This window comes from Mirounga angustirostris, unplaced genomic scaffold (assembly GCF_029215605.1).
Source record: "Mirounga angustirostris isolate CCGP_5_RB_7025 unplaced genomic scaffold, mMirAng1.0.hap1 SCAF_5, whole genome shotgun sequence".
Lineage (NCBI taxonomy): Eukaryota > Metazoa > Chordata > Mammalia > Carnivora > Phocidae > Mirounga > Mirounga angustirostris.
The window spans coordinates 94,022,054-94,166,232 of NW_026991713.1; the positions used below are offsets into that span (position 1 = coordinate 94,022,054).

Genomic DNA, 144,179 nt, shown 5'->3' on the forward strand with positions numbered 1-144,179 from the left:
AATAGGCATTTAATGAAATCTTATAAGAGGTGGAGTAAGAATTATTAGAAGAGAACCTGTCTAAGACTTTTCTAAAAGTATTTAAAAAATCCAGATTTGGGAAACTTTGTAAATCTTAAGCAGGAAACAAAAAAAAAAAAACAAAACAAAACAAGAAAACCATACCAATGTATATTCAGCTTACTGCTGAAAACAAAGGCAAAGAAAGTCTTAAAAGGTGTCCACAGAAGAAAGAGAGAGTCTTTAAAAATAACATCAGTAACACTGACAACTAAACTTTTACAGAAATGATGTGTTTAGTAATTTTTTTCTGTAGTAACAAATAATCTCAGTATTTCAATATCTTAGAATCACACTTCTTTCTTACTCTTGGCTATGCGTTATGGATGCCTCTGCTGAGCTCTACTAGCTTTGATTATGTCTTTCTATTTTAGGGTCCAGACTGAAGGATCAGTCCCTTTTACATGGCAAAGGCAGAAGTAATAAAGTAAAGCAAAATATACAAGGACATTTAAAATTTCTGATTGAAGTAGCATATACTAAATCTGTTCACAATTCATTGACTAAATCAAGCCACACAGCTAAGAGTGACAATAGGCTGGGAAAGTATACTCCAACTAAGGCAGCACAGCAAAGGTGGGGATATATCATATCCATAAGAGGAAGGAGCGAGAGTTGGGAACAGTATAATCTCAAATGATGGAAGCTCTTAAATGGTGTGATTAGATTTAGGACCTACCCAGATAATCCAGGATAATCCCCATGCCAAGATCCTTAACTGAATCACATCTGCATTGATCTTTTTTCCTTATAAATTAACATGTATGGGTTCTAGGGATTAGAACCACATATCTGTGGTTTGTTGTTTTTCACTCTACCACAATCTGGAAGGGATAAAATTCCAAGCGGTCATGTTCATTTGGATTCCACAATGGAACTATAAAAAGGGAGCTTTAGGAGAAGGCTATGGAATCTACCCCTTTGTGGAAGCCGCTGCCTAGAGGGGAAATGCTGTCTGTGAGGAAACCATTGTCTCAGTGGAAAATGGTTTCTCCACAGGTTTCTCTCTCAGGGATTACGGTTTCTGTGGAAGCTGCTGCTTTGTGGGACTGCAGTCACGTACCTGTGGGTAGAGTTGGAGGTACTGTGGGTTGGCAGAGTAAGAAGTCAGAAAGATGAAGTAACTGGATGTGAAGAAGGATGAGATAGATGATGCAGGGTCTACCCGGCGCTTCAGCATCCATCTGTCGTTCTGTCTGACCTCAGCATCCTTTTGAGAGTAACGATTTCTGCCTCGGTTTTATCTTCCAGTTATTCCGTGAGTTCCCCTCATTGCCCAGTTCTGACAAGGACCTAAACAGGGAAAGGGATTCTGGGAAATGTATTTCCCAGACAGGAATTTGGGTGCTAGTTCGACCACAGGAAAAACCCAGCATATTCCACATTTCTGCTGACAGTATTGCCAGCCTTTAAATTCAGCCATTTTGGTAGGTGTACTGGTACCTCACTGTATTTTTATTTTCAATATTTTTTTCTGGTGAATGATGATGTTCAGCCCCTTTTATATGCTTTTATGGCCATTTGAGTATCTTCTTTCATGAAGTGCCACTTCAAGTCTTTCTGCCCATTTTTTAATTAGAGCTTCTTATTATCGATTTGTAGGAGTTAATTCTATCTCGACTACTAGTCCTGTATAAATTTGGATGTATATTTACTATACTAATTCAAATCCAAACCGAGCACACGTCTTTCCAAGGCTACAACTTGCATCTTTGCTCTCTTAATACTTCTTATTTTGAATGAAGTCTAATTTTCCTGTTTTTTATTGTTAGTGTTTATTTCATTTTATTGTTAGTGTTTAAGAAATCTTTGTCTGCCATAAAGCTATAAAGGTATTGTTATGTTTTAACTAGAAGATTTATATATTTGTTTAAAGATTTATTTATTTGAGGAGCACCTGAAATCCAGCCCTAGGTGGGGCTCCCTGCTCAGTGGAAGTCTGCTTCTCCCTCAGTGTCTGTTTGTCTCTCTCTCAAATATAGATTTATTTATTTGAAAGAGAGAGAGAGAGAACAAGTGGGGGAGAGGCAGAGGGAGAGAGAAAATCCCAAGCAGACTCCCTGCTGAGCTCGGAGCCCCAGAGGAGCTGCCCAGAGCCCTATGTGGGGCTCCTCCTGGGGCTTAACCAGGGGCTGGATCCCAGGACCCCAAGATCATGACCTGAGCCTAAATCTCAAGTTGGATGCTTAACTGACTGAGCAACCCAGGCGCCCCTAACTAGAAGCTTTATATTTTGAACTCTCATATTTAGTTCTATGATCCATTTTAAATTAATATTTATGTATGGTATAGGGTAGATATGAAGTTTCACTTATTTCCATGCAGATATCCAATCGATTCAGTTCCATTTATTGAGAAGACCATCACTTTCTACCTCCAATGGCAGTGACTAATTTTTTTTAATATATAAATAAGGCAATTCTATGCATTGTATGAATTAGTCTTTTTTTTTTTTTGGACTACATCTGGTCCTGTGGATGTATATTTATTCTGGTATGAAATCAAACTGTTTTTATTATTATGACTTTAAAGTAAATCAGTACCATAATTTTTCCAAACATTCTTCTTTCCAGTGTTGTCTTGGCTATTCTTTTTTTTTTTTTTTTAAGATTTTATTTATTTATTTGACAGAGAGAGACACAGTGAGAGAGAGAGCACAAGCAGGGGGAGTGGGAGAGGGAGAAGCAGGCTTCCCGCAGAGCAGGGAGCCTGATGTGGGGCTCGATCCCAGGACCCTGGGATCATGACCTGAGCCGAAGGCAGACGCTTAACAACTGAGCCACCCAGGTGCCCTGTCTTGGCTATTCTAAATTCAGTGCATTTCTATGTTAATTTTAGAATTAGCATGTCATTTAAAAAAAATCTATCTGATATTTTCAGGGATTGTATTTACTCTATAGGTAGATTTGGGAGACTTTATATCCCAAGAATATAGAGCGTTCCAATTCAAGTACATGGTTAACTCTCCACTTACTAAGGTTTTCTTTTATTTTGTCAGCAATGCTTGCAGGCTTGGTTTCCCAGGAAAAAGATTCTGAAATCAAGATTAGTGTGCTGGGGGTTTATTAGGGAGCACTCTTGGTGTTACCACCTGAGCAAGGGAGCGGAAGGAAGCAGGATTGAGCAGAAAGTTTTTTGAATTTTATTACATTTATTACTATTTTATTTTTGCATGCTCTTATAAATGGTATTGCTTTTTAAATTTTTCCATTGTTTACTGCTAACCTTCAGAAATATAATTGATGTTTAAACATTGAGATATTTTGAGACTTTATCCAATAGCCTTGATAAAATATTTATTCTAATAATTTATATCATTTATATATAGAATATATGTATACACACACAATTACATTAGCTACATATAAAAATGTCTTATTTCTTCCTTTCTCATTTTTTATATTTTTAAATTTATTTTTCTTGCCTTATTTTACTTCTAGGACCTCTAATAGACAGTAGAAGTTACTGAATAAAATACTTGATAAAGATCATTCTGATCTTGTTCCAGAGCTCAAAAGAAAAAACATTCACTTTTTACCAAAGGCATGATGTTAGGTTTAGAGTTTGTTGTTGTTGGTAGTTTTTTGTTTCATTTGTTTTTTATCTCTTTATTAATATATCAGTGTTTATCAGATTAGGGAAACCTTCTTCTAGTTTTCTTAAAGACATTAGCTGCTAAATTTTATCAAATGCTTTTCTACATCTATTAAAATAGTAATAGTAATAGATTTTCTCTCTCTCTTATTTTTTTCTAAATGTAAATCAACTTGTATTACTAGAATAAATCCCATTTGGTCGTGATGTATTATCCTTTCTATATATTCCTAGATTTCATTTTCCCTGGTGTTCTATAAGGTTGGTATTTTCCTTGTTTATTCCTGGAAAAGCAGGAAAAGTTAGCTTCAGGTTTCTGTATGTTCACCCAACACACTGTATTTATGCTCAACAGTATCTGGACTGTATCTAGATGATAAGGTATGACTTTGGATTCCTTTCACTCAGCAAATGAGAAGAAAGAAAGAAGAAAGTTTAAAAATGTACATTGTTAAGAGACAGAGATTTAGTCTCACAGCCTCTTTATTCCCTTTGTGTGGTCCACAGGATGTATGTTCCCTAAAGTTGCCTTAAGCGCAGGATAATAGAGAAATATTTGCACTAACTATATTTTCCATCTGGTATTTCACTCATTAGTGTGCTCTGAATCTTCACTGGATCAGCCAGCTTCTCGCATATAAAATTCATTGGTGAAGTACAGTCTGTATAGGAAATATATACTGTGTCTATATACGCACAATACATCGTATCATTTACATCATTTCTGTTTCCTGAAAGCCTGAAAGAGAAAATAAAGAATTACAATTAGCAAGTCAAATATTTGAAATACATCCACAGGAAAAAAATTACTTTTTCAATATATCATTGCTCCTGGGTCTGCATTGCCTAAAATAAATTTTAATTATTATTTGAAGTATCAAGAGTGTCCAAGTTACTTATCTTTATCAACATATATGCAGTATCAAACACTACCTTACTTCAATCTGCCTTTTCCACTTTTTTACATCTGGACTATTTGCTGTCCTTTCCTTCCAGATGTATCACCTTGCTTCCCCAATACTTAATATGATTTAGAATAATACAGTTCTATTAAATTCTCCAGTCTGGCCCCTGTAATAAATCTTTGACACCATCTCTTCAAATATTTTTCATAATCACCCAAGCCAGGAATTAACCTAATATATGGTACCTTCTGTTCAACATCATCTCCAAGTAACATTTCCCTCTAGCCATTTTTCAGAGATTTTATTCTGAAGTTCTGAATAATTACCAGCTCCTAAAACAAGATTACTGAGCAGGGACTAAGCATCAAAGACAAACTTATAAACTGAAAATATTGGGAAAAATTTAGTATTAAATATTTTGGTCAATAAATAATGATCATTAATAAATAAATATCAATTAAATTTTCAAAAGTGAAATTTCCTTTTTGAAGTGACATGATACAGATGTCATTGATCACAGCACCTTTCAAGAAACTAATCCCAAAATAACATTAAGAATAAAAAACAAAATGAAATACATATATGATTATATATTGTACACATATATAATGTATTATATATACATATATTATTATATTTTTTATTTTGGTATTATTTCTTAATAATTTGAAATATATACTGTGTTTTCTAGTCCACTATAGATTACCTTCCCATTAGCAATAGTTAGAAATAAACACATGGAAATTCTACTTTTTCAAAACAAGATTCCATCTGTATTCTCCCATGATGCACACACGACTTTTACCGTCTACTCCCTTCACTCCAAATGAGATCTTTAATATATACCTCCTTTTCTCCTCCATTTGTATACATATTATCCCTTGTTCTGTCCCATCATTGTAACTGCCGAAGACAGAGCTGCCTTGTCTTTTGGACCCATATTATTACATCTACTATTTCTGTCTGAGGGAAAATGCAAACAAAACAAAACAATCAAAACTTGTATTTGCTTCTTGCCCACAGTGGGGAGTGTGCAGGAATCTCAGGGTTTAGATTTAGTGTGCTTGGCCCCCCACACAACTGCCCTGCATTCACTCCTGCTTGATGTGTCCTCAACAAACAAGTAAGTATAAATTCATGGGCAGGTTGAGGCTCTGGTTTCTTTCTTTAGTCTAATCCTGTCTGCTTCCCAAATTTAAGGGATTATAAAATACAAATGGAATTTTGGCATTATGTTTATGTACTTCTTGCCTGTCCGTTCTCCCCCTATGTCAGGTAGTACATATATAACATATTAATCTATTCATAATGGTATATTTACAGCCATATTTCTTAATATACTACACAACAAATTGTTTTATATATGCCATATATGCAATATGCCATACCCTTGCTCATCTTATTCTCTTTACTGAAAATGTTTTACTATCTCTAAATTTTTCATTCAAAATGGCCATTTCAAATATCAGTTACAACACAAATTTCACAGCTAAACTTTATCTTTGGTTATTCCATGTATTCTTACTGAAGGATTTATCACATATTCTTTTTATATGTAGAATTGTTTAACTAGTCTGCCCGTACAATCAATAAGTAACAAAGAGAGGAATCAATCTTTCATTCATCTTTGAATCTCAGCATGTGAAAGAGTTTTAAGCACATGATTAGAACCCAATGAATTTTGTTGGCTTCTATAATTTTCTGAGATCAAAGTCTCCCAGAAATCCCTCCTTATTTGGCTACTAGAAAGAAATTCATTAGTGACTTGTCAAGATAATGAGAAGACATCTGTGGCAATTTTTTGCATTATCAAACATTAAAGAAGCCTGACAGAAAAGAGTTATTTAAGGGTGCAATTTCAATTGCTAGTTTTAATTGTAATCAATACTGCTCCTGGGGGAAACACCTTTACTCAAACCAACCGGAAAAATTCATTAAGAATAAAGACTTACCAATTGGAGGAGATAATTGTCTCATCCAGGTTCTGGTAAATTCTCTTTTTTTTTTTGGCAAGTAATCCCAGCCAGTATCCACGTAACCTCTTGGATTTTATAAATTCCTACAAGAAATAGAGCTGGTTAAAAAAATAATTGTCGTGCTCACTTCGGCGTCACATATACCAAAAAATAATTGTCTCCCCCGCCCCAAAAATAATTGTCTCCCATTTCTGTACATTACCTCACAACATAAGTTCTTACAAATTACTGTTTTAAGGTAACACGTTTGACATTACACTACTACTTTTTGATGCCATTAGAAGAAATTGAAACAAAGTGCTCCTTACTGTAAGGTTTCCTCCAACCGTTATTTATCAGTTACTGTTTCACAAGGAAAAGTATCTACCAATCCATGCATTACTTTAACTTAGGGCCAATGAAGGTCACAAACTTCAAGATTCAAGTATCCAGCAGTAGTCAGTCCAGGAGCAAAGGAGGTGGTTAATTACTATATACACAAGTTAATAGAAACCGAAAAAGTAGGAGAAAAAATGTAGCAAAGTCAGACGAGAAGTGGTTATAGAATAGAATTTAGATCCAGTCCAAAATTTTATAGCCAAAGTAAATTCTTTTTCCCTCATTTTCTAGACTTTTTTTTTTTTTTTTTTTTTTTAGTAAATAACTAAGAATGGATCAGTTGACAATGATCAGAGGAGGGAGAGACTATGGTTTGATTTTCCCTGCAGCTATAAAGGAGGACCCAGCTTCTTACAGTAGGGAAGCGGACACTTTTGTGAAAATGAATTTTTTCCTTAAATGATACAGGAATACTATCTGAGAGACCAGAAATGCAGAGGAATAAGTAAAATATGGAGATGCTACTTAAATATTAGAAAAAGAAAGTAAAGAAATACATATATACATAAATAAATCTTCCAGAGAACTCATTTTCCTGGGACCCCGGGAGTCAGTATAATATATCTGCTTGGCACTTGCCTTCGACATCCCATCTTAATTATACCTTTTTATACATATTTTATCCAACCTATCTTTTTATTCTACTATATGTTGCCTTTTTCTCTTAGTTAAAAAAAGACAAAATGGTAGAAACAAAGAATCTTCTCCTATATAGATTTTGCAGAATTGGTAACCCTCAGGAACGATTTCCAGATCTTCTGCTTTTAGGTAAATTCTCAGAAATTGTGTTCTGAGAGTTGATCCTAAAGTTTCAGTTTGGAAATGATCACAGACCTAAAAATTCTCACAGACCCATGTCTACCCATCTGCCCAGCCTCTGAGATTCCCTGACGTTAAGGGCCTAAACCAAGGTTTTAGATGACACCTTGGCTATCCTTCCGTATGATAAATGTACTAAGTCTCAGTCACCTCACACCCTAACAAAAAAACCTCATGTCTGGATTAGTACAAATCTTGCCCAACATGACTCATTCCTCTCTATTCTAGATCGGAAAAGTGACTTCCTTCATCACAGGCAGAGATCCAGGAGACCTTACCAATACGCTTTTGTTCTTAATTGTCAGCAGGCTGGCATTTTGAGCAGAACAGAACATGACACTCTTTTGCCATGTTTCAAAATTGTCAGTTAGTATGTAACAGCTGTCTTCATGCCACATCCATGTCTTTGGACAAGGGTTACATTTGTGCTCTGGAAGAAGAACGTAGTTTCATTTGGTTTGTGTTGATAATCTTCATTATTCTTATTATTCCCATTGTCCTCTCTAATAAGTTAACCAAATTTACTTGTCTTTCTTCTTTTTACATGAAAGGTGAAGAAAATGCATGCTGTGTTCCAGGTCCCTATATACCACCACAATATGTCCAAAACATAATCTGAACAACACAATTCGAATTAAATGTCCAGTGTATTCCAGTGTGTTTTCTTACCTTAGGAGTCCTGAATAATGATTAATTAGCTTACTTTTCTCTCTTGTTTTCATTTTTTATAGTACTACATGGCAATAAAAGCTAACCACAAAAATATTCTGTGGTAAGAATCAACTCCCCAAACCTACATCAACCTTGCCTTCTCCAACTACGTTGTTTCTGGCTGCCTGACGTCGAATATTTGGGAGAGTTCTCAAGAGCACCAAGAACATGTTTTAGTTATAATAGCTGTAGAAACTGTTAGAGATATTAAAAAAACAATTCCTCCTAATTCCAAAGGCAAGACCTAACTATTTCTTTTTTTTATTGATTCTTGTCAAACATTGACTGAAATGTAGGAACAAGGTCACCTATAAAGAGGTGACCTATCTTCTCTTATCCTTTAAAAAGGGTATAAAGAGGTGACCTATCTTCTCCTCCTTATCTTCTATTGATCTCAGTGCCCAAAATAACAGTCATAAATGTCAGATTAGAGAAACTTCTAATGGCACAGAAATATCAGTGAGTCCTTTGTCAACCACATTTAATTCCTTTCTCCAAATAATGGCATCCTAGGGAAAAGCTGCTAGTAATTGATGAATGATTCTCAAGTGACTCCTAGCTTTTGTTCATTGTCTAATAAATAGCTTAGAGAGGAATATAGGATTACCTGGTTCTCTTTTATAGAGCTCATGACATAATTTGGTGGCTATTTCTTGCAGTGTGTTCGACAGGTCCATGATCCTCTTGGAATTATTCATGTTGTGTATCAGTTGTAGAGAAATGTTTCTCTGAAGTTCTTCTTTGAAATTTTGTAGTTTATTCAAGTTTTCCATTTCTATCTTCAAAGTTGTGTAAACTTCAGATTAAAAAAAGAAATGATAAAAAATTTTAATCCCTCAACCCAACCATTAATCTCCTTTCTGCTGAACTAGTATTAGAAACATTAAAGGTCTAAGGAAGCAGTCCTTTCATGGGAGTGAGGGAAACAGGTTACCATGTTTAAGTATCTACTTATCAATACCTTTTGGGTTATATCACTTATAATCATTCCAAAGCTTCAATTCAAGAATAAACTTTCTTGTAAAACTCATGTAATTCTAGAGGTCTTCCCTTTCAATCAAAACATGGGTAATACGTACATAAGCTTCCTAAGACTCCTAGTCCAATCAGCAGCAGAAGGCATAGTAGAGTCAGAGCCAAGAGTCTCTGGCGCCATCCATGGGAAGGAGCAGGTGGTGCTGTGGAAAGCAAAAGTAGCAGGCAGGCCTGGAAATGGTATACATCTTAATTTGAATCATTCATTCATTCATTCATTCATTCATTTTGCCTTTCTTTCTTTCTTAACATGTCTCTGGTAAAGGAATGTGTTTTGCTAGAAACTCAAGGACCTTTTAAAATACCTTTTTAAAGATTTTATTTATTTATTTATTTGAGACAGAGAGAATGAGATACAGAGAGCATGAGAGGGAGGAGGGTCAGAGGGAGAAGCAGACTCCCTGCCGAGCAGGGAGCCCGATGCGGGACTCGATCCCGGGACTCCAGGATCATGACCCGAGCCGAAGGCAGTCGCTTAACCAACTGAGCCACCCAGGCGCCCTAAAATACCTTTTTAAAGAAGAAGTAAAAAACATTTTGTTAGTTGTTTTACATGCAAACTGGTTCTCACAGGAGATGTTGTTAATTGGTAGGCCGAGTCAAGAGACAAAGAGGCAAAAATGGGCTTTGAAAAGGAGAATTGAGAAAACCAATCAATGTGAGAGAGAATAGTAGTTTGCTTTACTAGGATTAGAGAATGTGATGACCCATGAATTGATTAAGAATACATTTTGAAGTTAGAATCTATAGTACAAATTTATGAAATATTTATGAGAAATCTTTTACTTGATAAAGGTGGTGGATAATAAATATATACACCTATAGGCAGTATAGCATAGTGATTTAAAAAAAAAAAAAGGCACAGCATTCCTAGGGCTAGTATGCCTGGGCTTGAATGCTGGATCTGCTGCTAATCATGGCGGACCTTGGACAAGTCACTTAATCTCTCTGCGTCCTAGTTTCTGCATTGGTTAAAAAAGAAAACCATAAAATATCAGAGATTAAGTGAATTAATAGTGGTGATACAATTAGAATAGTGCTGGCATATAGCAAACACTTGGTGATTGTATTAAATATGTATTTATATTTATATTTAATGAGATGAGGATATTGGGGAAAGGAAACAGTTTTAGAGGAGAAATTTTTAAAAAATACAAAATTTCAGGTACAGTTTGGTTTTGAATATCTTTTTTTAAAATTTTATTTATTTATTTGACAGAGAGAGAGACAGCGAGAGAGGGAACACAAGCAGGGGGAGTGGGAGAGGGAGAAGCAGGCTTCCCGCTGAGCAGGGAACCTGATGCGGGGCTCGATCCCAGGACCCTGGGGTCATGACCTGAGCTGAAGGCAGACGTTTAACAACTGAGCCACTCAGGCGCCCCAAATATTATATCTTCCAATATTTCTTTACCTCTTTTCTGCCTTTAGTCCCCTATGTGTCTTTTCATTTAACTTAACCTCCAAAAAAAAAAAAAAAAATAGGAGAAATTTGGAGATAATACATGCTTGACTTGGTAGAATATTAAATGACATTTTTTAAAGTTCTCTCTCTTTTTGTCTCTCTGTTTCTGTTTCACATACACACATACATACACACACATACTTCATTTATTTCTTTCTTTACTTTTCTCCTTCCTCCCATCCTTCCTCCCGCCCTTTCTCGCCCTCTCTCTTTTCCCTCTCTCTCTCTCATTCTTTCTTCCCTATATCTAGGCTCAACATATGGGAATTACAGTGTGTGTATGTGCGTGTATCTAAGTATTTTGTAGCCTCCAATAAACATTATTTTTCCTTTTCTAAATAATGAGTCAGATTCTGGAAACATTAATCCCATCATATGACTGCAAGAATCACTTTAAAATAAAGTATCAAATTATTAAGTTCTCCTCAACAGTTCAACCAAAGCAGTCACTTCCTAAATACCATATTTAAGATGAGTAAATTTAGTTCAAAATATATCTCATACCTAGGGAAACTAAATTAATTAAAGATTTATGAAAAAGAGCTGTATCTCCATTAAACCATAATATTCCCTGAGCTATTATTTTCTAATCATGCAGAGAGTGAATAGACCTAACAGCAAGCTAAAGAGAAGTGATATAATCTGATTTTGTGTAAGTGAATGAATAATATGTCTAACAGTATAATAACATATTCATTCACAAAATTCCCATTTATAGGTCTGAATATTATTATCTCACTCGTTATCTCTAGCTATGGTTTAATATTAAAATAAAATTCCTCACTGTTTAGTTTTAAGTTCATATTCTTCCACTTAGTCTTATATGCCTACAGAGGATTGCTTAGTATCTTTCTCTGAACAAAATTTGATTTGTTTGATGGTAATGGTCAAATTGATCAAATTGAGCCGCTTAAAAGTAACAGAACTTTAATTCCTTCTTAATATCCCTTTCTGAAAAATATTCTCATTATTCTCTTATTTATTATTGTCATTCTTTTTGGTATCCTCTCATTTTTATTTATGGTACCCAGAACTGAAAAGTATGGTCATTTTTAAATATTAAAGAAATACCTACTAGACTAGATGAATAAACAAAAAATAATTAGTGAAATCCTGGCCAATAAAAACATTTTATTGGTGTATTTCTCATCTTTATCTATCTTTAATTTAAACCTCACAAAATAATCATTAAATATGTTGGCCTTTTCCAAAATGGCTCAAGCAGCATATACTAAATTATGGCTGCAATCTCATAATAAAACAAGCCTTGTTATCTCCATTGTATAGGTGAGAACACAGAAACTTCAAATGGTCAAATGATGTATTTAAATGTCCTGTGCACATCCGATAGTTTCCAAACCCTCTCCTCCATAGTTCTGGCAGGTCAATAAAGTAGAGAGTCTTTTCCAATCCACACACATGCATGTGACACTCAAGCACAGCATGTACTCATTGAAGTCACTGACACTCTCCTGAAAAATAGAGGTGCCCATTTCTACCTCATAAGGCAAGAAGGATAGTGCTCGTCACATAGGGAGAAAGTTAAGATCCAGTTTTACTATTACATGTGTGACTAGCACTTTCTTATAAAAAAGAACCTACAAAACCATGATTTTCCTGGACGACATGTACTCCTTGTTTTATGGGGGGAGAATGTTTCACAATCCAGTAAAATCAAACTATCATCCTATCCTAATTATCTTGAGTGTGATATTAAAACAGAAACATTGTAAAAGATTGAGTGTTCAATGCACCAATCAGCACCTTAAAAATTTATAATTATTTTGGTAAAAATGGGAGGCTCAACCTACAACACAACCAAAGTTCAAAATCTTACCTTTTATCCCAACTGTGTCAAGCTCATGGATGTTTTCCCTTTTACTGGAGTCCTGAAATTTTAGATCTGCATAAGTAACTTCTTCAGACATTGATGGCTATTGAAAAGAAAGCCCAACAAACTATTAAAAAAAAAAAAGATGAAGGTGAACTAACATAGTTGAATTTAAACAGGAGTTGTAATTTTAGACTTCGGTTTATAAACTGAAGCTTGAATTTATAAGCTTTAACTTCTCCTTTCACTGTCCCAATCCTGTGTGTATACAAAGGAGCTGCAGCCTATCAGAGGCCTCAGATAAGTACAGACAAAATTGCAAGACTGAAAGTCTTTCTTCCTCTTATGTCTCCCTTTTTGTCATTTCTCTGTATCTGCCAGCTACAGAAAGTAGCTTTAAAAATCTTTTTGGTTAGTGCCATCCAAAGGGGCACAGATTACTAGCAGCAGGTGTGCAGATATAACATAGAATTTATTGGAGAAAAACCTTCAAGCAGAGAGAGAACAGAAGGACCCAATCCCCAAACACTCACTTTTCTATAGCAATGGCCTGGCACGGACATTCTGTGTGTGTCAGGGCAAAGGTCCTGACAGAAAGGATTTGCCTTTGCTGGGAGACTGCACATACCCAGAGCACTCCTAGGGAGAGGCAGAGGATAAGCCCCCATCTGTAATTCTGTTACTTAGGGATAAGTTAGCCTAAGCGGAGTTAGGGAACATCTATCTAGTTTCTCTAGTAGCAAGAAATACATGAAGGGGACTGGGGCCCAGGAACCACACCAGGGAGTATGCATACTGACGGCCGAGGTGGGCCCTAGAAAGGCCCTAGAAATTGCTCTGTAGTCCAGGAAAGCTGAGATCAGTCTTGCTGTCTCTCTTCAGACTGCCTCAATCTTTTTGAGCCAGCTCCCAGCTCAAGTATAGCAAAAGGGAGAAGCAAATGAGCCTCTAGAGCCATGCAAGCCAGGATCTTACAAAGTTCACTCAGCATTCGCAGGAGGCGGGGATCCATTCATTTACTGATCAAGTGTACAAAGTAAAGGTGGGAGTTTGAGAATGATTGTTTTTGAGTAAATTCCTTCCTAATTCTTATTCTTATTAATAAATCTTATATTTTCAGTCACATAATTGAAGAGCTGAGAGACCACAGTGACAGTGACATACACAGGTTCAAAAAAAAAGACCCACACTCAGGATCAAAAAAGAAAAAACAAGTATATACATTAAAAGGGGAGTTAGAAAAGAATAAAATAAAGGGACAATTTGTACAATGTGGATAGGCTCAAAGGAATATATATATATATAATTATTATGGAATATATATAAATATATTCTTTTTATTATTAGAATTGGCTTACGGTTATGGAGGTCAAGAAGTCCTATGGTCTGCCATCTGAAAGTTGAAGAACCAGGAAATTTGTTGGTGTAATTGTCTGAGTCCTAAGGCCTGAGAATTGAAGGTTGGAGGGGAGTGGGGGAGGGGGGAGGCCAATTATATAAATCTCTGTCTGAGTCTGAAAGCCTGAGAACCAATAGTTCCAATGTCCAAGTATAGGAGAATATGGACATCTCAGCTCAAGCAGAGAGAAAGAGAGAGAATTTGTCATTCCTCTCTCTCTCTCTCTCTCTTTTTTTTGTTCTAGGCGGGAACTTAATAAATTAGATCATGTTCACTAGAATAGTGAGGATAACCTTCTTTACTGAGTCTACTGATTCAAATGCTAATCTCTTCTGGAACACCCTCAAAGACACACCCAGAAGTAATGTTCTATCAGCTCTCTGGGCACCTTAGTACAGTCAAGCTGACACATAACATTCCCTATCACAGAACCTGTAATATTAACCAGCACATATGCAATTCATATAAGGTAGCAGGGTGGGGTAGAAAGAAAGTGGAAAAATTCAGTTACAAAAAATCATTGGTAGTATCTCCACATTTAGCCGAACATGTAGTCCAAACTAGAATCCTAGCTTTCTTTTCATACCATGTATATTGTATTTCTCTTATCTTATTCTAGCACCTTTACCATAATTTGACCCCCATGTCCATCTCATAGGACTTGAGTCCTTCTTAGTCCTGTTTACATAGGACTACCTCAGCTTTCAAGTGACCTATTCTTTTGGGAATGGGGGAACAGGGAAATACTTCAGTTACTATCTACCCTGCTTGTCCCATTGTGTAGGCACAACTCAAGTTGTATTTAATATTTGAATCTTTCATTTTAAACAATATTATACTTCTTGTTTTAGGGGCATGGGAAACACATTATTACCAATGGTGACCTATCTCAATTTCCAATTTAACAGAACCATGATTGTGTTCCTGGTAGAAAAACTACAATTTTTGGGTCTCGTACCTCCAAACACACCACTTAGTTTGGCAAACAAGCAGCAAAAATTCATTACACGAGCTTTCATGTATAATACACAGAATAGCTACTTCTGCTTTCACATCAGTTTCCAGACAATAACATTCTGGATATAGGGAGTTTACCATATTCTTTTTTTTAAAAGATTTTATTTATTTATTTTAGAGAGAGTGCAGAAGAGAGAGTGTGTGTGGGGAGTAGGGGGCAGAGGGAGAAGGAAAAGCTCCCGCCAAGCAGGAAGCCTGAAGCAGGTCCCCAGGATCATGACCTGAGCCAAAGGCAGACACTTAACCAACAGAGCCACCCAGGCTCCTGGGAGTTGACCATATTCTGACAGCTGTTTTGAAGCATATACAATAGGTAGGGAGCACTCCAAACCCCTAAACCACCTTCTCCCAGATTATACTACAATTTAAAAAAAAAAAAAAAGCATTCAAGTCACTTCTCTATTTTTCTAAGCTAGCTGCTTTTAGGTGGTGGGCTATGTATTAAGTCCAGCAAGGTGTTATTCATGGCTCCCTTTCTTTGCCTTGAAATTAATTTCTTTGTCAGAAGAGGCATGTTCTAAGAACTACCATGGAGATTAATAAATTGTCCTGTAAAGCCATGGCTGATGGTGCTGGCTGATGCATTGAATGTAATGAAGACAAATCTGTGTCTAAATCAATGTCCCAAATTTATTAAAAACTCTATTTTCTCCTGTTTCTCAAATATTACACACACACACACACACACACCCCCTCCCTCTATCCCTTTAGCTAGGGTTCATCAATCCAGTCCAATCTGAATTCTTCTCTTCCATTTAACAAAAGAGCAAAATGGATCTCATTAAGTTCAACAAAGATTATATTTTCACTATATCCATTGAATATTTCTCATGTATTAGCATAACTTACCAGTAAGTTAGTAGTTTATCTGGCACAACATTTTCTAGGGGACAGCACCATGGATGCAGAAACAATAGCAGCCCCTTAGCTTTCCTTTCTTAGATGTATTCGAAGCTTCTCCTTCCTTTTATTTTTTTGAGATTTTATTTATTTATTTGAGAGAGATAGAACCAGCTGTGTGGAGGGGCAGAGGGAGAGGGAGAACCAGACTCCCCACTGAGCAGGGAGCCCGATGCGGGGCTCAATCCCAGGACCCTGGGATCATGACCTGAGCCGAAGGCAGAGGCTTAACCGACTGAGCCACCCAAGCGCCCCTACTCCTTCCTTTTTAAACACTTTTATTTCTTGGATTCCATCTTGGTCTCACTTAATCCTTAATTTTTTTTTTTTTAAAGATTTTATTTATTTATTTGCCAGAGAGAGAGACACAGTGAGAGAGGGAACACAAGCAGGGGGAGTGGGAGAGGGAGAAGCAGGCTTCCCGCCGAGCAGGGAGCCCGATGCGGGGCTCAATCCCAGGACCCCGGGACCATGACCTGAGCCGAAGGCAGACACTTAACCGACTGAGCCTCCTGGGTGCCCCACTTAATCCTTAATTAAATTATTTTTAATTTCAGTTATTACTTATTTCAGTTCTAGAGTTTTCATTTGACTCTTGAATTATGTCCAAGGCCTAGTGGTCAAGCAATACATCTACACCGGTTTTTCTGAAGCAACATGATGGACAGTACGGTAGATGCAGAAGCAAGAGCAGTTGCTGAACTTCCCTCCCACTGGTCACACTATGGGGTAATGCATAGCAATCGGGTGGGTCTGAGTGTCAGACTCTAGGTAGGAGATTCTTCTTCTTTTTTTTTTAAGATTTTATTTATTTATTTGAAAGAGAGACAGAGAGAGTATGAGCAGTGGGAGGGGCAGAGGGAGAGAATCCTCAAGCAGACTCCCCGCTGAGCATGGAGCCAGGCTTGGAGCTGAAGGCCAGCTCCAGGCAGGCTCCAGGCACAGCTCGATCCCAGGACCCTGAGATCATGACCTGAGTAGAAGCCAGATGCTTAACCAACTGAGCCACCCAGGCGCCCCTCCAGGTAGGAGATTCTGATGCCGCACAGGGGTGTTTTAGGTGCATGGCTGGGGAATGAGCAGCTTCTTTGCTGGCATTAACAAGGGCTATATGCTAAGCATTTTGGTCATGATGTTGTAACATGGGGAAATCTTGCTTCTCCCCTATGCTGCTGCCTTGGTATTTTCACCACAGAAACCACCAGCCCACTCCTTACGTCTGTAACCAGAAGATGTGTCAGAACCTGTCATGTGAGTCCTCACTCGGGAATGCTATCCAAATTGATTTAAGTGCTCAGCGATAGCTAGTTACTTTGGAGACTTACAGGGGCTAAACCTGTAGCAAACCTGTATTGGATGAGGTAATCCTCTCCTCTCATTCTCATCTTGACTCTAAAGTGTGGCTGACATTTTTTCCACTGCAGTTGAGTGAACACTTCAACCTGTAAAGGCTATAAGGCTGGGTCACTAGAACAACGGCCACTGGAGGGAGAGACTCAGTTGCACTTAGCATGTAGAAAACGGGGAAAGTATGTCCTTCTGCTTTTATTACTATGCAAATTCATAATGTCCCTGAAACTCCTCAGAGATCTGAGGTCACAGGGCAGTGGACTAAGCTAACATCTAAGGAAAAAGACAGGGCTTGCTTACCTAGGTTAAACACTCAACTCATATAAACTATTATAAAGAATTAGGGTAAAGCTTTTAACAAGTTGCTAAAGGTAGATTGTGGGTTTATATGAGAGCACAGAACCCCTGATTGCTGCAGACACAAGGGTATATCACACCCACCAGCAGACACTTTACAGATGTCACGGGATGCTGAAAGTTTGAAAGTGATGAAGGACTGGGGGAGATGAACAGAAGTTACTGTGCAGACGACATGAAGTCCCATCTGGAAATGTCTCCCCTAAGGAACAAAAGTCTCCCTCTCAGGCCACTGGTGGACTCATTACAGCTGAAAATGAAACAAATGTTTCTGTACTCCTGGGGGAAAGACTGGAAAGCATACTGACAGTATTTACACTGGCTGCCAGACGTGCTCTGCAGAATGAAACTGATTATTCCCGGTGGCTACTTGCTTGACACACATCCTGTCTCACTTCATGAACGTTTCTTTGCTGTTTCTTTCACCTTCCAAATAAACAGCCTGCACTAGATTCTTCAGGTCTCATGTTGTCTTTTTCCATTTTTCCTTTCTTTAGTCCTTCCTGCCCTTGAAAGGACACCGATCTATCTTTCCTTTGTTGCATATTCCTCTCCTATCTTCAGTCCCTGTGCGGTACCACTACCTAAGGCTTTACGGATAGGCCTAAGTAGGGAATCGAGAAAAACCCCAAACCAAGCCCTGGAGCACTTACCAGTTTAAAAGATGAGAAAAGGGACGCCTGGGTGGCTCAGTCGTTAAGCGTCTGCCTTCGGCTCAGGTCATGATCCCAGGGTCCTGGGATCGAGCCCCACATCGGGCTCCCTGCTCAGCGGGAAGCCTGCTTCTCCCTCTCCCACTCCCCCTGCTTGTGTTCCCTCTCTCTCTGTGTCTCTCTCTGTCAAATAAATAAATAAGATCTTAAAAAAAAAATTTTAAAAATAAAAAAATAAAAGATGAGAAAAAATGTGACCTAAGTAGGGTTGTCAGATAAAATGTAAGATCTCTAGTTAAATTTGAAATTTGGATTAAATATGGTTTATTTTCAGTGTAAGTATGCCTAACGCCATGTTTTCATTTGTTGTATTTGCAATATTTGTTGTTGATCTGAAATTCAAATTTGGCTGGGAATTCTGTATTTTAATTTGCTAATTCTGCTCAACACTATACATAAGCCCAAGGAGCGGGTTGCCTAGAAAAATGGAGACAAATATGTATAGGTTGCAAAAATTCTTTCAGTGAGAAGGCAGCTTTATCCTGACCACCCACCCTGAAGTATGTTCTCACCACCCCTCTGCACACCTATCAGTTGACCTACCCATTCCTCAGTCCCTTGTTTCTTCATCAAATTTAGTCAAGTATTTAGGTGCCCAAGTAATATTTTCCAAATGACTGAAAGGCCTCAGGAAAGTCATTGTGTTTATGGAATGGCTTCCCACTACTTTAGGCTCTGGCCTCACGAAGTCACAGACAACTGACTGAATGAAGCAGGCGCATAGCCACTGAGGGGTCTGCCAAGTCAGTTTGCTAGAAAAAGAAACTTCATAGCACAAACTTCTAAATCCAGACTGCCACTGCAAGTGGAATAAAATAGTACAAAACTGAAGAGTCTGTACTTTTTTTTATAGTATTTTTTTTGGCGTTCTAATTCTTTTTAAAAATTTTTTAAATTTTTTTATTATTTTTTCTGTTAACATATAATGTATTGTTTCAGGGGTACAGGTCTGTGATTCATCATTCTTACACAATTCACAGTGCTCACCATAGCACATACCCTCCCCAATGTCCATCATCCAGCCACCCCATCCCTCCCCCACCACCATTCCAGCAACCCTCAGTTTGTTTCCTGAGATTAAGAGAAGCATATGCACTTATGTACCAATATGCTTTATCCAGTAGTGAACTTCTCCACCTTTATTCATTTCTCAAGGCAAGTGGGGATCTGGTGGGGAACAAGCACTCCATAAACGCAGTGCAGTGGTTGCTGGAGGTGAGAATGGCCAAGGAAATGTTGCCAGGCAACAAACTCAAGCCCAGACTCTATTTAGATGTGACTCACTAGACACTGGTCAGGTTTGTTGCCTGGCAACATTCTCTTTACCAATCTCACTCCAGCACCTGTTGCGCCGCCATATTCTTGGTTACCACATCCAAAGCAGTTGGATTCCAAATTTCACAAAATATTGCTATTAATAATATAATTGTTTTATATTTTCTATTTTGTATCTAAAACATTTAAATACTCATCCTGAAGTAACTCATCTCAAAATCAAATACTAGAAACATGTGTAAAATGAGGAAAAGGGTTTAAAATGTACAGTACATCCTGAAAAAATCTGAAAACACTTCCTTAAAGAAGAGTTAGTGAAATAAATAGAGGAAACATTCAGCCATGAGATTCCTAGAAAACTATTTATATAAAAAGTAATTTGTAGGGCGCCTGGGTGGCTCAGTTGTTAAGCGTCTGCCTTCGGCTCAGGTCATGATCCCAGGGTCCTGGGATTGAGCCCCACATCGGGCTCCCTGCTCAGCGGGGGAGACTGCTTCTCCCTCTCCCACTCCCCCTGCTTGTGTTCCCTCTCTATGTCTCTCTCTGTCAAATAAATAAATAAAATCTTAAAAAAAAAAAAGTAATTTGTAAGGTTCTGTGTCCCTCCCTTCCCACCTAACAGGAACTGATACCCGTTTATTGTCAAGGAAGAACCATTAACCCACAACCTTCAGCCATGTTTATGAAAATGGGAAGAACCCATAGGCAGGGATCAGAGGATTAGGGAAACAGGTGGATCTGGTGTTTTGTAAGGACTGTAGCTCTGTAGGTACACACAGAACTTAACTTTCTTCTCTCATTCCCTTAAACTCTCTGAGACTTTTAATTCCCCACACCTGGATAGTCTGGGGCCGGTCTCATAGCTTTTGTAGTTCTTTTCAGTAATTTAGGAATAGTCTTATTTCAGAAATTATTAAGTCCAGCATAATCTCAAAACTCCAAACTCTTCTATTCAAACTTAAACCTCCATTTAAAACCACTACCCTCTCCAGCCTGTACTATTCCAGACCTGGTAGCGTATAGAAAATGGGATGTGCTGTTTTTTTCTGACACCCCCCACCCCCGCCCCGCCATAAGGGAGAGAAAACTGAAGAAAAATAAGCATAGCTGTGTGCTGTTGATGGCTTCATTACTGAGTGGTTTTGTGGGTTTTTTGGGGGTTTGTTTTTTTTTTTTTAGAAATCACCTTATTTAACTGTTTCTTACTTCCATTCAGAGATATTTCTCTTGAGCTGGAAGATACTTTTCTTACTTCTCATTTTTGGGGGTCATTGCCTAGAGTCCTCTTGGATACTATTCTTAAAAAATGTGGCTAAATATGCATAATATAAAATTTCCTGTTTTAACTGTTTTAAAGTGTACGGTTGGTTTAGTAGTGTTAAGTACATTCACATTGTTGTGCAACCAGTCTCAGGAACTCTTCTTGAGTTGCAAAACTGAAACTTTATAACCCTTAAACAAAAAGTCCTCTTACCCCCAGTCCCTGGCAACTATCATTCTACTTTTGTCTCTATGAATTTGACTAGTCAGGACCCTCATATAAGTGGAGTTGTGCAGTGTTTGTTTTTTCATGACTGGTTTATTTCACTTAGCATTATGTCGTCAAGATTCACCCATGTTGTCAGAATTTTCTGCCTTTTTAAAGCTGAGGAATATTCCATTGTATGTATAGATCACATTTTCTTCATTCATCCATCAGTGGATTCTTAGGATGCTTTCACCTCTTGGCTATTGTGAATAGTGCTGTTATGAACATGAGGTTTATAAATATCTCTTCAAAATCCTGCATTTAATTTTTTGAGAGTGTGTACCCAGAAATGGAATAACGGATCATACAACAATCCGATGTTTAATTTTTTGAGGAACCACCATACTGTTTTCCAGAGCAGCTGCACCATTCTACCTTCCCACCAATACTTAGCATAGTGTCTGCATTGTAGCAATGAATCCTCAATACGCCCTAATCATCAGATGGAGTAGACAAAAATAAGCATAGGTAGGAAATACACACACACACACACACACACACACTCCATTATGGGAGCTCTACCCCCATCATCTCATCTAAACCCAATTACCTCTCAAAGGTCTCATCTTCTCATACCATCACTTCGGGGGGGTTTCAACATATGAATTTTGTAAGTACACAGAGAGCCCATAACATATATGTACATGATGTATGTTTATATATGTGTGTGTACATATTTTTATTTTTATATGTACCTTTGCAAGAGAATGCATGTATGTGTTGGGGGTGATTGTGCATTATTTTTCCTGGTCTGATCGCACAAATTTCATTTGCCCTGGTTTAATTAAATGACACCATGCTCCAGCTACATGTCTCAAATTTTAGTTTTACAGTATACTTATGCATATTTATAATATATTTACAGTATATTTACTCTGTATAAAATACAAACTTCACTGCTAGTTTTTCGGCCTATAGGTCACTATATATAAAACAGATATGCATTGTGATCAATGACCAGTCATGTCACATTCTTGTAAGTCTGTCAATGATTGATTCGTGTGCATCTGTCTTTAGTTAGCACATAGACAATTAAATGTAAAGTTATGTTACCTCTTCATCTCACAGTAATAAATTCATGTGATATTTTACAAAAATAAGTAATCAAAAGAGGGAACTGGTCAATAATGATTAAGATGCAACAAAGAAACAAAAAGTGGTAATGCTGAAGGTCAACGTCAGATAGAAAACAGACAAGTAGGGGGGCGCCTGGGTGGCTCAAATGGTTAAGCATCTGCCTTCTGCTCAGGTCATGGTCTCAGGGTCCTGGGATCAAGCCCCACGTCAGGCTCCTAGCTCATCAGGGAGTCTGCTTTTCCCTCTCCCTCTGCCTCTCCCCATGCTTGTGCTCTCTCTGTCAGTCTGTCTCTCTCAAATGAATAAATAAAATCTTAAAAAAAAAAAAAAGAAAGAAAGAAAATAGACAAGTAGAAAGAAATAGCTGATCATGAGTATATTGATACTTCTACTTTTGAAGAGACTCTAGATATGCAGCCAGAGGAATTTTGAAGGCAATCATCAACAAAAATAAGGGACGTGGTTGTGATGAAAAGGATGGCGATGTCCCAGAGAAGTTATATCCACAAAAAAATTATTACATATAAGGGATTCTCAGAGATATTTCATGACATTCCAAATGCAAAAAATAAAATGTTGAAAGCCCATTCAAACTTAGAAGTATGAAAGTTTGAGAAGGCATAAAAAAGATACTAGCTCCCAAAATGAGGAGTATGGTCCTCTCCCTACTCGGCTTTGAGCAGTTGGCAGGTGGGAGGTAAGGAGCCAATCAGAGACTGAATTCTCAGAGTCGTCTCTGTGGTCCAGCCAATCCCAGGCTGTTGAGCCCACACCCCTGGGACAGGGCAGCCGTGGGTGCTTGCCTGGAAGCAGTTACTGTTCCAGCCTCGTAACAGAAGAGCCTTGTCCATGAGCTTTGGAGATGGAGGGCGAAGGGATTGAGAATAGGGATCGGATGGAGGCTGTGGAGCAGAATGTCAAGAGGCCAGGTAAGGAGGGGCACAGAGATTGTCCTTGGGTACAGAAACTAAGCCTCCCGTGACTATCCTAGCATCCTTTCTTGATCCCAGTTTGCGTCCTCAGCACTTTTGTTTTTAATTGTCCATAATATGCCCTTAAATAAAAGCAGTATTCATTTATAAAACAAAGACTTCAAAGAAATGGTGGATCCACCCCTCTCCACCAGATTTTTCCCCCTTGGAAGAAGCAGTAATAAAAAAGCCTCGGGATGAAGTTTGGTTTTCTATTCTGGGCCCAAGGTAAGAAAACTGAGTAAGTCAAATAGTTGTCAGAAATGGCACTAAAAAGTGGAGCCACAGCACGTTTGAGACTCTTGCTGCTGAGAAGTTAGCTCTGAGTACCCTTTCTCACTTTCCCGATATTAATTGCTGTGTTGTGAAGAGTTGCACATGTAGAAGATAGAGAAAAAAGTAAATCTTATTTGAGTTTTCAGTTTGTTTGCTTGTTGTTTTTTCTCTAGAATATAAACAATGACATGCATCTTCCTTAGGTATAGTAACGAAGAAAATGCTAGTCATGTCAAGTATGATATGTGGAGGCATCGCTTTTCTTCTTTGGGCAATGTTAGGATTTCCTAGGAAATGTAAGTAACCAATTTCTGCTTAAAATATGTTAATTGCATTATCGTTGCTTCAGTCTGATACCAATGACTAGCCTGTTCTTCCCTAACATTGAATAATTAGAATCAGAAAGCATTCTCCCCGCCAGAGCATCTAATTCCTTTACAAAGCTAGTCACCTGCTTTGCCTTCTAGAAAGATTAATCTTTTTAAAGTTTATTTATTAAAGTAATCTCTACACCCAAGGTGGGACTCGAACTCATAACCCTGAGATGAAGGGTCGCATGCTTTACCGACTGAGCAAGCCGGGCGCCCCGTAGAAAGATTATTCTTTTAATATCTATTAAACTTCGGGTATAGTACTAGGTGATGATGCTACCAGAATGAAAAAAAAAAAAAAAAGGGGGGATTTTTGGCCTGAAAAGAATCAATCTTTGACAGAAGAAACAAGCATGTAAGCAAACAGTAACAAAAAAATAATTGCTAAATAGAAGTATGTTCAATTTGAAGAGGAAGAGGAGATTATAAGTCTGCTTTTGGTAGTCAAGCAAAACTTTGTGAAGAGAAAGGTATTTGTGCTGAACCTTAAGGTCAAGTAGGCGTTTGTGAGAGAGTGCCTTAGATGAAAGAAAGAACAGGAGTGTCAGAGAATCACAGCAGGTCTAAATGTGATAGAGGGCAAAAGAAGTGGGGCGGGGACTAACACTTGTATCACCTTTCCCTAGTGCATTAACTCTTTTACTCCCATAGATGATTATTTTATACTTTCTCCTTTTTCTCCAGAACTTTAATGTCTCGTTCTTCATCTTCACTCTCAGGTCTATTTTTGTTTTCAATTTTACCTCATAAATTATAACAATTACTAGAAAACTTCTAAATATTCTCATGACCACATCTACTTTTTACCTCTCTCTCTCCCCATAATATACTCTGTCTAGGATCCTGGTACTGTAGATAGAGTATTCATGTTCTGCACTAGTTTGTATAGCCTCTCACCCGATCAGTTATATGACTATAATAATATTCCTCTCTCTCCCCTACATTATGGTTTTTCCATTCTCAACTGAAACATCCCCATCAGCGTACATAATGGTGATATCTCTCCTACCTTAAAAAAAAAATTGATTAGCCCTCACTCGTTCTTTAGCTACCAATATCTTTTTTCTTCTCTTACAGCAACCTCCTTGAAAAAAAATTTTTTGCTAAGTTTTTCTAATTTCTATCTTCGCATTTTCTGCTAATCTACTCTGATCAGGCTCCACTTCCTTTTTCTTTTACCTAATTTGCCTTTCAAGTTTATTGGCAACTTCCATATTGCTAAATCCAGTCCATTCTCAGTTTTCATCTTACTTAACATCTTTGCAGCATTTAGCAGTCTCTCCCCTGGAAATAATTTCTTCATTTGTCTTCCAAGACACCATTCTCCCATGGTTTGCTTTCTACCTAACTTGTTGCTTCTTCCAGCTTTCCTTTTCTTATTCTTTCTTTTCTCCCTGATGTCTTAACTTTGGGGTGCCCTGGAGCTCAGTCCCTGAGCAGGTCCCTTCTTTATCTACCCTTGGCAATCTGAACCATGCTTACAACTTTGTCACATAAATTCTGATGACCTGCAAATACACATCTCCAATCTGGCTCTCTTCTCTGAATTCCAAATTTTTAAATCCACCTAGTGGACTGTCTAATAAACTTCTCAAACATAACATTGTCCAAGCTGAAGTCTTAGTCTGGCTCTCTCGTATAACCCCTTCTATCTGTGGTCTTCCGTATGTCAGGAAATAGCGACTTTGTCTCCCCAATTTTCAAACCAACCTTATAGTCATATTTGATCTTTTCTTTTTCTGAGTTGACATTTGAAGTTAAATCATTTGAATTGAATATGGAAGTAAAATACATTTTCCCAATCTGAAATATATCTTTTACCCTAAAGGTAAGACTCTTCCTTTCTCTTACACTTTCTTCATTTTTTTTTCTACCACTGTGTTAATTTTAGTTAAAAATCCAAGGATATTTAAAGACAATACATGCTCTGAGGATGAAACTATATGTCCACAAGCCTGGAACCAAATCAATAATAATTGCTTCTTTCAATCTGAACATGAAAAAACTTGGATAGATGGCCAAGCAAACTGTATAGCCTATCGTGGATCTCTGGCTGTATTCAACTCCGAGAATGAAGTGGTTAAATTTCTCCTTTGCAATATAAATCGCATTTAATTTATTGAGTAGCTGTTATATGACAGGTATGCTTCAAGGGTGTGATATATCAACCAACCGAACAAAGATCTTTGCCTTTATAGAGCTTACACCCCAGAGGAAGAGACAGGGAATGAAAAGTAATCATAACAAATATGTAAATTATATAGTATATTAGAAGTTAGTAAATTCTGATATACATATATGTGATTTATGTATATATGTGTATCTGATATAGATATGCATGATATAGATGATATAGATATGCATAAGAGATATTCTAAGTGTTCTAAGTGGGTAAGCTGCAAGTAAACAAAAGTCTTAGTGAGATGAAGATACTGAGAAAAACCGTAGAGTAGAAAAGAGAGTTAGAGGACTATCTGGGGGATAAGATTCCCAGGAAGAAGAAACATCTGGAACATGGACCTTACGGTAGGTATATGCCTGGTATTCAAGGAACAACAACAACAAAAAATCAGTCAATGTGCCTAGAAGGAGGGAGTGAGTGAAAAATGCGGCTGATTAGGGTCTTGGAGGCTATAGTAAATACTTTGGTTTTCCTCCAAGTAAAATAGGGAAATATTGCAGAACTATGAACAAAAGTGAGACATGATCTGACTTAAGCTTTAAAAGAATCATTTTCTTGGCTGTGATGAGCTAGTGAGTGGCAAATATAAAAGTAGAGTGCCATGTTACAGGCTATTGCAATAACCCAGCAAGAGATTAATGGGCCAAAAGAAGGACCATAGCACTGAGATAATGAGAATGAGAAAACCAGGAGAGATCCATTACAGCACGCTGTGTTTCATAAAAGGAATCTTTGATGCCCTATCTGGGACCTTCTTCATATTGGATTGGACTAAAGAAGCCAAATGCAAGTGCACCCTTGCACCTTGATGTGGGCAAATGGAGATGCATTCGATAATTGGTAAGCCTTAATAACATTTATTATTAAATGTGTTAAGCATGGTAAGGATTCTAAGTCTATAATCAGCTACCCCTATAGTTTCCTCCACATTATCTCCCCCCAAAGACTGTCAATATATATAGATACCAAAGAGAATCTTCAAACAAATATATAGCCCTTAGTGAGGGTTTGGCATCTACTTCTATATGGTAAGTTGGACTGTATATACCACATGTGTACCACAAGTGTTCTTTTTATCTGAGACTATATAAAAATCTAATTAGTTTGATCCTTGTCTCTTTCCACTTGGGGTTTTGCCTCTACTTGTTTGTTTGTTGTTGCTTTGGAATATCACTTATAGGGGAGTCTGACAAAGTGTACTCAGGCTTACACTTACCACACACACTGGTGGCCTGATACGGAAGGGAATGAGTGAGAAAGAGAAAATGTAGGCTCTAGGTGATCTTTATTTAAAATTTGCAAACTTCTCTATGTTCCTTAGCTTGAAGAACTGATATACCCCTCCACTCCATTTTTGTTTTTGAAACATTTGACTTTTTCCAACTTCAGAGAGGAGAAAGGAAAAGAAAGAATATTGAGTTCCCTGTGAAGGGAACTTCTAGCTACAATTTATTTAGCATCTACTAATTCTGTGCTAGATATTATATGAGGCATATGACCTGCTAAAGAAATAGTAGGACTTTCTAAAAATAGACTTCTGTTATCATTGTCTTTATATCCAATTTGGGGTGAAAATACACAATGATTTAAGGATAATAATATAACCAATTTTGAAAAATGTAAGAAAAAGTATGACATAAATTAAACTTTCTGACTGCCAAACCTAATATATATTTTTTATATATTTATTATATATTTTCTTTAGAGAAAATATTGGCAGTTTAATAGGATGCTATATATTATATATAGTCCCACTTAAAAATAAAAAATGAGGAAGAAGCAAAAACTAGAAGTTGGTTAAAGATGGTGTATTAGTTTGCTAGGGCTACTGTAGTCAAATATCACAGACTAGACAGTGTAAACAACAATTCTAGAGACCAGAAATCCCAGATCAAGGTGTCAGGAGGGTTGATTTCCTCTGAGTCCTCTCTCCTTGGTTTGTAGATGGTCATCTTCTCCTTCTGTTTCTTCACATGGTCTTCCCTCTGTGCACATGCCTATCTTGTTCAAATTTCTTCTTGTGAGGACACCAATAATATTGGATTAGGGCCCTAAAGACCTCATTTTAACTTAATCACCTCTTTAAACACTTCATCTCTTAATATGGTTATATTCTGAGCTACTAGGGGTTAGATCTTAAACATCTGAATTTTGGGGGGACATAAGCCCATCACAGTTGGCACTAGGGTAGACACAGAAATGGGCATATATTTTGGAAATGCACAGGATAAAATTTTGAAGGTACCCTAAAAGTTGGGAAAGTGTACACCAGTGCTACAAAGTTCCCCAAAAATGAAGTGCTAAAAGCATTTTAATTGTCATCTAACCAGAAATCCATTGTAACTCAACATTCTATTTTTCTTTTCCTCATTTTGAATTTTCAATTTCATATGTTTTATATGACCTAAAAAAGGAATTTAGAAAATCCTTTCTGGATATTTTATTTATGATTATTTACATGTTTCTTAGTTCATCAAGTGAAGAATACCTATTTCAGTATTACTATACCAATGGTTTCAAAATATGGATGAGTTAACATCTACTTCAGCCTTTAGACCAATTTTTTAAATGTGTGTGGTGGGTGGGGTAAGTGAGGGTCAATAAAATTTCAGTTATACTCTCCCTGTATATGATCTTTAATGGCTCAATATATTTATTTTCTTATTTTTATTCTTATGTATAAAAGGAAGAATCCAATCCTTCACAAAGTGATTTTTCAATGTTTACTACAGTATAAAACAACATCAAATTCCAGAATTCTTTGTTACTGCGGTGAAGTTCCTTGGTGTTCGTTTCTTCCCACACCACCATCCTGAAGTTTGCAGGCTGAAGAGGAGAGAAGCAGTTCATTTCACTTCCTCTACTCCTTTTTCATTGCACATTTCAAAACATGATCACAAAAGTTACATGTTTTAGGCTGTGCATAGTTATTTTTCATGAGGTTCAGTAAATAATTAACCTCCTTATTTTGCTCCAGGTTTAATATTGAAGGAAATGGAACATGTGCCTTCATGTTTAAGAAGGGCATAAGCAGTGCCAGTTGTGATGATGCAATAAATTATATACGCAGCAGAGAATCCCTTTGTCCTTAAAGGGTCCCTCATAATAAAGTAAATAAAGTAATTAAAGAAAGACTATATTTTTTTGTGCATTATAAATTCATATGGATACATTTTCCTTCCCATCAACCATATGTTTTAAGTTGCTCGATAAAATTTTAAGTGACTTCTATCTTCATTTACATAACTTATCTAAGAATTCAACTAAACTGAATTTTTACATAATGTTGCTTAGCCACATAAATTGGTGTGTCTAAGCCTAAGGGTGTAATAGTGGTCTTGTTAACAACTGATTCAACAGCATGCTCAGTGGAAGAGATTGGAGGGTAAAGAGAAAGGAGTGAAAGATTCCTCTATCTGAAATTGAATTAAATCTGCCTGCAAGAGATGAGAGATGAAGCATGAGGTGAGCACTGTGTCTTCCACTCAGCCTCCAGTGGTATGTAGCTCATTTAGAATTTGGAAGGAAGGCCATCGGAGAAGTATTCAGAGATTAATTAGGATTTCTTACTTTGAATCACCATCAAAGACCAAATCCCCTGAAAAAAAATTTGTACAATATTTCACAGTTTCCTAGATCTTTTTTCAAGCTACTGAGCTTAAGAATTACATTACATGGATTTGTTGTTGTTGAAACCACTGAAGGAATCAGGCTTTGAGATGTGAGTCATAGTGAGCAAAATATGAGTATTTAGAGAAGAAGCAGAGTTAGAGGAAAGAAGCCCTGGTAACTTGAAGAAATCATGAAGATTTCTCTGGTCTTTCACAAAGCCGTGGGATTTAGATCCCAGATCACATTTAAATAGGAATCCAAGGGACCAACCGAGGGTGAGGGTCTACATCTAGTTTTCATTAAAAATCTGTGCACATTTTAATATTTAATATTTTAGGCTACATTTTTACATTTACAAACATTCTCTTTTGAGAATATTTCATCTCAATTTTTCTTAAATAATGAGCAAATGAAAGATTATTTTAGAATTTTTGCATCCGTATTCATCAAGGATATTGGTCTGTATTTTTCTCCTTTTTGATGGGGTCTTTGTCTGGTTTGGGGATCAAGGTAATGGCGGCCTCATAAAATGAGTTTGGAAGTTTTCCTTCCATTTCTATTTTTTGGAACAGTTTCAGAAGAATAGGTATTAATTCTTCTTGAAATGTTTGGTAGAATTCCCCTGGGAAGCCATCTGGCCCTGGACTCTTGTTTTGGGGAGATTTTTGATGACTGCTTCAATTTCCTTAGTGGTTATAGGTCTGTTCAGGTTTTCTATTTCTTCCTGGTTCAGTTTGGTAGTTGATACATCTCTAGGAATGCATCCATTTCTTCCAGATTATCTAATTTGCTGGCATAGAGTTGCTCATAATATGTTCTTATAATTGTTGTATTTCTTTGGTGTTAGTTGTGATCTCTCCTCTTTCATTCATGATTTTATTTGGGTCATTTCTCTTTTCTTTTGGATAAGTCTGGCCAGGGGGTTATCAATCTTATTAATTCTTTCAGAGAACCAGCTCCTAGTTTCGTTGATCTATTCTATCGTTCTTTTGATATCTATTTCATTGATTTCTGCTCTGATCTTTATTATTTCTCTTCTCCTGCTGGGTTTAGGCTTTATTTGCTGTTCTTTCTCCAGCTCCTTTAGGTGTAGGGTTAGGTTGTGTATTTGAGACCTTTCTTGTTTCTTGAGAAAGGCTTGTATTGCTATATACTTTCCTCTTAGGACTGCCTCTGCTGCATCCCACAGATTTTGAACAGTTGTGTTTTCATTTTCATTTGTTTCCATGAATTTTTTAAATTCTTCTTTAATTTCCTGGTTGACCCATTCATTCTTTAGTAGGATGCTCTTTAGCCTCCATGTATTTGAGTTCTTTCTGACTTTCCTCTTGTGATTGAGTTCTAGCTTCAAAGCATTGTGGTCTGAAAATAGGCAAGGAATGATACCAATCTTTTGGTACTGGTTGAGACCTTATTTGTGACCTAGGATGTGATCTATTCTTGAGAATGTTCCATGGGCACTAGAGAAGAATGTGTATTCTGTTGCTTTGGGATGGAATGTTCTGAATATATCTGTGAAATCCATTTGGTCCAGTGTGTCATTTAAAGTCTTTATTTCCTTGTTGATCTTTTGCTTAGATGATCTGTCCATTTCAGTGAGGTGGGTGTTAAAGTCCCCCACTATTATTGTATTGTTGTCGATGTGTTTCTTTGCTTTTGTTATTAATTGGCTTATATAATTGGCTGCCCCCATGATAGGGGCATAGATATTTACAATTGTTAGATCTTCTTGTTGGATAGACCCTTTAAGTAGGATATAGTGTCCTTCCTCATCTCTTATTACAGTCTTTGGTTTAAAATCTAATTTGTCTGATATAAGGATTGCCACCCAGCTTTCTTTTGGTGTCCATTAGCATGATAAATGGTTTCCCACCCCCTCACTTTCAATATGGGGGTATCTTTGGGTCTAAAATGAGTCTCTTGCAGACAGCATATCGATGGGTCTTGTTTTTTAATCCAATCTGATACCATGTGTCTTTTGATTGGGGGCATTTAGCCCATTTACATTCAGGGTAACTATTAAAAGATATGAATTTGGTGCCATTGTATTGCCTGTAAGGTGACTGTTACCGTATATTGTCTGTGTTCCTTTCTGGTCTATGTTACTTTTAGGCTCTCTCTTTGCTTAGAGGACCCCTTTCAATATTTCCTGTAGGGCTGGTTTCAGTTTGCAAATTCCTTTAGTTTTTGTTTGTCGTGGAAGCTTTTTATCTCTCTTTCAATTTTCAATGACAGCCTAGCTGGATATAGTATTCTTGGCTGCATATTTTTCTCATTTAGTGCTCTGAATATATCATGCCAGTCGTCCTTTTTGGCCTGCCAGGTCTCTGTGGATAGGTCTGTTGCCAGTCTAATGTTTCTACCATTGTAGGTTACAGACCCCTTGTCCAAAGCTGCTTTCAGGATTTTCTCTTTGTCTCTGAGATTCATAAGTTTTAGTGTTAGATGTCGGGGTGTTGAACTATTTTTATTGATTTTGAGGGGTGTTTTCTGTGCCTCCTGGATTTTGATGCCTGTTTCCTTCCCCAAATTAAGGAAGTTCTCTGCTATAATTTGCTCCAATATAACTTCTGCCCCCTCTCTCTCCTTCTTCTTCTGGGACCCCAATTTTTCTAATATTGTTTCATCTTATGGTATTGCTTATCTCTCAAATTCTGCCCTTGTGATCCAGTAGTTGTTTATCTCTCTTTTTCTCAGCTTCTTTATTTTCCATCATATGGTCTTCTAGATCACTAATTCTCTCTTCTGCCTCATTTTTTCTAGCAGTTAGAGCCTCCATTTTTGATTGCACCTCATTAATAGCCTTTTTGATTTCGACTTGGTTAGATTTTAGGTCTTTTATTTCTCCAGAAAGGGTTTCTCTAATATTTTCCATGCTTTTTTCAAGACCAGCTAGTATCTTTAAAATCCTCATTCTGAACTCTAGTTCTGACATCTTACTAATGTCCATATTGATTAGGTCCCTGACAGTCGGTACTGCCTCTTGTTCTTTTTTTTTTTTTGAGGTGATTTTTTCCACCTTGTCATTTTGTCCAGAGAAGAATAGATGAATTAGAGAACAAAATGCTAACAGGGTAACAACGACCCCAGAAAAATATACACTAAACAAATCAGAAGAGACCTGAAACCAGGGGAAAAGAAAGGGAAAGAAAGAAAAAAGAAAAAGAACAAGATAAAAAAAAAAGAATATGATCAAATTTGATAAGGCTGGTGCATAGATCAGTGCCACAAATTAGATTTTGGGTGTATTTTGGTCTGTTAGAAGAAAGTGCCTCCCAAAATTTTAAAGAAAGAAAAACTTATATATGTACAAAAATAAGGGTAAATATGATGAAGGGATGGAATATGACTTTAAAGATGAAAATTATAAAAGATTTTATAAAAGGAATTGATAAGAAGTTGGTTGAAAAAAGAGGAATTTAAAAAGGAGAGAATGTGATCAGGGAGGAGACTAGAACAAAGCCATACACTAGAGATTTAGGGTATATTTTGGTCTGTTAGAAGAAACTGTATCCCAAAATTTTAAAGAGAGAACAACTTATATATATATACCAAAAATAAGGTTAACTACTATGAAGGGATAGAATATGAATGTAAAAATGAAAAATAAAAAAGATTTTTTTTTTAAAAAAGGGATTGATAAGGTGTTGGTTGAAAAAGGGAAAAAGAAAAAGAAAAAAAAAAAGAAAGAGAAAGAAAAAAAAGAAAATTTAAAAAATTAACTTTGAAAGGCTAAAGGATCATGGGAAAAAAAGCCATGAATTCTATGTGCAGTATTCACCTAGTGCTGGAGTTCTGCCATTCTCATTGATTGGTAAACTTGGTCTTGGCTGGCTGTTCTTGCTGATCTTCTGGGGGAGGGGTCTGTTGCAGTGGTTCCCAAATGTCTTTGCTGGAGGCAGAATTGCCCCACCCTTGCCAGTCCGGGCTAAGTAATCTGCTCAGGTTTGCTCTCGGGAGCTTTTGTTCCCTGCAAGCTTTCCATACAGCTTTGGAGGATGAGAGTGAAAATGGTGGCCTCCCAATCTCTGCCCTAGAGTAGCTGAGAAGTTGGGGCCCCGCTCCTCAGTGAGCCCCCAGAGATAAGCAGTCAGTCACTCCTATCTCCCTGGTCTCCGTCCGCCCTCCGTGCTCACCCGGCCTGTGACCCAGCATTTCTATCTCTGGCACACGACCCTGTGTGGCGTCTCCAAACCCAGCAGATCCCTGCAGTGCACTCCCGCACTGCTCCTCCCTGGGGGAGGAAGGGGACTCTCCCCGGATCTGCTGCTTGTTGGGTTCCTGCTGGAAGAGCAGTGGCCTGACTGCCGTGGATCATGGTTTATGGCAACCCTTTGCAGCTGGCTTCCCTGCTCTGATACCTGGGAGCTCTGCTACACTCAGACACCCCCAGTCTTCCTGTGACCCCGAGGGTCCTGAGACCACACTGTCCCAGTGAGTGTTCCATCCCCCTGCTTAGCCACTGGAGGGATGTCCCTCAGCAGACCCGAGGCTTCTAAAAGTTCTGATTTTGTGCTCCGCTGCTCTATCACTTGCCAGTAGCAGCTGACAGAGGCTCCCTCCTCCCGCCATCTATCTTCCCCAGTATTGCCTTGGATTCACTTCTCTGCATGTCCTACCTTCCAGAAAGTGGTCGCTTTTCTGTTCAGAGAGTTGCTGCTATTCTTTTCTTTGATCTCCTGTTGAGTTCATAGGTGTTCAGAATGGTTTGATCCCTATCTAGTTGAATTCCTGGGACCAGATGAAATTTAGGTCTCCTTCTCCTCCACCATCTTGCTCCTCCTATTGCTCTTTATGTACACCTTTAAGATCATATCTTTACCCTTGGTGTCCTGAAATATCATGAGGATCTCTCTCTCTCTCTCTTGCTCTCTCATTATCTATCTATCATCTATCATCTACCTATTTATATCTATCCATCCATCTACCATCTATCTATCTATGTCTATTTGCATATCCTATTCTGAATTTGGTAGGCTCTTATAAGCTGGAAACTCATGGTTTGGGGCTTGTTTTTTTCTCCTCAAAATTATATATATATATATATATATATTATTTCACATCTACTTTTTCCCCCTATTCTCTTCTTCTGGGAATTTGTTAGACATTATCTTTCTGAATGGACAATATTTTGTGTTTTTGTCTCAGATTTCTTATATTTATTGATTTTTTTTTTCTTGATACTTTTCTCTATACTCTGGGATATTTTGTTAGCTACTGTGAATTTTTAGATAGAAAGAACACAGGAAATAGCCAAGCTGTGCAGTAAACCACTATATTACTCCCCTCTCCCACTCCAGAACCAGAATAAGGGGGTACATGCCTGTTGCACCAACCACCACTCTCTAAGTGAGGAGCCCTAGCTAGTCCTAGATATGTATCTTATTGTTTTACAAGGATTTGTTTTTGTTTTTGTTTTTTGATTTTGGCATGATATAGTGGCAAATGCTACCATGTGAGTGGAGTAAGAGGTTGTCAAGACAATAATCTAAAAGAGCATTCCTTAGAAAGTCTTCCAGCTAATTACTTTTCTTTAGATTTCTTTTTATAATCTATACTCTCCTCTCTGACAAAAGAGTCCTGCCTGGATTTGCCATGAGGAATAGTTTCATCTACACTGGGCTGTTGCTGTGCTTTTTCTACATTGTGATTCTCTTCATTGATTAATCCAATAGCATTATCCCTTCTGCTTCTCATTTCCTTTGCAATTTTCTACCTTTTCCATACTCTGTGCTTTTATTAATTTATTCTATTTTGATATCTTTTACTGGTCTAATCCAGAATCTTAGGAGAGAAGATGTAAATATTTATAATCAATACTTTGTTTTGAACTGAAAGCCATGGAAAATATTTTTAAACTGGTCAAAGTGTAAGCACAAACTTAATAGAAACACAAATATTGAAATTATTACTAATTTGTTAAAATAAAATCACTAGGAAAAAATATTGTCCCTAATAATATCACATCAATGTGTCAAATTTTATTGATTTCTTCTCAATAGTATCTTTCTCTAAAACAATGATTATTGCACCAATTATTTATTTTATCACTTATATATTACAGAAAAGAGAACTGAGTCACAGAGGTCAATGGTAGCCTGTACATACCATATTTAGTGCCTAACAAGAAACCATTTGTCTTGAATTTTAGGGGCTTTAAAAAAAAAAAGCTGTACTGGGGCACCTGTGTGGCTCAGTCGTTAAGTGTCTGCCTTCGGCTCAGGTCATAATCCCAGGGTCCTGGGATCGAGCCCCATGTTGGGGTCCCTGTTTCATGGGAAGCCTGCTTCTCCCTCTCCCTCTGCCCCTTCTTGTGTTCCCTCCCTTGCTGTCTCTCTGTCAAATAAATAAAGTCTTTAAAAAAAAAAGCTGTAGTAATTGTTGCAGTATGTACAACTTCCTAGAATTGCTGGTTAACAGACAATAATGCTTACTTAGATGGACTCATGAAAACTAATATTAGTCACCTGATATTGACTGTTAAATAGGTGGAGAATTTCATATTATTAGAGTTTGATTTCAAGTAAAAGTTGAACATATTTGAAGGATATGATTGGTTGACAACTTCCCAGCCAAAATCCTGGGCAAAGTACAGAAAAATTACATTAAGTAGAATATTTATTTAGTTTTAGAAATACCTGGTATTTTCCCCTTGTTGTATTGGGAAAAACACAAAAAGAAACTAAATTGCCCAATACAAAAATAGACCCTCTACTTCTTTGTCTCCCTCAGAGTAGATGCCTTGGCGCTCACTTGTATTTAGACGTCTCATCAAAGAACACCAGAGTATATGTTTCCATGTCAGCATTACATATAAAACAGATCCCATGTTAGCCTACGTTTTTAAGAATGGCCATTTCAAGAGAAAAACAGAAAATTACAGAAATTCATGAATTGATCTAGTTGTTTCCAAACGAATAACTATAGATTATGCACATTAAATATCACTTCAGGAAAAAAAAAATGGTGCAGAAGTACATTTAAAGTGGTTTTCAAACAGGTCCTTTGTCCTTTTTAACCATCACAGTGGTACATATAAATCATTATCTCTGAAAATAGTACCAATGAACACATACTCTTTTTAAAAAATATATCACTAATGTCTTATAAAATAAGTCAACTTTCCAGTGAAGGCTCTTCATAAGAAAATATGTTGAATAAATGTTAATTTTATATTTGTTTCTTAATTTTTCTTAAATTTAAAATAATTTTGAATATGACATATACAGCTGATCAGTTTAATTTACCAATTTGGGGCTACAATGTGGAGTTGATCTTGATATTAAGAAGAATTAAAAATCAGGGAGCCTGGGTGGCTCAGTTGGTTAAGCGTCCAACTCTTGATTTTGGCTCAAGTTGTGATCTCAGAATCATGAGATCAAGCCCCCTATGGGTTCCCACTCAGTGGGCAGTCTGCCTGAGATTCTCTTTTTCCCTCTCCCTTTGCTCCTCCCCCACTTGTGCATGGGCGCGCTCTCTCTCTCTCTAAAATAAATAAATCTTCAAAAAATTAAAAATCATTATTTATGTTCTAAAAGTGCAAAAGTAAATACTCACCCCAAAAGTTCAGGCAAATCAGTGTGATCATGAAAATAAGGATCCCAATACAGCTACATACTAGCATAAGACAATAATATCATGGATACAGGGAAAAATCTGAAATGTTGATATTTTTTTGGTGAATTTTAGAGCTCACTTGACTATTCACTTTATAACCATTTTCTTTTGTTTTTTTTTTTAAGATTTTATTTATTTATTTGACGGAGAGAGACAGCGAGAACGAGAACAAAAGCAGGGGGAGTGGGAGAGGGAGAAGCAGGCTTCCAGTGGAGCAGGAAGCCCAGTTTGGGTCTGGATCCCAGGACCCTGGGATCATGACCTGAGCCAAAGGCAGATGCTTAATGACTGAGCCACCCAGGCGCCCTTTCCTGTTTATTTTTATTAAAAGATAATCATGTTCATATAACACTAAAATTTATGATTAATTGAAAATTTGAAAATGAAATATATTTATAGTCCAAAAACAAAGAGATGCTATTGTTATTTAATATGTTGGGTTGTATTGTCCTTGTCTTGCTTTGTTAATTATTTGGTGATGTTTTTGATGACTTAAAAATGATTTATTAAATTTTATATGTATTATATAAATAGTGTACATAATTGATAATGTAGAGTATATTTATATGTATTTGTATTAATATATAAAATATAATAGAAATATATTTTCATATTGCCTATATAGAATACTACATATTATATAATATGAACATATCATATATTATATACATGTATTATATATAGAATAATTCTATACAGAATAATTCTAAATATAATATATACAATATTGTAAATGGAATTGTTTTTCTTAATTTTATTTTTGGATTGTTCATTGCCAAGCACATATATGTTATATGTATTATTTATTTTAATGATCCACTGTTAGAAATAAAAGAAGGAAAAAACATTTATTGAAATTCTATTATGTACCAATCACTATACTGGTAATATTCATGTTATTTCACTTGTATATATGATATATTGTACTTTCCTGCTTGACTTTTCGGACAGGAATCAGTGTCAATCTAAGCATCATAGATCTCTTGGACAGGAATCAGTGTCAATCTAAGCATTATAGATCTCTTGGACAGGCATCAGTGTCAATCTAAGCATCATAGATCTCTGATTAATGGTGCTTAGATAGAATTTATGCCATAGCACTCTCTTGGATCAGAGTTGGCAGGAATGATCTCTTCACAGAGGAGGAAATGGAGCACCCAAAAACAGTGAACAGGTCTATACATATATTATTTTTCTCTTTCAATTTTATGTATTTGCTTCCACATCTGAGCACTTCTGAATAAGTTGGGTATATACACTCTTTCCACAAACAAAATGAACACAGATATCCTTTTACATGCAGATACCATAAGAATATTATTTCAACCTAGCCATTCTAGCCAATTTGTCATCCTAGTGGCCAAAGAGAAAGTCAAATAATCTGATACTCAGATAATTATTCCCCAGTTTTTATTAGCTTATAAATAAACAATCACTTAATACCATAACCTTGGTTGTGCATTTCACAAATAATTTATCTTCTAAGTCATAATAAAAAGTGCTGTTTCTCAAATCTGGGTAATATGTGTATGTTTTACTTTCATTTTTATGGACTTAATGCATCTGATTATATGTATAGTACACACTTACAGAATGTCCTGTATGTAGTAAAACTTTTGAAATTTACTAATTGTCTGTATTACAGAATAAATCCAAAATAAGTTTTTTTTTTTTTCTTGCCTATGGTTATTCCTTCTGCTTAAGCAAAAGTAAAAAGACCTCCACTTAGCTGAAAATCCTCAAAATACATTTCTGCAGTTTTATGAGGGACACCAACCCTAGGCATACAGATCTGCAGTTTACTGGTTCCATATTTGCTAGGAAGGGAAATTTAAAACTCATTCCAAAATAAGATTATAGTTATAAATTAAAAATCAATATTTTTTAATGTAAATCAAAATATACATACATATATAAAGTCAGGTGAACAGAGAGCTGTGTACATAGAGTGCATTGCCCTGGTCCATTCGGGAATTGCCATTGGCCTAAGTGGGGTAATATTAAGCAATCACTCTGTGAAACGTGTTATCGCTCCTGCAAGAACACTATTGTGTTATTTATATCTGCTTTATGATGGGAAAATTTTCTTTTTGGATTTAGTACCAGTATTAATTCATATTTGTCTTAAGCATAGGTGTAACTACAATGCAGCTGAAAAATTAGCAATGTTTCTCTTACTCATCAAAAGAAGCTTAGAAACAAATTTGTAACAAGCACAAATATGTTGATATTACATACTTTTTGTTTAATTGCAGGCCTAATTTATGCTTCTAGTCCTATCCTTCTTTCACTCATAATTTAAATGGATGTTTATTTCATATTTTATGTACATAGACTCTATATATTTTTACTCATTTTATTATAAGGTGGTTTAGAAATTAAAGAAAAGATAGTAATTTAGTTTAATATCCACATAACCAACCACAAGGGAGGTTGGCTTTATTATAAGCAAAAATTATGAGATTTAAGAAGATGAAAAGGTTTCCCCCAAGGCGGTGGCATTTAGTCTGTGGGGCTTAGGGTCCAATTTAGTCAACTTGACTCCAATTGTCTGTTTTTTACTACATCAGTCTAAGTTACTAATGAAAAAGTATGTGTTTGCTTCCTGATATTTGGAAACAAATAGTACATGAAGAGGTTCAGCAAGAGTCTAGATGACAGAGCTGTGGTTGTGATCAGCAATTTCAAATTCCTGGCCCATGTCATCCCAGATTAGATCATGGCTATTTCAACAGGATTGCTTTACAAATTCATTTTAGACAGACTGAATTTGGACATCAGTATGTTGTTTATTAAACATATCTATAGAACCTAGGACAGATCTGAAAACAAGCAAACAGAACAAAGCTTAACCCAAATATGGCAGCCCTAAGTAGCGATGGTTAGTTTTATTTTGCCCTTCTTTCATTTCCAATGGACTATTCTGCCAATCTTTTTTTTGTTTTTAATTTTATTATGTTATGTTAGTCACCATACAATACATCATTGGTTTTTGATGTGGTGATCCATGATCCATTGTTTTCGGATAACACCCAGTGCTCCATGCAGTACGCGCCCTCCTTAATACCCATCACCGGGCTAACCAATCCCCCCTCCACCCTCCCCTCTAAAACCCTGTTTGTTTCTCAGGTCCATAGTCTCTCATGGCTCATCTCTCCCTCCAATTCCCTCCCCCCATTTTTCCCTTCCTTCTCCTAATGTCCTCCATGTTATTCCTTATGTTCCACAAATAAGTGAAGCCATATGATAATTGACTTTCTCTGCTTGACTTATTTCACTTAGCATAATCTCCTCCAGTCCCATCCATGTGGATGTAAAAGTTGGGTATTCATCTTTTCTGATGGCTGAGTAATATTCCATTGTATATTTGGACCACATCTTCTTTATCCATTCATCTGTTGAAGGGCATCTCAGCTCTTTCCATAGTTTGGCTATTGCGGACATTGCTGCTATGAACATTGGGGTGCATATGGCCCTTATTTTCACTACATCTGTGCCTTTAGGGTAAATACCCAGGAGTGCAATTGCTGGGTCATAGGGGAGCTCTATTTTTAAATTTTTGAGGCACCTCCACACTGTTTTCCAAAGTGTCTGTACCAACTTGCATTCCCACCAACAGTGTAAGAGGGTGCCCCTTTCTCCACAACCTCTCCAACATTTGTTGTTTCTTGCCCTGTCCATTTTGGCCATTCTAGCTGGTGTAAGGTGGTATCTCAGTGTGGTTTTGATTTGGATTTCCCTGATGGCTAATGATGAACATTTTTTCATGTGTCTGTTAGCCATTTGTATGTCTTCTTCAGAGAAGTGTCTTTTCATATCTTCTGCCCACTCTTTGACTTGATTCTTTGTTTTTTGGGTGTTGAGTTTGAGAAGTTCTTTATAGATCTTGGATACCAGCCCTTTATCTGTAGTGTCATTTGCAAATATCTTCTCCCATTCTGTGGGTTGCCTTTTTGTTTTGTTGACTGTTTCCTTTCCTGTGCAGAAGCTTTTTATCTTGATGAAGTCCCAAAGTTCATTTTTGCTTTAGTTTCACTAGCTTTTGGAGATGTATCTTGAAAGAAGTTGCTGTGGCCGATGTCAAAGAGGTTACTGCCTATGGTCTCCTCTAGGATTTTGATGGATTCCTGTCTCACATTGAGGTCTTTCATCCACTTTGAGTTTATCTTTGTGAATGGTGTTAGAGAATGGTCGAGTTTCATTCTTATGCATGTGGCTGTCCAATTTTCCCAGCACCATTTATTGAAGAGACTGGCTTTTTTCCATTGCATGTTTTTTCCTGCTTTGTCAAAGATTATTTGACCATAGAGTTGAGGGTCCATATCTGGGTTCTCTATTCAGTTCCATTGGTCTATATGTCTGTTTTTGTGCCAGTACCATGCTGTCTTGGTGATCACTGCTTTGTAATATAGCTTGAAAATGGGCAACATGATGCCCCCAGCTTTGTTTTTCTTTTTCAACATTTCCTTGGTGATTCAGGATCTTTTCTGATTCCATACAAATTTTAGGATTGTTTGTTTCAGCACTTTGAAAAATGTCATTGGAATTTTTTTTTTAAGATTTTATTTATTTATTTTGAGAGAGAGAGAGAGAAAGAGAGAGCATGAACGAGGGGCAGGGTCAGAGGGAGAGGGAGAAGCAGACTCCTCGCTGAGCAGGGAGCCCGACGCAGGGCTTGATCCCAGGACCCGGGATCATGACCTGAGCCGAAGGCAGACGCTTCACTGACTGAGCCACCCAGGCGCCCCTATGAATTCCATTTCTGACAAGGCAGGCTTCATGGCTGCGCAGCTTGTGTTATCCACGGGGCCCTGCACTTGGAAGGGTCCCATGCTTGGCTTAATATTTTGCTTTTGCTGTCTTGACATTCATAATAACTGTTAAACAAGAGGCTCACATTTTCATTTTGCACTGGGTCCTGCAATTTAGGAGGCTCATCCTATCTTCTGGCAAGGCATCCCTTCACAACAGAGGAAGCTGTGGTTGAATGGTCAAAGACCTGGGTAGCTGGAATCACCATCTCCAATAAAGAGATTCATGTCATTGGAATTTTGATCGGGATGGCATTGAAGGTACAGATTGCTCTGGTTAGCATAGACATTTTAACAATGTTTATTCTTCCGATCCATGAGCTTGGAGTATTTTTCCATCTTTTTGTGTCTTCTTCAATTTCTTTCATGAGTGTTTTGTAGTTCCTAGAGTATAGATCCTTTACCTCTTTGGTTAGGTTTATTCCAAGGTATCTTATGGTTTTTGGTGCTATTGTAAATGGAATCGTTTCTTTAATTTCTCTTTCTACAGTTGCGTTGTTAGTGTATAAAAAGCAACTGATTTCTGTGCATTGATTTTGTATCCTGCCACATTACTGAATTGTTGGATGAGTTCTAGTAATTTGGGGGTGGAGTCTTTTAGGTTTTCTACATAAAGTATCATGTCATCTGTGAAAAGAGAGAATTTGACTTCTTCTTTGCCAATTTGAATACCTTTTATTTCTTTTTGTTGTCTGATTGCTGTTGCTAGGACTTCTAGTACTATGTTGAACAACAGTGGCCTGAGTGGGCATCCTTGACGTATTCCTGATCTTAAGGGAAAGGCTCTCAGCTTTTCCCCATTGAGGATGATATTCGCTGTGGGTTTTTCATAGATGGATTTTATGAGCTTGAGGAATGGTCCCTCTATCCTTATACTCTGGAGAGTTTTAATCAGGAAAGGATGTTGTATTTTGTCAAATGCTTTTTCTGCATCAATTGAGAGGACCATATGGTTCTTCTCCCTCCTCTTATTAATGTGTTCTATCACACTGATTGATTTGCGAATGTTGAACCATCCTTGCATCCCAGGGATAAATCCCACTTGGTCGTGGTGGATGATCCTTTTAATGTATTGTTGGATCCTATTAGCTAAGATTTTGTTGAGGATTTTGGAATCCTATTCATCAGGGATATCAGTCTGAAATTCTCCTTTTTGATGGGGTCTGGTTTGGGGATTAAGGTAATGCTGGCCTCATAGAATGAGTCTGGAAGCTTTCCTTCTGTTTCTATTTTTTGAAACAGCTTCAGGAGAACGGGTATTATTTCTACCTTGAATGTTTGGTAGAATTCGCCAAGGAATCCATCAGGCCCTGGACTCTTGTTTTTTGGGAGGTTTTTGATCACTGCTTCAATCTCGTTACTGGTTATTGGCCTATTCAGGTTGTCCATTTCTTCCTGTTTCAGTCTTGGCAGCTTATAGGTTTCCAGGAAGGCCTCCATTTCATCCAGATTGCTCAGTTTATTGGCATATAGTTGTTGATAATAATTTCTAATAATTGTTTCTATTTCCTTGGTGTTAGTCGTGATCGCTCCCCTTTCATTCATAATTTTATTAATTTGGGTCTTTTCTCTTTTCTTTTGGATAAGTCTGGCCAGTGGTTTATCAATCTTATTAATTCTTTCAAAGAACCAACTTCTAGTTTTGTTGATCTGATCTACTGTGTTTCTGGTTTCTAATTCATTGATTTCTGCTCTAATTTTAATTATTTCTCTTCTAATGTGTGGCTTAGGCGTTTGTTGCTTTTTCTCTAGTTCTTTAAGGTGTAGAGTTAGTTGGTGAATTCGGGATTTTTCTATTTTTTTGAGTGAGGCTTGGATGGCTATGTATTTCCCCCTTAGGACCGCCTTTGCAGTATCCCATAGGTTTTGGACCGATGTGTTTTCATTTTCATTGATTTCCATGAATTGTTTAAGTTCTTCTGTGATTTCCTGGTTGACCCAAACATTCTTGAGCAGAGTGGTCTTTAGCTTCCAAGTGTTTGACTTTCTGCCAAATTTTTTCTTGTGATTGAGTTCCAGTTTTAAAGCACTGTGGTCTGAGAATATTCAGGGAATAATCTCAATCTTTTGGTATCAGTTGAGACTTGATTTGTGACCCAGTATGTTGTCTATTCTGGAGAAAGTTCCATGTGCACTCGAGAAGAATAAGTATTCTGTTGTTTTAGGGTGGAATGTTCTGTAAAAATCTATGAGGTCCATCTGGTCCAATGTATCATTCAAAGCTCTTGTTTCCTTGTTGATTTTCTGCTTAGATGATCTGTCCATTGCTGAGAGTGGAGTATTGAGGTCTCCTACAATTAATGTATTGTTATCAATATGACTCTTTATTTTGGTTAACAGTTGGCTTATATAGATGGCTGCTCCCATGTTGGGGGCATAGATATTTACAATTGTTAGATCTTCTTGTTGGATAGACCCTTTAAGAATGATATAGTGTCCCTCTGTGTCTCTTATTACAGACTTTAGTTTAAAATCTAATTTGTCTGATATGAGAATTGCTACCCCAGCTTCCTTTTGAGGTCCGCTGGCATGGAAGATGGATCTCCATCCCTTCACTTTTAGTCTGGATGTATCTTTAGGTTGAAAATGAGTCTCTTGTAGACAGCATATGGATGGATCCTGTCTTTTTATCCAATCGGCAACCCTGTGCCATTTTATGGGAGTGTTTAAGCCATTCACGTTTAGAGTGATTATTGAAAGATATGAATTAATTGTCATCATGTTGCCTGTGAAGATCTTGTTTTTATAGATTGTCCCTGTAAATTCCTGTTGTAGATCACTCTTCGGGTCTTTCTATTTTTATAGAAGCCCCCTTAATATTCTTGCAGGGCCAGCTTAGTGGTCATATATTCTTTCAACTTCTGCCGGTCGTGGAAGCTTTGCATCTCTCCATCCATTCTAAATGAAAGCCTTGCCAGATAAAGTATTCTTGGCTGAATGTTCTTCTCATCTAGTACCCTGAATATGTCTTGCCAGGCCTTTCTGGCTTGCCAGGTCTCTGTGGATAGGTCTGACATTATTCTGATGTTCCTCCCTCTGTACGTAAGGAATCTCTTCCCCCTAACTGCCCTTAAGATGGTTTCCTTGGTTCTAAGATTTGCAAGTTTTACTATTACATGCCAGGGTGTTGGCCTGTTTTCCTTGATCTTAGGAGGGGTCTTCTCTGCCTCTAGGACTCGAATGTTTGTTTCATTCCCCAGATTAGGGAAGTTCTCAGCTACGATTTGCTCAAATACATCTTCTAGTCCTCTCTCTCTCTCTCCACTCCCTCTGGGATTCCAATTATTCTGACATTGGAATGCTTCATGGTGTCACTTATTTCTCTGATTCTATTTTCATGGATTCTGAGTTGTTTTTCCCTGGCCTCCTCTTTTCCCTTTTTGTCTATTATATTGTCTTCCAGGTCGCTTATTCTCTCTTCTGTCTCAGTTACCCTAGCTGTTGGATTATCTAGATTGGATTGGATCTCACTGATAGCATTTTTAAGTTCTGCCAGTTCACCTTTTATTTCTGTCCTTAGAGATTCTATGTTGCCATTAATTGATTTCTCCATTCTAGCCATTGTCTTCACCATTGTTAGCCTGAATTCCATCTCTGACATCTTGGTTATATGTGCATCCATTTGTAAATCTGCAGCATAAGTCATAATCTCTGAGTCTTTTCTATTTAGGGGGCTCTTCCTCCTAGTCATTCTGTTGATGGGTGTTTGAGGGAATGTATAGAGTCCAAATTATTGACCAGAACCCAAGCAAGATGCACCTGTTTTCTTGGGACCTTAGGGTTCCTGGCCTCTTGTTTTCCCAGCCTGTCTTCTGCGGGAGAGGCCTGCCGCTCTGTTACTCAGGCAACCCTGTTTGGGCGGAGTTGCCCTGTGCCCCTGTGGCAGGGGATGGGCTCAGCGGGAATCAGTCTTTGGGGCTTTTGTTCTCTGGCGCCTTTCCCTGGCGGCTTTCCGTGTCTCTTCTGCGAGTCAGAGCAGAGGAGACCATTTCCAACCCTCTGCCTCAGAGCAGAGAGATCGCAGTCTGTTCTTCAGTGAGCTCTCCAGGCCACACCATCTCCTTTTCTGTCCGTGTTGCTATAAACTGCAGCATCCTGGGTTGTGCATCCCTCCACAGTGCTCCCAGTCCTGCCTCCAGGTCGGGGCACATCTCTGCCCTTTGTGCTTCTAAAACCGCCAGCCGCTCCCAGTTCGTGCACACGGGTGACTCCACCGCTTGGGGTTCTGTCCCAGGGACTGCAGTTCGCATGCGCGTGACTCCACAGCTCGGGGTTTCCACCCGGGGGTTGCAGTTCACCGGCAAGATCCGGTGCACCGGGTTTCTGTCTCGGAGGCTGCAGTTCGCGTGCACGCGACTGTCGCTCCGGGTTTCTGTCCAGGGGGCTGCGGCTCGCGGGCGCGCGACCCCGCCAGTCTGGTTTTCCATCCTGGGGGCTGCCCTAAAGTTCTTTCCCGATGCTACGGGTCTGCGAGTCTGTGCCCCCTCTGTAGCGTGTGAGGCTGTCACTCACCGGCGGTGCAGGATCCCCATGGCCAGGCACCCTCCGGCTGCCGTTTATCCTCCGATATCTGCCCGCAGAATCACGGCTCCCCGCTTCGTACCTCAAAACCAACTGCCTGCGATATTCTGCTTGTAGAGATCCAGATCTTCTTACATCTCAGGCTGGTTTTGTGGGTGCTCGGAGTGGTCTGGTAGATATCCAGCTCAATTCTGGGGACCAGTTGAAATAGGGTCCCCTACTCCTCCACCATCTTTCCCCCCTCCTATATATGCATTTCTAATAGTCTTATGGATAGAATATTTTGATGATAACATAGGTAGAAATGTTCATTTCTCCCCAAACTTTTAGTATTCTTTCTGTCCCAAAATGGAAGGAATGATTTTGTTATCTGCATTTTATCTTGCATAATTTTGTTTTGAGTGATGGTAGTAGTGACCGGAGCTATATAGTCAAGGCCATCTAGGAGAGTTTAATCCTATATTAAATGAGATTATTCTGTTCACATTTTTTTTTTCCTTTCATTTCTTTGTCTTCTACTTTCCTCTCCATTCTCATTTCCTTTTCCCTTCACAGTGTCCCTGTCAGAACAAATACGGCGTTAATTCTGAAGCAGCTTGTAGGACATCAGCTGCCTCTCTGTAGATTTTTAATGTATTTATTGAAAGAGAATATCAAATCATTTGAAAATTCTGATGAGTACAGATTTGAAAAGAAAATTGTTTCCTGATAATCTAACTCTAGCCTAATAGCATTACCACCTTGAATATTGATGATACTATTCTGGGTACCTTTTAACTTTATTTTCCTTTTTCTCTTTCTGTTTTCTGTTTGTTAGGGGTGTGTAGGTGTGCATATGGCCATGATAGCGTCTGAGAAAGAGAGAAAATTGTTTTTGTTCTTGTTTTAGTAGTCAGCTTGAAACATAGCTTTCTTATCTTTGATTTCATCACCTTTAAGTTTGTCTTTCTAAACCTAGGATTGTTGTGTCTGAGCACATGTCTAAGCACATGTCTTAAATCATGTCTTTTAATTAATTAATATTCTTATCTCCTATGGCCCTGGAAGGACACTAGTTATGTATTACTCTTGAAACAATCGAAAAAATAGCCTCTTGAATATTTTTTTTGTTTGATGGGTATCCTCTATCAAGAAAATAGGAATCTATGAGCTTGTTACTTTTTTACATTTTAGTGAACTTCCTCTTTCTTCAGCACATGGTGCTTTTTTTTTTTTTTCATTTTACAGGAAGAAATTGTGCTTAGACAATAGTTTGACTCTATCAGACACACTGTTACTTTCATTTTGAGAAATACTGCTTAACGTCGCTTTGTTTTTCTAAAGTAGAATAACTCTAGTTTGGAGCTTCTATTAAAGATACTAATAACATTTTTACATTCAATTTAGAATTTTGAAGAGAGGTTTTGGAAGAGATGACACAAAGCCCCCAGATAGCCACCCAGACTGATCACAGGAATCAAAGAACCCATGAAAAGAAACAAGGTAAGGATATTTACAGTTGTTCAGAATGAAAGTTATAGATGGAAATTATGACATTATGTTAAAAGCCTTCCAAGGTATGGGATGGGTTTTGTTGTTTTTTTAATCAGGGCAGAAAAATCCTTCTTTGAGTTAACATCTCCATAAAATGAAAATTGTGACAATAAAATTCAGATTTGTAATTGGCTATTTTGTCTTATGAATGGAGATTATTTTAACTGATAGTGGAGAGAGATTAACCACAGTTTAAAACTATTCAAGATTTAATTTCATTATTACTAAGTATATAATAAAACTAAAACTGGAGAAAATGTTAAATTTGATCCACAGACTCATTCAAGGCCCAGAATGCAGACACAATATGAAAAATTTGGCCAATATTTCTAATGTCTTAAAAGATTGTTTATGGACAGTGAGTGGAGTCATGATAAGCCAGACTTTGGGGTACTTAATAGCAGAAAGATTATCTCCCTATCCTCCTCTTATCTGAACAATCACTAGTACTCTGATGTCCTTGAAGATGTCTCTGGCAACCTTAAGAAAGATAAGAAAAGAAAATGCACTTTAAAACTAAAAGTAGAAACTAGAAAACAACTTGGTAGCTTTGGACATACTAACTAGCAAGTTCAGAATATGTAAGATCCAAACTTGAAATCTAGCAGAAAAATCTTTCAAAGGTATTTCAACAAGGGTCTTCATAGTCAAAATATGGTGAAGAAGAGAGGCTAAATCCATTAAATACAATAATCATTTTAGGGACTCTGGTTGGTTTTAAGCATTTGCCATTTAATTTCTTTTCAGTCTACTAGTGCATGCAACAGTCAAAAGTTATTGTTACTGCAGTTCATATTAGAATGCATAATTATTCCTCATTTTTTTGATAATTCTGTCTAAGGTTAGATCAAAGAGGGTTGGGTACAATGGGATCAAATATTATATGATAATATGAAAATATCAGAACCAAAAGTTTAAGAATGCTTTCTAGCCACTCATAAAATCAATGTTAATTTCTACCCTAAATATCAATCATCAATATGAATTTATATATTTTATGTATGAATAAATGATATATATTACAAATATAGTCTGTAATTTATGAAGTAATATTAAGTATATGTGTATTATATATAGCATACATAGATATATAATTTGAACTTATAAACACCATTGTAATAGTTAATTTAGTGCATGATATAATTTATTTTTAATATTTTCTTTTATATTATTCTTTCTTATTAGTAATTTGTTAATTTTTTCCCCATAGCTGTCAGTTAAGAAAAAGTGTATTTTATTGAGTTTTAAATTCACTGGTCACCCTGGATTTTTCCTCTTATCTCTACTTGGAGATCATTGTCAATTTTAGAATATGTGCTGTGGAATCAAGCACAGAGGAGATCAGTGCCAGAAACTGAGAGAAATTACTTGAGTCAGCTCTATGGGGAAAGTAATTGGAATCCTTAACTGTTTAGATTATGATAGGGATGAATTTAGAACTATTTTAGTTACATTATTAATAGGTTTTCATTGAGCTGCCCGGGGATGTTATCTGTTTTTACTTTCCTTTGTTGCACACATTATAAGGGCTGAGCAACTTCTTTGAAATTCATCTCTCACTACTAAATTCACAGAGGGAAACCAATATTTTCTGGGTTTTTTTGTTTGTTTGTTTTTTGGATAATTTGTGCATGTGCAGGTATTGATCATTGAGTATAAGGATAAAGAGAAGGAACTTATAAAATGAAAGCCATTTATACTGAATGTAGAAAAGTAGATTTTAGGGCTCAGGACAGATTAGAGAATGAACATGTAGCATGCTTAAATATGTATCCGCATATCAGAAATGCAGTACATGTCCAATTCATTAGTGTCCTGTATCAAACTAAAAGTCACTCCAAGTCCCCATCCCACTGAACTGACAGGACATTTAATCTGTGCTGTTTGGTGGTATTGAGAGTGCGGGGGAGGAGGGTTCTTCTGGGTTATATGACGTTTCCTAACTTTATTGTGGCATTGAAACATCGAGAGAGTCTTCAGTCATCTCTTTTCTCTGGTTATTTGTGAAAAGATATATCCCAACATCACTTAGCCTTTTGGTTTTAGTCCCCCTATTTCTGTGCTACACTTACCATAGCATGCCATGCTGTTTCTTTGCCACATTCATGGCGCAGGCATCTTATTGAGTCTGGTGTTGTATACATGTAATGACACATTGACTTGACTGATGATATAGAAAAAGGAGAAAAGTACTTGTTTTCTTTTTTTTTTTTTAAGATCATAGTTTTTCTTTTCTTCTTTTTTTTAATTGTTTTATTCTTATGTTAACCCCCATACATTACATCATTAGTTTTAGATGTAGTGTTCCATGATTCATTGTTTGTGCATAACACCCACTGCTCCATACAGAATGTGCCCTCCTCAATACCCATCACCAGGCTAACCCATCCTCCCACCCCCCTCCCCTCTAGAACCCTCAGTTTGTTTTTCAGAGTCCATCGTCTCTCATGGTTCGTCTACCCCTCCGATTTCCCCCGCTTCATTTTTCCCCTCCTGCTACCTTCTTCTTCTTCTTCTTCTTTTTTTTTTTTTCTTAACATATATTGCATTATTTGTTTCAGAGGTACAGATCTGAGATTCAACAGTCTTGCACAATTCACAGCACTTACCAGAGCACATACCCTCCCCAGTGTCTATCACCCAGTCACCACCTCCCTCCCATCCACCCCCACTCCAGGAACCCTCAGTTTGTTTCCTGCGATTAAGAATTCCTCATATCACTGAGGTCATATGATACATGTCTTCCTCTGTTTGACTTATTTCGCTCAACATAATACCCTCCAGTTCCATCCACGTCATTGAAATGGCAAGATCTCATTCCTTTTGATGGCTGCATAATATTCCATTGTATATATAGACCACCTCTTCTTTATCCATTCATCTGTCGATGGACATCTTGGCTCTTTCCACAGTTTGGCTATTGTGGACATTGCTGCTATAAACATCGGGGTGCACGTACCCCTTCGGATCCCTACTTTTGTATCTTTGGGGTAAATACCCAGTAGTGCAATTGCTGGATCGTATGGTAGCTCTATTTTCAACTTTTTGAGGAACCTCCATACTGTTTTCCAGAGTGGCTGCACCAGCTTGCATTCCCACCCACAGTGTAGGAGGGTTCCCCTTTCTCTGCATCCCCGCCAACATTGGTCATTTCCTGACTTGTTAATTTTAGCCATTCTGAATAGTGTGAGGTGGTATTCTCATTGAAGTTTTGATTTGGATTTCCCTGATGCCGAGCGATATTGAGCACCTTTTCATGTGTCTGTTGGCCATTCGGATGTCTTCTTTGGAAAAATGTCTGTTCATGTCTTCTGCCCATTTCTTGATTGGATTCTTTGTTCTTTGGGTGTTGAGTTTGATGAGTTTTTTTTTTTTTTAAAGATTTTATTTATTTATTTGAGACAGAGAGAATGAGAGAGAGCACATGAGAGGGGGGGGGGTCAGAGGGAGAAGCAGACTCCCTGTCGAGCAGGGAGCCTGATGCGGGACTCGATCCAGGGACTCCAGGATCATGACCTGAGCCGAAGGCAGTTGCTTAACCAACTGAGCCACCCAGGCGCCCTGATGAGTTCTTTATAGATTTTGGATACCAGCCCTTTATCTGATATGTCATTTGCAAATATCTTCTCCCATTCTGTCCGTTGTCTTTTGGTTTTGATGACTGTTTTCTTTGCTTTGCAAAAGTTTTTTCTCTTGATGAAGTCCCAATAGTTCATTTTTGCCCTTGCTTCCCTTGTCTTTGGCAATGTTTCTAGGAAGGAGTTGCTTTGGCTGAGGTCGAAGAGGTTGCTGCCTGTGTTCTCCTTTAGGATTTTGATGGACTTCTGTCTCACATTGAGGTCTTTCAACCATTTGGAGTCTATTTTTGTGTGTGGTGTAAGGAAATGGTCCAGTTTCATTCTTCTGTATGTGGCTATCCAATTTTCCCAACACCATTTGTTGAAGAGACTGTCTTTTTTCCATTGGACATTCTTCCCTGCTTTGTCAAAGATTAGTTGACCATAGAGTTGAGGGTCCATTTCTGGGCTCTCTATTCTGTTCCATTGATCTATGTGTCTGTTCTTGTGCCAGTACCATGCTGTCTTGATGATGACAGCTTTGTAATAGAGCTTGAAGTCTGGAATTGTGATGCCGCCGGCTTTTCTTTTCTTTTTCAACATTCCTCTGGCTATGCGGGGTCTTTTCTGGTTCCATACAAATTTTAGGATTATTTGTTCCATTTCTTTGAAAAAAGTGGATGATATTTTGATGGGGATTACATTGAATGTGTAGATTGCTCTAGGTAGCATTGACATCTTCACAATATTTGTTCTTCCAATCCATGAGCATGGAATGTTTTTCCATTTCTTTGTGTCTTCCTCAATTTCTTTCATGAGTATTTTATAGTTTTCTGAATACAGATCCTTTGCCTCTTGGGTTAGATTTATTCCTAGGTATCTTATGGTTTGGGGTGCAATTGTAAATGGGATCGACTCCTTAATTTCTCTTTCTTCTGTCTTGTTGTTGGTGTATAGGAATGCCACTGACTTCTGTGCATTGATTTTATATCCTGCCACTTTACTGAATTCCTGTATGAGTTCTAGCAGTTTTGGGGACTTGTTTTCTTGATACCTGATATTTGAAGAAAAGTAATAGGGAATTCGAGAAATTAATAAGGTGACACTTGAAAGGTGATCAAAACCCCATTAGACAGAGCCTGGACTACAGTTTGGAACTGAGGCATATACAGAAATAAAAGGCTGAAAACACAGGTGTATGTTTTGTTTCTCCTCTTTATGTCTTTGGTACATTTGAGGGAGGGTCATTTCTCTTACCTAGGAATACCCCCTCCATTTGTACTTCAGACCACAACCCCTGTAGACTGTGCAAGAATTCTTCTTCTTAATTTAATTATTCCCTCCCTTTCTTGCCTGCATTAGCAATCTATCCCTTCCATATTAAATCATGCCCAAATTCATAAAAGAAACATTATGTGTTATATCTTAAAAAAAAAAAAACAAACCTATAATAACCACCCATCTCGTTCTAACTAACTACTTCTTTGCTTGCTCTCATACACACAGCACAAGTTCTCTGAGTCTACATGCTGATTTTACTTCCTTACTTCCAGCAACATGCCCTTATTCTGTGTGACTCTGAAACCATTCTATCAAGGATATCAGTGGCCTCCAAGTGCTCCATTAGATTTTTCTACCTCCACTGCTACCACCCTTGTTTATGAGATCCCCATAATTCAGTTGATTAGAGTTATAGCTCCCTAAATAGTCTCTCCACTCACTAGTCACAGGGAACTTTTTATTTTTTTAAAAGATTTTATTTATTTATTTGACAGAGACACAGCGAGAGAAGGAACACAAGCAGGGGAAGTGGGAGAGGGAAAAGCAGGCTTCTCGCCTAGCAGGAAGCCCGATGTGGGGCTCGATCCCAGGACCCTGGGATCATGACCTGAGCCCAAGGCAGACGCTTAATGACTGAGCCACGCAGGTGCCCCAATCACAGGGAACTTTTAAAAGCATAAATGTAGCAGTGCCAAACACCCACCTAAAACAATTCAGTGGCTTCCATTATATTTTGAAGAATGTCAAGTTCTTTCCCAGAGCCTTCAATGCTTAGCATCATTTTGCTCCTAACTAGTCACTATTCCATGCTACTTCCGACCTTATCAAACTTGTTCTACTTGGCCACATTCTTTTCAATTCTTTCCTGATTTAAGGCACTTGAACTTGCTGTTCTTTTTGCTTAAAATGCTTTCTCTGGTTTATTTCACATAAATGGCCACTGTTACGTTTTGGTTTTAATGTCGCTTCCACCCAATTCCCCCCCCCCCACACACACGCTGTCTTTTCTGGTCATTTTCCCTTTATCTATCACCCTGCTTATTGCCTTCCAGCTCTTGTTGCAATCTGTAATTTTTAAATTTTTTTTTCAGTTGACTATGTCTTTTCCACCAAATGCAAATTCCAGGAGAGCACAGATTATGTCATTTTGTTTATTATTATATTTATGGAAACTAGCACATAGTAGGTGATCAGTAAATATTTGTCAAAGAATGAACAAATAAACACAGTGCTGGTACACAAGTGAAGCATTGCAGTTGATGCTTCTTATGTAGCTTTGAAATTCCAGATGGTCAGAAGAAATGCACAACTAATGACAGGACTTTTCAGAAATTTGGCAGAAACACACAGGTTAGACATAATTCCTAATCATATTTCTCACATGGTTGAAATAATAACAGTCTGGTGGCTCAAAAACAATGCTAGTTTTCTCTTTGCTTCATTCCCTCTCCCTCCTTATGGTACTTCTTAAAAATTACTTTATTATGAATTTTTATAAGTACCAATATTTTCATATGTTACGCATGATAGTGTAGATAGCTCATACTTTTGGAAGAACATCTAATCAATATATGCCAATTTATTTATCTTTGACATTTTTTTCTTAACAGGATAATTAGATAAGCATGCAAGACATTTAAACTATAGTTCTAATTCTGGTTAAAACTAAAAAGGGTGGTCGGGGCGCCTGGGTGGCTCAGATGGTTAAGTGTCTGCCTTCGGCTCAGGTCGTGATCCCAGGATCCTGGCATCGAGTCCCGCATTGGGGTCCCTGCTCCTTGGGAGCCTGCTTCTCCCTCTGCCTCTCTCTCTCTCTCTCTCTCTCTTATGAATAAATAAATAAATAAATAATCTTTTAAATAAAAAAAAAAACTAAAAAGGATGGGACAGCCTAAATACCCATCAGAAAAGGATTTTTTTAAAACAGTATAGCTACATAAAAGTATTATCAGTCATTAAATTTATAATGTCAAATTATTCTTTAACATGATGTATAAATCCAGCTGTTGCACCTCCAAATTTTAGTGGCTTAAAACAACAATCATTGTATTGCTTGTGGTTCTAAGGTTTAGGGATAAGGACCGATTCAAGAAGAATGGCTCATGTATCCTCTGTTATGTTGGGCTCCAGAACAGTGAAAGTAGGAATTAAAGGTCTCTTAAGGCTTGGGCTCTAAAGTTTCAGTGTCACTTCTACCAGTCTATTGGTTAAAGCAAGGCACAAGGTGATTCATATGCAAGTGGTGGGGAATACAGTAGATCTCTTGATGGGAGGAGGAGCAGGATCATGTGTCAAAGGGGTGGTGGACACAGGGGGCATGATTCATTGGGGGTCATTCGTAACAGTCAACCACACATGAGAAAAACAAACTGTTAACTGAAAACATTAGAATATAAAACAGTGGGTACGTGATGATTGTACTCATTTAAAATCATGTGTATTTGTAGGGGAGGTTATATGTGTGAAAATAAGATTAGAGAGATATATGGATGGAAGGATGCTAACCCAAATGATAATGCTGGTTATGTCTAAGTAGTAGAAATTTAGATGTGTTTTATTTTTTTTAAGATTTTATTTATGGGTGCCTGGGTGGCTCAGTTGGTTAAGCGACTGCCTTCGGCTCAGGTCATGATCCTAGAGTCCCTGGATCTAGTCCCGCATCGGGCTCCCTGCTCGGCAAGGGGTCTGCTTCTCCCTCTGACCCTCCCCCCTCTTATGTGCTCTCTCTCATTTCTCTCTCTCTCTCAAATAAATAAATAAAATCTTTTTAAAAAAAGATTTTATTTATTTATTTGATGGAGAGAGAGAGAGCACAAGCAGGGAAAGCAGCAGGCAGAGGGAGAAGGAGAAGCAGGCTCCACACTGAGCAGGGAGCCACCTTGGGATCATGACCTGAGCCAAATGCAGCCGCTTAATGACTGAGCCACCCAGGTGCCCCTTAGATGTGTTTTAAATTTAATATCTTTCATACATCCACAAAGGAAAAATGTTTATTCAACAAAAGAATAGCTCTTCACTAGGAAAAAGATAGGAATGATAAATGCCCTCAATAAGTTTATCGTCTGTAAGTACCTCCTGTAACATTTAAAATTGCATAAAATTTTACATTAAGGATGCTTATAATCACATAAAATAACAAAAGAGTTTTATTTCAAAAAAACTTATGTACCATTTTTTCCCCAAATGGATACTAATAATACCAGGCCAGAAAACAACAACAACAAAAAAAATGTCTTGTTCAAATTCCTTTGCTCGTTTGTAGCAAAAAATCTCAATTCCAAATCTTTGGATTGATTACTTATGAACTTTCAAATATGCTATACTATCTATCCTTTAAAATAAATTTTTCATTAGTTAGAAAGTAGATTTTCTTAAAAATATTCAAGGAGTGTTAGGATGTAGTGATATTGTACCATAGAAAAAGGATACTGAAGGCCTGGGGGTAGCTCCAGGTCTTAAGAAATTCTACCCTAAAGAATTATACATATTTGATTCCTTGGACTATGACAGTAAAATCAATGGTGACACTTAGATTGAATGTAAAGATGAACTGAGAAATTTCAAAAAAATAGGGTTGGGTTTTTTTCCATATATCAAACAAATAATATGTTTGTGTTATCTTATGAAATATCAGAATAAATTGCCAAAAGAAGTTTGTTAGTTATGGCTATGAATGCAAATTTAGTCTTTCTTTTACCTGTTTCTAAATTTAATTTTTTTCAGGTGTAAAGGACAAGTGTAAGAAGACAACTTGTGTGTGTATTACACTTGCAATATTTTTAATTTTTAATATTATTCTAATTGTATTAGGTGAGTAAATTACACTTTTTATTTCTTTACTTATTTTTTTCTTTTGAATGATCATTTTCTTTTCTGCCTCAATCATGATTTTTTCTCATTATTCTTACTCTTTTCCCATTATTTGTGATTTAATGAGTATCAATGAATGGATTATTATGAATTACATGACCTATGTAAAGTATTGGGAGATGCAAAAATGATTAAGAAAAAATCATTCACCCTGATAATCTCCCATTCCACCCAACATTCCCAAAGCAGTGGCAATCACTACTTTGATTTCTGTTGCATAGGTTAGTTTTGCCCATTTAAAATTTTTTCTATAAGTAAGATCATACAATTTTATGTATTCTTTGCATCTTTTCTTTGTTCCATATCATGTTTGTATGATTCTTCCATGTCATAACATGTAGCAGAAGTTCATTGACTCATTGTTGAAGGGGGTTGAAAAAACTTCATGCAAAGAGCCAGATAGTAAATAAATTTGGCTTTGTCAGCCTTACAGTCTGTGTTGCAAGTACTCCATTCTGCATTTGTAGTGAAAATAGAGCCACACATGATATATAAACACTTGACCTTGCTGTGTTTCACTAAAATTAAACATGGAAATTTGAATATTGTATAATTTTCATGTGTCACAAAATATTACTCCTCTTTTAATTGTTTTGATTTTCTATTATTTATTATTGTGTCGATTATTTTTAAAATGTAAAAACATTTTTAGCTCTGATTTTGGCCTCAGGGTGTAGTTTTCGGATCCTCGCTGTAGAGTATCTCATGCTATATATTAATTTATTAATCACTCTACTTTTGATGGACATTTGGACACATTTTGACTACTGCAAATTATGCTGATTTGAACACCCTCATACTTTTAGACTTTTAGTGAATAGTGGGTATCGTTTAAGATATACTTATGAGAAGAATTAGTAAACCATGGAGTATGTGTAGGTCAGCTTTAGTAAATAATTCCATAGATTGTAGATAATCTAGCCTGAAGTTTATGACATACTGGTTGTTTAACATTGGGTCAACACTTTGTTGTCAGTTTTACCTATTTTAGCCATTCTGATGAGTGTGTGTTAATACCTTATTGTGACTTTAGTTGACATTTTCCTGATGACCAATACTGTTAAGCTCCTTGTTGTATTTATAGTTTAGTCGCAGTATTTTGTGACGGGTATATTCAAATACTTGGTCCATATTTTTATTGAGTTAACTTTGTTTTTTGTTTTGTATTTCTATTGTAAATATCTTCTACTATATAAATATAAGTATAGTAAAAAATTTTTATGAAGCTTACATTTATTTTCTATATGATGTCTTTCAATAAAGGGAAGTTCTTAAGTTTTCGGTAGTTTTAATTTTTTAAATTTTTTCTCTCTTTTTACTATGTTTTACATCCTGTTTAAGAAATTTACTGTACTCCACATGCATGAAGATATTACTCTAGAGTTTCCATTGTAACATTTATTATATTTTTACTAATTTCACACCCAGAACTATAACGCTTTTGAAATTGATTGTTGTGTTTGGGTATAATGTCAAATGTATTTTTCTTCATTCAAATAGCCTTCTGATCTGAAACAATTTATTGAAAAGTCCATAGTTTACTTTACAGTTCATTCCTGGTATTGTGCATCCTGAATTTGGAAAAATGTATAATGACATGTACCCTTCATTATATTATCCTACAGAGCATCTTTACTGCCCCAAAAGACTTCTGTGCCCCATGTATTCATCTCTCCTCAAACTCCAGCCACTGGCAATCACTAATCTTTCTACTGTCTCCATTGTTTTGACTTTTCCAGAATGTCATACAGTTGGAATCATATAGTATGTAGTCTTTTCAGACTGGCTTTTTTCACTTCTAATATGTATCTAAGGATCCCTTGTGTCTTATGGTTTGAGAGGTTTTTGTTTGTTTGCACTGAATAATATTCCATTGTCTGATGTATCACAGTTTATTTATCTATTCACTTACGGAAGAGCATCTTGATTGCTTCCAAGTTTTGGCAATCATGAATAAAGCTGCATGAACAACCATATGTAGGTTTTTGTGTGGACAGAAGTTTTCAACTCCTTTGGGTAAATACCAAGGAGTGCACTTGTTGGATTGTATGGTAAGAATGTGTTTAGTTTTGTGAGAAAACTCCAAATTGTATTTCAAAGTGCCTGTACTGTTTTGCATTCCCACTGACAATGGATGGAAGCTCCTGTTACTCCACCTCCTCGCCAGCATTCAGTATTGTCAGCGTCCTGGATTTTGACCATTCTAATAGGTGTGGAGTATCCCATTATTGTTTACACTGGCATTTTCCTGATGACGTGATGTGGAGCATATTTTCTTATATTTATTTGCCATCTATATATCTTCATTGCTGAGGTGTCTGTTCAGGCTTTTTGACCATTTATTCATTTATTAATTAGGTTGTTTCTTTTCTCATTGTTGAGTTTTAAGTGTTCTTTCTATGTTTAGATAACAGTCTTTCATCAGATGAGTCTTTTGTAAATACTTTCTCCCAGTCTGTGGTCTGTCTTCTCATTTGCTTGACATTGTTTTTCACAGAGCAAAAGTGGTTAATTTTAATGAAGTACAGCTTATCAATTATTGCTTTCATAGGCTGTGACTTTGGTGTTGTATCTAAAAAGTCATCACCTTATCCATGGTCGTTAAGGTTTGCCTCTATGAAATCTTCTAGAAATTTTTTTGCTTCGTTTTGTGTTTACATTTAGTTTGTTTTTACATTTACATTTGTTTTTAGTTTAGTTTTGTGTTTACATTTAGGTTTTTTATATGTTTTGAGTTAATTTTTGTGAAGGATGTAAAGTCTGTGTTTAGACTCATTTTTTTGCGTGGACTTGTGAATGTCCAGTTGTTCTAGCACCATTAGTTGAAAAGACTGTCTTAGCTCCATTATATTACCTTTGCTCTTTGTCCAAGTTCAGGTGACTACATTTGTGTGAGTCTATTTCTGATCTTTCTTCTCTATTACATTGATTTATTTGTCTATTCTTTCATTGATACTACACTGTCTTAGAGATTACTGTAGCTTTATAGCAAGTCTTGATGTTGGGTAGTATCAGTCCTCCAATTTTATCTTCTCCCAAATTAAGTTGGCTATTCTGTACTTTTTGCTTCTCAATATAAATCAATATAAATAGAACTAGTTTATTGGTATTCATAAATAACCTGCCTAGATTGGGATTTCATCAAATCTATGGCTCAAGTCCAGAAAGAACTAACATGTTGACAATATGGTGTCTTCCTAATTATGAACATAGAATGTCTCTCTAAAAACTATTTAGTTCTTCTTTGATTTTGTTCATCAGAGTTTTGTACTTTTCCTCATATAGATAATATAGTATATATTTTACTAGATTTATACATAAGTATTCAATTTTGGGGGGTTCTAATGTAAATCATATTTTATTTTTAATTTTAAATTACACTTCTTTATTTCTGGTACATGGGAAAACAATTGACTTTTGCATGTTAACCTGTATCCTCCAACCTTGCCATGATTATTTATTAGTTCAAGGAATTGGGGTTTTTTTTACTTCTTTCAAATTTTCTACAGAACAATCATGTCATCTCTGAACAAAGGAATTGTTTTGTTTTGTTTTTTAGTTTTTTCGGATTTTCTATAGAACAATCATGTCATCTCTGAACATCTCTCCTTTCCAATATGTATGCCTATGATTTCCTTTTCTTGCATTATTGCATTACACAGAACTTTTAATATAATGAAAAGTAGTGGTGAGAAGGGAAAGCTCATTCTAGTGGGAAAGCCTCCAGTTTCTCACCATTAAGTATTATATTAACTGTAGGGTATTTTTGTAAATAGTCTTTATCAAGTTGGGGAAGTTCCCCCTCTATTCCTAGATTCCTGGGAGTTTGTGTCACGAGTGTTAGGTTTTTGTCAAGTATTTTATTCATAGGATCATGAATCATGTGATTTTTCCTTTATAGCCTGTTGATGTAATAGATTACATTAATTGATTTTCAAATGCTGAACCAGCCTTGCAGATCTGAGATAAATCCCACTTTGTCATGGTATATAACTCTTTTTATATATTGTTGGATTCAATTTGCTAATATTTTGTTGAGGATTTTTGTATCTATGTTCATGAAAGATACTGGTCTGTAGTTTCCGTTTCTTATATCTTTGTCTGGTTTTGGTATTAGGGTAATGCTTGCCTCATAGATTGAGTTAGGAAGTAGCCCATCTGCTTCTATCGTCTGAAAAAGATTGTAGAGGATTAGTATAATTTCTTCCTTAAATGTTTGGTACAAATCACCAGTGAACCCATCTGGGCCTGGTGCTTTCTGTTTTGGGATAGTACTAATTATTCATTCAATTTCTTTAATAGCCTATTCATATTGTCTGTTTCTTCTCATTTGAGTTTTGAAAGATTGTGTTATTCAAAGAATTGGTCCATTTCATCTAGGTTATCAAATTTTGGGTCACTGAGTTATTCATAGTATTCCTTTATTATCCTTTTGATTTCCGTAAGATCTGTAGTGATGTCCTCTTTTTCATTTCTGATATTATTAATTTGAGTCTTTTTTTTTTTTTCATAGTTAACCTGGGTAGAAGATTTTATTGTTCATCAAAAAACAAGCTTTTGATTTTGTTGATTTTCTTTGTTAATTTCCTACTTTCAATTTCATTTATTTTTGCTGTAATCCTTATTATTTATTTTCCTCTGTTTAGTTAAGTTTAATTTTCTCTTATTAGTTTTTAAGATGAAAACTTAGATGATTGATTTTAGATCTTTTTCTTTTCTAAAGTATGCTTTCAATACTATATATTTTCCTGTAAGCTTTGCTTTCACTGCATCCCACAAGTTTTGATAAGTTGTGTTTTTATTTTTCTTTAGTTCAAAACATTTTCAAATTTCTCTTGAGATTTCTTCTTTGGTCCATGTGCTATTTAGACCTTTGTTGTTTTATCTACATGTTTTGGGAAATCTTTCATCTATCTTTCTGTTATTGACTTCTGGTTTAATTCCATTGTGATCTGAAAGCCGACATCATATGATTTCTTTTCTTCTAAATTTGTTAATGTGAGTTTTATGTTAATTATTAATTTAAATAACTTGCCAATCTTCATTTAGAAGTTTATGTAAGCATTCAGATTATCTGCAAATAGAAATGCTTTTATTTATTCTGTTGAAATTTTTATAACTTTCAGTGTATTGCCTTATTTTACTGGATTGAACTTCCAGTACAAGGTTGAAGAGAAGTAGTTAGGGTTGCATCCTTATCTCTTTCTTAAATCCATGAGAAAGTTTTAAAATATTTTTCCATTAAGAATGGTTATTTGTAGGGGCACTTGGCTGGCTCAGTCAGCTGAGCAACCAACTCTTGGTTTTGGCCCAGGTCATGATCTCAGGTATTGAAATTGAGCCCCATATTGGGGCTCCTCACTCAGCATGGAGTCTGCTTCTCTCTCTCCCTCTGCCTCTCTCCCTGCTCATGCTCTCTCTCTCTGTATCTCTCTGTGTCAAAAGAATACATAAAATCTTAAAAAAAAAAAGAAAAAAAGAAAAAGGTGTCAAATTACATAAAAATAAAAATAAAAAATAAAAAGCTTCTGCAAAGAAAATAATCAACACAACTAAAAAGCAAACTATGGAATGTGACAGGATATTTTGCAAGTGACATATTCAATTAAGAGTTAGTATCCAAAATATATAAAGAACTCATAAATCTCAACACCCAAAAAACAAATAATCCAATTAAAAATGGGCAGGAGACAAAAACAGACATTTCTCCAAAGAAGACATACATGTGGCCAACACACACCTGAGAAGATGTTCATTATCACTTATCAGGAAAATGTAAATCAAAACTACAATGAGATATGCCCTCACACCTGTCAGAATGGTTAAAATCAACAACACAAGAAACAATAGGTGTTGGTGAGGATGTGGAGAAAAGGGAATATTCATGCATTGTTGGTGGGAATGCAAACTGATGCAGCCACTTCGGAAAACAGTATGGAGGTTCTTCAAAAATTTAAAAATAGAACTATCTTATGATCCAGCAATCACACTCCTGGGTATTTACCTGAAGAATATGAAAACATTAATTCAAAGGGTACATGCACCCTTATGTTTATAGCAGCATTATTAACAATAGCCAAGATTGGTGTGGAAGTAGCCCTTGTGAACCATCGACAGATGAATGGATAAAAAAGATGTGATATATATATATATATACAATGGAATATAATTCAGCATGACAAAGAATGAAATCTTACCATTTGTAATGAGGTGGATGGAGCTAGAGAGTATAATGTTAAGTGAAATCAGTCAGAGAAAGACAAATACCATATGATTTCACTCATATGTGGAATTTAAAAAACAAAACAAACAAGCAAAGGGGAAAAAAGAGAGAGAGAGAAATCAAGAAACATACTCTTAATTATAGAGAACAAACTGATAATTATCAGAGGGGAGGGAAGTGGGGCATGGGTTAAATAAGTGATGAGGATTAAGAAGTGCACTTGTGATAAGCATGGGGGGATACATGGAAGTACTATATTGTACACCTGAACTAATATAACAATGTATGTTAACTAACTGGAATTAAAATTGAAAAAAAGAAAAAGGTGTTAAAAGTTTTACCTTCTAGGGGCGCCTGGGTGGCTCAGTTGGTTAAGCGACTGCCTTCGGCTCAGGTCATGATCCTGGAGTCCCTGGATCAAGTCCCGCATCGGGCTCCCTGCTCGGCAGGGAGTCTGCTTCTCCTTCTGACCCTCCCCCCTCTCATGTGCTCTCTCTCATTCTCTCTCTCTCTCAAATAAATAAATAAAATCTTTAAAAAAAAAAGTTTTACCTTCTATAGGTACTTGGCATCAGATGACTGTAGGTGATAATTTGTTTTATCTTCACATACCATAGATCACCAGCATCCCATTTATGACTGGTGTTTGAATCAATGCCTTTAAAATGAATCATGTGGACAATAAATACCGTATCTTATCCTTAAGGTTTTGTTCCTTTAGACCCACTTTTGGTACCCAAAACTGATTCACTCTGGGTGCCTTCAGGAAAATAGACACTGAAAAATGTTACAAGAATAGGACTTTAATATGGGATTTAGGAATAACATCACTGTGGAAGTAGTTGAGGAGTGATGGTCTGGAACGCTGTGTAGCTGGAGGAGAAATAGTCACTAATGATTTTGGCTTAAAGTGCTAATGAGTTTGTAGAACCAAAGATTAAAGGAAAGTCTAAAAATACATCTAGCTGCCAAGACTACCAAAGGCAAACTCATTAAAAGGCCTGTGAAGTTCCTATGCCCTAGGTCTCCCAGGATAAAAGTTTCTGCTTTACTTCCACCTTCAAAATCTCATGTGGGTTCTTTTCAGCATCTAACTCAGAGCCATACAGTGATAGTGGTACTTAGTTGACAATAAGCAATCAAACACACATATTGTTAATTATATATTCTGTTTTATTCTTTTAATTGCTTCCTTAGAAATTAAAACATGTGTCCTAGATTATAACAGTCTAATATAAATTAGTATTTTTATTACCCCCAGACAATGCTAGGATTTTGTTATATTTCACTTACCCAAAAGTTATATAGGTGACTTAACACAAGTAAAATCACACTGGTAGCCCTATGAAGGATCACAAGTTGAAGTTGAAAGGAATATCAGTGTCCTGTCAAATCCTGAACTGCTGTCATTTAACCTAACATGAAATTTGTCTTTCAACTTGTTGCATGATAGATATGCAATTCTGGTCATGATCAAAAACTTACATCACAATCTTGTCTTTCCCCATTGATCTCAAAATACAGAGGCGTATTATTTTATCTGGCCCTTAATGTATGTGTTTGTCTCATTTCCACTTTTAGTATTTACGAGTACTCAGGATTCCTGCCCAGATGATTGGATTAGTTTCCAAAACAAATGCTATTATTTCTCTAAAGAAGAAGGGGATTGGAATTCAAGTAGACACAACTGTGTCACTCAACGTGCTGACCTGACTATGATTGACACTGAGGAAGAAATGGTAATTTGATACGCAATTCTTATGCAATTTCTTAAGTAGGGGCATTGGGAATATTCAAATGGTAATATGATTTTTAAAATTTTTCACATGTCTGTCTATGCAGAAGATTTTTAGAACACGCCATGTGAGATGCAGTTGAAAAACTTGGTGATGTTTGGTTTGAATAGTGTAAGACTTTTATCAAGTAGTAGACTTGACAGGTATCTTTGTATTTTAAGGAGTATAAATAGAAGAACTTGATAATATTTGGAATCCTTTTAAAAGTCAGTACTCCATAAAGACAACTGTTTTAGGAAGGATGGGATTCTCCAATCTACCCCCTTTGAGGAAACTTCTTCTGACTTAGTCCTGCTTTGCTTTCTCTGAGGTCCCGTAGCAGCTTCCATCAGAGCACTCACTACCAGTAATTGAATAGATATGTAACTGAAAGTCTTAGACTGAAGCATGAGCTTCCACTGAACACACACTATGTTTTATTTGAAGTTGCCACATTTGCTATACCATAAAGGCAGGTACAAATTAAAAGCTTAATGGCCCTTTTTAAAATAAATATTGATTTACATGGCAAAAATCCTATATAAGTAAAGGAAATATCCTAGAACTTTAACAAAGGATTGTGAAACTACATACTTCTGCACTTGTGAAATCTGTTCTTCCCCTGAATCACTTATGTGATAAACATACATTTTTACTCTTGTTTAGTTTCTTTAAAAGTTAAGGGTCAAGATATGATTTCACTCATATGTGGATTCTAAAAAAACCAAATGAATAAACAAACAAAAAGCAGAATCAGACTTAGAAATACAGAGAACAAACTGATGGTTGCCAGAGGGAAAGGGGTGATAGGATGGGCAAAATGGGTGAAGGGGTGTGGGGGGTACAGGCTTCCAGTTATGGAAAGAATAAGTCACAGGAATAAAAGGCACAACATAGGGAATACAGTCAATGATATTGTAATAGCCTTGTATAAGTGACAGATGGTAGCTACACTTGTGATAAGTGTACCATAATGCATAAATTTGTTGAATCACTATGTTGTACCCCTGAAACTAATGTAATATTGTACATCATCTATACTCAAATAAAAAAAATAGGTAAGGGGTCAATATAAGCAGTAAGATAACTTGAATAATTTGCAGTTAAGTGTTTAAAATGTTAAGCAGCACAGCACAGCATTTAAAATTGTTAAAAGAGAATTCTCTTAATTCTGTGGTCAATAAAATACATTTACGTAATCTGCGCAAAGATTGGTTCAAATTTAAATGGATGTGAACCAGACAGGGACAATTTATAGTGCAAGAAAACTCAACTATTTTGGTTAAAACAAAAGGTATAGAAATCCAAATAAAACAAAAAACTAGGTATGTGAACAGTAGACACAGCAAATCAAGGAAGATGCAGACTCGAATTAATAGGAAGATCTTCTGTATGTAGTCAGTAGTTTCACTGCTGAATGTTGCAAGACTTTTGCAATGAACATTCTGAAAAATTCTTAAATTGTCCTTTATAGTTCCTCTTGGGGAAAAATGTCTAAATTTGCAACAAGATGGAAATATAATGAGTGCTAGTAAAAATTTTGAGAGGTAAAGAATTAACAAGGCAAATATTTTAAAAATCTTCACTTATAAGAATCTTGTCAGCAAAGGCTGACAAAAATAGTGAATATCATAGAACACAAAGATCAAAGCATACCAAAATAATTAGTTTTGAACTTAAGAGAAGTCATTAAACATATCAGTTAAGAATGATCGTACTCTTTGAATCAAGAAAAGAGACTTTGATCCTACAATTTCCTGATATATTTTGGAAGTCATAGATTCCTATATTTACTACATAATCTGGGCAAAATTTAAGTGACAAGCAAAATGAGGAAAAGCTGTCTGTGAAGGAGTGATAAAAATAATATATAGAAGAATTTTAAAGGACTGTTTATTTAAAACAACTTAATTAAAATATTATATATGTTTACTTAAATTACAAAATGTTTTCCTTAGTTAAAATGGGATATAGCTTGTTTCATGAAATATTTTTCATATTTACTTCCACTTATGTAAAGTTATCTTGCATCTTTAACAAGAAGCCACATGGGTATTCTTTTAGTAAGCAAATAATAATTAACATTTTTCTTAGGACAGGCTTTAGGAAACTTACATCCCTGTTCCCTGTCACTAAGACCACAACTACTGAAACTCATCCAATTTTCCCAGTTATCCAATAACATATACACTGTTGGTTGTCAATACATTTATCCTTTCTCACATTTTTCTCTGCCTTCAGGCAAGCTCTTCCCTAAGCCTAGAATATGAATTGTCCTCTTCTTTCTTGTTGTCTGTATTTATTATGGAATATTCTATTCTTCCCCTCCAGATACACCTCTTAGAGCACATCCTATATGCAAGTGCCTTATAAAGATTCAGATACTTCTGTCTTATAAACTAAAATTTCACTTTGTATTTATTACAGTCACATTCTTCTCCTTATCCAGGAGGATATTTTCTTTTTTTTTTCTTTTTTTCTTTTTTTTCTTAAAGATTTTATTTATTTATTCATGAGAGACAGAGAGAGAGAGAGAGAGGCAGAGGGAGAAGCAGGCTCCCAAGGAGCAGGGAGCCCGATGCGGGACTCGATCCCAGGACCCTGGGATCATGACCTGAGCCGAAGGCAGACGCTTAACCATCTGAGCCACCCAGGCACCCCAGGAGGATATTTTCTAACTCTATGTTTACATAAGTTTCTTCTCTATAAATGAAACCCTGTGAATCCAGGGACAGTGTTTAATTAATCTGTTCTTTTATAAACCCGAAGCTTAGCTCGATGAGTTAATTTTTTTTTTCAAATAAATTTATGAAATGCTGCAGAAAATGGTATATTAAAATGTCAAAAGTTATTATTAGTGTCACTGTTATAGACAGGAATGGACCATAATGTTGTGAACTTATCCCTTATATCTATCATAAAATTGAAACATGGAGTGATACAATGTCAAGTTTGTGGTTTCCCAGATATTTAGTGGCATAATAGACTCAGTGACTTTCTGTATATAATTGTGTGGTTAAAAAGGCTCCAAGCAGCAAGAAATTTCAACACTGAATGAATAAGGAGAGAAGGAGAAATATGAAGATAAAATTATATTTTTCCCCTGAATGATCTCTTTAGAAATAGAAATTTGGGGCAGAAAAATAAAATTTGAGAATTAAATTCTAAAGGAATTGGATATACGGAGGGTGTGTGTCTGTGTGTGTGCCCATGTGATCCTTTTGGGAGAGAATTTGAAGTAAAATATAACATTAAAATCAGTATAGTAGTATTTACTGGGAAGTGGAAAAACATTATAATAAGTATCTGATGATTAGAAAGGCTGTGTAAGAAGTCAGTTGCAAACGCTGGCTTTCTGGGAGTTTACGGTATTAAAATCCTGGAGGAATAGATTTGCATATTGAATATCTATCAATTTGGAATCAAAAAGTATCCTAAAGAAAACTTATCTCACATCTTTGTTTACAAGTAAGAAAACTAAGGGTCAGAAGGTAAAATGCTTTCTCAAAATCCTGTTGCTATTTTCTGGTGAAGCAGGAGTTGAACATTTGTTGCCTTGCTCCTCACAACCTGCAAAGCAAGGGATACACAATAGGTTGTAGTAAAAACTAAAAAATATATAAAATTTATTTCATCTCTAAAGGCATTTCTTAAGCGACACAAATGCACTTCTGATCACTGGATTGGGCTGGAGATGACAGAAAATCAAGCAGGACGATGGGTAAATGGAACCATATTTAACAAATGGTGAGTTTCTTTCTTTGGGGTATTATTTAAATTTAGATAGCACAGTCTTCTCCAAAACCTTTGCATTAGCTGCATTTCTCTAGAGCCCAAGGTTTGGGTGTGTGTTGGAAAAATGAGAGGGAAAACAGTATCATGTATTGAGATTAGTTCCAAGAATCAACCAGGGAGGTTGGAAATCAGGATATAAGAGGGAAGATCTTAGTTGGTTATTTTGAAAATAAAGACCGGTGATTCATAAACACAGACCAAAAAAAAAAGAAAAAAATCCAAAAAACATTTGCCTGATTTTAACCTATATTCTCCAATTTATATCTATTCTTCAAACTTCATGCTACCTGTTTGTTTACATCTTTTACAGTTCAAGTTAAACTTGTTCATTTTTACCTGATTTTATTTGGCCTTCATATCTTCCACTTTGCAACATTTACTGCACAAATGACCTCCACATAACCACCCTAAATGGTGACTGCCAGCCACTTAGCCACTTAGTTTATAATAGAATTTCTCAACAGCAACACAACTGACATTTTGGGCTGAATAATTCTTTGTTGTGGGGAGGGGGTGCTGTCTTGTGCATTTTAGGATGTTAGCAGCATCTCTGGCTTCTACCTATTAGGCAGTCCTCCCCCCCCTCCACTTATGACAACCTAAAATGTCTCCAGATGTGGCCAAGTGTGTGTTGGGGGGTGGGGTGGGGAACACAAAGCAAAATCGCCTTTTGTTAAGAACTATTGGTTTATATAAACTGGTAGTTCCACTGATTACACATAACTATCTTAATGTCAGTTTAACAGGTATAAATTCTTGGAAGAGGAACTCTTATGGTCTGATTTGGTAGATATCTTCCCCTTAGCAAGAGAGGACACTGCCACAGCACACTTTTTCAGGACTCTGGACAGATATTTTTTTAAATGGGGTCATTGAGCAAATGAGAAATCACAGGATTTTTTTGGTACATGGTGTTTAATCCCTTTATCGTAGGTTTTCTGTGAGAGGAAATGAAAAATGTGCTTACCTCGATGATGATGGTGCAGCAACAGCTAGATGCTACACAGAAAGAAAATGGATTTGCAGGAGGAAAATGCACTAACTTAATGTTTCCATAGTGGAATTGCAACATTGGTACCATGATTTTTGTAATTCTTTTTTTCTTTCCCTCTGTATAAGTTAACTTTCAACACTTCACTGCTTTAATGTTCTAGCTTGATAATACATCTTGATAATTGTCAAAATAATTTCCTTCAACTTATTTTTCTACTTTTCAAGGCCTGGATCTTTTCTGTATCAATTTTAGAAGACTCCTGTAATTAATTTCACAGGACCTATAGATCAATTTGGAAAGTGTTGTATTTATAATATTATTTCTTATTCATTTATAATATATATCTTATATTGGTGTTTGTCTTCTTGTATGATTTATAGTTTTTCTAACCAGTCACTGCATGTTATTTATTATATGTGTCCCTATTAAATGTATCTGATGTTTATGCTGTTGTAATTATGTAATTTTATTATTTTTTATAATAGTTACTTTTATATATGGAAATGTAATTCTTTGTGTTATTCTTCTCCTGTTCAACATATATTCTGAAAGCTCATAATTCTAATAATTTGTGGATTCTTTTAAATATTGTAAAACATAGCACCTAATAATAAGTTTTATTTTTTTCTTAGAACTATTACTTAATTTTTGTATAATTAAAATGTGTAGAACTGCCAAGACAATATTGGCAGTGAACATTATTAATTTGTTTCACATTTTAAAGAAAATTCTTCTAATATCTTCTTTTTTAAAATATTTTATTTATTTATTTGAGAGAGAGAGAGAACAATAAGGAGAGAGGGAGGAGCACACTCCCCACTGAGCAGGAAGCCTGACATGGAACTCAATCCCAGGACCCTGGGATTATGACCTGAGCCAAAGGCAGATGCCCAACTGACTGAGCCACCCAGGCACTCCACTTCTAACATTTCAACACTATCAGTCTTTTATTTCATTTTTATGCACTTTTTTTAAGTTAAGGCAGTTCTTCTATGTTCCTGTTTCCTAAAAAAATTTTTTCAATAGAAAGGGACTTTGAATTTTCTTAATGTTTTTGTTTCCTTCATCTATTTTGATGTTCTTCCTTAATCTTTCAATGTGGTAAATGACAAAAGTTTTCTAATATTAAATAACTATTTTGAATTCCTAGATCAAATTCAACTTGGCTATGGTGTTATATTTATTCTAAGTTGATTTATTCTGATATTTATTTTTTAATATTCCTATGCCTAAATTCATTAATGTGATTGCCCTAAAATTTTCTCTGGGGGGATTATTGGGATTATTGTTTCAATAATTCAAAGAAGATGTGTTGTTTTACATTTATGGTATAAAATTGTGAATGGTAAGTTTAATATGTCTAAAAAATTAATTATTGTTCATATTTTGTGCATATTTTAGATTAGATTTAGGTTTGTGATCATCAGTGTACCCCAGCACCAATCTTTGAGAGTCACGGGAAATCAGACTCGAACATAAAGACCAGTTCAAACATTGGTGAAAATGGTTACTGGCATTCTGCTAAGGTTATTACCACAAAACAAATAAACAACACTACACACCAGCAAAGGATCATGGAGATCAAGGATAGCAATGTCACCTCAAAGGGTAACTTTTGCGACTAGGTCTGGAACAAGTTGAGAGTCAAAATAGAGTATACAAATTGAACAAAATATGAAAGTGAGAGTCCACAAAGATACAAATACAAAAATGAATACATTGAGATTCTGATGAAGAATGGGATATTTACAAAGTCTAAAAGTACCTTCTGTCAAAGCAAAAATTGCACCAAACAATATTACACAGGAAAAGACTTCATTCAATGTTATGACAATAGGGACATAGGCGAGAACTCGGTCTGAACTAAAATCTGCTGAAACAGAAGACAGCAAGGTTTTGCAGAGCTGGGGCGAGGGAGGAGATCATACACCATCTGTGTCTGCTAAACAGCTGTACCCAGAGGCAAATTAAACTTTTTCAGGTCTTCATGATAGGAGAGAGTTTTACAACTTGGATCTAGATGCCCACTGAAGTTAGCCTCCTACCTTCCCACAGAAACTAAGAAATAGAGGTGCTACTTTTCTTGATGATTACATTTCAAAGGAATGACTCTCTGGTCCTTAAGAGAGACACTTCTGGGTTGAAAAGCCTTTAAAAAGCTTTTTGAAAGATTTGCATCTCAAAGAAGCGGAGACAGAATTTCCAATTACAAGTTTCCTCAAGTAAATGGTCTAAAAATGAGGAGGTCAGGAAGAACAAAGCTTTTCTAAAATTTAGTTAAGCTGAAGGGAATGTAAAAACCATCTTGGTCACTGTCCACAAAATATTAATTAATTACAAAGGGAAAAGAGAAACTTTACAGTGAAGTCTGATAGACATCAGATTAAGCATGTGAACAAAGTCAATAGCATCAACAATGGAACAAATAAATGTGTGTGCCGTTGGAAAGGATGCAGTGAGAACTTCTCACTGTTTCTGCCAAGGAGCAGTTGAATATAACCATGAGAAATAATCAGACAGATTCAAATGGAAGAACATTTTGCAGAATAACCGCGTTGTAGTATTCAGAAGTGTCAAGTTGTGAATAGCAAGGAAGGCTAAAGAACTCTTCTAGATTTAAGGAGATTAAAGAGACATAATAACTAAACGCAGAAGATGATTCTGAGCTGGATCTTTTACTCTAGAGACAATTGGCAAACCTTAAAGAGAGTCTGAGAATTAGATGGTAGCACTGTGTCAGTGCTAGTTTGTTAATTTTGATCATTATTTGTGATTAAGTAAGGGATTTTTTTGTAGAAAATGTACACAAAAGTATCCAATGATACTTGAAATTTTATAATAAAATGTATCAATCTGACAAGTAATTCTCAAGAGGTTCAGGAAGAAGGAAAGTGCTTTTGTGCTGTACCTGTAATTTTATGTTTATGATAGTTTCTAAATTTAGATTAAAATTGTATAAAATCTAAAGAAAACAACATATTTAATGCTTTTGAGTCATAAAATACAGTTTTAAGGTTTATATCAAAGAAATAACAGGTATTACTTTTAAAAAAGATATTCAGAATGTTTACTGCAGCATAGTTTACAGTAGAAAAAACTTGAGAACAAAGTTAATGCTCATCAAGAAAACAGTAAAAAAAATGTATAAATCCATACTAAAGCACAACTCAGAATTATATGAAATTTGCATAGGATATTGTTACAAATTAAACAAGCACAATACAGAAAAGCAGATATAATTTGACCACATTTGTTGTAAAATGAAAAATGAAAAAAATCTTGAGTATGAACGCATGGACTCACACTGGATTATATTACCACGTAAAACATTGAAAGGGAATATTTTAGATTGTTTACATGGGGTACTCTAAGGTTAGAACCAAGGTAGATGATGGAGGGAAGATGGAGAAGACATTTTGTTGTTTAATTGCAATTCTATTTTTTAATTGTAGTTTTAAATTCTTACTCCTTAAGATTAATATTAGAACCTAATTGGCAAAAAAACTTTGATCATTGATTATTGATTGATTGACAAATCCATTTGAAAACACTGCTGCAGGTTTCAGAATAAATTTTGTTTTCCTTGGTGGCAGCACAGCTATTTTCTTTAGCTGGTCCTTTTATGAAAAATCTGTAGAAGAAGGGATAAATTCATTGTTAATCATTGTTGCCAAAGACATCCATTTGGGTTTTCAACTAATACCCTCCCTTAATTGAAAGGCCATTCAGATTTTAGGGCATTTTCAAATCCCTTGATTCACTAAAAGTTACAATATCTCTGTAACTTAGTCTTATTCTCTGTGATTTGCACAGAGTTCCCAGAGAATCTGTTAGAAATGACAGAGCTAAGAGTAAATCTGTGTCCATATCTCTGTTCTAGTCTTCTTTCCATTTTTTTATATGGTGTAGTCTTTAAACAATAAATGCACAATGATTACTGTTTTCAAATCTTTTTGCTTTGAAAACAAAACCAAAATATCCATCATGATTCCAGTGAACATTAAATCAATTTTCATCCTTTCAAATTCCTTAGTATCAAAATTATTTCAGAGTTGATTTTGGTGGACTTAGAGGTGTTTTATGGAGATAAGTTGTACAATAGACAGTAAATCAGACAGTGTTTTTGGACTCACGTCTTTGAATCTAATGGAGAACCATCCACCCAGGTCCATGTCCTCTTCAGTGATGTAAAGTTAAGCCCAATCCACACATAGTTTGTTTGTTTTAGGTTTTTCTGTATAAAAGCCTAAAAAGTAACGAGTAACTAAGTGAACAGAATATTTTAATAATGTAGACATACTAATTAAGATTTAGAATTTTATTGGACAATTAGCATCCTACATGAATATTCTTATACTAATCAATTCATAACTTATTTACACACACTATATATTTATTACATACACTATATATTTATTACATACATACACATACATATATATCACTTGTAAATTGAATACGAATGTTCAGCCCAGGACTAGCATAAGTCAGGTGAAGCACTGGCATTGAGCACAAAAATTAGGAGGGTGCCAAAAACTCGGTGATTGAGATAAATGATAATTTAATGGAAGGGTGGGAAGAAATTTGAGAAAAGCCATTTTTTAAAAAGATTTCATTTATTCATTGATTGATTTTAGAGAGCCTGAGAGAGAGAGAGAGAGTGTGTGTGAGAGAGGGGAGGGGCAGAGGGGGAAGGAAAGAGGGAATCCCAGGCACACTCTGAGTGTGATGCCCCCATCAGCTTGATGTCAGGACCTTGAGATCATAACCCTGAGATCATGACCTGAGCTGAAATCAAGAGTCAGATGCTTAACTGCCTGAGTCACCCAGGCACCCTTGAGGAAAGCCATTTGTTTTTCATTCATTTAGCATAATTTTTTTTAATTCAAGTAATTAACATAGTGTATTATTAATTTCAGAGGTAGAGTTTAGTGATTCATCGGTTGCACATAACACCCTGTGATCATTACATCAACAAAGCAGTAAAAAAATGTATAAATCCATACTAAATCCCTCCTTAATGTACATCACCCATCTACTCCCACCCCCAACCCCCTTCCCCTCCAGCAACCCTCAGTTTGTTTAAGAGTCTATGATTAAGAGTCTCTTATGGTTTGTCTTCCTCTCTGATTTTGTCTTGTTTTATTTTTCCCCCCCTTCCCCTATGATCCTCTGTTTTGTTTCTTAAATTCCACATATGAGTGAGATCATATGATAATTGTCTTGAGGAATACCATTTTTAACTGCACAGAGATTAATGTCATAACCCTGACACTAAATCACTTACCATTTCAAGTTGGTCCTGAATGATTGGTAGATGAGATTTTCTTCCCAAACAATACCCATAACTGTCACTCCAACTTTTCATCTCATTAGAGAACCAATAACACTTTTTTTGATATTTGAGCCATTCAGACGGGCACAACCCTATAGGGAAATGGAGGAAACAAAGAAAATTAAGTTACATATGTATTCAATGAAAATTGAATACTTCTGTGTCGTATAAATAAGAGTGGAGCTGTACGATAAAATCACTCTAACAAAGTGCTCAGATTTAAAAGATGTCCATATTACAAATGATAATTCACGGGAATTAAGAAATTAATTTCATAAGATGAAGCAAAACTTAGACAAAAGAGGATTTCTTTTTTATGCCCAGTTCTAATGTAATTACTAAAATAACATGAACCATTTAAGCTGTAAATTACATTAATGCTACTTGTGAGATTAAATATTATTTATACCATTCTCTTAGAATTTAATCATATAAAGCTTTAAGATTTCTCTCCTTGTCTTATGTGCATAAATCTTCCCTTAATAACTCTTTTTTGATATTAAATAGTATCAAAAATAATAGTTTTTCAGCCCCTATATAATTGCAAGTTGAAGTTCTTTGATTTTCTTAAATTAAATTAAACTGAGGTCTTCAATTGAAAATATCTGAGATTTTGGAATAATAACGAGAGAAAGTAAATTGTATGAATAAATATGAGTTCAGGTCAGTATAACTATTCAAACTTATGGCCATTAAAATCTCCCTTCTTTTTTTTTTTAAGATTTTATTTATTTATTTATTTGACAGAGAGAGACACAGCGAGAGAGGGAACACAAGCAGGGGGAGTGGAGAAAGAGAAGCAGGCTTCAGGCTGAGCAGTGAGCCCGATGCAGGGCTCTATCCCAGGACCCTGGGATCATGACCTGACCCAAAGGCAGACGCTTAACGAATGAGCCACCCAGGTGCCCCGAAAAATCTCCCTTCTTTATTGAAGTAAAATTCATATGACATAAATTCACCATTTTAATCACCTTAAGGTGCAAATGCCATGGATTTTATTACATCCACAATGTGCAAACATAACTACTATTTAATTCCAAAATATTTTCATCACCCCAAAATGAAACCCTGTAAATATTAAGCAGTCATTATTCATTCTCCCCATCCCATTAAGTTTTAACATTGGAAAATGTAAATCTTCCAAATTAATTCTTCTTTTTCAAGATTATTTTTGTTATTCAGGATTTCTTCCAATTTCACATGAATTTTAGGATCACCTTGTCCATTTCCACAAAAAAAGGCCATTGGAATTTTGATAGGAATTTCTTTGAATCTACAGAGCACTTTGCTTAGTATTGCCATCCTAAACAAATTGTGGATCTATACAAACAGAGGAATGTTCTTCAGTCAGAAAAGGGAATAAAGGGGCGCCTGGGTGGCTCAGTCGTTAAGCGTCTGCCTTCGGCTCAGGTCATGATCCCGGGTCCTGGGATCGAGCCCCGCATCAGGCTCCCTGCTCGGCGGGAGGCCTTCTTCTTCCTCTCCCTCTGCCCCTGCTTGTGTTCCCTCTCTTGCTGTGTCTCTCTCTGTCAAATAAATAAATAAAATCTTTTAAAAAAAAATAAAAATAAAAAAATAAAAATAAAAAAAATAAAAAAAGAAAAGGGAATAAAATGCTGATATATGATAGAACATGGATGAACCTTGAAAACATTATGCTAAGTGAAAGAAGCAAGACACAAAAAGTGAAATATTGTATGATTCCATTATATGAAAGTCCAAAATAGGTAAATCCACAGAGACAGGAAGCAGATTAGTGGTTGCTAAAGGCTGGGGGAGAGGGAATGGGGAATTGCTTACTGGGAATGGGATTTCTTTTTGGGTGATGAAAATGTTTTGGAACTAGATACCGTCATTGAACATTCATATGTCCTAATGAATTGTTTTATTTTAAATGGTTAACTTCATGTTTGTGGATATTTCCTCAATTAAAAAAGAAGAAAAAAGTAATAAGAAATTAATATCTTACAACCTGATATACAGTATTTAGACATTTTAATAAAAGTTTAATTGTGTCTATATGATTCCACGTTTACCTATCAAAGCTTTCTTACCTCTGAAAAAGTTCCATTATAATACCCAACATAATGACGAATTAGCTAGTGAGAGTCTAAAATAAGTGTTAAAATTACAGTATTTCAATTAGTTTGGGACTTGTAAAACAGATAGATAATCCAAAAGAAAAGAGTATCAATAAGTAAACGATAATATATATGACATTTTCATATGTGATAAGGAGAACAACACAAACTAGTGGATTAGAGAAAATCCTTTTTTTAAAAGATCTTGTTTGTTTGTTTATTTATTTATTTATTTATTTATTTATTTATTTATTTATTTATTTAGAGTCAGGGGCAGAGCAAAGAGAGAGGGAGAGAGAGAACTCCAGCAGACTCCCCACAGAGTGCTGAGCCCTACTTTGGGCTTTATCCCAGGATCCCAAGAGCATGACCTGAGCTGAAAGCAAGAGTCCAACGCCTAACCGACTGAGCCACCCAGGCGCCCCTAGAGAAAATCCTTTGATAAATAATTATAAAATAAATTAATCTGCACATTTCTCACATATACTATAAAACGAATTGTTGAAGGCCCAAAAAGTTAAGCACTTTAAAGTTAAACTAAAACAAAATTGGAAGTAGAAGGGACAGTTTTCTAAAATTTTGTATAATTGGAAGTTATAAGCGTAAAATCATAATGAATCATTCATGTGTATAGTTACTTGTATTCATTTTGTACTTCAAAACTGAATAAATAAGAGACAGAAATAGTTAGTTACATACTGCCTTATAATCACAATTAACTTTCTGTATTTGTGTGATTCAATTTGATTTTAAATTCCTAAAGGGAAGAGCCTCTTTGTTATGTTCTTTTCACTGATACCTATCCTCCCACCACAAAAAGAGTAATAAATCATATGTATATATGAAGTTTTGAATGAAAAGTAGATGGATATCGAATCTTTATTTGTTAATGTAATCTGCATAACTGTTAAATAGGATTTTTCAAACTTAGAAAGCCAAAAGAATTTTATAGGCCAAAGTCTTGAGAGATACCTGAATGGTCTGTAGCTTTTGAACCACAGTGGCTTGTGTCCTTACTACTTATATTTCCTCTCGTGCCACTGTTCATTTTCAGGTTTCCAATATCATCATGTTGGGTGATATTTGAATTCTTTGCTTCTTGGCATTTTAGCAATATTCCCTGAGAAACTTAAAAACAGAATTATTTTAACATTGGGTAAATATCTCCTCCCTGTGCAGTGCTCCAGACACAGATGCTTTGGAATGATTCTGATGATTGGAACAAGAAACAACTGAAGGGATAACTAGAAAGTTTCTTTCTTATTTTCATTTTATTTAATGAAAAATAATTTCAAATACTACATAATTAATTCACTTATAGAATACATATTTGTTGAGGATCTATTCTGTGCCAGGCATCATGCTAAGAACTGGTGAAACAGTAGTAAATGAAGCAAAATTTCCACTCTAGGGAGTATACATGCTCTTTCCATACCTTCTTAATGTCATGATTTTGCTGAAACCAACGACACTGTGCTTAGCCCGTTCTACCATAATTACTTATTTAAAGTCTATTTCTTTCACTAGAGATTTATCACCATGATTATTCCTTTTTTGGTTTTTTGGTTTTGAGTGCTTTTTTTAATTTCAGAAATTTGTAGTAATGCTTGGGGTATAGTAGTATAAAGTATAAACTAAATACAATCTTAGATACAACATGTAAACATTTTTAAGAAAAATCATGAAATTCTATTCACAGGTTTCTAAGAAATCCAAAAATGTGGTTTCCCAATACACATCACACACACACACACACACACACACAATTTTCTTCCTTTTAGATTGTATGCCGTTTGAGGACAAGATACCTGATTTGCCTACATATTAAATACATTGCTATGGAGTAGAGTATATGGCTTTATACATAGTAGCTTCTTATTAAGACTTTGTTAACAAAAAAATGAACAAATGAATGAATGAATACGAAAAGAGTCATAAGAAAATAGTAAACATTTTCTATATTTTTATTTAAGATCTTTTAACTTACCCAGTAAAGACAGGGAGATCAAAGTCAGAACCAGAATACCATTTACTGTTCCAGATATCCCCAATAAGATTTTATACCAGTGCAACATCACAGAACAATCTGAGAGATTAATCACATGAATTAGCTCAGAAAAGTACATTTCCAAGAAGTGAAAGCAACTATAATAATAAGATTGCATATAGTACTGGTTTTGAATCTTAAAGGGTAGTAGGCAATCAAAAGCTTAAAACCTAAATAAATAGGAAAATGTATACCTATTTTATTTAGTAATGGTAATACTGCATATGGAGAGCAGTTATGATGCACGTTACATTGAATCTTAAGAAATTGCTAATATTTTACATAATAGACCTAGTGGATAAAGAATTTTAATGTATACGCCTAATAATTCCCCAAGCGTGCATGCACGTGCACACACACATGCTCATGTGCACTTACAGATACACACATATATGGTCCCATTTCCATAGTGTAGTGGTTATCACGCTCGCCTCACAGATACACACATATATATTCACATAAGTATATACTTTCTAATTAATAATTTGCTTTAATGTAATATTCACAAGTCATTCAACCTATTTCATCTACTAAGGATGTAATACAAATCAGAACTAAATATGACTCCTGATACTTGTTCTTTTAACCTAAAAAAATCCTAAAATCTTTTCTAACCAATGCAATAATGACGTTTCAGCTTCTCATTAGATGGTGAACTCTTTAAGAGTGATAACTTATTTTTCATATGCTTACGCTGCTATCTTAGAGATAAGATGTGCATTCAGTGATGGCTATTAATGAGTGAAAGGATATCATAATAGAGAAAGTAAATAGTCTCACTCAGGGCTTCAAGTATATATGTTGCTATTTTTCTCAACCTCATTAAAAAGGACTTAGCTTAGGGAAGCTGAAGCCGGGAAACATGGTGGCCGCGTGTTTTCTCAGCAAGAGTTTGACTACCCTGGCAGGGTTGTTGCTTTTGTCCTTCGGCACCTTGGCCGCTAGTCAGATCGAGCATCAAGCAGAACAGTTCTTTAGAAGTGGCCACACAAACAACTGGGCTGTTTTGGTATGTACATCCTGGTTCTGGTTTAATTATTGGCATGTTGCAGATACTCTCTCTTACAGAAGTGTCAAGAGGCGAGGTATTCCTGACAGTCACATTGTTCTGATGCTTGCAGACGATATGGCATGCAACCCTAGAAATCCCAAACCAGCTACGGTGTTTAGTCACAAGAATATGGAACTAAATGTGTATGGAGGTGATGTGGAAGTGGGTTATAGAAGCTATGAGGTAACTGCGGAGAATTTTTTATGGGTATTAACCGGCAGGATCCCACCTAGTACTCCTCGCTCAAAACGTCTTCTTTCTTAGGATAGAAGCAATATTCTTATTTATATGACAGGACATGGTGGAAATGGTTTCTTGAAATGTCAAGGTTCTGAAGAAATTACCAACATAGAACTTGCAGATGCTTTTGAGCAAATGTGGCAAAAAAGACGCTACAACGAGTTACTGTTTATTATTGATACTTATCAAGGAGCATTCATGTATGAACGATTCAATTCTCCTAACATAATGGCTTTAGCTAGTAGCCAAGTGGGAGAAGATTCACTCTCGCATCAACCTGATCCTGCAATTGGAGTCCACCTTATGGATAGATACACATTTTATGTCTTGGCATTTTTGGAAGAAATTAATCCAGCTAGCCAAACTAATATGAATGACCTTTTTCAGTTATGTCCTAGAAGTCTCTGTGTGTCTACCCCTGGACATCGCACTGATCTTTTTCAGAGGGATCCTAAAAATTTCCTGATAACTGATTTTTTTGGAAGCGTACGGAAAGTGGAAATTACAAGAGAGACTATTAGTTTGCAACCAGATCTAGAAATCATGGAAAGCAGATATAAGAAAGACTGGATGGATGAGGAACTCGTGGAACCACTGAAATAAGCTGAACAACTTCCTGTAGCTCAGATAATTCACCAGAAACCAAAGCTGAAAGATTGGCATCCTCCTGGCAGTTTTATTCTGGGATTGTGGGCATTTATTACAATGGTTTTCTTCAAAACTTATGGAATCAAGCATATGAAGTTCATTTTCTAGATGTGATGTGTGAAGAAGACGGCATGGAAGACTGCAACCTTGGATAAAATTTTATGTCATTATGCTTTTTAAAAAATACATTGTTTTTGTGTGAATTGGGCAAAAAGTATAGGGAAACTAAATTTGAATGAACTATTGATTTTATAACTTAAAGATAAATAACTGTTAATGCAAGTGCTAAGTGGCACTAATTATACTTATTTTTTGTTGTGCATGTTATTAAAAAGATTGAACAAAGAAAAAAATAAAAAATAAATAAAAAGAACTTAGCTTATGGAATTGTATGAGTAGTTTATACTGAGTAAATGAACATCTATATTTTACATAATAGTTTATGTCATCAAAGATAATTTTTATAAGTGCATCACAATAATTAATAAGGAACCACTCCCCATAACTATGATTAAACTTAGAGTTCAGTCAATAAATTGAGTTATTAGTACTGAAATTTGTGTTCCAAATACCCTTTAAATCTACGGGAATTAAAAAAACCACATTTGAAGATGCTAAACTCTGTCAAGAAAAAGCATAATAAATCATATGAAACAGTATGTCAGAGAACTAGTACACAGTTTTTATCTTATAGTATTGACAAAGATCGTAAAATAAGATTTATTATAATTCAATTAATGACTACCCTGCATTTCCCAGATTATTTTCTAATATTTTAATATATTAAATTTATAATCAATAAATTCAAAGTGTTCAGCATATGTAAAAAATGTCATTTATTCACTTAAAAAAATCAAACACATGATTATCAGAAAACATTAGGAGAAAAGATGTGGAAGCCGTTTCAGATTCAATTCAGACTCAATTATTTCTCCCAAGTATCATGAATTGAGCTTTACAGTATGAATTTGAGGCATATTAAGGCTTACAATTTTGGAGGAAATAACATTTTCATTACCTGTGTTTTCTCCTGTAGAGAAGTTGTAGAGAATTCTCCCATATAGAATTTAACTTACCAATCTTTTAACATCAGAAAATAAAAATAAAAATAATTTAAAAACAAAAAGCCCTACAATCAGTCACTCCTAAATGTCCATACAAAAATCTTAAATATACTAATAGTAGCCAAAACATACCTCTACCATGGTGGGTTTATTCTAGGAATACACGGGTTGTTCAATAGTAAGAAATTCATTTTATCTTATTAATAGAGCTAGAGAGAAATGTATCATCATCCCAATAGATGTAGAAAGTGCAATTGATAAAATCCAACAACTTTATGTTAGAAAATAAAGCAGGAATTGATGGATACTTGTTCAATATGCACAAGAGTTTGTTGTTGTTTTTTTTTTTGATCTAATTAAGTTAATTGAGAAACGCTGGAAGTTTTCCACAAAAGCTTGGAAAAAAATTAATTAACTTTAGTATAAAGGTTAAAAGAAAATATTCTTAAAAGTAACTATAGATACAATAATTTGCTAATGAATATACAATATAAAAAGAGGTAAACCGTGACATCAAAAACATAAAAGGCAGGCATTAAAAAGGTAGAATTTTTGTATGCAATTGAAGTTAAGCTGTTATCAGGGTAAAATAGACTCTTATATCTATAAGATGTTTTATATAAGCCTCATGGTAACCACAAAGCAAAACCTACAGCAGATGCACACATTAAAAGAAAAGGGAACCAAAGCATACCACTATGAAAAATCAATTCACAAAGGAAGACAGAAGGAGAAGGAGAAAGGAATAAGGGAATTACAAAACAGCCAAATAACAGGTAATAAGATGGCATTAGTAAGTTTTTTTCATATGAAGAATTATTCTAATTCTAAATGGATTCAATACTCTAATCAAAAGACATGGAGTGGCTGGATAGATTAAAAAAACAAAACAGGACACAACTACATGCTGTATACAAGAGACTCACTTCATCTTTAAGGATACAGGTAGGCTCAAAGAGAAGGCATAGAAAAAGATATTCCATGCAAATGGAAACTAAAAGAGAACAGGGGTAGCTATACTTATATAAGACAATGCAGAGTTTAAGTCAAAAACTGTAACAAGAGACAAAGAAGGTTATTATATAATGATAAAGGGATCAATTTATCAAGAGGATATAATAATCATAAATATATATGCACCCAACACCAAAGTAGCGAAATACATTAAACAAATATTAACAGATGTGAAAGGGAGAAATTGCAATGCACTAATAACAAGGGACTTCAATACCTCACATTCAATAATGATAGATCATCCAAACAAAAAATCACTACAAAAATCTGGGATTTGAACTATTACTTTAGAGCAAATGGACCTAGCAGACATACAGAGAACATTCCATCCAACAACAGCAGAATACACATTCTTCTCAAATGCACACAGAACATTCTCCAGTATAGATCATATGATAAGTTACAAAACAAGTCATGGCAAATTTAAGAAGATTGAAATCATACCAAGGATTTTTTTTCCAATGACAATGGTATGAAACTACAAATCAAGACAGCAGGATAACTGGAGAATTTACAAATATGTCAAATAAAGCAACACAGTCCTGAAAAACTAACAAGTCAAAGAAGAAACCAAAATGGAAATTTTTAAAAATCTTGAAACAAACATGAAAAAACAACATAAAACTTAGAGGATGCAACAAAAGCACTTGTAAGAGAGAACTTTATAGCCATGAATAACTACATTTACATTAAAAGAAAGATCTCAAATAAACTATCTAAATTTAAACCTCAAGGAACTAGAAAAAAGGGCAAACTAGAGGGAGAAAATATTTGAAAATTATATAACTCTCTGATAAAGGGTCTATACCCAAAATATATAAAGAACTCTTACAACTTACACAACTCAATTAGAAAAACAAACAAACGGGCACCTGGGTGGCTCAGATGGTTAAGCGTCTGCCTTCGGCTCAGGTCATGATCCCAGGGTCCTGGGATAGAGCCCCGCATCGGGCTCCCTGCTCGGCAGGGAGCCTGCTTCTCTCTCTCTCTCTCTCTCTCTCTCTCTCTGTCTCTCATGAATAAATAAATAAAATCTTTAAAAAAAAAAAGAAAAACAAACAAACAATCTTATTTTAAAATGGGCAGGGGATCTGAATAGACAGTTTTCCAAAGAAGACCTACAAATGGCCAAGTATGTGAAAAGTTATCTAACGGCACTAATCATCAGGGAAATGCAAACAAAACCATAATAAGATATCACTTCACGTCTGACAGAATGGCTACTATCAAAAACAGATAACTGGTGTTGATGAGGATGCAGAGAACTTTCAACCTTTGCACACTGTTGGTGAAAATGTAAGATGGTGCAGTCACTACGGAAAACAGTATGGCAGTCCCTCAAAAAATTAAAAAGAGAGCTACCATATGATCCAGCAATTGCATTTCTGGGTATATCCAAAAGAACTGAAATCAGTATTTCAAAAAGATGTTTGCACTCATGTTCATCGTGGCATAGAATGGTACAATCCTGTGGAGGGATATTTGGGGGAAAACTAGCAAAATTACATAAGCATCTACATTGGATCCAGCAATCTTTCTTCTAGGAATACATTACAGTGACATATTGGCAATATATGAAAAGACATATGTGCAAGCATTGCAATGTTATTTATAATAGGGATATAATAGAAAAAGAATGCAAACATCTTAAGTGTCCAGTAATGAAACTAGTTGAATGAACTATGGTACATCCACTTAATAGAGAAATGTTAGGCTGTATATAGGATTAAAGTGTGTGGGAAGGAGAGAGCAGGGTGAAAACAGCAAGACAGAAGCTGGATCTTTGGGAGCTGGAGATGTCTGGAAGTACCTTGCTATATAGGTTTGACTTTGAAAATATATAAATGTTTTAAATAATTATAAAATGATTCTAATATATAATAGGCATTATGTATATTGTTATGATTGCATAATATGTATACTTATACATAATTATAAAATAAGTAGTCAAAATGAAAAAAAAAAGCGATCCCTAAAAATGAAATGGAATATGAAGTAAAGGGTCCTAATCCATAGAAAGGAAGTATTTCAAGCAATTTTATTTTTTTATTTTTAATTTTTTAAAAAGATTTTATTTATCTATTTGAGAGAGAGAGCTCACGTGCACGCACAAGCAGGTGGGAAGAGGCGAAGGGAGAGGCAGACCCCCTGTTGAGACTGGGAGGGTGGGGAGGCTTGATCTCAGGACCCTGAGATAGTGACCTGAGCTGAAGGCAGATGCTTAACTGACTGAGCCACCCAGGCTCCCCCAAGCAATTTTAAAGCATAATTTGACTGTGCTTGCCTGATGGAATATATACTAAGGACAAAAAACCCCTGCAAAAACATTTCAATCTGCTTTAAGTAGCTATATTATTAGTAATACTATTTCTATAGTGATTCTGAAGCTTTAGATAGTGGCAAAAAATGTACTTTCTTATTTTCATTAGCACCAAGACATGAGAAAAAATATATAAATATATAGTCACAGAGTTAAGTAAAAGCCCTGTGTAAAATGACAGGGCTTAAATTGTCAATTAGATTCGAATGTGTATCATACCGTAAGCTTTACTAAATATTAGCAAATTTTACTATTAGCAGAGGATACATTGGTAAAGGATGAATATCAGTATGCCACTTAAATAGCTAGGGTTGCACATTTATTATTTGCAGCCTCCTGAGCTCCTTTCCTGAACCAAAACACATTTTGGTTTCAGAGTGGCATCTACAAACTGAGTGTGAAAAAAAGTTTACACAGAAGAGCCATTACATTTTGTGGTCTCTCAGGTTAGTATCTCTACTTTCCAAAACAAAATTTTCCACCTAGTGAAAAGCATATTTTAACGTTTTTGACATGCTGAATTAAAAACTAGTACTAAAGATGCCATTTTTATGAATGATAAGGAGGTTGATGACTGGCACTAAATATTAATTTTAATTTTATTAATTTTAACTGATTGTGTATTTTTCCTGAGAATGTCCTTAGGAAATTATATGACACAAAATCTTACTTTAAAAGCAAATAATCTGGGGCACCTGGATGGCTCAGTGGGTTAAGAGTCTGCCTTTGGCTCAGGTCATGATCCCAAGGTCCTGGGATCGAGTCCCAATTTGGGCTCCTTGCTCAGGGGGAAGCCTGCTTCGCTTCTCCCCCTCCCACTCCCCCTGCTTGTGCTCTCTCTCTCCATCAAATAAATAAATAAAATCTTTAAAAAATAAAATAAAATAAGCAAGTAATTGTTAGCCCTCGCCTTGATAAATAATAGAGGGATAGACGAACAGAGAGACAGAAAGACGAGACAGAGACAGAGAAAAGCAAATAAAATAGTCCAAGAACAGTAAAGAACAGAATATTGGAAATTACTGTCCACATTCATGTTCATATTAATATTAACCAGTATTAAATCCATACCCATATTAACCCACACCAATTAAAAAAAAACTGAATTTCATACCTTTAAATTTAAGTTGCGGCGTTTGGCTAGAACTCCTTTTTTTCAATTGTAAATTCAATGTCATGTATCTTTCTTCATCTTGCATCTTCAATGTGGGTGAATATATGTGTGTATATATGTACTTTTTTTTTTAAGTATGATATGTAATAAGAAAAATAATAAGTCTGCTGTTAATCAGAACTAGTCCTCAAATTGTCCACTCAAATTACAAACAAGGGTGCAGAATTTCATCTATTGGTGAAAACCTCAGAGGAAATGTTTTCTTTTTTTTTAAGTTTATTTCTCATGACCTAGATAACACATGATTTCTCAACTGTCCACCACATATTGAATTTAATATCATATGTGGTTCTTTAAAAAATGTTTCCTGATTAACCCATAAAGTCAGGGAAATGGAAATTGTACTCCTTTTAGAGTTGAGTTACATGGTACATAGGCGTTTTTGGTTTAGCCAAAATATGTGAATTTTTAATTACACTTCTTAATATGGTGATATTTGATTTAATATCAGTTAAATTTCCTGATCCTAAAACAACATTGATTACAAATCATGCTAATTTAATAATATAAACACTGGCAATTTTTCGCATTCTAAAGACATCTTAAACACACACACAAAAAAATTCAGGGAGTGGGGAGAACTTGGGAAAGAAACCATATTTTTCAATTACTTTTTCTGGTATTTGAAGAGAATGCCCAATATTCACGAGACAGACCAGAAATTTCAGATTTTTTTTCTCAGCTTTAAGGAGGTCTACTTTATATACCATAAAATTCACTCATTGTAAGTACATGATTAGCTGATTTTTAGCAAATATACAGATGTGTGCAACCACCACCCAAATCCAGTTTTGGCACTTTCTTATCACACTAAAAAGTTCCCTCAAGGCCAATCTAAAAAGAGTAATATAATTCTGGAAATACTGATTTTATAAGTTGAGATAAAGTTTAAAAGTTTGACACTTAAATCCCAAATCTTTGGTCATTGTAGCAAATGGAGAACAGAAACCGAAAGCTTTCCACCAGAAGACTTCACTGGTGAGGCAGAAGACTGAGGAAAGAGCTGAGTAGAGGAGGCACTCCTGCCTGGAAACAGCCAGTCCTGCTCTCACAGAGGGGGCCCGGGGCCCATTAGCCTGACTCCTATCTCATTCCTCTGCTTTCCTGCCCCTAAATCAATATGTGGAAGCCACAGGGCAAGTTTGTCTCCACCGGCCAATCTTCCAGGACAGAGAATGAGCTGTAGAAGGTGGACAGCAGAGCTGGAGGTGCAAAAATCAGCCTTTTGAATTTAGTAGTGACTTAATGATAATTACATTAAATACTTCCACAGTTACAGTAGCACAATTTTGGCTAAAATTTTCTATTATTTTCCTGCTACACATTTTTCACCAAGAGTCTTCAACTTTTGGTGTATTTATTAATAACTGGGTGGACACAGTGACCTATCTTGTGGATGTCAGTCAGCCTCTTTCCTCAGACATCTCAGACATCCTGGACCTTATTAAATGGTCACCTGTAAAATGATCCAGGACAGTAAGGATGGAAGTTATAAGCTCAGATAATAAGGTCCTCCCCCATCATGGCTGATTTTGCTAAAACCTTGCCAAATGCCCAACCTGTTAAAGGCAGAGACCAAAGCAGAGCACAATTTCAGAGGGAAACCAGCCAACCTCCTGATGGCAGATCTATTACTTAAGAATCTTCCATTATGCACTGTCTAGTGCTTTGTGCTCACAGGAATAATCACATACTTTAGGAGTAGATTTGACTTCTTTACCTGCGATGCTTCTGCTAGCATCACCATTCACAAAGCTACAGAATGTCTTCTTTGTTGTCATGATTTTCCACACATCCTTGCATTTGACATTTTGCAGAAAAGAAAGTTTGGTAATCAGTTCATGCCTGCAGAATTTATTTATCCATAAGCAACGTGCTGGGCAGGATGCTGAAATGACTTTCTGAAGGCACACTGGTGACATCAGCTGGTGTCATAGACAGAACGTACAGGTCTATGAATCAAAGCATGGAGTTAGGATTCAACTTCAACGTGCCCCCCTCCCATTATTACACCTTATAATCCACATGAAGAAATTGCTTCCTTTACCCAAGGTCTTGCTGGGGTTTTTTACATTTTATTTTTTTAAGTTTTTATTTAAATTCCAGTATAGTTAACACATAGTGTAATATTAGTTTCAGGGGTACAATATAGTGATTCAACACTTCCTTACATCACCCAGTGCTCATCACAAGTGTGCTCCTTAATCCCCATCACCTATTTCATGCAAGATCTTGTTTTTGTTAGGTGTAAAACTTCTAATGCCCAGAAAGAAGACTGTTCTAATAAGGAACATTATCAAGTTCCTGATGAACTAGAAGCCAGTAATTACACTAAACACAAAATCATTTGTGGAAGTAAAGAACGTGGCCACTGAACCTCCCCTTGTGCTTTTTTTGAGCCTCTATAAATTAAGATAATTCTCCCTACCCCATTACTTTTTCAGTTTAGATTTTAATACAAACTTAAAAGATTCATCTTGTCAGATTCTTCATTTTCTCTGAATTTCAGAGTGTTTGGAGTGTATGACTCTGTCACTCCATGCATTAGCTATCCAAGTTGTATGCCATCTACAAATTCGTTATGTTAATTGAAGCATTCTTTTTTTAAATTTTTTATTAACATATACTGTATTATTTGTTTCAGGGGTACAGGTCTGTGATTCATCAGTCTTACACAATTCACAGAGCTCACCATAGCACATACCCTCCCCAATGTCCATCACCCAGCCACCCCATCCTGCCCACCCCCCTCCACTCCAGCAACCTTCAGTTTGTTTCCTGAGATTAAGAGTCTCTTATGGTTTGTGTCCCTCTCTGGTTTCGGCTCGTTTCATTTTTCCCTCCCTCCCCCTATGATCCTCTGTCTTGTTTCTCAAATTCCTCATACCAGTGAGATCATATGATACTTGTCTTTCTCTTTCTTAAAATGTGGGACCTGATGAGACCAAAGACAATACATCTGGCATATAGCAAATGATCTCTCCCAACTAATGACACCTAACCTAAATAAAACTTCTTTCGTGCAGATTGGTATTATGGTAGATTTTGTCAAATATCCCAGTGAACACCACATATACTTTATTATGAGTCTTTTTCAGACACATTAGTATAAAACTACCAGGAATATGAGGTCATTCTGGTATGACTTGTACTTATTCGTATTATACACATGACTATTTACTAAGACTTAGAAAACTGTATTTTTTTTTTAATTTGGAATTTTAATTATGTACATAAATAGCAACTTGAGAACGAGGAGTTCTAAGGCTAGACATTATCTCTAGGTGAAAGGATTTCCGATTAGTCCACTTGCAGTATGGCATCACCCAAGATAACAAAGAAGCCTAGTATAGTTTGTCCTGAAGAAGAAAGCCAATTTACTATATTCAGTACTGACTTCTCTGCCATTTTTCTGTAGAAATACTGGTTTGCTGCATGGAGTTTCCAATGTTTACCTATAACTGATTAAAATGGGCAGAGCATGGAGCATTCTATTTATTTCCAGGTGAATTCTTCACATTTCCTGGCTTTTGAAAGTTCTCCTTCCACAAATCTTCTACGACTATGTATCCTCGTAAACCCCAGTCATATAATTTCTCCCCAGTGACCTGGACAAATACGATGGCTTGTTGTGGATAATAAAGAGAGGCAGCAAGTCCCATGAATCCAGGTGGATACACCAGCTTCTTTATTTTTGAACCTCTAGCCAAAAGAAGTCCAACAATGCCAGCAAAACCAATAACACCAAGTCTTGGAAAAAAACCAGGAGGTGCATTTTGGAGATATTCATAGCTGCCTAACCCCCATTGAACCAAGCTCTGCATCCTGGGCTTAGTTTGTGAGTACATTTCCTGACACCAACTTGTATATGGCTCGCAGTAATGTCGGAGATGTGAAATGCTTTCTTCAAGTGGGGTCCTTGGCTCCTCCACATATTTAGATTGACCCTCAGGGACGGAGTAGAGTGAAAGCTCATTAACTTTCACAGAAGTTTTGTGAGGTGAGTCCTTTTTAGGTGATGCATAGACTCTGAAGGTGAGCAGACTCAGGCTGGCTGGCCCCACAGACCTCTGAATTACCTTGAACATGCTGCTGGCAGAGGTGGCTCTGGCGGGCTCAGAAAACTGTATTTTTAATAATTCGCTCTGCCCATTGTTGCCCAAAGCTCTCAGCTCCAAAAATATCTGATACATATTATCTTCTCTCCTGTAGAGAACTTGTTCAATGTCTATATATTTGTGAATTTTCCAGTTTCCCTTCTGCTGCTGGTTTGTAATTTCATTCCTTTGTCATCAGAGAAGACACTTAGTATTATTTCAGTCTTAAATGTTGTAAGATTTGTTTTGTGACCTAACATGTGCTCTATGCTGGAGAATGTTCTCTGTGTGCTTGAGAAGCTGTGGGTTCTGCTGCTATTGAGTGGAGCACTCTCTATATGTCTGTTAGGTTCATTTGGTCTAAAGTATGTTCAAGTCTGTTGTTTTCCTTATTGATATTCTGTCTGGATGTTCCATCTGTTGCTGAAAGTGGGGTAGTGAAGTCTCCTACTGTTGTTGTGTTGCTGTTCTAGTTCTCCTTTCTGTTTGTCAATGTTTGTTTTATATATTTGGGTGCTCTGATGTCGGGTACATATACATTTATAACTGTTGCATGTTCTTAATTGATCTTTTTATCATTATATAATGTCCTTCTTTGTCTCTTGTGACAGTTTTTGACTTAAAGTCTATTTTATCTGATATAAATATAGCCACCTCTGCTCTCTTTTATTTACCATTCGCACGAAATATCTTTTTCTAACTTTTCACTTTCAGCTTGTGTGTGTCCTTATAGCTAAAGTGAGTTTATTCTAGAAAGCATACAGTTGGGTCTTGTGCTTTTGTCTGTCTGTTTGTTTACCCATTCTAGCACTCAATGTCTTTTTAAAGTTTAATTATTTACATTTAAAGTAATTATTGATAGAGAAGGATTTACTGTTGCCATTTTGTTCTCAGAGAACAGATTATTCTTTTATCTGTATTTTTTCTCTTGATGTCTACCTTTGTGTTTTGCTGATTTTTTGCATTGGTATGCTTTGATTTCTTTCTCTTATGTGTGTGTAACTTCTATACATATTTTGTTGTTGTTGTGGCTTGAGGTTTACATAATAAAATATGTTAGAGTTATAACATTTATTTTTTTAGACCAGATATCAAAATTTATTGGAAAGCTGTATGAATAAAGCAGTATAGTATCTGTGTAACAATGATAGACCAATAAAAGAGAAAAAGATCCCAGAAACAGGTGCACAGATACAGGCAATTATGACAAAAGTGTCTCTGCAGATCAGGAGAGGAAGAAGGACTGACTTTTCAGCAAATGATGCTAGCAAATCTGGTTATCCATATGTGAAAAAATGAGGGGAGGTAGGTGAGGTGATGGGGGAATAAGAGTGTATTTATTCTGATGAGCACTAAAAAGTGTACAGAATTTTGAATCATTATATTGTACATCTGAAAATAATATACACTGTATGTTAATTGTACTTGAATAAAAAATATCTATACAAATGCATAATATTGAACTATTTTAAATTGAACTATTTTATTAAATATTCAAAGGAATTTATAATAAAATAACTTTGATTCATAAAATTCCTTAAATAATTTGATACTGTATTTCACAGCTAAAATATGCAGCTAAGAAGCTACTTCCTGATTTCCTGTAGCTTTCATTTATTTACTTTTAAAACCTTAATAGAGTGAAACTTATGGAAGTGATTCTTGCAAAGAACCATATTATGTCATGAAGTTTTCCCACTGACCTTTTCAGATACAGGAATTAAATCAGGGATTTTGTTATTATTGAACTCAAAGACATTCATTAACCATACTGTAAATGTCCACATATTTATTGATGGATATATCAATATATATTTTATATACCTATTTGATTTATATTAATAGTATAATCAATATGCCTCAAGATGTCAGTTCAAGCATCATTTCCTCAAGATCTTCCTTGACAATACAACCTAGAGTCACTCTGTTACTGGTTTACTTTCTTGATAGCATTTATATAAGTACATTTACACCAAAAGTATCTTAAAATACAAGACTATAAACTATTACAGAATTATCTTTTAAAAAAATTATGAGACCCTTTGCTGTAGATTTTATCATCTGTTTTTGCTGATATATCCTCAATGAATATATGTCCTATATTTATTCATTCATGGTCCAATTAATTAAAAGAATAGTAAGCACATTTTCTTTGTCAGGTAATGTGCTAGGTATTGCTAGGTACTGGGGAGTGAAGATACTGATAAAAGCTGGAACTGCCTCAAAGCATTCCCTATTTATAATACAGGTTAAGTTTAAGACCAGAGGAAAAGCGTATGACTGAAAGTCTTGGAAGGCTATAGAAGTACATCTGATTGGACATAGGGGTAACAAAAAGACGGTATCAGTCTGGGGATTAAGATAGTTTCCCTAATTGAGTAGTGCCCATGGTAGTAATAATTCAAATATGAAGTGATTTTTTTTTTAAAAGATTTTATTTATTTGACAGAGAGAGACACAGTGAGAGAGGGAACACAAGCAGGGGGAGTGGGAGAGGGAGAAGCAGGTTTCCCGCTGACTAGGGAGCCCGATGCGGGGCTCGATCCCAGGACCCTGGGATCATGACCTGAGCCGAAGGCAGACGCTTAACGACTGAGCCACCCAGGTGCCCCAAATATGAAGTGATTTTTAACTGTGTTCCACATACATTACATCATTAGAACTTATGATCACACTTTTGTGTGAGCTTAAATTGTTATCTCATTTTGAAAATGAAGAAGAGGAACATAAGAGAGATTATGTTATTTTCCCAAAATAACCCAGGGTTGGTGAAAATCTGAGGTTAGAACTTAGAAGGCCTCAGATTTGGTCTTTCCCCCTACACTAGCTTTCCCTACAGTAACAAGTAATGCAATTGACACTATATTCTTTTAAACCCTTCATCATAGTCCTCCAAGGCCACAAATGCACTGCTCTACAAATCAAATATCTGCTTAAATTAGACTTTTTTTTTTCCTGTCTATGTAAACAATGACCTCCAAAATGAAGAAAGACCCTCCAGTATTTGTACATGTGCGGAAACAGTAGATATGATATAACAAAATGCAATGGATGATTTAATCTTTGAAAAACTTCACACATACAAAACTGAAAATCATATACGAAAATGTATTAAAACCATATGATCACTCATATAAAGTAGGAAAAATGTATTTCAGAAAAAGGAATCAGAGTTCTTTCTTTCCTGTTTTTGCTCACATATCTAATCCTTTCCTCTTCGTCAATAATCTCTGCATAGACTGTTTTTCCTAAAATAACTTCTACCACGCATGCATGCATTCATTCATTCATTCAGTGTTAATTTAATAGCTAGAATGTTCCAGATCTTGACAGTACAATAATTTAAGAATAATGACTAATAATTAAGAAAGGAAATACCAAACATCAGTGATAGAGTTTCTGCTGAGCTAATCTCTGCTTTTTTTTGCAGACCATAATTTATAAAACATGTGAAGCAGGAAAGAGTCTGTGTTTGTAGGTCCAGCATCCGTCAGTCACCATCCTGCTAGCTTGTGTCCAACAGGTGTCTGGCTAATGCCTGGCTGGGAAGGTAGGACTTGGTGACTGTATTCAGCCCTGGGAAGAAAACTGTTTGCAAGAGCAGCGCGAGAGGCCTGCTCTTACTCTCCACAGAGATTTTCTATTGATCACATAGTAGCAGGTCTTGTTTAAAGCCTCACACAACCACTAGAGAGCACCAGTTGGTTAGCAGAGCTGAAGGTCTGCCAGTGAGAATCCTTGCTGCAAAACAAAAAAACAAAGCCCGAACGCAGCCTGTTGGTCAGCACTCTGCGGATCTCAAACCTACTCAGTCTTTTGGAACACAAACTCATCACGTGGCCTGTTCTCACGCACTGACTCATGCCTTCTTTTAATTAATCTACTTATTTTTAAAGCATACAAAAACAAGTTACATTTGCTTAATATTTAATAATTATCTACACTGATCTGGTTGATCATTGCACTCAGTACTGCCACCTGTTATCTACTAATATCTGCCTTCATTCAGCAAGGCTGTTATGCTGGCATAATGAATTACTCTTGTAAAATTTAGTTTTTAGGATTAACTTCCCCGCCAAAAAAGTTAAAATTATCAAAATAAAGTAATTTAGATGTAAGGTTTTCTGTATTTTTTAAATTTATTTAACAGAGAGAGACACAGCGAGAGAGGGAACACAAGCAGTGGGAGTGGGAGAGGGAGAAGCAGGCTTCCCGCTGACTAGGGAGCCCGATGCGGGGCTCGATCCCAGGACCCTGGGATCATGACCTGAGCCGAAGGCAGACGCTTAACCGCGGAGCCACTCAGGCGCCCCTAAGATTTTCTTTATTACTGAATACTGCATGAGATAACTGAATATACATTTCAAGTTTGTGAAAATAGTAACATCCAAAAACAGTAAACATCTATACTATTGATTAAATAATTCCATTAGAGTCAGCTGCCTTGAAACCAGTGATGAAATTATAGTTCCTTTTTTTCAACTTTATTATATGAGAAATATGTATGCCACAAATAAACAGATTTTACTGCTTTATAAACATATTTCCTTTTAAGAATGCTAAGTAAAAATGACTTACAAAAGTTTAAGTTGAAATACTCTCAATGCCAACCTGCTTTGGACACCCTATGTCAAATACCCTTCAACAGGCCTCAAGACTCTTAACAATCCTGTAAAATTAATTAATTTTCTTTCTTTCTTTCTTTAAGGATTAAAAAATGGAATTAATGAATTACATGTTAGGTATTTTGCTAAAGTCACACTAAGACCTGTGTAAACCTTTGTTAAAAAGTCACAATTCAGGGCGCCTGGGTGGCTCAGTCGTTAAGCATCTGCCTTCGGCTCAGGTCATGATCCCAGGTCCTCAGATCTAGCCCCACATTGGGCTCCCTGCTCTGCGGGAGGCCTGCTTCTTCCTCTCCCACTCCCTCTGCTTGTGTTCCTGCTCTCGCTATCTCTCTCTGTGAAATAAATAAATAAAACCTTTAAAAAAAAAGTCACAATTCATGGACACCTGGGTGGCTCAGCGGGTTAAGCAGCTGATTCTTAGTTTCTGCTCAGGTCATGATCTCAGGGTCGTGATCTCGGAGTCTTGAGATTGAGCCCCCAGTCCAGCTCTGTGCTCAGTGCAGAGTCTGCTTGATAGATTCTCTCTCTCCCTCTCCCTCCCCCTTTGCCCTTCCCCCCGCTTGTGCTCTCTCTCTCTCCCCCTCTCTAAAAAATAAATAAAATCTTGTTTAAAACGTCACATTTCAAAAATTGCAATGAGCCACTGGGTAGCTCAGTCGGTTCAGCATCTGCCTTCATCTCAGGTCATAATCCCAGGGTCCTGGGATCGAGTTCCAAGTCAAGCTCCCTGCTCAGCGGTGATTCTGCTTCTCCCTCTCCTTCTGCCCCTTCCCACTTCTTGTGTGCACTCTCTCTCTCAAATAAATAAATAAAATCCTCTAAAAAAATGCAATGAATAAAGACATGATTTTTTTTTTAATTTTCTGAGAAGTCATTGTCCTAGATGATGTTGACTTCCTGTTTCATATTCTACCAAGAAAACAAAGTGAAACATGCTCAAGTTAAATAATGGAGTTAGCATTAGAGCTCATCCCATGACAGCCAATTACTTTTGCTCTTGATATAATAGTCAAAAGACTGATTACCTGTCCCACCCACCTCCATCCCCTGCCTTTTGAAACAGTACCTTAATTGTAAACCAAAGCATTTAGGTCCACTAACCCAAAAAGTGTGGTGGAAATGTTTGCAAAAGAAAGAAGAAAGAAAATTTATTAGCAGAGGTTTGAAACCAGCCAATCCAGATAATATTTAAATGTTTTATATTGTTTTGAACTGAGATCAAAGGAGTAGTGAAAAAATAAATGTATGTCTAGTTTTAACTTATTCAGTACCCTAGAATTAGTCTACTTTTAGTAGGAAAAAATTAGGACTATCCCAGTGAACAGAGACACATTTTGGGCAATGGACTAATTATATATATGGAAATACTTATTGTAGGAAATTAACAAAAGAAATCTCATTAGTAAGTATGAAATTTCAATGCAGGCTTATGAAAATAACAGTCTATATAAATCCTCCACTGCCAAATCAAATCACTTAGGAAGCTACTTATTATAGTTACAAATATGACTAATAAAAAAAAACCACTCAAGAAAGTCAATATGAAACAAAGAACTTTTACACAAATTTCACATGGGAAGATTAACAGTGGTGGAGTCAGAAGTGCTAGATGTAGTAAAGATGGTGGTTTTGATATTAATGGGTTGCTAATACTAGTTCTCCAGTAGCCAAAAGAAGGAAGAAAATTGAGTATTGAATATAGAATACAGTGATAGATGAAATAATGACCTTGACAACATCAGAAAAATAATTTTAAGATTTATCCTGAAGAATACAGTAGAAGAGCCAAGATTTATTTCCCCCAAAGAAAGAATATTGTGGTGTCTTCAATGATTGGTTTTAAATAACAAAAATAATAGCAACAATGATAATAAAAATAACCACCATCTGAGTTTCAGCTGAATTTTAGACTGGACGTGAAGACAACATTGTCAGTCAGGTAGATCTGCCTAAAACCCATGTAAAAGCCAACGTTGTCATCCTCACAGTATCTCAGCAGTCTACACACCACCGCTGCTTGAATTTTGCAAAATTAAATCATGATAAATGTTCGGTCATTAACGGACACAAGAGGAATCGATTTAATACAGACTCTATGAAAAATTTTGATTGCTCAGACTAGGGACTCCCTCTCAAGCTACTACCAATTTCATCTACTCGGGGGACGGGGTATGGAGAAAAGCAGGAGATTTTTCAGCAAGCTCAACCTCGGTATATAAAAAACCATTGGAAATGAGGTTTTTGAGAGCTATAAAGTCATGGTACCTTTCAAAGCAGGATACAACTGAAAGGAATACATGGTGCCCCAGAGTTATAAGGCTTCTGTGTCTTATTTCTTGGAGTTGGTATCTGCACACCACCTCTACATGCCCAATTCTTTCCTGGGCACTACTGTAGGTACAAATGCAAAGCCTAGAATAAATCTCCTGAATTATTCTGGGAAGTCCTTTCTGAACACTTTTTCTAGTATGACCACCTTCGATCTACTCAATTTGTCATTCACTATCATACACATACATTAATTTATTCATTAATTCAACAAATAATGATTGAACACCAATTACCTGCCTGTCAATGTTCTAGGCACTGGAGATATAACAGTGAATACAACAAAACTGATACTGTCATGCTGCCTACATTCAAATAGTGGGAGATAGCAATAAACACAACACAACAAAACAGCTGTATAGAAATTCAGATGGCGGGTAAGTGCCTTGAAGAAAAATAGAACAAGATCCAGAGCCCCTGAGTAGCACAGTTAGTTAAGCATCCGACTCTTGGTTTCAGCTCCAAACATAGCAGAGTCATGAGCTTGAGCCCTGCATCAGGCTCCAAGCTCAATGGAGAGTCTGCTTGAGGTTTTTCTCTCCCTCTTCCTCTGCCCGCCCCCCTGCCTGCTCAATCTCTCTCTCTGTCTCTTTCTCAAATAAATACATCTTGAAAAAAAAGAAAGAAAGACAAATAAGGCAAGATCCAGTTATAAAAATAAAGGATTGCTTTGCAATTTCTGAAAGGCAGAAGTAGAAAGATCCCAATTAAAATCTTACTAGGCAGGCAAGAGTTTGTGTTAGCTTGAAATGCAGTGATAACAGTGGAGGTGGATTTTGTATGTATGAAAGAAGAACCCAAGGATTCATAGATAGCTTCAATGTAGATTTTAAGAAAAAGAAAAGAGACAGAGATGACTCAGTATTTTTAGGCTCAGTTACTGGGATAAAAATATCACTAATTGAGATATGAAACACTGGAGAATAATTTAGTATGAAGATTAATTTTGAACATCTTAAGTTCAAGATGCCTATTTGCTATTGAAGTAGAAAGGGTGAATAAGCAGTTGATACACAACTGTTTGTATGTTTATATGGAATGTGGCAAAGAGATCATAGGTTATAAGAATGTGGATATAATGTCAAGGAGCTAGATAGGGTCATCCAAGAAGTTGATGTAGATAGAGTATTGTAAGAAAACAAAAGAGGACAGAAAAGGTTTGGCAGAAGAGACAGAAGGGATGCTCAGTCAGTTGGAGAGTCTCATGCAAGACAAATAGAGAAAATGAAGGGAAGGATGAGAGGGAGGTGGGGGGTGGGGAGGGAAGGGGAGGCCACAGAGGGAGGGGCAAGGGAGGAAAGGAGAAAAAGAGAAATCTATAAAGTCATAACCTGCTGATGGGTTAAGTGGATGAGAACAGAGAGAATCGGTCATTGGTTTTGCAAAATGAGGGTCATTGGTCGTCCTGACAGAAACAGTTTAAGGTGGGGCGCCTGGGTGGCTCAGTCAGTTAAGCATCTGCCTTCGGCTCAGGTCATGATCCCAGAGTCCTGGGATCCGGCCCGGCATTGGGGTCCCTGCTGCCCGGGAAGCCTGCTTCTCCTTCTCCTACTCCTCCTGCTTGTGTTCTCTCTCTCGCTGTGTCTCTCTCTCTCAAATAAATAAATAAAATCTTAAAAAAAGAAAGTTTAAGGTGAAATACTACCTATAAAAGCCTATTTAGAATTGTATATACCTTTACAATGAGACATTTCAACGTGGTTTTGTTATTCCCCAGCTAAACAGATCTATTCAAGTACTATTCAGGTAAAGACAAAAGAGTGGATTTAATTGCATAGGAATTGCCAAATGATATTAGTCAAGTCACAGAGCTGTGACAGGAGACACCGATTTCACTATAGTCACGATGCACAGGTGATCTTACTGTCATTAAAAGAATTTTACAATCCCAGGCCATTCGGTGCTCTTATAGACAAAACCATTTTAAGAAAAATCATTTTTTTGCTCCACAGGTACATTGGATTCTATATTTATACTCTTTGTTAATGTTCTCATTTTATCTTCTTTAAAATTAATGCAGTTATTTGCTACTTTGACATATATTTTGTGTTAGGGTTTTCTTATACTAATAAGAGTTACAAATGATAACCTTAATTAAGCAATTCTTTTTCTTAAACCTTAAGTAAAATTATGAACTTCCAGTACCCCTAAAAAATACCCCTGAAATTTGTAACTTCTTGTTTCTATGTAAGGAAGCTAAATTGACTTCCTATAGATTACGTAACTTCTGTGGTAAAATAAAAGAAACATGTAAAGGAAACAGATGTGTAGGCTTTACACCCTTACTTAGTTGCAAATGAATTCTGAGACTTTAATGAAAACTGAAAGGTGACGTTTCCTAAAACCTGGCCAGTTGAAAAATTGTTTCAACATTGAAAGCAAGGTTGTTAAGTATGCTATCTACAACTAGTTTCTCATACAACCCCTTAGCAAGGCTTATTATTAAATCTCTCCCTTTTACCATCTTGTGTAATTGTATCATTTTGCAATTATATTTTTACAGGTAAAAGGATTTATATACAAGGCTTATATCTAAAATTAGACTGTAGACAGCCAGGGCAGGAATCACGGCATTCATCGTTTTCACTTATGGTTCTTACTTTTCTGTTCTTTATTGAGAAGCATGGGACACTAGAGCTTTGCAGTTGAAAGTCTGGATAAATAAAATATTTCCTATTTTATTCATTAATTTAATATTGGATATACTTTGTTGTTCTTCTAGACACTAGGTGCTCATTGACCTTACCATTCAATCACATTTAATTCAGTACACCTACCATTTAAGCCAATCAGTCATCTGGTCAATCAAAAACAAAACAAAACAAAACAAAAAAGCCCCATACATTTAAATAGATATACAGCTTCAGCTATGACAGTCATAATTATAAATTTTGTCTTTACATCATCTTCCTTCCTATTTCATTGGAAAAATCATTTGTTCACATAATATGGTCTTGGGAGGTTGTCAGCCAGAGTATACCAAGCTCTTGGTTAAAGTGATTAATTAAAAATGGACAAATGAAGCTTCTGTGAGATAAAATATGAATCTATACACTCTGATCTCAGTAAATAGAACCATTTTTGTTTTTCTTTTCTATAAGTCATTTTTATGGTTTCTACAAATGTGATAGTTTTCCTGCAAAATATTCATATCCAAGTGTTTATTGAAGAGTCAAAATATTCATTATAATCATCCCTCAAGAATGTCAGATTCAAGGAGGAGTTGGAAAAGCAGCTATCTTCAAGATATACGCTGCAGAGAACTTCTACATTTGCTCATTCCCTTGTAGTACTGCTCCTAAGGAATAGAGATTGCATATATCATTCAAAAAATAAATAGATCAAGGATGGAACTCAACTTTTTTTGCTAGGATATATTCCTGATATTTCTTCAGATTGTTTTTGTAGGTCAGATTCCTCAAGAAACAGACTTTCAGATGGAGGTTTGCATAGAGAATGCTAATTAAGGAGGTATTTCAAAATCAAAACCTGAGAGATACTTCTCTCTGGGCAAAGGAAAACTTTGAACAGTGATTCTGTCCCAACAAAAGCTGTAGTGGACACTATAGGGAACTCTGGAACTGAGTGGTCCCTTTAAATTTGCCCCAATACAAGGAAGAAGTCCAGGCTTCATAGTCTAACATGAACCAGTCATTTGATTCAGTCAGTCCCAACAGAGAGTGTGACCTTAAGAAGGTGGCACTCTTTGGCTAAAAGCTATACCATAGAGATTCAGCTAAAGCCTTCAAATGCCAACTCCTGGGCAGCTGAAGGATTGGGTACCTCAGTCCAGGGTGGGGATACTCCACTGCATCCACTGCAGATGGTAAGTCACTTTCTAAACCAAAAGATAGGGGTGCCTGGGTGGTTCAGTCGGTTAAGCAACTGACTTGATTTCAGCTCAGGTCATGATCTCAGGGTCCTGGGATTGAGCCCTATGTCAGGCTCTGCGCTCAGCATGAAATCTGCTTGTCTTTCTCCCTCTGCTACTCCCCCACTCTCTTTCTCTGTCTCTGTCTTTCTCAAATTAATTAATTAATAATAAATAAAATCTTTTTAAAAAATAAAAATAAATAAACAAAAAGATAGAGAAGACAGGCCCTTTTCTTGATCAGACTCCTCTCTGTCGGGCTAGAACCATGTATCCAAATGTCTATTAAAATACCTACTTAAGGGGCACCTTGGTGGCTCAGCTGTTAAGCATCCGCCTTCAGCTCAGGTCTTGATCCTAGGGTCCTGGGATCAAGCCCCGCATCAGGCTCCCTGCTCAGCCAGGAGTCTGCTTCTCCCTCCCCCACTCCCCCTGCTTGTGTTCCCTCTCTCGCTGTGTCTCTCTCTGTCAAATAAATAAAATCTTTAAAAAAATAAAATAAAATACCTAGTTGAGACTGATGAATCACAGACATATACCCCTGAAACAAATAATACATTATATGTTAATAAAAAAAATTTTTTAGATACCAGTTGAATCTTTATTCTCCAACCTATTTAAGGAATACTGCCCAATGTTGTCTGAATCAAAACATGAGGACCACCTCTGACTCAATCTCTGTACCTCCTCATCTTAAATTCTCTCATCCAATCAATCAGATGATTTTTACTAATCATGTCTTTAATTCCATGACTTTCTTTCATCTCTGCTGCCACCGCACTAGTCTTGAATACAATCATCTCTCTCTCCTCATGGTTACTACAGCCACCCTGTACTATTCAGCCTAAGTAATACTTCAAAAAATGAGTATCTAATCTCAGTTAGTCCCCAATTTATAACACTTTAGAGACTTCCCACTGTGGTTAGAATAATTCTAGATAGGGGCGCCTGGGTGGCTCAGTTGGTTAAGCGACTGCCTTCAGCTCAGGTCATGATCCTGGAGTCCCGGGATCGAGTCCCTCATCGGGCTCCCTGCTCGGCGGGGAGTCTGCTTCTCCCTCTGACCCTCCCCCATCTCATGCTCTCTCTCTCTCTCATTCTCGCTGTCTCAAATAAATAAATAAGATCTTTAAAAAAAAAAAAAGAATAATTCTAGATTATTTAACTGCATTTATTTGGTCCTTTGTTGCTTGCTTCACCCGCTTTACTCTCGCTTCCTGTATTTCTGTCAGTTTCTCTACTGGACCAACCCTTCCTCTCATCTCTGAGACTTGTACTATATGCTCCTATCTAAAAAGCTTTTCTCCTGCCCTAGTCACCTGGAAAATTTCTGCTCATTTTTCACTTCTCATATTAAATGTTACTTTTTACATAAAGCTACACTGGTCCTAAGCACATTCCCCAATATATGCCTCTTTAGCTCTCTTTATTTTTTCTATCAAAATACAAAGTATATTTCATCATAATTACATGTTTAATTGTCTGGCCAGACATCTGCAAGGATGGTGGAGTTAAGACCTACAGAAAGCTATCCCTTTAACAAGAACATTAACAAAAATTGTCAATACCAACTTTCCAAAGATGCCGGAAATTAACTAAAGAGTTGCAAAACTCTAAAAGAATTTATTCAAGAAAATAGATGAATCTCATAAAGAATGGTACTATTTGTGGTGTTTTGATTTGTTCTTTTCCCATCCCCTTTTCAGTTTCACAGTAATCTTGAAAACCAACAGTCTCACACTACAGCTGTGGAAAGCAGCAGCTTAGAAACCAGAGGGGGCAGAAGGAATTTGGAAATTTTCAAAAGAAAACGCTCAGAGTAGTCATTCATTGAACTATCTGGCATTTTTCCAGAAATTCCTGCCTGTAGATCATGTCTTTATTTGACCTGAAATCGACAAACAGAGCTTGCTCAGTGCAAATAGTTATTCTCCAAGGGCATTTGTCAAAAACCATTGACCCCAGTTGCTGAACATTTTTGCTGCCTGAGGAGGAAGTAGCAGTTGGGGCAAAGGAAGATTGACAAAAAATTATGAGGGAAATTTGGGGGATGGAGGGGCTTTGAAAAGATCTAACATGTTGCTAGAAATACAGAATTCTATAAACATGTGTAGGTTTTTAGATACCCAAGAAAGACCTGAGAAGGCCCCAAATTCTCATCTGACAGAACTTAAGGCTCTGCAAAAGCAGAGAAAGGCAAACATTTTAAATCAGCTGTTTTAAATATTTTTGAAAGTCTAAAGCAAGGAAACTTAAAGAAATAAAAGGATATATGAGAATGATGATTAGCTTGTTTCTCATTAGAGAACATGTAGGCAATAAGACAATGGACAACATATTCAAAATCCAAAGGGCTAAAAGAAATGTCAACCAAGAATTCTATATCCATAAAAACTATCTTTCAAAAATAAAGGATAAAGACATTCCCAGATAAATAGAAACTAAGAGAATTAGTTGCAATCAAACCTGCCTACAAGAATGAAGAGAGTCCTTCAGGTTGAAATGAAAAACACTAGATCATAACTTGGATTCACATGAAAAAATTAAGACCATTGGTAAAGGTAACTACTTGGGTAAATATAAAAGGTAGCATAAATATATTTTTATTATATATCAGTTTGTATAGATGTATAATTTGTAAATTTATGCAGATGTTTAATGCATACAGATGTAACTTGCGTGATAACAATACCACAAAGGGAGAGGGGACAGAGGTATATAAGAGCAAAATTTTTGGATACTATTGAAAGTAAGTTTGTAATAACCAGAACTGGATTGTTATAAGTCAAGATTTAATCATAATCCCCAGGGCAACCACTAAGAAAATAACTGAAAAAATTATATAGTAAAGTGAAACAAAATAATTAAATTGCAAATTAGAAAATATTTAACACAAAAGAAGACAGTAATGGAACAATAGAGGCACAATAAGACATGAGACCTATAGAAAACAAATAGCAAAATGGCAGACTTAAACCCTAATAAACCAATTATTACATTAAGTGTAATTAGATTAATTAATAATGCTATATTGTATATTTGGAAGTTGTTAAGAGAGTGGATCTTAAAAGTTCTCATCATGAGAAAACAAAATTTAACAGTGTGGTGATGGAGATTAACTAGATTTATAGTGGTGATCATTTTGCAGTATATACAAGTATGGAATGATGTTATACACCTGAAATTAACATAATATTGTATGTCAATTATATTTCAGTAAAAATATCAATCTGGTGATTATAATTGGTGACTCAGTACCTCAATTTCTGTAATAAATAAAACTAAACAGAAAAGCAAGCAGACAATGGAAGATTTAAACAACACTATAAGCCAACAAGACTTAACATCCATAGAACACTTAACAACAAGAATTCTTTTCAAGTGGACATATTCTCCATATTGGCCATATGTTAGGTCAAAACACACTAAAACAAGTCTTAATCAATTTAAAATGACTAGAATCACATAAGGTATGTTCTCTGGCCACAATGTGATGAAATTAGCAGAAGGGAATTTGGAAAATTCATAAATATGTATAAAATAAACAACAATGTATAAATATGTATAAACTAACCAACACACTCCTAAATAACAAGAAATCATATGAAGAATTAGAAAATACTGTAATATGTACAAAAATCAACAGATAACATACCAAAAAACAAAAACTTCATAGGATGCAGTGAAAGCAATTCTTAGAGGAAAATGTATTGCCATTAACACCTATATTTTAAAAAGGAGATCCAAATCACTAACCTAACCTTCTACCTTAACTAGAAATAGTGGACCAAACTAGATGGAAAGCAAGAAGATACAAAGGAATAATAAAATTTGAGAGCAAATACAGAATATGAAAGCAATATAGAAAATCAGTGATACCACAAGATTTGTTTTTTTAATCAACAAAATGTCAAAATTTTAGCTAGAATGACCAAGAGAAAAGAAAGAAGACTAAATTCCTTATTTTCTGTCCTACTTGCTAGACTGCACACTCCTTAAAAGCACAGATCTCATGGTTGTTTTGTCAGTTCTGTGTCTACAGTACCTATTTTCAGTGTTTGGCACAAAGTAGCAGTCTGTTAAATATTTCTTAAATAAGTAGATGAATAAATGAATGAGCGCAACTCAGCAGAATAGAGCGACTTCCCTACATTTGTACATTACTAGCAGTCTATCTTCAAATTGCCTCCATTTATGATTTCCAGCCCAGGAGTCTACCATTTGCATCACAAGATATGTTAAGCCTCTCCATCTCAAGCTTTTACTACTGAAGTGAGCCATATCTATTTTGTTTTCTTTTTACCTGATCTTGCTACTCCCACCCACTTCTTTAAATTCTATATCACAGAATACCTCTATGGTGTTGGATAATAGCACTTTAAATTTTTTTCAAGTTACCTAATGTGGTTTTAAATTTCCTGTTAGGAGACTAAGATAAATGTAAGCTAGGGACATAAAGTTCCAGAGCTTGAATACAAAGATCAGTAACAAAGATTTCTTTTTAGCAAATCTTTTCAATAATTGTTGCAGGTTGTTATGATTTTCTACCCAGTAGGGCAATTTCTCCCTTCTTCTTTTCTATACAAATTAAGAGACTATTCAGGCAGTCACTCTCTTCCATGTGGCTATGGTGTTCCAGGGGGCAGTAAATACAATCATTTAACTCAGAAGATGAGTCCCAATTGGTTCAATAATCATGGTGGTATGCACTCTTTGCCAGCAATTGGGTTATGAAAGACTAGTGAGGGATAAAAGCTAACATTTATTGAACACCAACTTTCAGCCATGCACTATTTTAAGTGTTTTACATTAAACTTTTGCAACTGCCTCATATGATAGTTATACTTATTTCCATTTTAAGTTTAATATAATTGAGGGACAACTAGAATAACTTGAACTTAATTATTCTAGATTTGACAACCCCTGATAAAGAGGAATTGGACAGATTATCTAAAATAAGCTTTTTCAGAAATATATTGCATCTAGTCTAGAACTTTGAAATTACTAAAGATTCTGGTACCAGTGTAAAAAGCCCAAGAAGAAATAATGCTGATAACTTGAATGGGGGTTATCTCCAGGCAGGAAGAAGATTAAGAACTAGGAAGACTTGGAAAAGAAGGTAATTTCAAAGGATATGTCAATAACAATAACCTGAATGCTGTGAGAATTTGAGCAGACCAGGGAAAACAGAAATACTTATAACTTCTAGTAAACTCTCACTGACAGACCACTTTCACTTCATTCCAGAAGCATAAGCAAAAGATCAGATATTAGAGAATATATATATATATCCTCTTCTTCACTGGTTGCCCTTGTGTCTGTATGGGATTCTTGGAACAGGTACAGCCATTTTGTGACCATTGGTGAAAATAATTCCAACTAATAAACAAAAATAGCAAGATAGAAAGATAGACAAGATAGAAAGATCCTTGAACTCTTGAAATTACTATCTCTGAAGCTACCACCAGATAATGTTTAAGCCATCTTGAGTCAAGTTACCTGCTATGTACATCCAAATGATTGATACTTTACCTCTGACTTTCTTTTTTCAGGAGACAGTGATTCCTAATTGTTTTAGTCAACTGACACATGGTTTTTGTTGTTTCTTGCAACTAAAGTCACTCTTGTTTTTATTGGAATGCAAGCTCAAATTTATTAAAGATGAAGACTGAATTGACATAAACCATCCTAAAGAGGAATCTCAGTGTCTAAGAAGTAACAGTTTGAATATTTAGAATGTTGACATTAAAAGGATAATAAAAGCATACAATCATACAATAAACCAACAAATTCAACAACTTAAATGAAGTGGCCAAAAACTTGTCTGTTTTTCCTAAAGATTGCTTTGACTATTCAAGGTCTTCTGTGGTTCCACACAAATTTTAGGATAATTTGTTCTATTTCTGTGAAAAACAGCTGGAACTTTGATAGGAACTGCATTGAATCTATAGATGGCTTTAGGCAGTAAAGACATTCTAATGATATTAATTCTTCCAATCCATGAGTACAAATATTTTTCTATTTATTCAAGACTTCTTCAATTTCTTCCATTTATACCTTGTAGTTTTCAATATACAAGTTTTTTTTTTTAAGATTTTTATTTATTTTTTGACAGAGAGGGATACAGCGAGAGAGGGAACACAAGCGGGGGGAGTGGGAGAGGGAGAAGCAGGCTTCCTGCGGAGCGAGGAGCCTGATGCGGGGCTCGATCCCAGGACCCTGGGACCATGACCTGAGCCGAAGGCAGCCGCTTAATGACTGAGCCACCCAGGTGCCCCAATATACAAGTTTTTTTCTTATAGTTTTCAATATACAGGTTTTTCACCTCCTTGTTTAAATTTATTCTTAGGTACTTTATTCTTTTTGGTACAATTGTACATAGGATTGTTTTCTTAATATTTTTCCAATATTCATTATTAGTGTAAAGAAATGCAATAGATTTTTGTGTATTGATTTTTGCATGAGAAAAGACAATAGATACAATCACTATGATAAGAGAAAATAATCTTAGAGTTGTTAGATATTAGAATTATCTGACAAAAATTTTAAGATAACCACCATACAAAGTCTTCAACAAGTGATTATGGACACATTTGAAACAAATGAATAAGTGGGATGCTTCAGCAAATAAGTACAAGATATAAAGAAGAACCAAATGGAAATTTAAGAACCTGATATTAAAGTAACCAAAAAAAATTTTTTTTGTTTAAATGAATAAATAGGATCAATAGCAGAATGCAAGGGACAGAAGGAAAAAGTCAGTGAACTTAAAGATAGAAAAATAGAAATTAAACTGAACAACAGAGAGAAAATACACTAGGAAGGAAAAAAAAAGAAACTGAACAAAGCCTCAGAGATCTGTGGGACCATAACAAAGGGTGTAGCATTCATATCATTAGAGTTCCAGAAAGAGAGGAGAAAGGGTAGAGCTAAAAATTTATTCTAAAAATTAAAAGCTGAAATGTCAAATTTAGCAGAAGATAAAAAGTTTCATATTTAAGAAGGTGGGCAAACCTTGAAAAAGGGCAAATATGAAGAAATCCATGGCAAGACACATCATAGTCAAACTTCTGAAAAGTAAGACAAAAACAAAATTTTGAAAGTAATGAAACAGAAACAAAAGCTTACCTATAAAGAAGAAAAACTGAATGACAGGATATGGGAGTACCATTACATTTTCCAAGTGCTGAAATAAAGGACTGAAAATTCAGAATCCTATACCTAATGAAAATATCCTTCAGCACAGAGTGGGAAATCTGGACATCCTCTGTTGAAGGTGAACTTTGAATTTGTCACCAACAGACCCATCCTAAGTGGGTGGAGTAGTTAAAGAAAGAATAGTTAAAGGAATAACAGTTAAAGAAAGTTCTCTAAATAGAAAGGTAACATTTCAAGAGGAACACTTGAACATAAGGCAGGAAGAAAGAACACAGTAAGAGCGAAAATATGGGTAAGTACGATAGACTTGACTTCTCATCCTGTGTTTTCCAAGTCGCTTCATGATTGATGTGGTACTAAATGTATTTACAGGAAATATTTTTAAATTATATTTAATAGGGGGAGGACAAAGAGTAATAAAGAGACTTAAGTTTTCTACACCTCATTCAAATTGGTATGCCAACACTGGTAGACTGTGATAAGTTACGTATATAAAATGCGATACCTAGAGCAATCACTAAAAAAGCTATAAAAGACATACATTCAAAATAGTATAGAGAAATCAAAAGGCAACTCTAAAAAGAATGTTCAAGCAGATAGAGAAAAGAAAACAGAAAAACAGAAAACAGAGAACAGACACATATCAAAAAATAAAGTGGCAAAGTTAAGCCCTAATGTATCAATAATTACACTGAATGTAAATGGTCTAAATATAACACTTAAGAAATACGGATTGACAGAGTGGATTAAATAATGTGACACAAATATGCTGTAAAAAATAAATTAATTTTAATTATAATGTTGTACATAGGTTGAAAGAAGAAGTGTAGAAAGAGACAGAAACTTTAATCAAAGGAGAACAGGAGGACACTTTGGTGGCTCAGTTGGTTAAGTGGCCAGCTCTTGATTTTGATTCAGGTCATGGGCTGTGAGATCAAGCCCTGAGTCAGGCTCCCCACTCAGCATGGAGTCTGCATGGGATTCTCTGCCTCTCCCTCTACCTCTCCCCCTGCTTGTGCTCAATTTCTCTCTCAAATAAATAAAACTTTAAAAAAAAGAAGAGTAAGAGTGCTTATTTAATATTTAATAACAAGTAATATAGACTTAGAAATTTTAAAAAAATCATTACCAGAAATGAAGAGTGAAGTTAATTATAAAATTTCACTCACCAAGAAGACACAGAATCTTAAACACGAATGCAGCAAAAACTTACAGAAACAAAAAGAGATGAAAGCATATATGCAATCATAGTAGAAGATGTTAACACTTCTCTTTCAACAATTGGTAGAATAAACATAAAGTAAATCATAATATAGAAAGACTCAACCCCACCATCAGCCAACAAGATCTAATAGACACTTATATAACACTCAACCTAACAAGAGGAGAACATTCTTTTCAAAAGCCTGATAAACATATATCAAGGTAGACTGTATCCTGGACAATTAAACAAACTTCAGCAAATTGAAAAATATGGAAATAATACAAAGAATTTGGTCTGACCTCAATGGAATCAAACTAGATATTGAAAACAAAGACAATAAGAAAATCTCCAGATACTTGTGAATGAAACAACATGTTTCCAAATCATCCATGGATCAAATAGGAAGTCTCAAGGAAAATTGGGAAAAGATACTGGACTGAATAAATACAATCTATCAGTATCTGTGGGCTAATTAAGCGAAGGCAGTGGTGAGAGGGGAATTTATAGCACTAAATGCTTTCATTATAAAAGAAAGTCTGAAATCAATGATCTAACATTCTACATCAAAAAATTGAAAAGAGAGGGGGCGGAGCAAGATGGCGGAGGAGTAGGAGACCTGGATTTCGTCTCCTCTCAGGAATTCTGCTGAATAGGGATCAAACCATTCTGAACACCTACAAACTCAACAGGAGATCGAAGAAAAGAAGAGCAACAACTCTCTGAACAGAAAAGCGACCACATTCTGGAAGGTCTTTTCTGATTTGTTTAGAGTATATTTTCTGGGGACGTTGTTACTCTGCTAGCATTTTGTTCTCTCATTAATCTATTCTCCTCTGCACAAAATGACAAGACGGAAAAAATCACCTCAACAAAAAGAACAAGAGGTAGTACCGAGTGCCAGGGACCTACTCAATACGGACATTAGTACGATGTCAGATCTAGAGTTCAGAATCATCACTTTAAAGATACTAGCTGGGCTTGAGAAAAGCATGGAAGTTATTAGAGAAACCCTTTCTGGAGAAGTAGAAGAACTAAAATCTAACCAAGTCAAAATCAAAAAGGCTATTAATGAGGTGCAATCAAATATGGGGGCACTAACTGCTAGGATAAATGAGGCAGAAGAGAGAATCAGTGATATAGAAGACCAAATGAAGGAAAATAAAAAAGCTGAGAAAAAGAGAGATAAACAACTACTGGATCACGAGGGCAGAATTTGAGAGATAAGCGATACCATAAGAAGAAACAACATCAGAATAATTGGGATCCCAGAAGAAGAAGAAAGAGGGGGGGGCAGAAGGTATAATGGAGCAAATTATAGCAGAGAACTTCCCTAATTTGGGGAAGGAAACAGGCATCAAAATCCAGGAAGCACAGAGAACCCCCCTCAAAATCAATAAAAATAGGTCAACACCCCGACATCTAATAGTAAAACTTACGAGTCTCATAGACAAAGAGAAAATCCTGAAAGCAGCTCAGGAGAAGAGATATGTAACCTACAATGGTAGAAACATTAGACTGGCAACAGACCTATCCACAGAGACCTGGCAGGCCAGAAAGGACTGGCAGGATATATTCAGAGCACTAAATGAGAAAAATATGCAGCCAAGAATACTCTATCCAGCTAGACTGTCATTGAAAATTGAAGGAGAGATAAAAAGCTTCCAGGACAAACAAAAACTAAAAGAATTTGCAAACACAAAACCAGCCCTACAAGAAATCTTGAAAGGGGTCCTCTAAGCAAAGAGAGACCCTAAAAGCAACAGAGACGAGAAAGGAACACAGACAATATACAGTAACAGTCACCTTACAGGCAATACAATGGCACTAAATTCCTATCTTTCAATCTTTATCCTGAAAGTAAATGGGCTAAATGCCCCAATCAAAAGACATAGGCTATCAGATTCGATTAAAAAACAAGACCCATCGATATGCTGTCTGCAATAGGCTCATTTTAGAACCAAAGACACCCCCAGATTGAAAGTGAGGGGGTGGAAAACCATTTACCATGCTAATGGACACCAAAAGAAAGCTGGGGTGGCAATCCTTATATCAGACAAAATAGATCTTAAAACAAAGACTGTAATAAGAGATGAGGAAGGACACTATATCCTACTTAAAGGGTCTATCCAACAAGAAGATCTAACAATTGTAAATATCTATGCCCCTAACATGGGAGCAGCCAATTATATAAGTCAATTAATAACAAAAGCAAAGAAACACATCGACAACAATATAATAATAGTGGGGGACTTTAACACCCCCCTCACTGAAATGGACAGATCGTCTAAGCAAAAGATCAACAAGGAAATAAAGACTTTAAATGACACACTGGACCAAATGGACTTCACAGGCATATTCAGAACATTCCATCCCAAAGCAACGGAATACACATTCTTCTCTAGTGCCCATGGAACATTCTCCAGAATAGATCACATCCTAGGTCATAAATCAGGTCTCAACCAGTACCAAAAGATTGGGATCATTCCCTGCCTATTTTCAGACCACAATGCTTTGAAACTAGAACTCAATCACAAAAGGAAAGTCAGAAAGAACACAAATACATCGAGGCTAAAGAGCATCCTACTGAAGAATGAATGGGTCAACCAGGAAATTAAAGAAGAATTTAAAAAATTCATGGAAACCAATAAAAGGAAAACACAACTGTTCAAAATCTTTGGGATGCAGCAAAGGCAGTCCTAAGAGGAAAGTATATAGCAATACAAGCCTTTCTCAAGAAACAAGAAAGGTCTCAAGTACACAACCTAACCCTACACCTAAAGGAGCTGGAGAAACAATAGCAAATAAAGCCTAAACCCAGCAGGAGAAGAGAAATAATAAAGATCAGAGCAGAAATCAATAAAATAGAAACTAAAAGAACAGTAGAACAGATCAACAAAACTAGGAGCTGGTTCTTTGAAAGAATTAACAAGATTGATAAACCCCTGGCCAGACTTATCAAAAAGAAAAGAGAAAGGACCCAAATCAACAAAATCATGAATGAAAGAGGAGAGATCACAACCAACACCAAAGAAATACAAACAATTATAAGAACATATTATGAGCAACTCTATGCCAGCAAATTAGACAACCTGGAAGAAATGGATGCATTCCTAGAGATGTATCAACTACCAAAACTGAACCAGGAAGAAATAGAAAACCTGAACAGACCTATAACCACTAAGGAAATTGAAGCAGTCATCAAAAATCTCCCAAAAACAAGAGTCCAGGGCCAGATGGCTTCCCAGGGGAATTCTACCAAACATTTCAAGAAGGATTAATACCTATTCTTCTGAAACTGTTCCAAAAAATAGAAATGGAAGGGAAACTTCCAAACTCGTTTTATGAGGCCAGCATTACCTTGATCCCAAAACCAGACAAAGACCCCATCAAAAAGGAGAATTACAGACCAATATCCTTGATGAACATGGATGCAAAAATTCTCACCAAAATTCTAGCGAATAGGATCCAACAGTACATTAAAAGGATTATTCCCCACGACCAAGTGGGATTTATCCCTGGGCTGCAATGTTGGTTCAACATCCACAAATCAATCAATGTGATACAATACATTAATCAAAGAAAGAACAAGAATCATATGATCCTCTCAATAGATGCAGAAAACGCATTTGACAAAGGACGGCATCCTTTCTTGATCAAAACTCTTCAGAGTATAGGGACAGAGGGTACATACCTCAATAACATAAAATCCATCTATGAAAAACCTACAGTGAATATCATTCTCAAATGGGGAAAAACTGAGAGCCTTCCCCCTAAGGTCAGGAACGAGGCAGGAACTATCACCACTGCCATTCAACAGAGTATTAGAAGTCCTATCCACAGCAATCACACAACAAAAAGAAATAAAACGCATCCAAATCGGCAAAGAAGAAGTCAAACTCTCACTGTTTGCAGATGATATGATACTTTATGTGGAAAACCCAAAAGACTCCGCCCCAGAACTGCTAGAACTCATACAGGAATTCAGTAAAGTGACAGGATATAAAATCAATGCATAGAAATCAGTGGCATTCCTATACACCAACAACAAGACAGAAGAAAGAGAAATTAAGGAGTCAATCCCATTTACAATGGCACTCAAAACCATAAGATACCTAGGAATAAATCTAACCCAAGAGGCAAAGGATCTGTACTCAGAAAACTGTAACATACTCATGAAAGAAATTGAGGAAGACACAAAGAAATGGAAAAACGTTCCATGCTCATGGATTAGAAGAACAAATATTGTGAAGATGTCAATGCTACCTAGAGCAACCTACATATTCAATGCAATCCCCATCAAAATATCATCCACTTTTTTCAAAGAAATGGAACGAATAATCCTAAAATTTGTATGGAACCAGAAAAGACCCCGCATAGCCAGAGGAATGTTGAAAAAGAAAAGCAAAGCTGGCGGCATCACAATTCTGGACTTCCAGCTCTATTATAAAGCTGTCATCATCAAGACAGTATGGTACTGGCACAAAAACAGACACATAGATCAATGGAACAGAATAGAGAGCCCAGAAATGGACCCTCAACTCTATGGTCAGCTAAACTTCGACAAAGCAGGAAAGAATGTCCAATGGAAAAAAGACAGTCTCTTCAACAAATGGTGTTGGGAAAATTGGACAGCCACATGCAGAAGAATGAAACTGGACCATTTCCTTACACCACACACAAAAATAGACTCAAAATGGTTGAAAGACCTAAATGTGAGACAGGAGTCCATCAAAATCCTAAAGGAGAACACAGGCAGCAACCTCTTCACCCTCAGTCGCAGCAACTTCTTCCTAAAAACATCGCCAAAGGCAAGGGAAGCAAGGGCAAAAATGAACTATTGGGACTTCATCAAGAGAAAAAGCTTTTGCAAAGCAAAGGAAACAGTCAACAAAACCAAAAGACAACCAACAGAATGGGAGAAGATATTTGCAAATGACATATCAGATAAAGGGCTAGTATCCAAAATCAATAAAATACTTCTTAAACTCAACACCCAAAGAATAAGAAATGGGCAGAAGACATGAACAGACATTTTTCCAAAGAAGACATCCAAATGGCCAACAGACACATGAAAAGGTGCTCACCACCACTCGGCATCAGGGAAATCCAAATCAAAACCTCAATGAGATACCACCTCACACTATTCAGAATGGCTAAAATTAACAAGTCAGGAAATGACCAATGTTGGCGGGGATGCAGAGAAAGGGGAACCCTCCTACACTGTGGGTGGGAATGCAAGCTGGTGCAGACACTCTGGAAAACAGTCTGGAAGTTCCTCAAAAAGTTGAAAATAGAGCTACCCTATGACCCAGCAATTGCACTACTGGGTATTTAGCCCAAAGATACAAATGTAGGGATCCGAAGGGTTACATGCTCCCCCATGTTTATAGCAGCAATGTCCACAATAGCCAAACTGTGGAAAGAGCCAAGATGTCCATCAACAGATGAATGGATAAAGAAGAGGTGGTATATATATACAATGGAATATTATGCAGCCATCAAAAGGAATGAAATCTTGACATTTGCAATGACATGGATGGAACTGGAGGGTATTAATCTGAGCGAAATAAGTCAATAAGATAAAGTCATGTATCATATGATCTCACTGATATGAGGAATTCTTAATCTCAGGAAACAAACTGAGCGTTGCTGGAGTGGGGGGGGTGGCAGGCATGGGGTGGCTGGGTGATAGACATTGGGGAGGGTATGTGCTATGGTGAGCACTGTGAACTGTGTAAGACTGATGAATCACAGACCTGTACCTCTGAAACAAATAATACATTATATGTTAAAAAAAAAAAAAAGGAAGAAGATAGCAGGAGGGGAAGAATGAATGGGGGGAATCGGAGGGGGAGACAAACCACGAGAGACTATGGACTCTGAAAAACAAACTGAGGTTTCCAGAGGGGAGGGGGTGGGGGGATGGATTAACCTGGTGATGGGTATTAAGGAGGGCACATTCTGCATGGAGCACTGGGTGTTATATGCAAAGAATGAATCATGGAACACTACATCAAAAACTAATGATGTAATGTATGGTGATTAACATAACATAATAATTTAAAAAAACAATATTGTTGTGGTATATTGTTTTATATATTGCTGAGTTCAATTTTCTAAACTTATTTTAAAAAATTATTCATTTATCTTCATGAATAAGACTGGCTGGTCTGGTTTTGATTACAGTGTTTTACTGACCAGATCTTTTTATCTTCTTTGAAAGAATTTGTAATTTCTTATTTCTTCCTTATATGTTTGATAAACTGGAACATAAAATTATCTGGGTATGGCATTTTTGTTGGTTTGTTCTCATGTTTTAGTTCTTTCCCAAAAGGATATATTTCGTTATGGATTCAATTTATTTAATATTTATAAAACTATGCTATGTTTTAAACATTTCTTCTTGTTTCAATTTTGGAAAAGGTATTTGGGATGTGTCTATTTTACTTACATTGTCAAGTATGCTAGCCTAAAATTATTCATAATACACTATTATGATTTTTCATGTCTGCCTTGACCTCTCCTACTTTTGGCAAATTCCTTTTAGGGGTCTCCATTTTCCTTTCCTAACATCTTGCCTCAGTAAAGACCAATACAATCCATTAGAAATATTTTCGTGCATTAGGGGTGTCTGGGTGGCTCAGTCACTTAAGCTACCAACTCTTGCTTTTGGCTCTGGTCATGATCTCATGGGTCATGAATTTGATTCCCAAATAGGGCTCCGGCGGAATCTGCCTGAAGAGTCTCTCCCTCCGCCCCTCCTCCACTCATGTATACTCTCTCTAAAATAAATAAATCTTTAAAGAAATATTTTAATGCATTTAAACTTCACATTGATTAGGCAAAAGAATGGTAACAATTCCTGAAAGTTTTCTACCTACAGGTTTTTCTCTCAGTATATAAGTAAGTGCAAAGAGATCTACAGGAGTTGTGATAAGCAGTTCTGTTCAAATTCATTGTGCATCTACCAAGATTCAAATACAAATGGATATATTTTATTTATTTTATTTTTCTAAAATGTGGTTTCTTATGTTCTAAAGATTTATTTATTTATTGAGAGAGTGTGAGCACAAGTTGGGGGAGGGACAGAGGGAAAGAATCCCCAGCACACTCCCCACTAAGCAGCATCTGGGGGCTTGATTTCAGGAACACAAGATCACAACCTGAGCCAAAATCAAGAATCCACCACTCAACTGTGACTGAGCCATCCAGGTGCCCCCAAATGGACACATTTTAATCACTTAGTGGCTCAGGCCCAGGCCTGCCTCAAATTTCTATGTTACATTTGCCATTTCCACACTATTGTCTTTGAGAATATTCCCCCAAAATGTTCTCTACGTGTAATAAGCCTGGGACTAATTTCTGTAAAGTACTAAGATATGGTTATGAGAGTTCTTTTACATCTTTTACTTTCAAAAATAGTCAAATTTTTCAGAGTCCAAGTTTACGTATATGTGAACTCTGTATTTAACCTTCACTGTTTCAAGTCAGGGAGAAGAAATATAACAGTTCATATTTTCCAAACCAACTCATTTCTGGTTTTTAGTAGATAGTCCACCGAAGAGGAAAATTAGAAAGTTCAAAGAGTAAATTCAGAGAGCAGAGAAGATTGGAAAGTGTTTCGAACTGGAAATTCCCCCACTTACTCATGGTTACCTGTATTGACCCTTTACAGTAAGCAATTAGAAAGCACACGCACACCTGTGATTTAAAAATAAATTTTACCAATTTGAATATGTAATATATATTATATTTGAGACAAAACATTAAAAACTGAAGTTTTGATTTCCAAGATTAAAAGCCATTCAGAAACCTAATTCACCCATTGAAAGAAAAAAGAAGTTTCAGGAAAAAAAATTATGAACACTTTGTCTCCGGAAACTGTCTTAGGTCGGAAGTTTGCGGTCCCTGTGAACATGAGCTACTAAAAGCATCCTGCTGAGCTGCTGTCTGATAAGAATTGTATATCCTGTCTTCTCCGCATCACTTTGCATCTAGCTCATATTACTTCATTTCCTTTCTGCGACCTTGCCCCGGATTCTTCATATATGGTCAAGAGCTGCACTGACTTCTGGTGTCCTGAGTGGCTTCTTCCAAATTTGTCCAGACACTAATTTCTCTAAGCCTCAGTTTTCTCAAATGAACTATGAAATGTTAATGATAATCTCTGCCCTGTGGATGTCCTTCAATTTTTTGATGTTATGTATGAAATAAGACATACACCATCTCTGAAAGCATTGAAAGCTACATATATATAGTTATAGTTATAGATGTTATAGTTATGTGTATTTTACAAGGAGATTGAAAAAAAGTTTAGTTGCACTAGTTTTGTTTCTTTAGTTTTCTTCATGTGTTTCTTTGCTTCAGAGAATTGAATCCATCAGGGCTGACCACAAAGGAAGCTTGCTTCCATATTTAGATGAATAAGGGGCAACTGAAAAACCTGACCCCAAAATCTCTCCCACACCGCATCCTGACACTCTACACTTTGCTTTGTCCTATTTACTCTAATTCCACATGTAGAGACACCTTTCTTTGATTTAACAGTACTGATTAGTAATATGAGCATATAATTTATTGTATATAGTAAGACACTCTGGCAAGTGAAATGATATCAGGACAAGTGTCAACCAGAACTGTGCTGGGCAAACCTATTCATTGTTCTTCCACTGCTTTACATGAATCTCAATTGATTGCTTTCTCAAATCAATGGGGATTTCTTACACTTAAAAAGAATAAGGAAGCAGAGGAGGATTCATGGAAAAATATTAATTTTGCAGCAGTGAAGTTCAGGTTATTGTAAAGGACCTGAATAGCAGGAGGTGCAGTGGATACCTAGAAGGCCTGCTGATGACACATGTTCTCAGGAATTGGGCTGGTTTTTATGTTTGTGGAGGCTGCCTATTCCCATCTATACAAGTATTGATTTCAACAGAATACTTTGGCTCCTCCCATAAAAACAGAGAAAAATGATTTCAGAAAAGGGTAACAGATTTTGATCAATGTTATAATGTTTACAGATTTATTTACTTTTTTAAAGATTTATTTATTTGAGAGAGAGAGAGAGCATGAGTGGGAGGGGCAGAGGGAGAGAGAGAATCTCAAGTGGACTCCAGACTGAGCACGAAGCCCCACATGGGGCTTGATCTCAAAACCCTGAGATCATGACCTGAGCCAAAACCAAGAGTTGACGCTTAACTGACTGCACCACACAGACACCTCCAGATATTTATTTTCTTAAAATAAGATCTCATTATCATTTTTCTGTGCCCAATGGTCTGCATATATAATATATATTACATATTCAAAGTATGTAATAGATGTCACATATATATGCATGTGTTTATAAATACAAAATATATATAAATATATACATATAATATCCATTCCCAAGAAGACTTGAGCACACAGGCCAGTGTCTTAGTGTCATGGGCACTCTCAGAGGTGGACCTAAGAAATAGCGGCCTCCCCTGTCTGTATCGTAGACAGACAAGAGCCACATTACATCATAGCAGCAAGAATGCTGTGGCTTCTCAGTTTTATATCCTACATCAAATGCAAATCTTTCCCTTTTTATGACTTATGTCAAACTGATTCCTTTACACATCATTAAATGCCTCATATATACCAAACACCATAGTAGAACACTAATTTTCTAGTGTATAATTTTTTCTTCACAAAACTTTATAAGTTGGATGCTAATATTTTTAATTTACAGATAACAAAGCCAAAGCTCAGTGGATCCGCACAGTTAACAAACACTTGAGCTGACATTCAAATACATTCTGTCATGTATCTACCCAATAAATATTTATTGAACTCCTTCTATGTTCTTGGCATTTATTATATGCTAGAGATTTGTTGTTGAATAAGTTGGCCATGCCCCTGCTCTTAAAGATGTTACTTTCTAGTAAGGCAAATAATAATAATAATGATAATTTTTTTGAGAGAGAGAAAGAGTGCGTGAGCAGGGAGGGACAGAGGGAGAAGGAGAGAATCTTAAACAGGCTCCCCACTGAGCACAGAGCCAGATGTGGGGTTCGATCTCACAACCCTGAGACCATGACCTGAGCCAAAATCAAGAGTCAGATGCTTAACCTTAACCAACTGAGCCACCCAGATGCCCCAATAATGATAATTTTTAAAACTATATAGATATGCAGATATCTAATGAGCTACAAAATTTCAGATGAGGATATATTTAATAAGAGAGTGAGGTAATAAATTGTGGCCAATGGGAGGTAATTTATACAGGGGATTAGGGAAGGTCTTACTGAGAGGGTGACATGTGAGGTAACATAAATAAGAAGAAAGTGTCAGCCATGGAAAATCTGAAAGCAGAGAGAACAAGAGCAAGAACACCCTCCATAAAATTAAAATAAGTTTAATTTTTCAAGGAACAAAAAGAAAATCAGCATAGCAGACTTACAGGGAATAAGAAGGAAAATTGTGGGAAATGATTATTTGTCTGTAAAATCTATACTTTTTAAATAATGTTAATTAGCCTAACTGTTCTGGAATATATAATTTCAAAAATAGTTGGTGTCCAACTAAGAAAGTTATGTTTTTCACACGAATATGGGAGTCATCAGAGGGGAAAAGTCACATTAGTAAGTGGTTAAACCGGACCACGATTTCTAGGATAGTTCAATGAGCTATTGAAAACTGCTTGGCATATGGAGAACACACACGGCAAGGATTATCAGTGTGCGTAAAGATATTTTCTTTCTCTCTCTTTATACCCCACAGACTTAGAAGAGTTCAAATACTGTTGCAGATTTAAAACTGCTATATTATCCTGTTACTGGACCCCCAGGACCGTTCTTGAGCCTTAATGTCATAGAAATGAACACTGAACGCAAGAGAAAGAAAGCCAGGCAGAGTTTATGAGAGATAGATTGTATACAAGGGAATCAACAAGAAAGAGGAATGTTGCTCCCCAAAGGGGTAGTGTGCAAGGCTTATAAAGTCACTCTTCCAAAGGGCAAGGGGCTGGGAGTGAGGAAGCATCCTTCAGTCCCACGGTCATTATCTTTGGTCGTTACTTTTCAGTGGACATGAGACAATTACAGGATGCCCTTCTCCATGGTCGACATTCTTCTAGGGCTCCTGGAACGTATAAATACTTGTACAGCAGACTTTAAATTGTGACTTCTAATTTTGCTCAGACGACCATTAATCCCTAACAGCTGTTATCTCTCATTTGTTTGCTTTCCCAGGAGGTATTTGTCTCTAAGAGTATGGAAACTTTTAACCTCAGACTTTTGCCTCAGACCTGTGGCCTTACAGGAATTAAGTCCCTCTTGCTTTTCCTATACTCTCTCAATCCCATGCATTCTTCACATTATAGGGTATGTAATTAGTATCAGAATGTGGACATTAACTCAGATCTCCCAAGTTTAGAAAAATAAACAGACGATCTGATCTAAGTTGCTTTCACCCAAAGAAATTAGCAAAAGCATCAGCTGTTTCCCTTAAGTACCCAACTTGACCCTTCCGTCACTCATCCACAATATTCAAGCGTGCACTTGCTATCCAGTGGTAATCTACAAGCCCACACACCTCCTCGAATAACACGCTGTAGTTTAAAACTTTTTATGTTTTTTATACATATTCTTTCATTAGTTCATATTTATTTATTCATGCATTCAACAAGTATGTACTGTATGTACTGCCTACAGACCAGTTTCCAGTTACTATGTCAGGTGTTAGAGGCACAGAAGGGGCAAACCAGAAAAAGTTCTTGCCCCCAAGCAGCTTACAGTCTAGTAAGGAAAGTAGACAATAAACAATGGTATGATATCAGATATCACCAAGTGATATAAAGAAAGATAAAGGTATATGGTGGCATAGAGCATGAGAATCTTTTTACATAAAGAAGGTAAGTGAAGACCTTCCTGGGTGGATCACAGTTGAATAGTGAATAAAATGAGTTGAAGGGAGACCAAGACTTGCAAGGAGGTGGAAGAAGAACCTTTTAGAGAAAATACAAAGATTCTGTAGTGGGGGTATGCTTGACATTTTTGTGGTATAACAGAGGTTACAGCTGGAGAAGACAGTGACTAATTGGGAAAATGGCCGGAGAGGTAGCCAGGGGTCAGATCATGGACCTTCTCAACTATAAGAAGGTCTTTGGATTTTATGGTAATTTTGAAAAGAAGCCTTTGAGGGTAGAGGGGGGGCATGAACATCTCACCAAAGTGATATGACTTAATTGTAAAACAACCCTTCTTGCTGTTATGTGGAAAACATAGTAGGAAATTGACTGAAAAAGTGGAGTGGAAGCAGACAGCCCTTAAGACCAACATGCACCTCTTCATGTCTTAGGTTAACAAATAAATACGTTGGCCCAACAAAGCTATGGTAGATGATAATTCTGAACCTACCTAGGCATAATATTTCCACAAATGTTTTATTCTGAAAACACATAGTCTTTAAAGAGGTGATACTAATGATAAAAATTATGGCAAAAAGATTGGTAACCAGAGTGGTATTTTGATCCCCTCCTTAAATCCCCATACACAGACATTCTGCCTTCCTAGCTCACTGGGATGGTATTGATACCATGGTAATATGTTTTTTATAATAATCATACTCCAAATGTCTGACACCTCAGGGATACAGGAAAATAATCTAAAATAGGGGAAATTTAGAGAAGAATAAGATATTAGGAGAAATTAGGGCAATCTATACGAAAGTAAAATATGACCAAAAAATTAACAAGAGATAAATGAAAGATAATTTAAGATAAACAATTTTAGAACATAGAAAGGAAGTTCCAGACCACAAGGTTTCTATTTCCTTAAAACAAGTACATACTAAATGATACCTTAAAAGAACTAGTCCCCAGGAAAGAAGTGAATGATACCCTTCCGACAGCCAGTATATAGCTTCCTAAGTAAAATTCTTCCAGAGTGGAGAGAGATCCATAAGGACAGAGGTCTTAAAATTCTTATTTAACAATAAACTCTCTAGCCCCAAACAGTGTCAGGTTCAAAGTGCATGCTCAATAAATATTAGTTGTTAATTAAATGAATGAGGTTCTAAGGGAAATATTACTCTCTAAATTATTTCCACCTCAAAGTTAGGAATCCTGAACTTTTCATTCTTTACTTAAATATGCTGTCTCCTAAGTTATTTGTGTTTTTCACAGATTTAAAGAAAGATGTCTCAGATTCTAGGAAAATCCCGCTTGTCTCTTCATGCTACACCTACAGTTGTGAGAAAGCACATTTCAGACAACAGGGAAAACCCACAGCTCACCACAATAACACATTGTAAATTGTCTGGGCTGCTGGAGCATAAATTAAAGAGAACTGATGAAGTTGAGTGGTTAGGAGGCAGGAGGAAGGGGGTGGGGACAATACAACTGAATATAAACGCTGAGATACCTCACAGACTCAGAGACTGAACAAGAGCTTTGACAAAGAATTTTGCTATAGATTGGCTTGACCTGGGATTAGCCAGGGAATCTTCACTAGAACAAAGATGAATTCTGAACATTATTCCATAACAGAGAACAGCTCCTTGCATCCAGAGGGTGGACAACAAGGTAAGTCAGACCTTTGTTATATACTGGTAACAAAACTCTATCTTTCTCTCACACACATCTACCTATCATCTCTCTCTTTCTCTCTCTCTCTCACACACACATCTATCTATCATCTTTCTATCTATCATCTATCTTCTATCTCTCTATCCTCTGATATTAGCAGTATTTTAAAAAATGAGCCTTTGTCTTAGAAACACTTGATTACATTTTACTTCAGTCCAGGTAAAGGAGAAAATGAGAACAAGTAAATATTTCTCTATCCATGAGAAGACAGGATACCTGAGACTTGAGAGGAAACCACAAAGGTGGATTTCTGAAGATCGTTAGAGATCTGTCTTTTGTTTTAGTTTATATGATATCAATTCTTCAGATTTAACTAGAAAACTCCCTGCACTGGCCCAGTGCATTCACCACCGTTTTTTCCGTCTCCATCTGTACATGCTTCGGGATGCATTGCCTCTCTTTATAGCAATTCTGTTTTCCCCATAATGAGTTACATTCTTTATTGTCTTCACCTGTGTCTTTGTATGCTTTCTGTTTGCTTCAGCTTGTGTTCTCATGACAGCATCCTCCAGTTGCTGGGAATGAAGGTTTCCAATCTTTGAAAGAATAGCTGTATCTGAACATATCTGAACATTTACCAGGCCTGGAGGTAATTTCTTAGGAGAATGTCATGAAAAATTCTTGAAAATATGAACTTCTACTTCTACTCTTCATGGAACTCTTCATTTCATCATTCTGATTCCCCCTTTCAATCAAAGGCTTCAAATTCTACATGAATCATACATGGTTCTTCCTTTCTTTTGTTTTTCATCAAAATACATCAATATATGGTCATCTTAGCTATTTACCTTTTCCTCTCTTCTATTTATGTATTCTGTCCACAGACCTATTCTATTTCCTATTACTGGGATGCTCCCATTGTTTTTCCTATAATGTGTTTCTGTGAGGTTTTCTTGAGTTTTTCCATATATCCCTCTTCCTCTCTAACTAATGAGGTGCTCCAAAGCACTAGCATGTGGGAGGGACAATTTACTTATAAACAAAGTTATCCAGTAATAAAGGGGTGTGTTATGAACAGCAGAGCTGAACAATCTGGAGGAAGGGATTGCTTTCTGAGTGTGTGTCTATTAGACTGGTTTACGTTAAAAAGGTATCAGTCACTTCTGATAAACCCATCTTTCACCTAAGAACACAAAATCAAGTGTAGATAACAAGTGCATGCCACACAGATTTCTGGTGGCTAGGTAACCATACTTTTATGGCCCAGTTGAGCTGCTGAAAAGAAGAAATGTATATAATAACAAAACTACTCAGTAAGTAGAGAGCATAGTTGAAAGAAGAAGGACCTAATTCAGGAATCCTCAGCTTTTTCTGAGTTCATCCAATTTTCTGTTGAATGTTTAGTTTATGCTGCCCTTGTGGTTGCTTTATTAGTATGAACAATCCTTGGGCATCACCTTTGGATGTCTCAGTATATAATTGTGGATTTATTTTCAGTTTCTTCATTAATGAACAAGGCCCATAATCAGAGCAGAGTATGCTGTTGGGGGAGTGTTTTGTCACCTAGGTGATAAATCAAACTGTGAGTAACAATAGCCCTCACCAATGGAAAACAAATGTACAGTCTGAGAATTATCTCCACAGTTTGCCCGCTGGATAAGCCAATAGACTGAGCTAGGCTCTGAGTCCATGAGCTATCTGGATGAGTTAGTGTTTGCTAAGGAACCAGAACTGTTGCTTCATTGAGTCTAAGCGGCAAGATTGACTCTCACATGGGAAGAAGTGAAACTAGACAGAGAGCTCTGAACTCACCACCCTACCTACCAAAGGCTGCTTCCGGTGATCTACTGGTGAAAAAAAAGAAGACTTGCTTTGAGAAGCTGTGAGAAATAGAACTAGATAGGAGCTCAGTAAAGGCTTCTCTTGCAAAATCTGAGTGCAGACCTCCGCTGGGAAAAACAATCCCCAGCAGCAAAAGCTGATGTTGGCAACCAGTAAACAATGAAAGAAAGCACATGTCTTTGTTCAGTTTGACTTTAGAGAAATGTTTCAAGGAATAGAAATACAAAAATTTCAAAATATGTTCTCTGTTAACATCCTGTTAATTATGAAAGTCATACACATTGAAAAACAAGATATGTTTGCATTTGAGGCTATTTTGCATGGTAAACTCTAATATCATGCAAGTGGCCATTTTACATTTCAGGTTTTGAGAACATAATAGGGAAATACAGATTTCTTGTGAGGCTAGATTTTTAAAATCTCGAGAGCTCATCCTAGCAAAAATCAAATTCAATCTCTGGACACAAAATCCCCTTCTCTTCTTCCTCAATTATTTATTTATATTCTAAGATAGATATTCTTCTAGTTTTTTTTTTTAAACTAAGAATCATCATTCACATCATATTCATATTCCACAAAAATATTTCTTACTGGTGAAATCAAATTTTTACTTTGTTTCAGCACTATATGGAAGGCAAATGAAATAATCAACTTCCACCTAACATTTGTTAATATTGTTGTATTTCTTCTATTATTTTAACTTCTCTTGAAAAATTCAAATATTTGACTCTTCATCCACATATCATTTTTAATTGAGGTATAATTTACATACAAGGGATGCACAAATCATAAGTATGCAGTTTAATGAATTATAACAAAAACTCCAATCAACATTTGAAATTTTCTATCACCCTAGAAAGTTCCCCTGTGTTTCTTTCTGGTCGAATTACTTTTCCTACACACATAAAAGCAATCACTTTTCTGATTTCTATCACCATAGTTTAGTTCAACTATTCTTTTTATTTTTAAGTATAGTTAGCATGTATTATTATGTTATTTTCTGGTGTACAGCATAGTAATGCTACATCCCTTTATGTTATGCTATGCTCACCATAAATGTAGCTACTATCTGTCACCATACAATGCTACTACGGTATCATTGACCATAATTCTTACGCTGTGCATTTCATCCCCATGACTTATTCATTCCATAACTGGAAGCCTGTATCTTCCACCCCCCTTCACCCATCTTACCTATTCCCTCATCCTCCTCCCCTCTGGCAACTATCATTTTGTTTTCTGTATTTATAAGTCTGATTCTTTTTATTGTTTGTTCCTTCATTTGTTTTTTTTAAATTCCACATGTGAGTGAAATCATATGGTATTTGTCTTTCTCAGTCTGACTTATTTCACTTATAGTTCAGCAATTCTCGAATGTCATATAAATGGAAATATACAATATATAGTTATAACTGCATTTTCTTTACTCAACATTTTTTTTGAGATTCATGCATTTTGTTGCATTTATCAGTTTTTTTAATTGCTGAATAGTATTCAGATATACCATAATTTGTTCATCCATATTCTTATTAATGGATATGTGGGTTATTTCTAAGACTTGGCTCTTAAGAATAAAGCTGCTATGAACATTCTTGTTTTGTACAAGTTAAATTGCTGGATCATAGGGTGGGTGTATATTTAATTGTATAAAAAAAGAGCTTTCCAAATTATTTTTCCATTTTACTCTCCCATGAGTAATATATGAAAATTTCAATTGCTTCACATCTGTACCAACTTCACCAAAAAGTACCATCAGTCTTTTTTTTTTAATTTTCAGTCATGCTAGTTGTAGCTATTTATATATATCAGTTCAGTATTTTTTATTCATTATCCACATTATTGCATTTATGTCATCTCTCTTAAACAGTAACTACAGAGAGGTAAAGGTATTGTGCTTAGGATATCTCTTTTATATATCTTCTAGGATAATCAGAGATTTAATAAATGTTCTTGTGATTCAAACAGTAAAATTATGATATAGTTAGAATTTTTGTAGCTACTAAGTGCATAGATTGGGGAGATATTTTATGATTTCATTATTATTCCTGAATTGTTTCACTATCCTAATTCACTCGAAATTTGGGGGAAATTAGCTTATAAATTTCATATAACAAGATAAGGAAGAATTAAAATGTAAATGCCTCAGGAGAATATCGAATGTCCCTTTTTTACTTCTACAGTCTGCCTAAATTCATCATCAACTTTCTCTCTTCAGGTAATGCTGCCAGCCCTCATTTTGCAACACAGCATGAAGGGTCCCTTCAAGTTCCTATCCCATGTGCTGTTGTGAATGTGGTCCTCATCACTGTTTTAATCATAGCTCTCATCGCTATGTCAGGTGGGTCTGTACTTCATGAATTCATTGAGTCTCTGCTGTTAGCATTCATGTCCAGCTGAAATCAACAGGGATTACTTGGTCTAATTAATGAGAAATTCTGATTAATTTAGAATTATCCCAATTATTATATATGGTTGATTTCTTAAAGAATACTAAATATAATTCCATATTCCTTAGATGATCAATACAGTGCTTTCTGAGTTTTCTAGAGCTTCTTTACAGGTATTAAAAGTGTCTATGTTTTATAAATTATTGTGGGAGAAAATTACATTTGAGCATATTTTAAAATCTGAAATGAAAGGGACTGATTTAGATTCTAAATAAATAGACATTTAGTTAGAAAAAAAAATGTGGGCTTCACATTCACTGTTGATAGAAAAAATAGTATCTAAGCCATAGATTAATCAGGAATTGATCAGTCTTTTGTCTTTTATCTCCAAGGGCACAGAATGGTGGTTATGGATAATTTAAAATATATCTAGAATCTTCCAAAGAGTCAACTGTGATATGGTATTCAAAACATATAGCAATACCAAGATACATTTGTGTCTTTACAAACATGAAATTTTACAACTTTATGAAACATCCTCAGTCAGAGATCTTTCCGTATTCTGAATTACTTCCCTGTAAATTTTTCCGTCCTTCATCTCCCAATACAGTGTTATATTGACTGCATTGTAATTTATAATGCCCTGTCCCCTTTCTAGTCCGAAGACTACTTGCAAGATTTTTCTATTTTCCTGCCCCTTTCTGAGATTATGGCTCGAAAGACACCCTCTTATTTCTTATATCCTGACAATAATGATTAGGCACAACAGGAAATTATATAAGGTTGTCACCTAGCACTGCTCAGCACCTCCTGAACTGATTTTGCATACTGTGGGTATTTACTTTCTTTTGTTACTAAAACAAACCACTTTCCTGTTCACAGTGGGCCAATACAATTGTCCAGGCCAATATATGTCCCCATTGCCATCAAATAGCCATGTTTCTTCATGCTCTGATGATTGGATTGGATACCAGAAGAAATGCTATTTTATTTCCACTGAAAAGAGGGGCTGGATGCCGGCCCAAAACTTTTGCTATGAACAGGGTGCTACTCTTGCGTTCATTGATTCTGAAAAGGACATGGTAAGATAGTATTCAAAAACAATTTCTTAAAATATTGCCATTTTTTAATATAGATAATCTGTGATTTCTTTCTGTCTCCTGCTAAGTGAAGACATTGTGCCTATCTCCCTTGTGGGAAAATTTAGTTACAGAAAGCCCTTTGATCAGTCTGAGGTCCCAATCAGGGTTCAGTTTAATCTTGTAAATTTGCCTTGATTACTTAATGTCAAAGGCCAAAAATACAAATGAGCTTGTCCTAAATAGAGCTAATAAGTGATCAGCTTAGATATCATGCCTTGAATTGCAGCTTCTGAAAAATAGGATTAATTATGTACTTACCCAGAGGGGTTGTTTAACACACACCTCCTTTGTGCTTTCTTCAAGAGCTTTTTAAAACAGTATGTGGGTATAACTAATCATTGGATTGGGCTGAAAACTGAAGATGGTCAGACATGGAAATGGTCAGATGGCAAAGAATTTAACAACTGGTAAGTTGCAAGATGTCTCTTTATCCTCTCCAGAATGGCAGCTCAGGGAAGCCATTTTCCTTTCAAAGCACTGTTGTATATGATGGTTGTGCCCTTTATGAGCAGAGCTTTATCAATAATCTGTTATGTATGCTTATACTCTTTCACATTCTTTAAAGAAGGGTTTTAATATTGCCATTTTTTCCTTTTACCTACTTGCAAGTCATACAATAAATGCTTCTAGTAATTTTATCTCAGCAAATTTTAGTGTGAGTGATAGACTCAGACATATTCCAGAAATAATTACGATGATGCAAAAAGAAAAATCCAACATTGCCAATCTCATATATATATTTTCCTGATAAGCTGACTTTTTAGAAAATAATTCCCTTTTACTCTTTCCCAGTTGTCATCCCCACAAGGATAAAGCACAATATTTCTAATAGCAAATTAGAGGCTTCTATGAACCTGACAGAAAACTTGCCCCAGAATGGAAGATGTTGACTTTATTACCTGTAATTGATGTACATTTTGAAGTTTGAAGGACATTTTATATAGTTAGTATTAATCTTTGCCATCTGAAAACTCAGAACTGAATAAATTTCTAGCCTTCTAGGTTTTTTTTGAAGATTGATTGATTGATTGATTGATTGATTGATTGATTTGACAGAGAGAGACACAGTGAGAGAGGGAACACAAGCAGGGGGAGCAGGAGGGGGAAGCAGGCTTCCCGCGGAGCAGGGAGCCCGATGCAGGGCTCGATCCCAGGACCCTGGGATCATGACCTGAGCCGAAGGCAGACGCTTAACGACTGAGCCACCCAGGCACTCTAGCCTTCTAAACAGTTTTATGATAATTACTGATATGGAAAATAAATTTAAATTTTTAGAAAAGGCATTTTTAGTATGTGTCCTATGGTACTTTACACACAGATTGGCTTCAGGGACCACCCACCCTCTTAAATTGTATGCCTGATTGTTGAATGTGTATACTTTCTGGGAATTATTTCTCCAGGAGTTTAACTGAGAAACAACCAAGAGTCACTCACTCCTCTGGTGGCATGCCAACCAGATAAATGGAACACTTTGCTCTTACCTTTTTATCTTCCTTCCACAGACCCTTTTTTGCAATTCTTGTCTACTGTCTCTACAAATTGGTTTATGGTCACTTGACCAGATGACTTGCTTCATGAACTCCTATCAAGCAAAAAAAAAAAAAAAAAAAAAAAAATCTGCCGCTACCCTCGCAAAGTTCATTTTCATGTAACTGAATGGAAATAATGAACTCAAAATCATTCTGTTTCTTTATCGTTTGACAGGTTCAGCCTCCCAGGATCTGAGAACTGTGCATTTCTGAATGGTACAGGGGTCAGCAGCACAGCATGTGGAAAGAATTTATATTCGATATGTAGCAAACCCGCTAAATAATGAGGAAACATATTTGCTTTTAGACTGTTATACCATGGAACTCAAGGAAATTTGTGTTGATCGATGCTGCTCTACGGTCAGAAATTTTCCACAAAGACTTTCTGAAAAAACTTTGTCTTATTTTGGAAACCTTCTTCCAAACAAGACTATGGGAAGAAAGGTAGCGAAATTCCAGGAATATCTGCATTGTGGAACACTCTTGCCGTGAGCGGAAAAAGTCACAGGTTGACTGATCGTTACACCCAAGAATGAGAAGAATGACTTTAAACCTTATGGATGCACTTTATATTTTTTAGAATTAAAAATAATAAAATAACTAGGCTTAGAGTTATTATTTATTGTTGAATGACTACCAAAACTGAGTGTGCTTCATGTATTTGCACTATTTGAAAACGTTAGGTGGTGGTATTAAAAACCGAATGTAAACAAGAAATTTTAACTGGCAGCACAGACATTTAGTCTAAATGCTTTTTTTTTTTAAATCAGAGAACATGTATAAGTGGACAAATGCTTATGAAACTAAGCTTTGTAATATTTCTCTCTTTTTAGAGAAGTTTGCCAGGTTACGTTGTCATTTTCCCACCAAAAGAGTGGTATGATCATGTATTTATATTGTTGTTGTTGTTTTTACTTCTTCTGTGTAATTCATCTTTTTCAATGTTACATAATTCACTGTCTTAAGAATCTTACATGTAGCATTTTACAGAGATATGGACAAAAACAAATATGAGGAATATTTGTGAAACAGATAAAGTATTGGAAAATGTGCAATATGTGATGTGGCAAATTCCTATCAGGAAAACTTCTGTATTGTCAAACTTGGAATAATAATGGTCTTATCTGACTATAAATGTGTACCTTTCCTAATCAATTCTATCATGTGCAATGCTTCTTATGAAGTATTTTCCGAGTGCAATAGTGTTTCTTTGTCTTTTGTATTCAGTGCCATTATAAGCTGATTTTATGTATGTTAAAATAAAAGTAGAATCAACCATAAAAAAATAAAAGTAGAATCGACAAAATGGTTTCTAAGAAGTGTTCATTTCTTGAAATATACTAAAAATTATATGTCATACTAGAAATCAGAAAACAGAATACTATAACATTTTTAAACTTATCTATAGTAAAAACTTAGCTTTATAAATTTGTACTTTTAGAATTGCTTTCATATATATTTCCAAAAGAGCTATAAATATTTTTCTGTACAGCAGATGCTCAGTAAATATTCTAATTGACTTGGGAGGAATATATGTCATTTAAGGTTTTTTTTTTTTAAGATTTTATTTATTTATTTGACAGAGAGAATGAGAGAGAGAGCACATGAGAGGGGGGAGGGTCAGAGGGAGAAGCAGACTCCCCGCCGAGGAGGGAGCCAGATGCGGGACTCGATCCCGGGACTCCAGGATCATGACCTGAGCCAAAGGCAGTCGCTTAACCAACTGAGCCACCCAGGCGCCCTCATTTAAGGTTTTTTGGCTCTATTTTCTTCCTTTCTGTTATTATTCATCACCCTCATACTGAAGAGGCATAGGAAATTAGGAGACCCCTAGAGTCATCTTGGGAGGACCTGTTGTTTATAGCTCATCTTCTCTCCAAAAAAAGGATAACTGGTCCTCACAACTGATGCTCTGAAAGCATCTTGTTCAATTCTGAAGTGCTAGGCATATTTTAGTTATTTACACAAAGTAATCCATGAAGTAGAAACAAGGCACTACGTTAATCTCTATGAGATACTTCAGTCAGGAAAAATTCTGTTACCTTCAAAATTGTTTTGTGAATGTATTTCATAATATTCTTCTCTGAAAACGTCTCTGAGTGCTATTGTGATATCTCTAAACTGTTATCATGAGTATAGCATATTGAAAAGAAATGTGAATTCCAGACATTGCTTAGTGATAAAAAATATAGAGTTTCCTTCATCTCCATGTCCTTCAGTTCTCACAGCTATAAAAGGAAACAAATGGCCTTCAGACTCTAATATCCTATCATTAGTAACAACAATATGCGCCTGGGTCACGTGAGAAAACAATGTCTTGTGATTCGTGTGTTATGAAATGTGTAAATGGGGGGCGCCTGGGTGGCTCAGTCTGTTAAGTGTCTGCCTTCGGCTCAGGTCATGATCCCAGAATGCCGGGATCGAGCCCGGCGTGGGGCTCCCTGCTCGGCCGAGAGCCTGCTTCTCCCTCTCCCTGCTGTTCTGTCTATTTGTGCTCTCTCTCTCTGTCAAATAAATAAATAAAATCTTAAAAAAAAAAAAAATGTGTAAATGGAAAGTATTGCTAAAAGCCAGAGCACAGGAGAAATGCTGCCTGTTTCATCTCTGCCACCTGCTAGTTGCCCAACTGTTTTAGTTAGCATTAGTTAGAAATTTCCCCCAAATTGGGTAGAAATTAAATTAGTTAATACATGAAAATGAGTTTAGAATAGTACCTGGCTCACAGTGATGTATTAACTTCTAGTAATAATTGTTATAAATGGGAACATTATGTCATTAAATTTCCAGTATTGGCATAAAGCAGCATTGCTACATATTATGTGTACGTCTACATAGCCCGTCTTTCTTTTTGAAGGGGTTATTTGTAAAACAATAAAGTAAACAATTACATTAGGGTAGTGATGAAGCGTATAGTAGAGAAAGTGTAGGGTGCTGTGGAAGTATATTACAGATATATACTTGATTTGCTCCCGTGTTCAAGCTTTTAGCTAATTTTTAAAATGTTGAATTTATAGGCTATATTCACCCAGATAATTATGTTAATATGTACTGAAGGTAACTACCAGTTATCTGTGTTTTATTTGGCTTTTGCAACATAATTGCAATTCCCTCCTCTAAAAAGGGTAATAACAATTCACCTGCTTATTTCACATAAATATAGGGATTCAATAAAATTAAAAGTATTTTTTAAATGATTGAATGGTACTGAAATGTTAGGTCCTATAGTCAGTATTGAATTGATTCAAAACTTTTAGTATTAATATAGTATTGATATAGAAATTATCTTTCTATGCTTGTTCTCAATTTTCATAATTTTGACTAGATTTTAACACATGAAAATCGATCACAACTGAGATTAAAATGCTAACAAAATTCTAGAGAAAATATTGGAAAATATATGACCAGAAAGATTGTGGATGATCACATCAATTGGTATAGTTTGACCTTTGGAAAACGGTTTTAAAATACTCATCAAAAGCCCTAAAAGATTCCATGTTTCTTTTGATGTGACAATTTTTGGGGTGGAGGACTTTAAAGGAATAATCTCTGATGTTCAAGACATAACCACAAAAATGTTTATCAAAGAACTATTTTTACTAGTGATAAATCGGAAACCACTTAATGGTTCAAAATTAAAGATTTGGTTAAATAAGTATGATTCTACTACATGATGAAATAATCTGACAATGAAAAATAACAATAAAAAAGAATGTTGAGGAGTATGGGGAAATATGCACACTATTATTGTTAAGCCAGGCAAAATAATACAGCCAGTAAGATTCTATCCTGTTAAATATTGAACAGAAATACATTTGCTTTGTTTCTATATGCTTGAAGAGAGAAAACCACAAAGGTAAGCACAATGATTTTCCCTGAGTAATAGGAGTAAAGATAACTTTTCTTTTCTTATGTTTCTTTATAGTTTCAAGATATTCTATAAGAAAAATTTATATTTTAATATAGTATCATTAAAATAAATTTATATTTTAAATATAGTATCAGTAAAGTAGTCATTTTATTATTTAAAGCACAGCTCTAATTTCTAGTGACCAATTACATATATTAAAAATTAGTTTGCTTTGAAGCAGACCCATCAATACAGAGAACAAACTAATGATTGCAGAGGGGAGGGGGCAGTGGGATGGGAAAAATGGGTGAAGGGCAGTGGGAGTTACAGGTTTTCATTTATGGAATGGATAAGTCACAGGAAGGAAAGGTACAGCATAGGGAGTATGGTCAGCGATACTGTGCTAGCGCTGTATGGTGACAGATGGGAGCTACACTTGTGAGCCCAGCATAAGGTACTGAGTTATCAAAACACTATGTTGTACACCTGAAACTAATGATAATATAGTTGACACTATATTTCAAGAAATAAAAAAACAAAATCAGTTTGTTTCAAGAATCTCCTCTACCCTAAAGTAACTCAAGTACCCCCAGTTTTATGGGCATCCACAAGCTTCAGGGTCATCTAGTGGCTGGATAAAATCACTGCAGTTTGGTTTGGTTTGGTTTCTTGGTCCAGGAGATATACTTAAACTGAGAAAAATTATAGTTTTGTTTTTCTTTTCAACAGTTTAAGTACAGTTTAAAGTTCATGGGTAATGTAATCGGGTTAATGTGTTTCATTAGAAAGACACTGCATCTACTTTCTTTTCCCTTTTTCTTTTTATTATTATGGTATGTTAATCACCGTACATTACAGCATTAGTTTTTGATGTAGTGTTCCATGATTCATTGTTTGTGCATAACACCCAGTGCTCCATGCAGAACGTGCCCTCTTTAATACCCATCACTGGGCTAACCCATCCCCCCACCCCGCTCCCCTCTAGAACCCTCAGTTTGTTTCTCAGAGTCCATAGTCTCTCATGGTTTGTCTCCCCCACTGATTTCCACCCCCTTCATTTTTCCTTTCCTACTATCTTCTTTTTTTTTTTAACATATATAATGTATTATTTGTTTCAGAGGTACAGGTCTGTGATTCAACAGTCTTACACAATTCACAGCACTCATCTTAGCACATGCCCTCCCCAATGTCTATCACCCCCCAGCCACCCCATCCCTCCTCCCCCCACCACTCTAGCAATCCTGTTTCCTGAGATTAATAATTCCTCATATCAGGGCGCCTGGGTGGCTCAGATGGTTAAGCGTCTGCCTTCGGCTCAGGTCATGATCTCAGGGTCCTGGGATCGAGTCCCTCATCGGGTTCCCTGCTCAGTGCAGAGCCTGCTTCTCCCTCTCCCTCTGCCACTCCCTCTGCTTGTGCTCTTCTGTCTATCTCTCTGTCAAATAAATAAATAAATAATCTTTAAAAAAAAGAATTCCTCATATCAGTGAAATTATATGATATGTGTCTTTCTCTGACTTATTTCGCTTAGCATAATACCCTCTAGTTCCATCCACATTGTTGCAAATGGCAAATTTCTTTTTTTGATGGCTGTATAATATTCAATTGTGTATATATACCACATCTTCTTTATACATTCATCTCTTGATGGACATCTTGACTCTTTCCATAGTTTGGCTATTGTGGACATCGCTGCTATAACATTGGGGTGCATGTACCCCTTTGGATCACTACATATGTGTCTTTGGGGTAAATACCCAGTAGTGCAATTGCTGGATTTTACAGTAGATCTATTTTCAACGTTTTGAGGAACCTCTGTACTATTTTCCAGAGTGGCTGCACCAGCTTGCATTCCCACCAACAGTGTAGGAGGGTTCCCCTTTCTTCACATCCTCACCAACATCGGTCATTTCCTGACTTGTTAATTTTAGCCATTCTGACTGGTGTGAGGGGGTATCTCATTGAGGTTTTGATTTGAATTTCCCTGATGCTGAGCAATGTTGAGTATTGTTTCATGTGTCTGTTGGCCATTTGAATGTCTTCTTTGCAAAAATATCTGTTCATATCTTCTGCCCATGTTTTGATTGGATCACTTGTTCATTGGGTGATGAGTTTGATAAGTTCTTTATAGATTTTGGATACTAGCCCTTTATCTGCAAATATCTTTTGCAAATATCTTCTCCCACTCTGTCAGTTGTCTTTTGGTTTTGTTGACTGTTTCCTTTGCTGTGCAAAAGTTTCTTATCTTGATGAAGTCCCAATAGTTCATTTTTGCCCTTGCTTCCCTTGCCTTTGGTGATGTTTCTAGGAAGAAGCTGCTGCGGTTGAGGTGGAAGAGGTTGCTGCCTGTGTTCTCCTTTAGGATTTTGATGGACTCCTGTCTCACATTTAGGTCTTTCAACCATTTTGAGTCTATTTGTGTATGCGGTGTAAGGCAATGGTCTAGTTTCATTCTTCTGCATGTGGCTGTCCAATTTTCCCAACACCATTTGTTGAAGAGACTGTCTTTTTGCCATTGGACATTCTTTCCTGCTTTGTTCGAAGATGAGTTGACCATAGAGTTGACTGTCCATTTCTGGGCTCTCTATTCTGTTCCATGGATCTCTGTGTCTGTTTTTGTGCCAGTATCATACTGTCTTGATGATGACAGCTTTGTAATAGAGCTTGAAGTCCGGAATTGTGATGCCGCCGACTTTGCTTTTCTTTTTCAACATTCCTCTGGCTATTCGGGGTCTTTTTTGGTTCCATACAAATTTTAGGATTATTTGTTCCATTTCATTGAAAAAAGTGTTGCCGATTCGGATGCCGTTATTTCTTTTTGTTGTCTGATTGCTGTGGCTAGGACTTCTAATCCTATGTTGAATAGCAGTGGTGATAGTGGACATTCCTGCCGCGTTCCTGACCTTAGTGGGAAAGCTCTCAGTTTTTCCCCATTAAGAATGATATTTGGGGGCGCCTGGGTGGCTCAGATGGTAAGCGTCTGCCTTCGGCTCAGGTCATGATCTCGGGGTCCTGGAATCGAGTCCCGCATCGGGCTTCCTGCTCCTTGGGAGCCTGCTTCTCCCTCTGCCTCTCTCTCTCTGTCTCTGTCTCTCATGAATAAATAAATAAAATCTTTAAAAAAAAAAAAGAATGATATTTGTTTTGGGTTTTTCATAGATGGCTTTTATGATATTGAGGTATGCACCCTCTATCCCTACATCCTGAAGAGTTTGATCAAGAAAGGATGCTATACTTTATCAAATGCCTTTTCTGCATCTATTGAGAGTATCATATGGTTCTTGTTTTCTTTTATTAATGTACTGTATCACATTGATTGATTTACAAATGTTGAACCAAGCTTGCAGCCTAGAAATAAATCCCCTTGGTCGTGGTGAATAATCCTTTTAATGTACTGTTGGATCCTATTGGCTAGAATTTTGGTGAGAATTTTTGCATCCATGTTCATCAGGGATATTGGTCTGTAGTTCTCTTTATTAATGGGGCCTTTGCCTGGTTTTGGGATCAGGGTAATGCTGGGTTTGTAAAATGAGTTTGGAAGTTTTCCTTCCATTTCTATTCTTTGAAACAGCTTCAGAAGAATAAGTATTAATTCTTTTTGAAATGTTTGATAGAATTCCCGTGGGAAGCCATCTGGCCCTGGACTCTTGTTTGTAGGGAGATTTTTGGTGACTGCTTCAATTTCCTTAGTGGTTACAGGTCCGTTCAGGTTTTCTATTTCTTCCTGGTTCAGTTTTGGTAGTTGATACATCTCTAGGAATGCATCCATTTCTTCCAGATTATCTAATTTGCTGGCATAGAGTTGCTCATAATATGTTCTTATAATTGTTGTATTTCTTTGGTGTTAGTTGTGATCTCTCCTCTTTCATTCATGATTTTATTTATTTGGGTCCTTTCTCTTTTCTTTTGGCTAAATCTGGCCAGGGGTTTATCAATCTTATTAATTCTTTCAAAGAACCAACTCCTAGTTTTGTTGATCTGTTCTACTGTTCTTTTGGTTTCTAGTTCATTGATTTCTGCTCTGATCTTTATTATTTCTCTTCTCCTGCTGGGTTAGGCTTTATTTGCTGTTCTTTCTCCAGCTCCTTTAGGTGTAGGGTTAGGTTGTGTATTTGAGACCTTTCTTGTTTCTTGAGAAAGGCTTGTATTGCTATATACTTTCCTCTTAGGACTGCCTTTGCTGCATCCCAAAGATTTTGGACACTTGTGTTTTCATTTTCATTTGTCTCCATGAATTTTTTAAATTCTTCTCTAATATCCTGGTTGACCCATTCATTCCTTCGGGGGATGCTCTTTAGCCTCCATGTATTTGAGTTCTTTCCAACCTTCCTCTTATGACTGAGTTCTAGTTTCAAAGCATTGTGGTCTGAAAATATGCAGAGAATGATCCCAATCTTTTGGGACTGGTTGAGACCTGATTTGTGAAGTAGGATGTGATCTATTCTGGAGAATGTTCCATGGGCACTAGAGAAGAATGTGTATTCAGTTGCTTTGGGATGGAATGTTCTGAATAGATCTGTGAAGTCTATTTGGTCCAGTGTGTCATTTAAAGTGTTTCCTTGTTGGGCACCTGGGTGGCTCAGTTGGTTAAGCGACTGCCTTCGGCTCAGGTCATGATCCTGGAGTCCCGGGATCGAGTCCCGCATTGGGCTCCCTGCTCAGCGGGGAATCTGCTTCTCCCTCTGACCCTCTTCTCTCTCATGCTCTCTGTCTCTCTTTCTCTCAAATAAATAAAATCTTTTAAGTATTTCCTTGTTGATCTTTTGCTTAGATGATCTGTCCATTTCATTGAGGGGGCTGTTAAATTCCCCCATTATTATTGTATTGTTGTCAATGTGTTTCTTTGCTTTTGTTATTAATTGGCTCATATAAATTGCTGCTCCCATGTTAGGGGCATAGATATTTACAATTGTTAGATCTTCTTGTTGGATAGACCCTTTAAGTAGGATATAGTGTCCTTCTTCATCTCTTATTACAGTCTTTGGTTTAAAATCTAATTTGTCTGATATAAGGATTGCCACCCCAGCTTTCTTTTGGTGTCCATTAGCATGGTAAATGGTTTTCTACCCCCTCACTTTCAATCTGGAGGTGTCTTTGGGTCTAAAATGAGTCTCTTGCAAGCAGCATATCAATGGGTCTTGTTTTTTTATCCAATCTGATATCCTGTGTCTTTTGATTGGTGCATTTAGCCCATTTACATTCAGGGTAACTATTGAAAGATATGAATTTAGTGCCATTGTATTGCTTGTAAGGTGACTGTTACTGTATATTGTCTGTGTTCCTTTCTGGTTTATGATACTTTTAGGCTCTCTCTTTGCTTAGAGGACCCCTTTCAAGATTTCTTGTAGGGCTGGTTCTGCGTTTGCAAATTCTTTTAGTTTTTGTTTGTCCTGGAAGCTTTTTATCTCTCCTTCTATTTTCAATGACAACCTAGCTGGATATAGTATTCTTGGCTGCATATTTTTCTCATTTAGTGCTCTGAATATATCTTGCCAGTCCTTTCTGGCCTGCCAGGTCTCTGTGGATAGGTCTTTTGTCAATCTAATGTTTCTACCATTGTAGGTTACAGACCTCTTCTCCTGAGCTGCTTTCAGGATTTTCTCCTTGTCTCTGAGACTTGTAAGTTTTACTATTAGATGTCAGGGTGTTGACCTATTTTTATTGATTTTGAGGGGGGTTCTCTGTGCTTCCTGGATTTTGATGCCTGTTTCCTTCCCCAAATTAGGGAAGTTCTCTGCTATAATTTGCTCCTCTATACCTTCTCCCACTCTCTCTCTTTCTTTTTCTTCTGGGATCCCAATTATTCTAATATTGTTTCATCTTATGGTATCACTTATCTCTCGAATTCTGCCCTCATAATCCAGTAGTTGTTTCTCTCTCTTTTTCTCAGCTTCTTTATTCTCCATCATTTGGTGTTCTAGATCACTAATTCTCTCTTATGCCTCACTTATCCTAGCAGTTAGAGCCTCCATTTTTGACTGCACCTCATTAATAACCTTTGGATTTCGACTTGGTTAGATTTTAGTTCTTTTATTTCTCCAGAAAGGTTCTCTAATATCTTCCATGCTTTTTTCAAGCCCAGCTAGTAACTTTATCTTTGTTATTCTGAACTCTAGTTCTGACATCTTACTAATATCCGTATTGATTAGGTACCTGGCAGTAGGTACTGCATCTTGTTTTTTTTTTGAGGTGAGTTTTTCCATCTTGTCATTTTGTCCAGAGAATAGATGAGCAAGAGAACAAAATGGTAACAGGGTAACAACGCCCCCAGAAAAATATACACTAAACAAATCAGAAGAGACCCAAAACCGGGGTGGGGCGGGGGGGAAAGAAAGGGAAAGAAAGAAAGAAAAAAAAAATATGATCAAATATGATCAGGCTGGTGAATAGATCAGCACCACACACTAGATTTTGGATGTATTTTGGTCTGTTAGAAGAAAGTGCCTCCCAAAATTTTAAAGAAAGGAAAATTTGTACATGTACAAAAATAAGGGTAAATACAATGAAGGGATGGAATATGACTGTAAAGATGAAAGTTATAAAACATTTTATTAAAGGAATTGATAAGAAGTTGGTTGAAAAAAAAAAGAAGAGAAATTTAAAAAAAAAAAAGGGAGCTAATGTGATCAGGCAGGAGACTAGAACAAAGCCATACAGTAGAGATTTAGGGTATATTTTGGTCTGTTAGAAGAAACTGTATCCCAAATTTTAAAAAGAGAACAACTATATATATACCAAAAATAAGGTTAACTACTATGAAGGGATAGAATGACTCTAAAAACAAAAAATAAAAAAGATTTTTTAAAAAAGGGATTGATAAGATGTTGGTTGAAAAAGGGAAAAAGAAAAATTCAAAAACAAATAGCAAAAGAAAATTAAATTAACTTTGAAAGACTAAAGAATCATGGTAAAAAAGCCATGAATTCTATATGCAGTACTCCCCCAGTGCTGGAGTTCTACCGTTCTCATTGATCAGTAAACTTGGTCTTTGCTGGCTGTTCTTGCTGATCTTCTAGGGGAGGGGCCTGTTGCTGTGGTTCTCAGATGTCTTTGCCGGAGGTGGAATTGTCCCGCCCTTGCCGGTCCAGGGTAAGTAATCTGCTCGGGTTTTTTCTCGGGAGCTTTTGTTCCCTGCAAGCTTTCCATACAGGTGTGGAGGGAAATGGTGGCCCCCCAATCTCCACCCCAGAGAAGCCGAGAACTCGGGGCCCCACTCCTTATTGAGCCCCCAGAGAAAAGCAGTCACTCACTCCCATCTCCCTGGTCTCTGGCCGCATTCCATGCTCACCCAGCCTGTGACTGAGTGTTTCTATCTCTGGCACATGACCTGTGTGGAGCCTCCAAACCCAGCAGATCCCTCTGGTGAGCTCCCATGCCACTCCTCCCAGGGGAGGAAGGGGAGTCTCCCTGGATCTGCTGCTTGTTGGGTCCCTGCTGGAAGAGCAGTGGCCCGACTGCCATGGATCCCAGTTTATGGCAACCCCAAGCTGAGAGCCCACTCCTTGGCTCTGTCTCTGCAGCCGGCTTCCCCGCTCCAATACCTGGGAGCTCTGCTGCACTCAGGCATCTCCAGCATTCTCTACTATAGGCTCTTGTTCAACCTATGTTTTGCTTTTACTAACCTGCTCTTCTCCAACAGGGTGGGCATAGACCAAACACCCCTTTATGCCAGGTTCACAAACCCATGTTAACTAATTGTCTGACTGATGGCTATGTTAACATCTAGATAATGCAAAAGAACCTGAGCTGTTCTTTGTTCCCACAGGTGTGAACACCCAGTAGACTGAGCATGGAAGATAGAGGGACAAAAAGGTATGGTATCCACAACCAGAAAAAAGTCCCTCTGTCACTCTGACTCCATCACTATCACAAAAACAATAGCTGAAAAAAATTTCCCTTTCATTGGAACCAGACATGCCACTGGACTTCTCCTGAGAGATATACCAGGACTGTATTGCAACAAAACCCTGAAGTCTGATGTTGAAAATGGCATTCCCAAATGTGGCAAGGAGATTAAAAACATTTCTACCATAGAGGTTTGCCAAGTTGCCAAATGTTTTACAGGTCAACCTTGTATGACATGGGCTGCCCAGCTTGTCAAATTGCCCAGTAGCACAGGCTGTATTTGAGTGGACCAAAATCTGGACTTGCTTGGCTAGGTGACAAAACTAAGCTCAATGGGGCACCTGGGTGGCTCAGTCGGTTAAGTGTCTGCCTTCAGCTCAGGTCATAATCCCAGGATCCTGGGATTGAGCCCTGAGTCAGACTCTCTGCTCAGTGGGGAGCCTGCTTCTCCCTCTCTTGTATAGCAATACAAGCTTTTCTCAAGAAACAAGAAAGGTCTCAAATACACAACCTAACCCTACACTAAAGGAGCTGGAGAAAGAACAGCAAATAAAGCCTAACCCAGCAGGAGAAGAGAAATAATAAAGATCAGAGCAGAAATCAATGAACTAGAAACCAAAAGAACAGTAGAACAGATCAACAAAACTAGGAGCTGGTTCTTTGAAAGAATTAACAAGATTGATAAACCCCTGGCCAGATTTATCAAAAAGAAAAGAGAAAGGACCCAAATAAATAAAATCATGAATGAAAGAGGAGAGATCACAACCAACACCAAAGAAACACAAACAATTTTAAGAACATATTATGAGTAACTCTATGCCAGCGAATTAGATAATCTGGAAGAAATAGATGCATTCCTAGAGATGTATCAACTACCAAAACTGAACCAGGAAGAAATAGAAAACCTGAACAGACCTATAACCACTAAGGAAATTGAGGCAATCATCAAAAATCTCCCAAAAAACAAGAGTCCAGGGTCAAATGGCTTCCAGGGGAATTCTACCAAACATTTAAAGGAGAATTAATACCTATTTTTCTGAAACTGTTCCAAAAAATAGAAATGGAAGGAAAACTTCCAAACTCATTTTATGAGGCCACCATTACCCTGATCCCCAAACCAGACAAAGACCCCATCAAGAAGGAGAATTATAGACCAATATCCTTGATGAACATGGATGCAAAAATTCTCATCAAAATACTAGCCAATATTATTCAACAGTACATTAAAAGGATTATTCCCCAGGACCAAGTGGGATTTATCCCTGGGCTGCAAGTTTGTTTCAACATCCGCAAATCAATTGATGTGAGACAATACATCAACAAAAGAAAGAACAAGACCATATGATCCTCTCAATAGATGCAGAAAAATCATTTGACAAAGTACAGCATCCTTTCTTGATTAAAACTCTTCAGAGTATAGGCATAGAGGGTACATACCTCTATATCATAAAAGCCATCTATGAAAAACCCACAGCAAATATCATTCTCTCTCTTTTTTTTAATTTTATTTATTTATCTGAGAGAGAGAATGGGAGACAGAGAGCATAAGAGAGGGAGGATCAGAAGGAGAAGCAAACTCCCTGCTGAGCAGGGAGCCCAATGTGGGACTCGATCCTGGGACTCCAGGATCATGACCTGAGCCGAAGGCAGTCGCTTAACCAACTGAGCCACCCAGGCGCCCCGCAAATATCATTCTCAAATGGGGGAAAACAGAGCTTTCCCCCTAAGGTCAGACACACGGCAGAGATGTCCACTATTACCACTGCTATTCAACATGATTAGAAGTCCTAGCCACAATAATCAGACAACAAAAAGAAATAAAAGGCATTCGAATCAGCAAAGAAGAAGTCAAACTCTCACTCTTTGCAGATGATATGATACTTTATGTGGAAAACCCAAAAGACTCTGCCCCAAAACTGCTAGAACTCATATAGGAATTCAGTAAAGTGGCAGGATATAAAATCAATGCACAGAAGTCAGTGGCATTCCTATACAC

At 36.4% G+C, this 144,179-nt stretch overlaps 5 protein-coding genes across 7 annotated transcripts; 2 read left to right on the top strand and 3 right to left on the bottom strand.

Moving 5' to 3' along the window:
- Positions 1 to 3,188: 3,188 nt before the first annotated feature.
- Positions 3,189 to 13,002, bottom strand: CLEC12A (C-type lectin domain family 12 member A). Its single transcript, XM_045870970.3, has 6 exons — positions 12,778 to 13,002; positions 9,523 to 9,621; positions 9,051 to 9,239; positions 8,011 to 8,162; positions 6,512 to 6,618; positions 3,189 to 4,393 (listed from the first exon to the last, which is right to left on the bottom strand). The coding sequence occupies exons 1-6, from the start codon at positions 12,866 to 12,868 to the stop codon at positions 4,216 to 4,218; spliced, it is 816 nt and encodes a 271-aa protein (XP_045726926.1). The 5' UTR covers positions 12,869 to 13,002; the 3' UTR covers positions 3,189 to 4,215.
- Positions 13,003 to 47,986: 34,984 nt separating this feature from the next.
- On the top strand, positions 47,987 to 81,539 carry CLEC2B (C-type lectin domain family 2 member B). 3 transcript variants are annotated; one of them, XM_064591583.1, is made up of 5 exons: positions 47,987 to 48,230; positions 56,843 to 56,929; positions 64,794 to 64,951; positions 68,631 to 68,734; positions 80,918 to 81,539. In XM_064591583.1, exons 1-5 carry the CDS (start codon positions 48,161 to 48,163, stop codon positions 80,994 to 80,996), a joined length of 498 nt encoding a protein of 165 aa, XP_064447653.1. In that variant the 5' UTR covers positions 47,987 to 48,160; the 3' UTR covers positions 80,997 to 81,539. The 3 variants fall into 3 exon arrangements, with proteins under 3 accessions (XP_064447653.1, XP_064447654.1, XP_064447652.1); XM_064591582.1 differs by lacking the exon at positions 80,918 to 81,539 and adding an exon at positions 69,716 to 71,156 and having other exon boundaries at positions 47,989 to 48,230; XM_064591584.1 differs by lacking the exons at positions 56,843 to 56,929; positions 80,918 to 81,539 and adding an exon at positions 69,716 to 71,156 and having other exon boundaries at positions 47,988 to 48,230.
- LOC123843978 (killer cell lectin-like receptor subfamily F member 1) lies at positions 72,816 to 86,868 on the bottom strand. The gene is made up of 6 exons (XM_045873878.3): positions 86,691 to 86,868; positions 79,180 to 79,278; positions 78,165 to 78,320; positions 75,064 to 75,203; positions 73,910 to 74,022; positions 72,816 to 73,407 (listed from the first exon to the last, which is right to left on the bottom strand). Exons 1-6 carry the CDS (start codon positions 86,773 to 86,775, stop codon positions 73,287 to 73,289), a joined length of 714 nt encoding a protein of 237 aa, XP_045729834.1. The 5' UTR covers positions 86,776 to 86,868; the 3' UTR covers positions 72,816 to 73,286.
- Positions 86,869 to 89,949: 3,081 nt separating this feature from the next.
- Positions 89,950 to 90,857, bottom strand: LOC135364344 (MICOS complex subunit MIC26-like). The gene has a single exon (XM_064590353.1). It carries the CDS (start codon positions 90,836 to 90,838, stop codon positions 90,242 to 90,244), a length of 597 nt encoding a protein of 198 aa, XP_064446423.1. The 5' UTR covers positions 90,839 to 90,857; the 3' UTR covers positions 89,950 to 90,241.
- Positions 90,858 to 123,444: 32,587 nt separating this feature from the next.
- On the top strand, positions 123,445 to 131,787 carry LOC123841389 (early activation antigen CD69-like). The gene is made up of 5 exons (XM_045870995.2): positions 123,445 to 123,588; positions 127,649 to 127,771; positions 128,703 to 128,902; positions 129,266 to 129,369; positions 130,667 to 131,787. The coding sequence occupies exons 1-5, from the start codon at positions 123,525 to 123,527 to the stop codon at positions 130,773 to 130,775; spliced, it is 600 nt and encodes a 199-aa protein (XP_045726951.1). The 5' UTR covers positions 123,445 to 123,524; the 3' UTR covers positions 130,776 to 131,787.
- Positions 131,788 to 144,179: the final 12,392 nt, after the last annotated feature.

Bases quoted from the DNA above. Each gene is read 5' to 3' on its own strand.
- CLEC12A (XM_045870970.3), bottom strand. From the start codon at position 12,868: ATGTCTGAAGAAGTTACTTATGCAGATCTAAAATTTCAGGACTCCAGT. The intron at 8,163-9,050 runs GTAATCCTATAT...TTCTTCTTCCAG, and splicing joins GCTCTATAAAAGAGAACCAG to AGCACAAATGTAACCCTTGT. The intron at 4,394-6,511 runs GTAAGTCTTTAT...TTTCTCTTTCAG, and splicing joins ACAATTATCTCCTCCAATTG to GCTTTCAGGAAACAGAAATG.
- LOC135364344 (XM_064590353.1), bottom strand. From the start codon at position 90,838: ATGTTCAAGGTAATTCAGAGGTCTGTGGGGCCAGCCAGCCTGAGTCTG.
- LOC123843978 (XM_045873878.3), bottom strand. From the start codon at position 86,775: ATGCAAGATGAAGAAAGATACATGACATTGAATTTACAATTGAAAAAA. The intron at 79,279-86,690 runs GTATGAAATTCA...TTAATCTCTCAG, and splicing joins GCCGCAACTTAAATTTAAAG to ATTGTTCTGTGATGTTGCAC. The intron at 73,408-73,909 runs GTGAGTCCAAAA...CTTCTTCTACAG, and splicing joins TCTCCATTAGATTCAAAGAC to ATTTTTCATAAAAGGACCAG.
- CLEC2B (XM_064591582.1), top strand. From the start codon at position 48,161: ATGACACAAAGCCCCCAGATAGCCACCCAGACTGATCACAGGAATCAA. The intron at 64,952-68,630 runs GTAATTTGATAC...TCATCTCTAAAG, and splicing joins TTGACACTGAGGAAGAAATG to GCATTTCTTAAGCGACACAA. The intron at 68,735-69,715 runs GTGAGTTTCTTT...CCTTTATCGTAG, and splicing joins GGAACCATATTTAACAAATG to GTTTTCTGTGAGAGGAAATG.
- LOC123841389 (XM_045870995.2), top strand. From the start codon at position 123,525: ATGAATTCTGAACATTATTCCATAACAGAGAACAGCTCCTTGCATCCA. The intron at 127,772-128,702 runs GTGGGTCTGTAC...TCCTGTTCACAG, and splicing joins AGCTCTCATCGCTATGTCAG to TGGGCCAATACAATTGTCCA. The intron at 129,370-130,666 runs GTAAGTTGCAAG...ATCGTTTGACAG, and splicing joins GGCAAAGAATTTAACAACTG to GTTCAGCCTCCCAGGATCTG.